The sequence below is a fragment of the Micropterus salmoides genome, unplaced genomic scaffold (genome assembly GCF_014851395.1).
Source record: "Micropterus salmoides isolate LMB-PRFRI ecotype aquatic unplaced genomic scaffold, ASM1485139v1 Ms_hic_scaffold_19, whole genome shotgun sequence".
Taxonomy (NCBI): Eukaryota; Metazoa; Chordata; class Actinopteri; order Centrarchiformes; family Centrarchidae; genus Micropterus; species Micropterus salmoides.
In genome coordinates, this window is record NW_024041039.1 from 14,322,881 (window position 1) to 14,467,059 (window position 144,179).

The window sequence follows — 144,179 nt, forward strand, 5'->3', positions numbered from 1 at the left end:
TCCATAAGCAGTAACAGAAGTGGGGGACAGGATGTTATGAAGAGTCACATCAGATCCTTTGCATTAAGAATCACCACAATCTTAATTTGCTCTGTTCTGTTAATGTAAGTGGATGCAACCGAGCATTGATTTGTGGTCATATCTGATCCTCTGCGATAATGTCTGGTCCTCCTATAGATGGCGCTAACTTTCCTCCTAAAGTACTGCCCTGAGAAGACATACAGCAGTGGGTTCAGGACACTGTTGAGAAAGGCAAGATACACTGAAACCTGCCCCCCTATGTCGAGAATGTGGGACCACAGCATCTCATTCAACACTTGGACATCACACAGTGTGTCAAGGAAAGTGAACACCTGAAACGGACCCCAACACAGTAAGAATAATAGTGTGACGGCATACACAAGTACTGTGGCCTTTGTGTCATTATTGTCATGGAAACCTACACTCTCCCTCCTCTGAGCTAAAGCCTTGATTATGTTCACACTGCTGTAAACAATGACCAGAACAGGGAGTACAAAGCCCACTATGTTCATCAGAATCTGATGGGCCAACTTCCAAGCGCTGTTATGATTGTAATCCAATATACAGGACATGGTCTTGAACTCCTCGATGAACTTCACCTTTCTGTGAACCATGGTGGGCGTGCTCAGTATAAGGCCTAACATCCACAGGATGAAGCAGATCACCCTGGCATAAAGTGTCCGTCTCAGCAACCTGGCCTTCATGGTCTTCACAACTACCAGGTAGCGGTCAACACTAATCATGACCAGAGTGTAGACGCTGGTGTAAAAATTGATAATGATGACAGAGTTGACCATTTTGCATAAGGCATCTCCGTAGGGCCAGTTAAAGTGATTGAGGATGTTCATCGCCCAGAAGGGGAGGCCACACAGGAGAATAAAGTCAGCCAGGACCAGGTTGCTCAGGTAAATCTCAGCTACAGTCAGTCGATCCCTGTGGGTGAGGAACACCACCAGGACAAAGCTATTAAAAACGAGGCCTAGCAGGGTTAAGGTGAAGATGTACGGAGGGATGATTGCATGGATCATCTCCCATTCTTCAGAGATCGGAGACTCTGATGAACCGGATGGCAGAGACGCACTGGTGTTTTCAGACCACAGTGTTGCCACAGATACAAGGTTCATTTGCTCCATGGGCTAGGAAACAAAAACAAATGATAAAACCTCATCAGTAAAATGCTGTTAAAGTAAAATTATTTTATTTAAAATGCATGAGGCGTCAGACAGCATAACTGAATATGTAAAGGTAACAATTTCCAGTTTAAACACAATTAAATAAAGAAAACATGTTGTGAAATGATACATAAATGATGTAAAATTGTCAACATGATGTCATGTATCACAGGCATTTAGTTCTGCTGAGGAAAACAGGCAGCCACACATTAACAAATTCATTATTTAAGGCCAAGCTGATTATTTTGCAAAGAATGTTTAGCACCATATTTTTAAAGTACAGACTTTGATGCTCAAAACTAAAAGCAGGATGGAACATGAGAAGTTCTTACCATACGTTTCATGAAAATGTTCTATCCTAAAAGACGCATCTGGAACAGGGCTCATCTGTGTACACTGAAATCTTGGTAACAGAACACAGTGAGCCAGAAGGGAGATCTGCTACGAGCATGTTTGTATATAGAGTTGCATTCCTCCACAAGGAAATTAATATATCAACTTGTTTATGAAAAAGTCATGTGCACATGTTAGAGACAGAAACTGCAGAGCACTAAATGTGTTGGAGAGAAGTTAAAACTCCAGACAGAATTGGTTTTTCATAATGACTGATACTGTATATCTTTAATATGAAATTTTATTACTTGAAAAGTAAAATGACCACTTGATGTGATACTGATATGCAGTGTTTTCAAATAAACATTCTCCAAGGTCAAAGAGAAAAACAAAATACTTGCGGTTCATACAAATGTAGTAATCACTTTAATTTAACCGATTAACAGAATTATTGCCCAGTCTTTAGTACCTCTGTCTAGGCTTTGATGTTGATACAGGTACTTAATGCTGTGCTTTTCAATTTATGAACAGTTGATTTACAGTTAATCTTTTCTAAATGTTTAACTAAATAAGTAGTACAAGTTGATTTATCCCTATGCCAATTTATCCTTGATGTTTATTCTTATCCGAATCTATTCTAAGTCAAGATGATGAAATGTAAAAAGTAACATGCTTGATACAGCTTAAAACTAAATAATGACATTGGATAGAATACAAAATATAAAGAATGCTTTTTGTCAGTTTGCAAAGGAAAGTGTAAGCTGAAAGTGAGTATGGTTGAGGCAGTTGCATTCCTTTTATGGTCAAAATGACACTTGAATCCTGCAGTCCATTAAGACAGATAAACTATTCTGAAAGGGAATCTGGCTCATTCTCATCCTGAGTATATCCAAAGTTCTTATCAAAACAAAGACACCTCATCCTTCCAATGCTTGTAGATGATTTATTTATTAAAGACAACAGCACTCATATATTGGATTAACTTAAAAACATGCAAATTTATATTTTTAAAGCCTTTGCAGACACCTTTTCTCTGGAATACAAATGTTTGTGTTTGATATTTGTTTTATTCCATTTGTAGTTACAGTATATTAATAGTGCAGAAGTAAATGTTATATTGTAATATATACATACACTAATAAAGTGACAGGTTAGTACACAAAAACAATGGATTCATCAACTCAAGTGTTTTCTTTCCATGTGTTACATCTATTTGAGTTAGATCCAGTTTCAACATGGGAAGTCGTTCAAGAACATCTTAGAAAACCAACTCAGTTTCCTGATGGTTGCTATAAAAACAGAAATTACAGCCTCAGAACATCCATGAGAAATGGTTCCAAATTTCTTAAGCTTTGTTAAGACAACCAACCTCGGCTTCGTTTAGCGTGAAACACAAGTTAAACAGCTCTGACAGGAAAGTACTGTTTATAATAGTAAAATATGGCATCACGTTCCAGATCGACAAACACGACACAGTATAATAGTAAACATTAGACAAAGTTAGTTCACAAAACCATGGAGCTGCAAAATTTCACATAAAATGGTTGACTTTTAACTTTCAAGATCTTGCATTTATAATGTATTTTACACCTCAATAAAAGGGACTTCTTCTCTTAAATATCTGCCCAAAAATCCAAATAAAGCCATATAAAGAAGATATCTTACTTATTTTTCGCCTTCATGCCAAGAGTTAAATGAAAAAATTGATTCCTCTCTTAAGTTTATACAGTAAATATGAAGCTGGTTATCTTAGCTTAGATTAGAAACGGGGAGACAGCTGGTGTGGCTCTGAATTCACCTCCCAATACATCTAAGCTCACAAATCAAACATCATATCTTATTTGTTTAACTGGTACAAAAACAAAGTGTAAAATCAACATGTTATGTTTTTAATAGGAATTATGAGCCAGAGTATTCTGGTGATTTTGTATACATCATACACCATACAATGTATCAAGCTTTAGGTGTTGTTAAGCAAATTAAACTAGCCTTAATCTGTTTCCCCATCTTTCCGGTCTTTATGCTAAGTTAAGCTAACTGGCTACTGGCTATAGTTTCATATTTTAATCTATAGATAAAAGAGTGGTATCAATCTTCTCATCGAACTCTTGGCAAGAAAGTGAATAAGCATATTTCCCAAAATGTTAAATGATATGATAAATGATATGGCAATAAGTAAATAAGTGACTGGATAATGGGATGTCTATATAAAAGACAATAATTGAATGTATTTGACAAATCTTACAACTTTTTTACGTCAAACTTTTTTGTGTAGATAGATTTAGATTTGAGTACTCTCTGTTTGTTTAGTTGAGTTGAGATTAACATTGGAATGACCAGACTTTCCCCATTGCCATTTCCTCCTGCACAGCAAATGTCTAAACACTTCCCTCGCCCTCTGCTTGAAGTGCTTCCCCACAATCACATACAGGAAAGGATTCAATGCGCTGTTACTATAGCCAAGGTAAGTAGCTAACTGGTTGCCAATGTCCAACACGTATGCCCATGTACATCCAGAGATGACTTCATAATAATCCAAGGTGTCCAACAAGATCAGGATCTGGTAGGGCAGCCAGCAGAGAATGAATACAGCCAGAACAATGAGTACAAGGCATGCCGCCTTCCTTTCCACACTGCCTCTGCTGCCTTTTCTCATGTTCTGGCTGGTCCGAAGGACTTTAGTGATATGGTAACTACAGAAGGATACAATAGGAACAGGGATAAGGAAGCCTACTATGCTGACAGTCATGTTGAAGCGCAGTCTCCAGCCTTCATGGGGATACACTAAGTAGCATGCATCAATGCCCAGAGGGGGGTAGAACTGGACAGAGCGGAAGAGGATGGCCGGGAAGCTGAGCAAGACCCCAGCAATCCAGATACTGAAGCAAATCCCACGTGCCCAAAAGGACCGTCTCTCCCTCTCCTGGGTTAGAGGTCTAGTGAGGGCCACGTATCTATCCACGCTCACAAGTGTAAGGAACAGCACACTGCAATAATAATTCATCCCAATGACAATGTTGATAAGCTGGCACATGGGCTCCCCAAACCTCCAGTGGAACTTATTGATAATGGTTGCTACCCAGAACGGCAGGCAGGAAACCATGAGGAGATCAGCTGCTGCTAGGTTGCTCAGGTAGATGTCAGCCACAGAGCTGCGCCGCTTCTGGAGACAGAACACAACCAGCACAAAGGCGTTGCCGATCACTCCAAGAAGACAGATGATGGACATATAGGCCGGCTGCATGGTGTAAACCCAATCCCAGGCGTCTGTGTGGTTGCAAACAAGCTCATCTCTTGCGGCACTCTCCATAAGTAACCCACCTGCTGTACTGTAGATTACTGTGAAAGCTGTTGGACAGTAACAGAGATTTTAGAGGTTGAAAAATAAGGGCGTATTCAAAAGTAATACATTTACCAGTAAAACCTTTTAACTGTGTCAACACAGTTTTAATGTATGTGTCGCTACCTTCACATTATAATTTGAGTTCCACAGTGTGAAAGGACAATAGATCTAATGGATCTAATGGAGTGTGGATAATGTTTTTTTATTAGTCAGGGCGCACAGCACACACATGCCGTCTCTAAAGAGGGGAGTCTTAGCAACAAAACTGTATAAAGCATCTGTTACTGAAAAGCACCGAGGCCACACATTCATACCTGCAAGGTCACATATAGTATGATAACATACAGAAGTCCAACTGCAACTTTAATTTTTTGTGTAAACTGAAGATTAACTAAGATGATACAGCAGCTATCATCATTTTTTCCAAGATAATTTTTTCCAAGAGAATACAATAGAATGAAGGCATGTGGCGAAGCATTTCTTATGGCAACTGTTGACTGACATTTGAGGGACAGCTTTATTAGGGGAGACACTGTCAGCTTACATGGATCTCACTACAGATGTGTATTGTATCTCTCTCCCTCTTACCCAACTATTATTTTAAATGTTTTAAAAACTGAGGAGATGTTTCTGGACCCTTGACGAGTGGGAGATCATAGTCCAGTGGTCATACATGGTGAACTAATCAATCAGGTCTGCATCTTTCATCAGCTGGAAGGCCCATGGTGAAAGTGTGTGTTCTTGTTTACAGCCAAGATTATACCTTTTATGCAGACTCTCAGTTTATGGTGGATCAGAGGATTACATTTTTTATTCTACCAGGCTGTGTTAGAGAACATAGTCGGGTATGTGATGTCAACATGGTATGGCTAATCTCTCCAGTCAATATATTAGCAGACTGTTCTCAGGCAAGCACAGAGAATACTGAGAATACTTCACTCACTCGCTTATTTCTCCAACTGTTTCTCATCTCGTCTCTCATGGTGTGTCATTCGTGAATAATTAGTTAATTTTGAACAAATTTTTTGTATGACTCTAAATGAGGGATTTGTTCATTTCCACACATTCATGCATGCTTTTGCATTGTGCGGCCTCACAGAAGCAAGTGCACTCAAGACTTCAGCCACAGAGCGGCTAACTTCCAGTTTAGCCCTCCATTACTTTGAATGGGGACATAATGATTTAATCGTGTGGCTCTTCTAGACTTTCTAAATGTTATTGGACTGAATGAACAAAATTCTGATTCTGAGTCATTTCACGCGTGTTGTGACTCAAAAAAATTTTTACAGCCACTTTTTTCACTAAGGGGAAAAGTTTTTTGGCCCAGTGTGCATCATGTGACAATACCTGAAGTTGTAATTCCACGGTTTGTCCACTATGTCAAATTGGCTTGTATGGTGCACTTCCTGGGGTTTACAAGTACTTTTGTCCCAGATTTGAAACTTCCCCCTGAATAGCCAATGCGGATGCTCATATTAACATATCACATCCAACTATCCAATCAGGAATATCATTTCACTATCCATTTGGTTAACAATCCCAAAGTTTTCTATCTGGAGATAAAAAAATAAAATTAACTTATTACAGGAAGGTAATGTGGATGTGGTTAGATTGCCAGATTGGTAAAATTGCCAGCATTCTCTGCTAACGTTAATACTGCGTTAACTAACTAACTTAGCCAACAGGAGCTACATTGAATTTGTCAATCAGGTTGTGTGTGTCCATTATAACGATATTTGGTTTGCCTTGTTGATCATCTTACAATTCAGCCATTACAGTGACGTCACCACAAACTTCTCTTCATGTAAGGTGAGTATCTGATCCTGTCCTGTTTTTTTCTTTCTTCAGAAGTTTAGTTTTCAGTGATACAAAAATCAGATCAATTCAGTATGTAGGTTTCAATTGCAGATACCAGGGAATCTTTCTGACAGTTTCAGGATAAACACAGAAAAATGAAAAACGGTTGAATTTCATGGCCTAGAAATGACCTTAAAAGGTGTAAGAATTACTCTTTTAATCTGTATTTTTTGTTCTTATATCTAAATTGCATTCCAAAAACATATAAGATCCAGTGGTATTTAAGTATTGTGTAAAGCATATTTTGGTATCTAAAATTACCCTTATTTGTAACATGAAGGTACTGTACAGTAAATATCTTCTTTCAGAAAACAGGTGCCTACTTAAAAAAAACATCCAATGGCCATTAATTATTGTCTGATTAACATCAGGTCCTGTGGTGTGACATACGTTACAAAAAGAAATCTCACATTATTCATTGTATACAACTGCACAGTTTATCATAAAGCCTCATAACACAAGCCATAACATATATTCCAAGAGTATATTCCACACGATTTCCTCAATGCACCTGACTCTGTCATATTGGTATTAAAAACTATATGTTGTATTCTGGCTGTCACAGTTCTGTAGTGGTGGGTGTGTATTTCATGTTTCCTGTACTTAGTAATGTCTGCCCTCTAGTGTTCTTGTCTGGTTTTACTTCCTGTGCATGTCTTTCACTGATTGTCTAGTGCAGGGGTATTCAATTAGAATTCAAAGAGGTACAGTTAGAGAAAATTTCCACATCATAACGACTAACTTGCGTTTTCATTCAGTGCCATAACGTATAGTTGTATACATATGTTTTTAGTCAAACACTGACAATATTTCAACAATATTCAGTTTTCACATCAAACTGGAGGGATAATAATAAAAAACTACTCTAATAATAAATTTTAAATTTTGCTTAATTTTAAAAATCATAAAAAGTGTAGCTTGAAGTGATGAAGTGCAGTCTTAATCAATTTTATAATAAACACTCAACACATCTTAACAAATGAACAGCTGTAATGCCTCCTCTTCTCTTTCATTCCCTCTTACAGAGCTACCACTTCCCTACTTTCTCTTATTCAGTGAGAAACATGAGCTCTTGCTTGTCCTGCCAGCTAGCATTGGAGATCTATGAGATATTCTGATTCTGAACTGCCCGTGGGAGGAAATTACATGTAAAAATCTGTACATTCTTGATTAAAAGCCATGTGAAATCTCTTTTCTCTTTCGCCTCCTCTCTCCATATGTGTTTCCAAAACGTCTCCGGTGTATCGCACTCACAGACTCGCAATGCCTGTTGGAATGCACAGATTTGATTGGCTGAGCAGCCTCACATGAGGCGATTAGAACACATGCGATTGGTCTGTGAGTTTCCTGGGCCGTTAAATCAGTACAGTAAATGCTAGAAAATCTGCGTGGGTTAAAAAAAGAAACGCTCCATCACGAGGTAGTAATTCTCAATAATAAACCGGCTGTAGGTCAGCGGTCAGAGAGGACAGCGGCTGGGTCTGGATCTGGACCGCGGTCCGCCTATCAGTGACCTCTGGTCTTGTGCTTTCACCTGTGTGTGATTATGTTCACCCCCAATAGTGTATTTAGTTGGTATTGCTTTCCTACTTGTTGTGTTCATTGTTCTACACTTTGATTGTTTGACTTTGGCCAATCCCAGTGTCCAGACTTTGAGGTGCGTTCCGATAAATACGTGAGGCGTTAGGGCTGTGCCACTGTCAAATTGTCAAGTGTGCGAGGGCTCTCTCGCGGACATTTTGAGCCCTTTTTGCACCCTTTTCGTAAATCCGCATTTCTGCAGACTTTGCCTGAGGGAATTGCCCACATTTCATTGCGTTGTGTGACGTGAAATACTGGGGTTACCAGTGGAAGCCCGGAAGCAAGAGAAAAACAGCAAATCTGCCTCATAAGAGAAGAAGAAGAACAAACAAGCATGGTTGATGTTAAAATTGTTAGAATGTTTCTTAAGATTTAAGTTGGTACATAGAACACATGATGTCAGAGGAATGCAATCACCTTATTACACACTTAGTTTATTCAACTGTTTATTTTAGTTTTTGCTTGCTTGATGCTGTTTTGACCAACAATAGTGCATCTATTATTGACAAAAGACTGAGATTTACCTCTCCTCCTCTATGTAGGGCAAGCGCCTGCAGGACTTAAGAATCAGTCAAAAACATAAATAAAACGTGTGCAACGTGTTTCAGCGTCATCAAGGTAACGTGATAATGTGGCAAAGTGCTGTCCCATTCCTGTTTACAGCATCTTGAGCCCTTGTAGTCTCTTGCACTCAACTACTTACCAAGTGACATCATTGAAGTCTGTGAGGGTTCAGGGCTTAGGGCTTAGGGGGGGACATTGGGATTGGGCCTTTCCGTGTTTCATGTCTCATGTCTCTCAGTGCCATAGTCTCTGATTATATTTTCTGTTGGACATATGTACTACTCACCCATTTCTGTTGGTTATTGTGCTTTTGTTTTTCACTTCACTTGAATTTTTTACAGTTCACTTAAATAAACTCCATTAACTATACCTCCTCTTTGTGAGTGTCTGCATCTGGGCCCTAAAACACCTGTTTCCCCCTACCTACCTTAGAGGATAAAGCAAAGTTTTGTTTCACAATAAAGAGACAAATCATAGAAGATTCACACTATATCCATTACAAGTGTTTAAGAACTTGGGAAATTTTGGCACAAATGGTACCATTGGTGGTATTACAGAACACTGTCTCTTTCCATGTGTAGTGAACAACGATGTGGATTTGTGCATTTTATATTGAATGAATGTGGAGCTACCCTAAATTCCTTTCTCCTCCCCAGAGAAGATGGGGAGGGGTCAAAGTTGCTTTCTCTAAGTGCTAGCCCGACCATAAAACTGGCACCTTTTTGATTCCGAAGCTGATAACGCGGGGCCTGACTGTTAAACTGACAAAGGGACACGAGCCAGCCATTGGCATCTCCCTGAACAGCCTATCAAAACTTACCCCACCACACACGTTTCCGTGAAAACTGACCTTATTCTTTGTTTTATTACCACATCAAAAGGATACTCCTTGTCTCACCTAAGTGTGACATGTTCCAGACACTGAACTTTGGATGACAAAGGACTGCATTCTCCAAAAGACTCAAAGCATCTAATTAAATTTAATTAAATCTTTAGTTACCTGAATATGTTTGCCTCTATTTGAGTAGTTATGTTGACTGTTGTTGCTATCTGTTGTTGATATTAGTGCTGAAAAGAAGTTACTTGTGCAGTGTTTTTATTTTCAGCAAGACACTCCTTCATCTAATGTAATCAATGCTTGTTCATAATACTTTCTTACAAAATCCCTTTAGAAATGATGACAAAGAAATGTTTTACTATACTCTTAGTCGCCAGCTTGAATTTAAGGATGAATCAACAATATTCCCCGGTTCCTAAGGAGAGACGATCTTTGATTTAATCCAAGCTTTCATCATGTAACCTGAGCTCCCCCAAGTGGGCGAAATAAGTATTACATGCCCTCATCGGAAATGCGGTTAAATGTATAAAAATCCTGACCAATAATGTGACAATTTACCAAATGCTTAGAACAGTACAACCGTTCAACCATTGAGGTTCGATTGTGGAAAATATTTGATTATAATACGTGCAAATAGATTTCTTTTCTTTAGACATTAAGTTTAGAAAGGCAGTTCCTGGGGAAACCTGAGATGCCCCCTGGGGAACCACGCCCCAGGCAACAAAAGAGCGACACGCGACCTGCTCGCCAGTCTCTTCCCTCTTCTCGCTCCTCCACTCTGCCCTCTGGATGCTTCGGCACGCGCGTAGCGTGCCTCGCCAGGCCACACGCCCAGACTCGGCCAGCGAAACAAACAAGCCTTTGTTCGCCTGAAGCTACACACCTGAAGTGCCGAGACATCGATCTGCCTTCAGTTTGTTTTATTTTCTTTATTTCTTTTGTTTGTTAAAGTTATGAGTCCGTTAAGTTACACTGGACTAGTTCAGGAACGACCAAGTTCCATTTTAAGCCTTTTTCGTCAAGCCAACTTCACCGAGGTCAGACCAAGCCACGTGGTCTCGCCAGCTGCAACAAAGGAAACCTGCAAACAGCCGAATTGCCAGACGGAGGAGGCGTTTTCAATCAGACACGGAGAACCCCGGAGAATCCCTAGCAAAAAGCCAGGATCGGCAGCTAGCGTGGGACCCGTGCAACAGGCCAAAGCAGGCTGTCGACAAGCATAAGACTTAACACACGTCCTGTGATCAGATGTCCATTTTAACTCCTAAACTATAGCATTAGTTTACTTTCATTAGCTCTTCTATGCCGTATGAGTCAAATGCTTCCCACAATCGAACCTCCAGGCTCATTGTTCAGCAAATGTTTATGTTCCCTGTATCCAACCGTCTTTTTATCACCTTAGTTAGAGAATAAATTCACTGTAATATAATCAAGAGCTGTGTGTGTTGCCTATTTATAGTTCCTGCCAAGAGAATTGACCCTTTAGATATGAGGCTGACTGACTGATTTAAGATAATTGAGCGATTATTAACTAACTGATCACTAGTAATAATTGTATAATTATTCAAAACTACCTAGAGGTCCGGAGACTCTAGGATTATAACAACTCCGGTGGTGCCCTTTACGAGGAAATTCTGATTTTATGAATAATAATTCATAATTGGGTATCAATTCTCATAAATTTATTAAAATGCATAACTAATAAATTTAGGTCCACTACACATGCATTGTGTAGAAAACAGTTTATTTTATCTGATGATACTGAAGCGTCTGCAAGTACAGATCGTAGCCATGTCTGTCTGAAAGTGATAAGGGGTCAACCTCAGACTGAAGCACTGTCATCTCTTCATCAGAGAGTAGTGACCAGAACTTGACTGTTTGAAGTGTCAGGGATCATCTCTGCACCATCCCCATTTGAGTCTGTAAGGCCCTAAGGATGAGGGGGAAAAAAGAGGGGTTGGTTAATGTACATGTTTTTATGAAAAGTATTGTTAAAGTGGACAATCATAAAGATTTGCAGACAGCACAAATGATCACCTCAAGGTATTCCTCTTCTTCAAGTGGATTTATAATGCCCTATTTGCCAATGTTCATCAGCAGTGTAGTTGCGTTGTCTGCAGAGGGTGAGCAATACAGCCAGCTTCAAATGTTTTGAGGGATGCGTGGAGACATGGTAGAAAGATTTAGTGAACAAGTAGGAGGTGCAATGTGAGATATCCAGGAGACGGCATCAGGTGGACCTATTATTGCTAATCTCTAGCAGACTTTTATAATTGACATATTATTATTATTATATTGCTTAGCAACACCAGTCTAGCCTTTTCTTGAAATATATGTTAATAATGGGAATAATGTTCTAGCTAGCGTGATATATTAACATATTAGCTAAAAACAAGCAGGCTCTACCCACCTACTAACGTTAGATTCAGAAGCTCAACTTCATTTTCTCTTGTAGACTCCTATCATCAGTGTTTTGGTCTCCAGAGTTATTCCAGTTAAAGGGAGAGTAAGTGATTCTGCAGAAGAATTGTTGATCTTTGATCTCAACTGCCAAACAAATACACCCCTCCCTTCCATGCCCCCTCAGAAGCTAGCCTCTTAAGGTTTCTCTAGCGTTGAAATGCCTTTGTCTTTGCGTGGTCATATAACTTTCTTCTATGTTTATACTCTTCAGATCTTTTGCTCTTTGGCTGGCTCCCAATTTTCAATTTCAACTTGCTTTATTGGCATGAATGTTACAGAACAGTATTGCCAAAGCTTCATGGAAAATACAAAAGAACTCAAAGAATTCAATTCATACTGTTCATTAAATAAATAAAAAAACAGTAAACGTGTGAGTGTGTCAGTAGTATATAGAAGTCATTTTATGTTTAGGATCAATGAAGAAACTACAAAATGGAAAATATAAAATAACAAACTCATTAAGTAGACAAATAAATCAAAAGGCAGAGTGAGTTGTGGGCAAACTAACTGCAGCTGTGATTTGTTTTGCTGGTTTTCTCTCAGGCTGTGACAAGCACTGACATATCTTGCTGCTTCTATGGCGCTGATTTTCTCCTAGTAGATGGTGCATTTTATTCTGGTCAGAGAGCGTATCAAAATAATATAATTTTTCTTAAGAACTTTGTTCTGATATGTTCATATGTGTTACATTATAGCAGGAAATGTTGCTCTGTCTCCACCTGTGTCTGTGGACAGAGCTGACACAGCCGGTCTTCTCTGGGCAGCCAGGTCTGTCTGTGTTGGCCAGTCTCTATGACCAAGCTGTGGTTACAGAGTCTGTACGTAATTAATTTCTTCCTCAGTTTCTGATCGCTCTCAGTGCTCAGATACTCTGCCACCGGGTATTGTCTGTTTAGAGCCAGAGAGCATTGAAGTTTGCTTTGAGTTTTAATGGTAAATGTCCAGTAGTTAATGTCATTTTCTTAGCTATAATCTGATTGAACCAGATTGTGTGAGGGCTGTCCTCAGGCCTTGTGCTGTTAGGACAGCCCACACAATCTGGCACTCTCTCTCCTACTGGTGAAATTATATTACTGATTGGATAGTCAAATGATATAATTCTGAACATCGATCCCCACTGGCCATTCAGGACGAAGTGTCAAATGTGGGATAAAAGGTCTTCTAACTGTAGACTTGATTTGTACCTTTTAAACTTGGGATTCACACATACAATTTATTTCTGTGTGAACGTTCTTCACCCACAAAGAGATGTATAACTGCAAACTTTTGTGCAAATCTTCTGTATGCGCTCGTACATTGGACATTTTTTTCATTTCTTTTTCATTTCTTCACAAAATGTCATGTACTGTTACAGATCTTTTTACACATTGAAACATTTAATAGATTTGTATAGATATTTTTTTTCCCATTCATAAATTTTAATTTATTCGATCATAACATTTTTAAGCATTCACATATGATTCAGATATGGCTACAATACTTTGACCCTATATATATTCCATAATTTGTGATACTGGGTTCTATATATAAAATTGAATTGACTTAACATGGTATGTTGTTGACAGGAGCTATATAGCCTTCAAACATTGATTCAAGATGCCCCCTCTTTTTTAACAAGCCCACATACTGTAGCAAATTTTTATGTATCATTCGCCATCTGTCTCTTCACAACATTCAACATTTGACCATTATAGAGTAGACTAACTTCTCCTGTGTAATCATTAGCAGCTGCTGCACACCCATTGTTGTGTTCATCCTGCATTATAGAAAGGTGATGGTCTAGTTAGCATTAGATGTTTTTCTTTCATGGGTTCAGTTGGCAACCATTATTCACATTAACATGTTGTCCTGTGACCTAAAAATGTACATAAGTCAAAACAAACTGAGGATATACATTATACAGAATACTGATTTGTTAGCAAATAAATTTTGATTTAAATTTGACAGCAAAATGTAGACCCAACTAACACCTTTGAACACATCAGAATATATATTCCAAACTGGACTGAAGATGTGAAAAGCATAGTAGAATAATCCTCAAAGGCAGACTAAAATACATGGTACCAGGCCAAACTGTGTATTTTTGGCATACATTTTACCCTTTGAGGTAACTTTGTCTGCCTGCATGTTTTTTGTTCCACAACAATTTCCAGCCCTGGCAATAGTGGTAAAGCCTGACTCCTAACAGAGATTTCCTGTTTGGCATGACATGCCTTCATTTTGGGGACAACTAGGGGTGTATACTTGCCCACAGCCCACAATGAGTCAACATTGGGCCATTAAATGGTGGTGTGGGGAAAAATGTATAAGGAGACAATTTATGTCCATACAGCCAACAAAAATGAGCACGTTTGTGTGTCACCACTGGAAAATCTTTGACAGAATCCTGTTTTTAACTGTGCAGACAATGAGTCAGAAACACCAGAAAACACAGTTGTTAGGACTCTTTCATGTTCTGGTTGTTGTGCTCAACTTAATATTTGAATACATTATAAAGATTCAACAAGACATCTATAAAACAATATGTATGTTTTATTTGATGGTTGTGTACAGAGAAAAACTAATACTGGTATTATTTATAATCTGAGTTATTAGCAATACAAGACAGAATATGAAAACTGTATTTACATACATTATTTTGCAGCAACCAGGCTGATTTAATTTGCAACATCTGTACATTCAAGATACTGATACCAATGTTTGTAACAAGAGGCTAGATTTAAGTTACACCATGTGGTCAAACTGTTATAAAAGTGAAAAAATAAATTACATAATTATTTAACATGGTTGAGACACAATAACACTTGTTAGCTATCTGTAACACCTTTTTCAGGAGGAAAGATTAATTCAAGCCTTGTATGTTGACGAGACGGAATTACTACACAATTACATCTACAACAAATTATTGTTTCATCCATTGACGTAAGAGGATCAGTATTTTAAACCAAAGTCTTCAGTGTAGAGGACAGTGAACGTGTAGATTCCGAGGTCACTGTTCTCTTAATGCTCCACTGCTTGAAGACTTCCCGAACTTTTTTCCGGAAATTCTTTCCTACGATGACATAGAGGATGGGGTTGAGAACACTGTTGAAGAAGGCTAAGTAGGTGAAGATCTGGTTGCAGATCTCTAGGACAGTGATGACGTGACACCCTCCCAGGACATCAGCTCGTAAGAGCACGTCTAGTGTGGTGACCACGTGAAACGGCACCCAGCAGATCATGAATGCCAGGAGGACCACCAGCACCAGAGTGGTGGCCCTCTGCTCTGTTTTCTCAGCATTGAACCTCTCTATTGCCTGGATCTTCAAAGCCTGAATAATCTTGACAGTGCAGTATAAGATAATCGAAAATGGGATGATAAAGCTAAAAACAATCAACATCCCATCACAGAGCAGCTCTACAGTGTGGTTTGGGTAGTCTAGAAAGCATGCATTTACATCGTACTCGGGAAAATATTTCACTTCCCTGAAAATGAGCGCGGGGACACTCAGGAGCAAGCCAAAACCCCACATCAGCAGACAGCCCAGTTTGGCATATTTTGGCCTACGCATCCTGCCATGGGACATTGTATGCACCAGTGCCACATAGCGATCTATGCTGATCAAAACAAGGAAATAGATGCTGCAGTAGGCATTCATTTTAATGCCCAGGTTGACGACTTTGCACAAGAACAGACCAAAAGGCCAGTTGAAACCATTGGCTACATTGACAGCCCAGAAAGGCAAACAGGACACCAGGACAATGTCAGCAGCAGCCAGGTTACTCAAGTAGATCTCAGCCACAGTGCAGGCCTTCTTATGAAGGCAGAAAACCATCAGGACAAACACATTAAACACGATCCCCAGCACCGTGATGAGCAGGATGTACACTGGCTGCCTGGTGTTGAGCCATTCCCAGGAATCCGGATCAGGACAAAGGCTGCCATTGGTGTTGTTTTGGTCTCCATGTAAAGCTGTAGTGCTGAAGTCTGGGATGCTGTGAAGATAAATGAACATATACATCAAATCAACAGTTTCACATTTTGTCAAATACACTTTTTTTGCTTTCTTTCCAAGAGTTAGATGGTCATATAACCATACAGTAAATACACTGCTCAAAATAATAAGGGAACACTTAAATCAAACATTATATCTCAATGAACAAAATATTTAAAAATTTCAAAATCTTTACTGTTCATTGTACAATTTGTCGAGAACAAAATGTAACAACAGTCAATGGAAACCAAAATCACCAACCAACTGAGGGCTGGATTCACGGCAACTCATCATGTGACTCAGTAGTGTGTATGGCCCCCACGTGCCTGTACGCACTCCAGACAAAGTCTGTGCATGTTCCTGATGAGACAGCAGATGATGTCCTGGGGGATCTCCTCCCAATCATGGATCAGGTTATCTGTGAGCTCCTAGACCAATACCACCAGGACCAAGACGTTCTCAGTTGAATTCAGGTCTGGGGAACAAGAGCGCCACTCAATGGCATCAGTGCCTTCATCATCAAGGAACTGCCTACACACTCTGGCCTCATGAGGCCAGGCAAAGTCCTGCACCAGGAGGAACCCAGGGCCTAGTGCACCAGCAAGTCTGACAATGGCTCTGAGGATTTCATCCTGGTACCTAACAGCAGTCAAGGTACTACTATTAGCATGTGGAGGCCTGTGCAGTCTTCCAAGGATATGCCTACTGAGACCATCACTGACCCACCTCCAAACTGGTCATGCTGGATGATGTTGCAGGCACTTTCACATCTGTCACATGTACTCAGTGTGAACCTGCTCCCATTCTGAAGAGACTGGGGCGCCAATGGCGAACCTGCCAATTCTGGTGTTCTCTGACGAATGCCAATTGAGATGCACACTGCTGGCCTGTGAGCAAAGATCCCACTAAGACTAGTTGTCTTGCTCTTGCCACTTTTATTTGCACCAAAACAAGTCACAATCGCTTATGCTTCTTACTGGACAGATTGAAATCCCTGAAGTTAAATTGACTTATACTGTGATGATTAAGTGTTCCCTTCATTTTTTGGAACAGTATACAGTATGTAGTGGTGGGGCCAGCAATCCTCTGCATATAACTAATCTTCAGCTGACCTTTTTGAGCTCCAACTACACAACCAATCATAAAACAAAACAGTGTATTTAAATGTCCATCTCCAAACTATACTGCTATTGGAATTATTGTTGCATTGCAACCTTGAACTGAACCACCTACCAGCCTGTCCTCCACCCATAAATCATTAAGTAGCAGTCTGTTTCCACTGTACCTGTGTCTAAGTCGTGTAGCTCAGTGTTTGCCAATAATGAGAAACAGGCCTGGCTCTGTTCACCCTAATTCCCCTGAAGGGTCTGATCTTGCTCTGCACAAAATTAGATCTAACTAAACTTTGTTTAGCACTTAACCATTCTGTCAAAGTCAAATGCAATTTTTAAATGAAACTCAACACATATGAGAATGTTTTTTTAATGTATGAAAATAACAATCAATAGAGCTGCAATTTGAGAGAGAGAGAGGACGTTTTCTTTAAATGTGTCAGTTTGTCACAGTTTGTTTTTGTAGCTGCACATAGAAGACACGAGCCCTGTGGCAGTGTGAACACTGCATGCATAAGTAACTGCTGCAAAGTGCAACATGTGCTTTACAGAAACTAAATATTTAATGTTTATAAAGTTGATTGTCTTTAGTGTGTCTTCTTAAACATGGGGCCAAAACTGAGCTCAGATGAATTAATGTTTCTGACACTGAATTAATGTTTTTGTGAAATTTTCCATTCCATCAACACATCTGTTACTGCTACTTTTTGTGTATCAGCATTGTAAAAACAAAACATTTAACCAAAATGTATATATCAAAAAAGAGATGGGGTTGTTGCTCATATACACTAAAGGTGTTTAGAGGAAAAGACAAGACACTAAAAGACAAGTCTCTACTTGTAGGGACAATCCCAGTTTTTCTCCCCTTCTCTTTGAGTTTGTTTCAGCTTGACTCACTGTACTTTTTCCTGTTACGTTTCAATGCATCTTGTTGCCCTACATATTTTGATGTATAATGAATGTGAACAGCTTTCTTCACACATCAATACATTATTAACAAATTTCTGTACTTAATTACATAAAATGATCATAAAGCACAACACTACTGTACATTGTAAATTCTCAATGTTATAAAATAATAATGTATCAATGCGAATGTGAAATATTTTTCAATATATAAACCATTACCTTACCTTGTAGGTTGAAGAGTCATTCCTCCCAAGTAAGTCCACGTGTTAAACGTTCAGCTACACTGCTCCAGCAACCTCTCTACTCTACTCAGTCTGTCTCTGACTCAGCCTCTTAAAGGAAACTGTGATTACACTGATGTCAGCCAAAATGTCTTTCATCTGCTCTCTTTTTCTCCCCCTCCTGTTTCTCCTAAGTAAGATCATACACAGCATGTCTATGTACTTGGGATCTGACATATTAATAGTTAGTGTTTACTTGATGTTTTGTGACTGGATAAAGACTGCTTTTGTAAATTTGTTTTGTAAATTGTGAATGTGTTCAGATAGTTATTCCAGCTTATGTTGGAGGTGTTAAAGGTGAAATAAAGTGTGTAATTAGAGCTATGTTTTTAAATCTCTCAGATTTTGTTTTCAGTATTCTGCCTGCATTAGCGACAAACAAATCCATTTTTTTGCACTGCACTGTATTTACTGTAAAATTATTAATTACTGTGAACAACAACATTTTAATGGCTTCAGAAGTGCATTATAGGGATGTTGTTACACAGTGAAGCCTTAGATTACTGTGGGAAATCTGAAACCATGGGACAGAAGCATTGCATGAAAACACAATGTAATGTCATTTTGCCAGGCACTGTGTTGGCCAATTAAATACGCATTCTTGAGAAATCTTAGTAATGTGATTTCCATATTTCTACTTTTTACCTTTTGATCACTCATTAAAAACATGTTTTTTGCGGGGTTGCCTGGTGAAAGCGGGAATTGAGTTTGCTGGGATCAAACATTTATGCACATTGAGGTTTTGACATTGCTGCTGCTATGTACAGTCTATGATTATCATTTCAGACTGTTCTCCAAGGCGAAACATTTGGCTACTACAAGACATCTGAAAAAACATACCTTCCAACTAACACATCAACCAGGGCTGCCCTCTAATAGTCAACTAAACCGTTATTATTTATATTATTTGTGTGAACAGATGAGCGATCTGTGTGTAAATGTGTAATCTATAAACACTTTCCACAAATACAAAATGAAGATTTGTAAACTCACAAAAATATTTTGCAAATAGAAAACAAATTCTACAAATAATAAAAATATCTGTGAATATATTTAATAGTTTACAAATAAATTAACCACATTTGTGAATATCTTAACATTTACAACTTTCAAATAGGCATTTGTGAGTCCAGTTTTAATTTACAAATTGTTGTAAAGTATTTGTCACTTTCAAACAGGCATTTGTGTGTCCCGCCTGTATTTGTCGATCTCAGTTCTTCACAGACGGAGTTTTGAAACAAACTTTCCGCCGATGGAAAAAAAATCGACTCGTGTCATTCGGCTGTTTTCGGAGACCACGTGATGATGCCTGCTGATACCCGCTGATGACGTCATTTCCACAATTCAAATTAAAACAGCCTCTGAACTGCCTGAATGTGCGAGCTTGTTGCTTTTGCGAAGGAAATATCAGCTGCTGTTTCAACCAAATGTGAATGCAGACTGAAATTCAACCGTGATGTTGTGTCGGGAGAGGCAGTGATTCAAACCAGCAGTGAGTAAGAAATAGTATAATTATATAACAATGTATTAAGCTATAAGCACAGAGAAAGTCCGCTAGCCGCTAGGCTAATTTCAGCAGTTTGAAAATGCCACTGGCTCTAGCTAATGATGTTGTTTAGCAAAAATCAAACCATGACTATGAGCTGAATGTTGTGGGTGTGAGCTATGTTCGATGCATGTTAGTGGACTGTACTGAATTTACATTTAACCATAACGTTATACTTTTTTTCCTAGTATGGCCAAAAGCCGAATGGACATCGGTGGTAGTTCCTGTCCTGTGGTCAACACCAGGATCAAGAAGTGGACAAAAACGCAACAAACACGAAATTAAGAATTCATAAGTCTTTAATGTATAAATCACAGTTTAATTCAAACAGGAATGTAAACTAGTCATTTTAAACAATTGAGGAGACTTCTTTTTAATGTGCAAATTAAATGCTTAGTAATTATCCAGAAATCACAGAAAAAAAGACACATCAAGTTGGATCGCTGCCCTCTGAACTGTAATCAAATCGAATCTTAAGGTGCCAAGAGATTACCACCCTAACTGCCCAAACAGTATTCCCTTTCAATTACTTTTAAATGTCCTTTAATGTTTTGTAAAACGCGGCTCCAATTGTCCACCACATCTGTTAGGGCTTGTCCATATGATCGCCACTCTTTCACCATGATCACCGTAAGTTGTGTTTTTGTGCTAAACTGCAAAGTGTTCAAAACTCATACAGATTGTTCATAAAGTGAAGAAAAAAAAGTTGTTTTCCTGCGCAAAATGTGTGTCACTTTACTTAAAGCAAACAATTACATGTTATAAGTTCTTATAACTAGTTCATGTGTTGTCCACCTGTAATAAATTATACAGGGATAGATATTTTAACACTTTACTTAAACAAAGACATGTTAACATTAAACATTACTATAAGCTATTATTCCATTTTATATCACTAATTCTAAATTTCTAAAGTTCTAAAACCATAGCCTATAACTGAAATGATGTAGCTAACCTGACTAAATATGAAACTGCTCTACATAGACATTACAGTTCCATTCCACAATATCAAGTGTTTTCTGACTTTTACCCACCTGAATCAAAAACATTAAAGACTGATGAGTTGGTTGGCCCTCAGTGATGACTGCCAACGCAACGCAATAATATAAAAAGAGCACTAAAGCCATTAATTTGTCCCGCCTTCAGAAAGACAGCCACACTGCAGGGATTTGCATGTATTCTCCTTTACTGTATGATTTGGAATAAGAACAAGTTCAGAAAGTCATCCTGCACTGCAGCAGCTTATAAGACAGGCTGGAGTGGATAACAAACGTATCGTGATGTAGTAATGTGATATAGGCTATATGTATGTAGCCTTTGTGTTACACGCCCCAGGCACAGGGCATGTGGACAGATGATAAAACCTGTAAAACAGGAGAAATTAAACCTGCTGCCGTTGGTCTTGCCAGGTCTTGCCAGAATTTATTTAATAAATACAGTAATTTAAGTAAATCAATAAAGTCCCTTTTTGATCATCACTCATTTTCAACTAAATTACTACATACATAAATTTAACAACATGTATCTGTCAATAAACACAGATTCATACACAATTATGACAAATAATCCACCTACTCATCATACCTTGTATTGTGAACATATCACATATTAACAGGGAAAATAAACCTTTCCTATATTATCAAGGAATGTAAACCTTTCACATATTAACAGGCTAAATAAACCATTTAATAGTTCTGTAATAATTGAGAGAGACGTTGCTGTCCTCAACGGTTTATAACGTTCCAGGCAAGATAGTGACATTTTTAGCATTAAATTGATATGGACGACCTTTAACCGTCACAAAACATATTTTTATAAACAAAATACAAATAAAACACTTTGAATATAAAATGAAGAAAATGAACAGGAGCTGTAAACATTAACGGTGGGCATTTATATTGACAAGGGAGCTGGGAGTTTGGAGTTTGTTTTACCGTTACTGTCATTCTACTGTCCACATATAAAGTTGTCAATGACCTGGTAAAAACCTTGGACAATAAACAGCACTGTGCAGCACTTTTGACATAGTGGACCATAAAATACTCCTTTAAAGACTCACCTCTATTGGACTATCAGAACAAGCAGTGGGATGGTTACCTATCAGGGAGAACACAATGTGTGCAAGTAGACGGCCTCACTTCTGCCTCCCTAAATATTTCAAAAGGGGTGCCTCAAGGCTCAGTCCTTGGGCCTCTTCTTTTTATCATTTATACAAACAATCTCTGCAATAATATAAAAAATACAAACTATCATTACTATGCTGATGACACTGTTCTCTATTGTTCTGGGTCCACATTCGGTCAAGCAATCACAAATTTACAGTCCGCTTTTAAAAAAAACTAAAGTCATGACTTTCACTCTGGGAAAATCAACTAAAAACAATGTCCTAACCATTTGTACACTTTCTGGTACAGAAATTGAAGAAGTGTCACATTATAAATACTTGGGCATTACCATTGACCAATCTTTTACATTGCATGTCCAAGATCTGGTTAAAAAACTGAAATTGAAGTTAAGGTTTTTTTTTTAGAATCAAGTCCTGTTTATCTTTTGAAGCAAAAAAACAACTTATAAATGCAACATTCTTGTCTGTCTTGGACTATGGTGATATTTTATACATGCATTCAACCTCCCAGTGTCTTCATGCTTTGGACACCGTGTTTCATGGAGCCTTGAGATTCAACACAAGCTTAAAATCTCTCACTCATCACTGTTTGCTGTATTCTCGGGTTGGGTGGTTCTCCCTCTCCATTCGGCGTTGAATGCATTGGCATCTTTTTATTTATAAGGCAGTATTAGGACTTCTTCCTCCTTATCTGAACACTTACATCCTCCCGAGGCCTGCAGGAACATATCACCTGTGCTCACAGGATCTGTTTTTATTGACTGTCCCTAAAGCCCGCACTGACTTTGGCAAAAAGGCTTTTAATTTTGCAGCGCCATCTGCATGGAATCAGCTTCAGAATGAACTACAGTTGAAGGAGTTGGTCTCACTTTATTCTTTTAAAGGCTTTTTAAAGGACCTTGCAGAAAGGCAGTCTGTCTGTCACTGTTTTGATTGAGGATGTTATTTTTTAAATGTCATTGTTGTTTGAATATGATGAGTGAAAATGTGTCTATATATTTACCTGTAAGTGTCTCTGTATCTATTTGTAACCGCGCTGCTGCCACTTGCCAGGACACTCTTGTAAAAGAGATTTTTAATCTCAAGGAGTTTTATCCTGGATAAATAAAGGTTTGAATGAATAGCAGAGTATAAGTAACTTATAATCAAACTACACAGTGAATACAAAAAAACAACTTAAACACAAGAGATAATGATTTACTATGCCTATTTATTGGCTTTGTGTAGAAGAAATTAATAACACAGAAACCTGCTGCCAGAATGGCAAGATTACGACAGCTACGTCATCAAAACAGTCCCCAACCGGCAGTAGGAAAGCGCTCTGCTGCCCCCTACTGCCTGTAGTGGAGTACATATTCGTATTCGTAATGCGAAAACATTGGAGGACTTTGGTGACTCAACATCAAAAGATCTTGTTAAATTAAACCAATAAAATGTGACCAAACATTTTGTGTGCATTACATATGGCCTATATGAAGTGGGATCAAACATAGTGTTAAATGAGCTACAGAGGAACCTAGTAAGTGTCCACTGTTTTCCTATAGGCCTACTCTAATTACGCAGTAACAACGTTACACACATTCTTCCTCAGTATTTACACAGAAACAACAAGACCTGGGGTGGATTATGAAAGGATTTTATTATATTGTTTGAATTAAACTGTGATTTATATATTAAATTATATATTCGTTGTTGTTCTTTTTGTCCACTTCTTGATCCTGGTGTTGACCACAGGACAGGAACTACCACCGATGTCCATTCGGCTTTTGGCCATACTAGGAAAACAAGTATAATGTTATGGTTAAATGTAAATTCAGTACAGTCCACTAACATGCATCGAACATAGCTCACACTAACTTTTAACAAACATTCGGCTCATAGTCTTGGTTTGCTTTTTGCTAAACACCATCATTAGCTAGAGCCTGTGCCGTTTTCAAACTGCTGAAATTAGCCTAGCGGCTTGCGGACTTTCCCTGTGCTCATAGCTTAATACATTGTTATATAATATAATTATACTACTTCTTACTCACCGCTGGTTTGAATCGCTGCCTCCCCCGACACAACATCACGGTTGAATTTCAGTCTGCATTCACATTTTGTTGGAAGAGCAGCTGATATTTCCTTCGCGATAGCAACAAGCTCGCACATTCAGGCAGTTCCGAGGCCGTTTTACTTTGAAATGTGGAAATGACGTCATCAGCGGGAGTCAGCAGGCATCATCACGTGGTCTCCGAAAACAGCCGAATGTCACGAGTCGATTTTCTTTCCATCGGCGGAAAGTTTGTTTCAAAACTCCGTGTGTGAAGAACTGAGATCGACAAATACAGGCGGGACTCACAAATGCCTGTTTGAAAGTTGTAAATGTTAGAAAGATATTTACAAATGTGGTTCATTTATTTGTAAACTATTAAATATATTCACAGATATTTTTATTATTTGTGGAATTTGTTTTCTATTTGCAAAATATTTTTGAGAGTTTGAAAATCTTCATTTTGTATTTGTGGAAAGTTTTTTATATTTACAGATTACACATTTACAGACAGATTGCTCGTCTGTTCACACAAATAATATTGAAACATAAATACCCCCATAGTTAATTAGAAGAGTCTTAGTCGACAAATGTTTAATTAGTCACAGACAGAAAAACTAAAACTGCAAACTCCATTCAGGAACTGCGCCTTGTCACCAGGACAAAAGTATCAGAGGACTGTTGCAACGTGAAGCTTCTCTCATGTAACACAGATGTCACTTATCGGTGCTCACCACTCTGCTGCTAACTCCAGCTGCCATTTGCTATTTAGCTAGTTAGCGACCCTATTAGCAGGCTCTTCCCAGACTTGGAGCGCACTGTATTGGGGGAGTGTTGGTGTTTGTTTACACAACTAGCACAGGACCTTTGGAACACCAGTAGGAAGGAACTGCCAAGGAACTGCGCCGGAATGAGCACCAGAACCAGAGTCAGAATGAGGCCAGTCCCAAGGTAATAGAGTGGCTCCGGCCAGGACTCTGAAATCGGGTACAGGCGGGGACAAGAGATGCATCAAGTGGGAGAGGAGCGAGTTTGTAGCGAGTTACTTTGTAAGTTATGTTATAGGACTGGACATCCATCCATCCAACCATCCATCCATTGTCAACCGCTTATCCTGCCTACAGGGTCGCGGGGTAGGGCTGGACAATTTCACCTAAAATCAAAATCATGATTAATTGAACATTTTACCTCGATTACGATTATTGAAAGATTATTCAATAATTACCCTCATAGTTTTTAACAAGGTTTTTACTGTAAATATGCTCTATTATTAAAGCTGGGTTTATTTATTTTTTTGATTCACCGTTTTTTTTTTTTTATTATCTAAATGTTATTTTATGAGGTAATGTCGACGTCCACATTATAGAGACACGGTTCCCCTATGTTTGGCGCATCGCCAATGCTGATTAATGGACACTGCTACTAAAATTTCACTCATTTTTCAGTAACTTTTCGATTAATTGTCCAGCCCTATTACATTATAATCCGTTGTGTTAAGTCTGCAAGTATTTGTTGTTGTTAAGTTGGAGGTTACTTATTTCTTACTGTGTTGAAATAAATTAACAAAATGTTCAGTCTCATTCAGAATCATTACCGCTTGTTGTTAACAGGTGGCTCACTTTGGGCGTGTGTTTGTAAAATGTAATTTTAAAGGGGCCATGTGTAATTTTCAGTGGCCTAGCGGTGAGGTTTCCTTTTCAATTGTGAGCTTGTGTGCGTGTTCAGACTAATGAGCAAGCCAACAGAGATTGACATACTGGAGACAGCAGCACACAAAATGCTGGAAACTCAGGTAAACTCCCACTACAACATTATAGTAACATTTTGCATAACATTTAACATATAAATTAATGAATGTTGCATGATAACAGTACGTTGACTGCATTTATCCGTACTTGAACTCAAACCATTTTCTGATGTCCCCAAAATATGTTGTATATATTTAAATAATTAAATTAATATCATAAACATGCAACTAATGGCTTGAACTAACTAATAGTTGACTGGGAAAATCTTTAGTCGGGGGCAGCCTTAGTGTCCACAACCTAAGACCCTGGCCCTGCATGTTGCAAGTTTAATGTGAAGATGTTCCTGTTTGTCTTTTATGAGGGTGTTTTGTTTCCCCAGGTTTGACTCCCCCAAAACCACAGGACTGGCCACACAATGTCTTCCTTGCTGGTGGCAATAGATAGGATTTATAGGTAGAAAGGGTGAATGGCAAAGTTCTGAATTGTTGCACAGTACAAAACTGCAAACAATTCACCCTTTGGGCATCGTCTTGACGTGGCACACTCATCCATTGTTGCTCATGCAGCGTGATCAATGAAGGGTGATTAGTGTTTTTTGTGTGTCTAGTTTGTAGTGTAATAATCCATCCATTTATAAAGAACCTGTTTATGTGGTTGGTGTGTTTAAAATCTACGGTGACTGTAAACCGAGTCAAGAACTCTGTAGCAACCTTCAAATCGATATTGAAATAAATCATTTTTTAATTACAATATAACAAATTGAGTAATTAAATGAATAAAGTAATGCATTAAAACCCCTGTATAGGCTGATGCCCTGTAATGAATAAATCTTTAGTTTAATTCTGTTATTTCATATTTCAGCTATTTCTGACCCTAAGTGGGTGCAGATCCGCTACTTCCTCTAACAACATTAAGGCCATTCACTGTGATTAATTTAATATTTTTAAGCCTTATATATAGCTACACACTCCTGCTGTCTTGTATAAGGATTCAGACCCTTCATAATCTACCAAACTAAGATTTCTTATAGGCAAATTCTTTATACTGATTCTTTATACTGTGTACAATAGACATGCATGTCTTAGGGAAGATGGACCTGTGGCTCAGTCTTTGAGCCTGTGATTATCAGTTTATCAGATTATCTTATATGAGGACTGAGATTTTCATTCATCTCAGAGACAGCATGCGGATGAACAACATAATTTGAGAGACATTAACATCTCACAGTGCAGCTAAATAAGCAGAAGGTACTTTAAACCAAAGGCCATTTTCAAATTAGCATTGATTTTAGTACACAATGGGCTTAAAATCAGTCAATAATGTGTGAAAACAGATCTGGTGTGTCATATGCATGTGATTAACATGCAGTTAAAGCATGCCCATGATTGTGAGCTTCCTTGTTCACTGATGAATTTCAGTTTTGCCATTTCCTGTTAGTCCTAAACACACACAGATTTTGCAGAACATCTGCATGATATTCTGCAATGTAACTTAGAAGATGTAACTGTTGACACATGAACCCTTAGCTATATTTTACATAAAGGACCATAATCTAAGTTGCCAGTGACCTCAAAGGGATCTCCAGCAGGTGGGAGTCCAGTAACCAGGCTCAAGCAGTTTGCATTCAGTTGTATATTTCCATTTGGTGGCTGGCGCTATTCTCTCGCCCACCATTAGTTTCGCATGGTAGGTCATAGCAGATTGTCTGTCATACAATCTAATAACAACAATGTATTGAGACTTTTGAAATATTGTTTCTGTCACAGTCTATCCATGACCAGTCTTGTGAGTGTGTTGTGGTTTGGCCAGTCTCTCTGTGTGTGGTGTGGGTGTGGTCTTCCCAGGTTCCTGGCTCTCAGCACAGCTGCTGACTATCTGCCAATCAAGCCCTGGCTTAAAGACTCTGTACACCGGACTGTCAGTGCCAGATTGTTGTTCTCACTTCAGTGGTAACTGCATGGCCAACCCTCTTGAGGACGTCTAATGATTTACCTTGTTTTTGTGAAAGAACCTAGAGTAACATGTTATTCTCTGTCTGCTTCAGCGCCTGGGATCTCCGCTTGCTACACCATTTGCCACTCCGCCCGCCACGCCAAGGCCACTACTACTGGACCTCTAGTCAACCACGCTATCTTCGCTCCCGCAGACAAGCTCCGGATCATTCGCCGACACTATTCCACTCATTGTCTATATTATCATTAAAACCCTCTTCCGAACCTCACTAGCTGTCCCTGTCTGCTCCGTAACAGTTTCCTCCTTTTCTCATCCACCCTTTCCTTGTTTCTTGAAATGATAAGAATCAAAATCATGTCTTATTTGATGGATTTTTCTATTCACTTGTATGACTGATTGGTCTTTGTACAATGAACATATTGTACAGTATATACTTCTCACTCAGGACACTTTCCTTGGCACCAAATGCATACTGGATTTTTCAAAGTAGTTATGCACACACACACACACACACACACACACACACACACACACACACACACACACACACACACACACACACACAAATTACCAACAAATGAAGTCCTATAATGGCCAGAGTAAATATCAAAAGATTTAAATATCGACATCCGTGTCTAGTTATTTTAGATTAATATTGATTCAAGGACATTCCCTCTTGTTGCTTTGACAAATTCAACTCTTCAAGAGACTTCCACTTCAGACTGCACAACACTTCACACAACACTTGTTCTGTCTGGATTCTTCATATTCTGTACTGCTTTTGTGTGGGTGGATATCCATATACTTTGACAAAAATTGTGTCAAAGACAATATAGAATGACACGTAATGACACAAATAATGTTAATTAATCAATTAAGCTATTTTGATTTGTGTTTAAATATAGAGGCAATTCTTGAGGTCAGTTGTAGCATGCTGTTTTAAGGACATGGATAAATGTTTGATCTGGGCCCCTCATTACCTATTTGAAGAGCAATTGATTCACAACCTATTTCCATCTTTATAAACCCTAAATCAATGAAATAGCTCACATCCACAAAATGAACATGGAAAGCTGCCTTTGTGGCATTTTATGTAATCAAATACAGATTTTCCCCCCAAACATCTGGTTCTTAATCTAATATGAGAGGTGGCTGTTTCAAAATTGCCTACAGTGATGTCTGGGTATATGACTTGTTAAGACTGAAGTAAAATTAGTGCAATGGAAACTGACTGATCTGCCATTTTAATGGGCTGACTAACAGTTTAACAAGCAATTAAAAGAAACAAAAACAGGAGGAAGGAGTTGAAAATATTTCCACAAAAAACTGCAGCAAATTGTAATTTAAAGGCACAGTTACTGCATTTCTTGTAATTGTTCGAGCCCACAGTAGTAAAAGATATGTAACCTCTCTTCCTGAGAAACGGCCCACAGTGAACAATGATCTGCACCGTTGCTACACAGAAATACCTCCTGTCTTTTGGCTCATGCTCTCAACGGTTTTTACCAAAACTGCCAATGAAAACATTGAGGTAAGGAGTTTTACTGTGGTGTGTTCTCTGAAGACGTTCATCCTGTTCCTGTGTCTTGCTGTAGGGGTTGGTGGAAAACTAAACTTAATGTAAAATGGTGTAGCTTGTTTCTATTGTATTGTAGACAGTTAACATAAAAACATAAAAATACTGTAAGTAATACTATAATAAATGTTGACAGCAAGGTTTGTGGTTTATCCTGAGTAACAAAAACATTGTTTCTGGAAATGCAAGCTACTGTTGGGTTTTTCAAATGGAATTTTCCAATGATATGGGCACCACAAACGCAATTCCATTGTAAGAAAAGAAAAGAGATCTAAGTTGTGGGTTATCTCAAAACAACAATTAAAATCTTCCTGGTTAAGTGAAGAAACATGTTTTTTTTTGTACTATGCCTATGTCCAAACATAACATTTATTAGATTTAACAGCCTTGTTACTTTAGGCTAATGTTTGTGATTTAACCCTCTCAATCCTTCATAAGTTTAGAGACACTCTATGAATCCTTTACACAGTGGACTCTAACGTAATTTATCAAACTGACAGGTCATTGAGTAATTATGACAATAGAGTACAACTCTATTGATGTCTCAGTGTTGTGTAATGAGGTAAATAAAAAATGTCTAGACAAGGGAGCAGCAAGTCTCATGCTCCACTTCGAAAAAACTCAGCTCACTTCCTGTCTCCTTCTACTTGTCTCCTTTATTTTCCAGTCTGTGAGCTCCATTTCTTGGTGCTGATCCCACCACCGTTCCCTGTTTCATAACTCCTCACAGATTTGAGATAACAGGGCACAGCTCCTCTTGTATCATTTATATATTGCTTTCACAGCTGTCCGGCACAATCAGGGCCTTTGAAAGGAGAGTGCAAGCTCATATGAGATTGCTGCCCCAAAACTTTGAAATTCTCTTCCTCCCACTATCCGATTCTCTCCACTATTGAGATTTTCTAGAGTCTTAAAATATACTTTTACTCACTAGCCTTTAACTGTGCCTAACTTTACCAGCTCAGGTCTCTGTAGTCACAGTAGGTCTCTGTGTTGTCACTATGCTTTAACTATTATTATTATTACTATCATCACTGTATCAGCTGTGTTATGTGGACAGAGCTTTATAAATAAAGTTCAGTTGAGTTGAGAGGTGGAATCAAACCAGCCTCAGGGGCTGATGCTGGGAGTGGCCCCAGGCCTTGTCTCTCGTCCGAAACCACTAATGCAACTTTGACGAGCATTGGGCGATTCCACTAATTCAGCCAGCCATGGAACACAAGGCCATTTCTCCAACCCATGTTTGTAATTTTGTGAGTCTGACTGCTCAGATGTTCCTGGCAAGAAAATACACCATCAAATGAAGGCAGAAAATGAGCAAACCGTCCCTAGGTAATAAAAATAGGATTTAATTTCACATCCCTTTTTCATATTAACAAACCAGCCATCACAAGACATTATGCAATGCACTGAGTCAGCTACCCGTGGGCGGTTGCAATTCAAACATCTGTCGTCTGATTTTGAGTTTTGTTTTCATTATGTGATTTGAACGTTAGAACAAATTAAAAAACATTTTGCCTACACCAGGAAATCTTCCATTTATGGTGAAATAAACATGTTTGTGTGCAGTGACGGAGTTGAAAACTTACGTTTCTGGCCGTGGGTGGCAATAGTTTAGAGAAGAACTGAGTGAGAGGTAAACTATGTGGGAGAAAGCCACTTGATTGGGAATGAATATTTGATCATTCAGCCACTCACAGACTGTGGTTACGACTCCAGAATGATTTTAAGTGTCCACTTTGTCAACATCTGCCAATATTATTGAGAAATAAGGGAATTTTCCCATCCGTGCTGTAAATCAGACCAATTAATGTAAGTGTTCATATTCTGTAAAACCATCTCAGCAACACAATATCTTTTAAACTTCTTTTTAAAAAGCACCTGGAATAATTTCCATAGTGTAAAATATGACTCAACGGAGATGTTTTATTATGATAAAATTCATCTTCTAATATTTTTCAATTAATTTTCCACCATTAAAGGAATGTCTCATAAGTGAAAACTAAAATGCAACGTAAGACAAAAAGATAACAGGCATGTCTTGTTTTAGACAGTTAAATATGGTGTACTCTGATGCCGACTGACAGACTACATTGCCAAAGTTAGCCTCAGAGGTATAAAAGAGATGACTGCTTGTTTTACTGAATGGCTTTTGACAGTATGGTGATACTTACAGAGAGGATTGCGACTGCATATCACGACCTTGTCTCCTTCATATCTTTAAAACGTCTCAAAAACCTTTACAAAAGCTGACGCAATGAAAAAATAATGGAAAGGCATATTTTGTTAAAACTTTCACTCTTTCATTTCAAGTTGCTTCTTATCATATACAGATTAGTTTTAAACTATACAAATAAAAGACATACAGGATATCTGGTTACATAGACTAAGACAGGCAGGGAAAACCCCTCACAACATGCACATAATCTATTTCCTTCAAGTAATTTTTCCTAGTGTGCGTCAACAGACACAGAACAGTCTCTTTCCACATGCCATCACATGAACTGTTAAAACAGTCATATTATATTCCAGAGCATGAGCCTGCAATACAAAAAGATTTACTATACTGGGCAAAATGGATCAGTTTGTACAACATACAGTCTGAACATACTGTATATACTGTAAATATACTCTGTAAAACTTATTACACTTTTCTACATGATGAATTCCAGTATTCCTTGCACTTTTATTCTAACTTGGCAGAAGTGTGAGTATATTTACAGAATAGTGAAGTCAAATCCTTTGCCAATAAAGTTGATTGTGAGTCTACAGTATACATACAGTATGTAATGTGTGTACTCTGACTCTAATCCTTATCATCTTGGATTACCATCTAGAAAATGCTTGATATAGAGCCCTCTAGTGGATGAAATATAAAATGTTCTGATCTTGGAAATGTAATCGACAGAACACTAAGATGTCAGGACAGCAGACTTGTACTTGACTGCCATCAGACATGTGATTTATCTGAGGCTACTGAAATATATGGTTTAATGTGAATGTGATGATTTCTAAAATATAAAACATACATTACAACTTGCTTTCAAACAGTGATGAAATGTACATTTACTAGTACTGCAATTTACAAGTATTGCAGTTAAGTGCAGGTTTGACGTACTTTTACTTGTGTATTTCCATTTTCTGCTACTTTATATTTATAGTACAATATTTGTGGAGGACAAGTATAAAGTTGTACTTTTTCTTACTTCTTTCTTACTTTACTTACTACTTTGCACCACTGATAATATATAATTACGTCGACACTGACATAGGCTGTTCTTCATTATAATTTGATTATAATATTTGTTACTTAAGAAATGTTGTATTGTAACAGTAAGAGTATTTGTACACTGTGGTATTACTACTTTAAATTAAGAAAGGCCCTCAATACCCTACAGCCTTCATTAAAGCAACACATAAATGATCTTACATGTCATGAATCATAAATAACATGGTGGGTATAGGAATTGCCAGAAACAGAAAACAGTCTCCTGGCTCCCTTGCCAAAGTTTCAGCGAGGACTGGATGACAAGATCAGCATCGATCAATCTGTGCTCTGTCAGACATTCATCACCACACAGAGAAATGGACAGGAAGGTTTCCACTGTTAATCCTGATCCTTTTCCTCCCCAATCTCTTGCATTTTGGCTCTTCTTAATCATCCTGTCATTTTCTGTCAGCCTGTGCATCTGTCTATCTGTCTCTTTATTTGCCTCACTCTGTTTTTCAATGGATCCCATATTAGCCCCCGAAGTGGTTTCCACTTTAGTCTTGGCCAGCAACCGTGTAAGTGAGGCTCAACTGTGTCTGCCAATGGGTGTGTTAGGCAACTAGAGTGATACATGCCAGTCTCCATGGTGACATGTTCTGCATGCTGATATCCAATCATATCCAGTGTAGTGACAGAGCTGTGGCAGTGGTGTCCTGGGGAATGGGAGTCCAGTACTTTCTGAGAATGATGTTTACTGTTAGGTCCACTAAACAGATCAGGTTCTGCTTATAAATCCAACATCATAGCTGTTTTATGATTATTGATTGCCTGAAACTTACAAGTGTATCTTTGTAGCGAACAGTAAGGACAGATGTGCTGGTTGTTTTCCCAGTCTATATACAGTATCTTAACCATATTTTAACAGCTAGCATTCATGATCCCTTGTGGATGAATTCTACTGACTTTAATGATGCCCTGATGAGCCTAAGAAATCTCACAGAGCTGCAAGCATGGCTGTAGGCTAAACTTTGATTACCTCACTATTTCCTGCCAGACTGATATAGCATTGTAAATACTATATCAATCTGTGTGACGCGAGCTTTTTTGAAGACAATGAAGGTGATATTAAAAAATGAATAAGATTGGTAAACTTAATAGACACTTGGCTCAGGGTGCAGGGCTTTATCCATCTTGTTCATGTGACAGTTTCCTCATAAATACTCACTTTCAAAGGGTTTCTGTATGAGATGACAGGCATGGACAGATACTTCTTTTCTCCTGTCTCACAGAAGAGTGTGCGAGAGATACCTAGCCACGAACTCAACAGCATTCAAAATCAAAAGAGATGCCAGATTAATTTCAGAAGTGTTTAATGGTTACAACTAATAATAACATTTGCCAACATAAACCACAATGTTCTGAACATACACATTACAAACACTAACAAAGAGTAATATTCACATTTGGACCATAAAACATTTAAACTTAACAAACTACTAGGCATGATGGGAAATGTGGGCTGTCACTACAATATAGGTCTATGTTGGAAAATGTAGATAAATATATTTATTCTGTGTCTTTCAATTGTGCGTCGATCTTGTATTTACTTGCGTATTTTTCAAAAAGTGTAAATAAACGCTGAGATGAGAGCCTGCAAAGTGCCGATGCAGACAGCTGCATAGATGACATAAAATTATGGCGTATCTGTTGCGTAAGACATGCCAATTAAAAACGCATCTAACACGTTTGCAGCCTAGACATGGGGTGGATGGGAATGACTGAAACATCTTTTTACTTTAAGTGTTGCAATATAGAGGCATTTGCAGGGATACAGTGATTCGCAACTTAAGAAGAATGTGGCACAGGAAAGTGAAGTGGAGAGAGGGGCATTGTCCCCCCCTATCCAGCCTGTTGGATGACGGGTGATGCTGAGCTCCCATCATGGAGTAACAGTAATGAAGCATTTTCACTGAGGCTGCTGCAGCATCAGGGGGTAGTGGAGCCCTCGGGATTGCATTAAAGACTCTCTTCCTGTCACACTTGGCACACTGTTTACCATCTCATGGGATTGGTGGTAGAAAGGAAAGCCTAATGCAGAAATGGATTACATGTGACTTCCTTTTCACCTGCATTTTGTGTCCTTACAAATGATAACTGGACTAAATTAATCCGTGATAAAGCTTTCAGTTACGACTCTATTTTGGAGGGAAAATAACAAATTGAATCTTACTAAGGATACACACCATCAGTATCTACTCTGTGTCAATTTCTGCTGAATTGGTAATACTATCCCATCACAAATAATTCTGCTTACAGGGCTTATCATCTTGTTTAATCTCTCTAATTAGTCAGAGCTGTAGCTGATGCTCTGTGAGCTTCTCATCTGAAAATATTGGCTAGATTGACAAGCATCATTAGAGGGTGTGTTCACGGGTTTGTTTGCATATGACAAAGAAAGGCAGGAAGAAGAAAAACCCAATAATGATAAGCAAAATCGAGGTCTAGAAATGGTTGTCACAAGCTAAAGGTGCTGTCCAAAGCCGTTACAGCCTGCTGTTGCCATGGTAGCAGTCCACCTAAACTCGTTTTCTCACCAACATTTCTTGCCTTTCTTATGTTATCAAGAGGTAATCACACAATGCCAGTTGGTAAAAATATCTGTTAGTGTGATGACAGCTGTCAGTTACTCCCACAGTCATAGGACCAAAGAATAAAACTCCATTCTGCTCGTGCGCTAAAAGAGTTAATATAAAGAACAACATCAGAATCTATTACACATGATGGAAACACAGCATAATTCATACAATCAGACAAATATATAGTGGAGAGGAGGCAGGCTGTTGATCTGATGAGAACAAGCACTCTTTCTTCTTCTTGGAAACTGACCTCAAACAGGAAACATTGCAATCGAAACCACACTATTGATTCTGATAACCTAATCCTATGGACCCGAAAAAGCCAATGAACATTAACCTGCAGCAAACTAATGTGTCTCCATTATCCTCCCTCTATTGTGGTCTGCTGCTATGAGCTCATTCACCTGGGGACATTCATTAAACTTTTGACTTCAGCTCCCTGCTGCACACTTGGAAAAGTACTGTCTAATTTCCAAGGAAGTACGTTCTTTGTGTAATGCAGTTAGAAAAATCATCTTGGGGCATGAAAAAAACAAGACAACTTTTTGAGAATTTGGGCCAGTTTGTCACCTTCTGGGATAGCAGAGCCCATGCTACTGCATTAGCATACAGTATGCTAGAAAGTATGATATAGTTTGTAGCAATCCAAAAATCAGAGTTGGGTTTTTTGACACAACTTCACCTACTTCAAAGGTGCATGGAGAAGGGAGATAAATGACAAGTCAAAATTCCAACAACACTTTGTCTCTTAATAAAGTTGTTCCTTGTACAACTTATTTTGATGAAACGCCAAAAGGCTGCCAGCCAAAGAGTGTTGGTCTCACAATAAAGTTGATCATTATTCTGCAAGTGTTTTGGAGTTTTGACCTCTCAAAGCAATCCAAAAATTGGTCATAGTGTCCATGTGATTGTCTGCAGAGTCACAGCTTCTTAAAACAAAACTTTAAAGCAAAACAAATAGCGATAGCTGAGTGATTTATCCTCCAAAAAGTTGGTCTCATCCTATTATAATCAGTGTGAAGTAATTGTAATATAAGACCTTTGAACTAGGATACCAAGCCAAAGTATAGGATACCCAACAACACTGACTGTATTATATATTTGTGTTTTTAATTTCTGCATCATTCTTTCTTCATTGATGGATAAGTGTGTGTTGACGCTACCTGCAGGCTCCTGATGAAACTGAAGAGCTGAACTATTACTCACACACCCACATACTGTAAACACAGGCACTGCAATAGACACCCACTTCTACCTCTCCTCTTGCTGTTGCAATGCTTTGTCACAAATATCAATTTGCTGTTATACCCATAAATTCAGTATGTGACACATTATATAGAGAGTAATTTGTAGCTTTTGTTAAGGCTTAGGATAATTATAGATCCATAGTCTACGTTCCCATTTGTCTCTGTAGTGACAGTTGGACAGGATGTGTCTAAGCGGCTTGGCATATATTAGCATACCCAGCACCTCATCACCAAGCTGTCACTCTTGATTGGACAGGAGGTGGGTTGAAGTGTTACATCCTGTGAGACTCGAGGGCAACCGATGAGCAGCGAGACCACCTCTCCTTACATCCTCCTGTTTCATACTTTGACCTTTTTTGCTTTGCTTTCCTTTCCTTTCCTCACACTTTCAGACTGATTAATCTCAATCTGGTTTTAAATTAACCACATTATTCATTATTCACAGGCAAAGCCAGCCTCATATTGCACAGACCATATAAATGAAGTTCTAGCCACTGTAGACTTCTCTGAAACCATCACCTGAAAGTCTAATAATAGCAACATGCATGGAAATAAATTAGCCTACAATTAAATAGACTTCTGTGTATTTCTCACTTTCCATCTGATGATCTGAATAACTCACTAGATTTGTTGCTAGTTGCTTTTTAGAAATAAAGTGGTTGAGGGTCTGAAAAAGGTAGGCAGTGGACCAAAACCATGGACTGTATATAAGAAGTGGACATAGTTATTGTGACGTCATCCGTTAGTTTGTGGACTGTTGTTTTGAAGCCTTGAGTCTGATCGCATTTGGACGAGACGGTGGAGCTAGCTAGCTAGCTTGCCGTGTGTGGAGCTAGCTAGCTTGCTTAGCTAGGTACATCTGTAATTCACGTTAACTGTCATTTAACCAGGAAGATCATTTTGTCTAGCGAACAACAGTCTTAAAACTAAATGTACTCACCAGAGAAAGTGAACAGTCAACTCCTAATAAGCTTTTTCAACAGTGTTGGTTAAATTTACACACTACCGTGGGTACAAGTCACTCCAGCCTGACTGACAGGTCGCCACAATCACAAATCATCCCGCCCTGAAGCATACTTACACCCTTGCATATTATCAAACCAAGCTGCCTTTACAGTGTTGAAAGGGTTCAGTCTGTAAGGTAGTGTGAAGGTTGAGCAGCGCAGTTTCATGGAATTATAAATGTGATCTCTAAATGTTTTTGACATCACTTCTCCCCAGGGTGACTTGGGATTTGCAACTACAATCTTCTAGAGTAAGCCATTCTGGGTATGATTGTTATAGTTAAAAGAGCATCTGTGATGCTGTAGATCTCATTAAAGATGATGTGACAGTGAAAAGGCTAAATTACGTATTTATCCATCCAATAACACCAATTTTGGCTATCAATGGTTCTCAAATTTATGAGCCAAATGTATCGACTGTACCCATAAAAGGTACCAAAACATTTCTTTTGTCTCTTTTAAGTAGACAGAACCATCTAACATTGTTTTAACACACTGAGGTTTTTAGTCATGCTAGTAACATGGCGATGGCGATAGCAATGGTGATGGCAGTCGGCCTGTGGGTTGTTCAGTCACTTTGGTCCAGACTGAAGTATCTCAAGAACTACATGGTGATTGCCATTCAATTTTGTACAACATTCATGGTGTTCAGAGGATGAATCCTAATGATTCCCTGACTCTCCCCACTTTTCCCCACCAGGTTGACATGACATTTTGTGAAATGTCTTAACAACTAATAAATGGATTGCTGTAAAATTTGTCCCAGAAATCCATTGTGGCCAGGAGATGAAGACTAATGCCTTTGGTTGTCCCCTTAGTTTTTCTGTAGTACCACAACAAGCGTGGTAGAAGTTGGTACAGAATTTTAATGACACTTTTTATCCAGCTCCACCATTAGGACAAAATGTAACTTTGGTTTATGACCACATACCTGTAATATTGGCTGTAGACTCTTGGGTGTTGTTGCAGTAAAAATGTTCACTCACTTCATCGAATAAATGTAGCCTAATTTTAGCTTTTAGGATTTCAAACTGCAGGATAAATGCATACAGAAATGCCCAGAAGCACTTCTGCTTTGCAAATAACCTTCATTTAAGTGGACAAGACTGTGTTGCTTTGTTTTAATATTGTATGTTATTTGTAAGTGTCTTTACTTCCTGCACAGTCTGTTGGTTCAGCAAAACGAGTATGAAGACAAAGAGAGATGGCGGGATGCAGGGGTCCACACAGGAGTGAATCCAGGTGGTTTCTTAACAACTCGTGCCTGTGTCAAAATGACAGATGGCGCCCTCTAAGTGTCGCATCAATCTCACCTGATGTCTCAGCAGCAACTGGTGATGTCTGTCAGCTTCACCAGGAGCGACGGCAGGTGATTCAGGAGGAGAAAATATTGACACCTTCTCACATGATCAAGCACTGTGTTAAAAGCCAAAAGTTTACATTTAGCCAACAATGTTTCCAGTGAATATTTTTTGACTTGACACTTAAGGTTCAGATGAAACATTTCTGTGGACATTTGTACATCTTTTGTCAACAGAAAAAAACAAAATGCATTGATACAGAAATTTTAATAGCATATGTCTCTACAAAAGGAGTGTGTATGTGGTTTACAACATGTCTAAATACAGTATCTCTACATCAACCATTTATTAAAAATAACAGGCTTGAAAAGTCCTTCTTTAAACATTGTAGAAGTATACAGAGATATTAGTGTCTGCATTTCTCCTTACATGGTACAGTTAATACGTTAAGCTAGTATTGTAATTTGCAGTGTATGAACATTTGGACATGTATGGTGTTTACAAGACAGGTTCATAGCTTTTTCCATAAAGCACATTGATATTAACTCCTAAACACCCAAAGAAATATAAGTTTACTAACAAAAAGAGCTCTCTCTTTCTATTTCTCTCTGTGTCTAAAAAATATAGATCAGTCAGGTTGTCAGGTAAAGAAAGAGCAGTTGACAGACAAATAAAACTACTACTGGAATAACAAGATTATTAACATGTTTTTTCAGTTCTCCTATGGTAGTTTACTGTCTTAAAAAGGGAAATAAAAACAGTGTAAGCAATGCGCAATAAGCAAAGTTCAAACATTCAATGGTTACAAGATGTAATATTTGTCTAAATGCAGTGCAGTGTTCCCTGTGACTTTCTTTGTGTGGGAGCAATCATTAAATGCTCCGAATAAAAAACATAAATTGCATCTGTGGCTGCAGGTTAATGCCGGAGTCTCAGAGTAAAGTTGTTGTTCCCATTTAGGACGAGGATTACTGTAGTTGCCATGGAGACAGCTGCCTCCAGATTTACACAGTAACACAAAACTAATTTACTGAACGCTGATAAATGTAGAGGGACAGCTTGATAAATAACATTTCATTTCAGAATAAGGCCTCCTTTTCCCACTCACATTAGTATACATCTATTACAGAGTCCACTATAGATCTGGTCAGTGTTAAATTACTTCTGAACACATACATCTGCCCTTACATATCTGTAATATCAGAAACTCACCCGTTCTGTTGCTGACTGATCGGTTCTACTTTTACTACAAAATAAGAACTACAAAATAAATCAAAAATCAAAAATCAGCTACTGTAAGTAAAGTAGGCTACATCATCTTGCGGTTCAATTTGTGCTTTTAATTGTATTTTGTTAACATCTGTAGATAATACCTAAACATTACTGAACAGACCATGAAAATACAATTAGATTTTCTAATAATCCCTGGTTAATATTACTGTAGGTAGTTGACAATAACACCATTAATTTCAAAGGGGTTGACTTAGTTTTACACTACACATCTAATTATAAAGTCATCATCCGTTGGGTATAATTGCGTTAACATTTAAGAAACTATTTTTATTAGATTTTAAATGAGTACCAAACTGAGTTTAAATGATAGTTATTGTCTTATTATTTGTTTCCTGCCAATAAAATTGTTTATTGTTTAAAATTGTTTAGAAACTATATAATATTATGTACACTGATGATCAGTGTCCATACCATGTTTCATCCACAAATTAGTCCTTATATGAGCTCTAATGTCCTGAGCCTCAGGGCTGCCCGACATGAAAATAATCCCAGTACTTTCTAAATGTTTAAACATTCACCATCTCTGTTCAGCCGCATAATTAAACAGCACTGCCCTAAATTGCTTAGCAAGTACCTCGTGGATGTTTAAGATGGCCTGGATCAACCCGAATCTTAAGCCCCATTTAATCTCCATTTTCATCTCAGCATTAGAAGTGAGGGTGTTGTCGGAGGAGAAACACGGAAAGAAACTTAAGCTAGAAAAAAGAAAAGGCTCTTTTGATTCTTGCTTGCGAGCGCAGGTCTGATGTTTCTGTTTATAACTAAAAAGAGCTGTCGTACACAAAAGCTACTTTTTAAACTTTCAGTTGAAGCATCCAAAAATGCTTGGTGCCAACGCAGCCAAGTCCCAGTCGTTTCCATCTGATGAAGAAATATTGTAGTCTATATGTCATTGTGTAGTATCACATCTTCCACACTCTCAGGGGCCCAAACTGATCCAAAAGCCAAGAGCAAGGGACAGAGAGAAAGAGACAGAGATACATAGAGAGAATGTATATGTCTGTCTACAAAGCATGGTCTCACTCAGGGGTCCAGAAAAAGCAGGGTGCGTGTGTGCGTGTGTGTATGTGTGTTTGTTTTTGTAAGCATATGTTTATCAGAAAGTGCAGGCGTAGACAACGCCAACCACCACAATGTTTCCGATGGTGGCGACGATGGCGATCCAGAGCCAGATGGCATCGCTGGACATGGACTGTGGCTCATCCTGCTGGCCGTGTACTGAGGCGGCAGAGGCGGCCGCGTGAACGCTGGCCGAGGAGTTAAAAAGCGAGTGCTCGCCGCTGTAGTCGTCATTGGGTGAGGAGTCCATGAAGGCCCCTGTCATAACTGGGATCTAGGAGGAAAAGTAAGGAGAAAGGTTAAAGCATATTTCAATTTTGGAGCTTTTAGTCAACCTGCATTTGAAGAGGAGGGTATGAGGAGAGATGTGAGACATTTCACACAGGTGTTTCACATAGGTTTTCAGTTACTGGCTACCAGGCCAGTAGTTACTATTGAGGATGCTATGGTCATGTCCTCTATATTTTGTCAGGAAAATTCAGGGCTTTTAGCAATTTACTGAGTTACCTTCTACAGTTAAAAACTTAGAGCGGGTTCAAACTAGCCTTGTTTAGTCTCATTAAACTGAACCCTGGAGCGTTTACCCCCTGGTACAGTTGGTTTGGGTTGGTGTGAACGCCAGACTCAAACTCTGGTGCGGACCAAATAACCACTGTCTTGTCTGTCTCTAAGGGGTGGTCTCATACCACTGTTACAGTATCACAGCACAAATTATCACAAAAGTGAGTACCCCCCTCACATATTTGTTTATATTTGATTATATCTTTTCATGTGACAACACTGAAGAAACTACACTTTGCTACAATGTAAAGTAGTGAGTGTACGGCTGTATAACAGTGTAAATTTGCTGTCCCCTCAAAATAACACATCACACAGCCATTAATATCTAAACCCATGGCAACAAAAGTGAGTAAACTCCTAAATGAAAATGTCCAAAGTGGCCCCAAAGTGTCTACCTTAACCCTCTTGGGCATGGAGTTCACCAGAGTTTCACAGGTTGCCACTGGAGTCCTCCTCCATGACAACATCACAGAGATGGTGGATGTTAAAGACCTTGCACTCCACCTTCCGTTTGAGTATGCCCAACAGATGCTCAATAGGGTTTAGGTCTGGAGACATGCTTGGCCAATTCATCACCTTAACCCTCAACTTCTTTAGCAAGGCAGTGGGCATCTTGGAGGTGTTTTGGTCATGATCATGTTGGAATACTGCTTTGCGTTCAGCCCCAGTATTGCAAAGTGTTTATTTAAAACAGAAACGGTTGTGTCTTGAACACGCTGTTGTGTAGCAAGCGCACTGCACCTTTTTAATATTGCTGCATTTATACACATATCACTGGTGATTGGATAAAACCTCTGACACACCCACCAAATGAGGTAAAACATATCTCAAAGCCTGTTGTGCACCATTGCTCACCATTTCGAGAAAACATGTTGTTCAAACTGGAAACCGTAGCAAACCAGTGCAAAATGTTTTGAGACTCAACGTGCCCCTGGACACACAATGAAGTGAGATGCCTCTTAAATATTTGGGCTGAAGAACGTTTCTCAGTTACTAGAGAACGTGCATAAGAACACTGAGGTATTAAAAATATTCAGCCATAAAATGAAGGAGAGTGGTTTCCAGCGAACTGTTGAGCAGTATCGTGTGAAGGAAACTGTATATAGTATACATCAAAGTAACAGTACAACTGTTAGTAAGTATGTAAGTATTTGGAGGTTGTTTTTTTTACCTGCGAACCAGTAATCAAACACCATTTCCACCACACAGCTTTTATTTACATTTTCTGAACCTTTGAGTTTTGCCTTTGTGAACATAAACCGGATCAGATGAAAAATTGAAACTCTGTATCATCCTTGCATTGGTTTGATTCAGGAACCAGACCTTTAGGTGTGAACTCGCCCTTACGTGTGGTGGTGTATTTTTGATCCTGGTTCCAGTACCAAAAGCCTATATTTGACTACTTTCAGGCCAACATAATAAAAATATTCTCCATCAGGATGTCATTCCTAAAGGTATATGGAGGGCTTTGAAATAGCATTTACACCTTCATGTTGGGAAATAAAATGGTACATATTTATGTTTGGGTCAGAAATTATGGAAGCCCTAAGCGACCATCCGTTCACATATTCTTTTACTCAGTTTTCCCGTGATAACGGGATAATTTTCTCGTGATCATGAGATAACGACTGTTGTTTTCCCATGATAACAGGATAATTTTCTCATGATAACAAAACAGTAGTTTTGTAGAACACTCTTCTTAATTGTAATGTTTCTTAATGGTGATTTTGGCATATTTTTCAGTGTTACTGGTTAGCTTAGTTGTTAGAGCACAAGACTCTTTGAAACGGCCGTTGGGAAATGTGTGATTGGATTCCCCTGAATCTCTTCATAACAACTTTGTTGAAGAGGAAAATAAAAACCACAAAAGAAAAATGGGGTGAGAGCAGGGGTCAAACACACAATCCATGGATTACAAGTCCTGTACCCTACCAACCAAGTTAACCAGTGACACTGATAAATTGTTTGAAATTATCCTAAAGAAACACACCTGTGGACTCCACTATTCAACTATGGTTTGTTATCTGAAGATCCCAAGAAAATTATCCCCTTATCACGGGAACATTTTTTTTGGCTGCTTAGGGCATGCAAACACACTAAAATAATATAGTGAACATGGCAAACATTACACCTGTTAGCATTTTAGTATTTTGAGCATGTTAGCATGCTGAAGTTAGTTTTTATTTCAAAGCACTGCTCTGATCATAGAGCCGCTAGCATAGATCTCTTTCTTGTTTCACTGAAGAGTGAGAGTAACTACGTATTCAATTATTTATCATTTTTTGTGTTCATTTGCTATAAAAGGAAAAATCATTTAAACAAACCAGTAAGTCAAACCTCCCCCCAAAAATCCTGACAATCAGAGCACGCCAGATTTACTTCCCATTTACTTGCAGTTGCAAGACTGAGTGCTATATTAAAAGAAATTAGAGGTAACTGCATCACGTTATCATTAGTGAATGGTTACAAGGTTTTACACACAGGCATGCAGGGTCCCACTCTGTCTCACACACACCATGTGTGTGTATGTATGTGTGTCTTTGCATGTGTGTGTATTTAAGAAGTAGTGCTTGATTAACATGGAATTAATATTTCAGATGTGGCCAGTGAAAATGATTTATTGCTCGGGACAATCGTAGCCCTGTGATGGTTAGCCAATAGAACAGAAGCAACTGAATGCTCTCAAGTCTGTGTGTGTTTGTGTGCAAGCATTTTACATGTGTGTGTGTTTCCATAGCTGGGTACATGATTGGGAAATGCATGAGAAATACATACTTCGCTCAGACCGGAAAACAGACACTGCTGAAAATGTTGAAAAACAATGCTAAAAATACCTTGGAGGGATGTTGAGCACTTGTGTACACAGAAATTCTCTCTTGCTTCCTCATTTGCTCTCCTCCACTCTCTCTCACACTCATACTCTCTCTCTCTCTCTCTCTCTCTCTCTCACACACACACACACACACACACACACACACACACACACACACACACACACACACACACACAGGCTAATGCAAAAAGACATTAACACACATCCACACTTCCCTAGCACAGGGGAAATATTGTTTAGAAAGCATTGTGCTGCTCTCCCTTCATTGGCCCCTGGTGGTTAATAATGATATGACACATTCTGTGGAGCGCCTGTTCACATGAGTGTAATGGAGGCAGACAGGCATGCATGAAGTTCAGCAACCTGAGTCTCCCTGCCCCCCACGCAGTCACCATAACTGCTGATTCCTCCTGCTACAAAATGTACCTTTAATCCATTTTAACATGTCTTTTTTCTTGCAGATTCATATCAAAAAGTGATGCGAACATCACAGGCTATTGGACATTAGCATAAATGAGAAGATTAATATCTGCATATCTGCACTCTGATTCCAACCTACACATGAATTTAAAAAGACAATATTTTGATCCCCATTGGATCTTCATCATGTCAAATATTCACCACACACATACGTATACTGTAGCAGCAGGTTGATAGGCTCTGTGCTGACCATTCAACCAGGTGGATAAACACATAAAAACAATTATTAATTAAAACATACAAAATTAAAACTCATTCAAAAGGACATGTGGGATTACAGAGACAAAAAAACAAAAATATCAAGTCAATAGTTGTACTTGATATGAAAGGAAATATTACATGACAATAAACATCCATCCTTCGTCAACCGCTTATCCTGCATACAGGGTCGCGGGGGGGCTGGAGCCAATCCCAGCTGACATCGGGCGCAAGGCGGGGTACACCCTGGACAGGTCGCCAGTCCATCGCAGGGCCACACATAGACGAACAACCACTCACGCTCACACTCACACCTAAGGACAATTTAGGGTCGCCAATTAACCTAGACTACATGTCTTTGGATAATGGGAGGAAGCCGGAGTACCCACGCAGACACGGGGAGAACATGCAAACTCCACACAGAAAGGCCAGGGCAACCAGGGTTTGAACCCACGACCTTCTTGCTGTGAGGCGACAGTGCTAACCACCGCACCACCACATAAAAAACATAAAAACATATTTTACCAGAAAATCTCCACACATTCATCATATTTTTCCTGTTAACGTACATATGTTGTGGAGACTATATGGACAACTATTTACTATTGATTGGTTCAGATAGCAGTCCATAAACATACCTGTAGGAATATATACTGACAACATCTGTTTTGGACTTCCAGTTCTAAACTCTTGAAGAAAGCTGCATGTGTTGACAGTAATAACATATAATTTTTCAGACTTATACATTGATCTGCATGAGGAATTCAAGTTAGGAAAAATCTGTCTATCTTTGGGGTCCATTGCTTTGAAGGAGCTATTTTTTTAATCACACCCTACTATGATCTCTAGACACCATGTTGAAAACCTTATCCTTCAGCGCTGTATCTAGCCTAATCTAACATTCACTCAGATGGTAAGTGAAGCTCTCTGTCCCTGTCTGCATTCTTCATTTTTATGTTTTATTTATAAGTAACTTATTGTCCACAGGAGTGAGCTGTTTGCTTAAATGGGGAAGTGTACCGAATAAAATGAAGTGGATACTGTAAAAAGTGTATGCAAATATATTTCAGAAGTAAGCCTGACTTTAAATATTTGATTGCCCAGGTTCTCTATTTTTGGCGGAAATGGTGTGCTTATCTACGTACATGTAGATAGGTTCAATTACATGTCATTATCATCATTCTTCAAGGGACTTGACTTCTCCATTCATCCAAGCCCACATTCCCATGTGGATCATCCACATGAGGTTAGTGCAGCAAGCGGTTAAGCACTAATGGAAAAGAAGGAAATAGAGACCTCGAGAGGGAGAATGCCAAAGCTTCTGTGCACTTATGTGGGTGAATGTCATCCCCTAAGCATTACTTCCAGGAAACCCAAACTTGTTGACTTGTTGTTCATCCATGGATGAGTGACATCAGTAATAAGTTACTACTGACCAAAGTTTCCTGAAAACCATTCACACCTGACCAGCATAACAGTAAGCTAAATAGATTCAAGCACATCCACAGAGAAAGCTCGGTACTAGATTTCAGTAAGTGTGTTAGAATGTAGCTTTTTGAACACAGCTTAAACACTCTTAAAAATTATTCCCTGGCAAAGGTGAAAGTGGTCTGATTTCCCAGGTTGTCTTGTAAAGTGGTGTTGAGGTGGAGCAGGTGAATAGTTTCAAGTTCCTGGCACTCAGCATCACTGAGAATCTGACATGGTCTCACATCTCCATGCTGGTGAAGAAAGCTCAGAAATGATTGTATTTCTTGAGGAAGCTTAAGAAGGCCAAATTCCCATGCCAAGTTCTTGTCAGCTTTTAAAGAGGAGCAATATAAAGCATCCTGACTGGCAACATCACAAACTGGCATGGGATGTGCACGGCCCAGGACCAGAGGGCTCTGCAGCGGGTGATTAAAACTGCTCAGAAGATCATTGGTATCCATCTCCCGGGCATCAGTGATATGGGTGAGGTGAGGTGCCTGCGCAGAGCCCAAAGGATACTAAAGGACAGTACCCACCACAGCCACAGCCTGTTCACCCTGCTGCCTTCTGGGAAGAGATATAGATGTTTCTGCTGCCGCACCACCAGACTGCAGAGCAGCTTTCCCCCCCAAGCTATCAGACTCTTAAACTCTAATTCATCCTCTGCACTGCTCCATTAATTATAGTTTATCTCTGTTTACCATTTTTTATAATCACTTCTGTATTAATGTATATTGTCTGTAGCAGAAGGGAATTACAAAACTCAGTTTCACTCTATAACTTGTTATTTTGTTACAATAAACCTACTTACCTACCTACCTACCTACCTAAAGTAGTTATTTTAATTTTTAGATTAAAACTAAGGGTAAACTGGTTCACACTTAAACTATGAAATAGTCTCTTGAAGTTCAAAATCTTTATTTCTTCCTCAACGTTCCAGCTCAGGAGGGCATCAGACAAAATGTTTGTGCTTTTAATTACTCTAATGCATTAAAAAATAGCAAATATACAGCTTTACTTTACAACTTCTAGAAACTTTTTTTTTTCTGAGTGTGAATCAGTTTAAGATCAATTGGGATTGCAGCATTTGCAAATTTAAAAACACATGGTAGAGAAATGGTAGAGTGTCAATTCTATATCTTTAGATTGAAAAAAAAAAACGTTTTAGGTGTCCTAAATCTGATGCCACTATCTGAAAACAGATAACACTAGCTTATTGTGATCAGTTGCTGTAACCAATTAGTGAAATGATAGGCCTAGCTTCTTTCACAGAGGCCCCATTTACACTTGTCATTTCAAGTGATGAAACCTAAGCTGTGTCTCAATTCGGGTACTTCCTTTAGTATACTAACATGCAGTACAATGCGTATACTATGTACTTACTTGCTTAGTGCGTTAATTTTGACAAGGTAGCAGGTTGCACTTCTGTTTACACTTAGCAATACTCTGTTGGCCAGATCACAAATATAATTGCAATCTGTCTTGGTTTTCCCGGGTTACATGCAAATCAGGGTTGGCCCTCCTCCAGCCCTGAGGGTGGTGCAGCTGAAGCTGTTTGTAGCTGCCAAAAACAACAGTAGAAGAGCTACTGCACTTTAGCACTTTAACTGTGACAGTTTAGCTAGCTAGATTGTCAACATCTATCCACAATTTAATACAAACACATGGATAAATTGTATTCATGGACAACAAACAAGACAAGTTTTATTGTTCTTCCAGGATTTACCTCACAAGGTGTTTTCAATTTCAATTTCAATCCATCTCTAATACTTCTTGGATACATTTAGGATTTAAGTATATCAAATAGCTATCTGATCCACCCAAGAGGCATGAAGAATCAAAATCAGACACTGCAAGTAAGGGTAACTTTAGCACAGACTGATTTTAGAAAGATTTGAATAGGAGTTTTTCAGCAGAGGAATGCAATTCAAATGAAGCTACTGAGAGTGAGGTATTTGGAATATTAAAAGTAACCAGGCCATTGTTTCTGGCAAGACATGTAGCGACTTCAATTTTTCAAATATACTTTTTTCAGTCTTTTGAGCAGCACAAAATTACATTCAACTCCATTGTACTGGGGTGGTGGGAGTGGTCTCAGCAAAACCAGTAAACGTTTGGTTCTTTAAAACTATCATTTGACGTTTACGTCTTCAACCCATCAACATCCTCCATAGATTACACCACTTCCCATCTCAGTTTGGATTTTAGATTGTAGATAATGAGTGAAATGAATGAGATTAAAAGGTAAACAACTGTTTAATTCAATTATGTGATATCATCTGAAACATAACTTCCCTCCATTAATCAACACCAGAAAAATCTCCTGACTTGCATATTTCACACCTACTTGGCTCTGAGTGATGCCTACACCTGTGCAATATTCCACACAGCAAACCCCATCTTTGGTAGATGATACAGTGAAGTTCCTTTCACTGTACGATTCCACCTGCTCTGCTCTCACAGCTTTGATTTATTCGTCCCAGCTGTTCCTAGAGCTGTTCCATCATACACGGATGATAGCAGTAATTGTGAAATAGAAAGGACTGTAATTGCCTCCTGTGGGATGTCACCACCAGTAAGTGCTCAGTGAAATGGCTTTCGAACAAACAAGCAAAACCCAAATAAATGTCTTTGGATAGTGGGGAAACCAAAACATATATCTAACCCACAGATGCACTCAAGCATGGCTGATAAAGACAAAATCTGAAAGAACAAGTTGGTTTTCTGCACTCAGTGATAATTTGAGGTCAGTCCCAAATCTAAGCTAGTCCTTGTTGCCTTGTGGAGAACAAACTTCACGATGTACTGGAGAGAGCAAACTGTATCGGAGACAACAGGCACAGAGGCAGATGCCTGCTGTGTAAAGAATGGACTGTGTGTTTGACATCACACGCTCAATCAATGAAAACACATAGCTGTTGATTTTCCCAACTGTCGCAGCCATCTCTGCTTTAATGACTATTATACTGCTTGGACAGGTGTTACTGTGGGATTCACATTTGTCTCCATACGATGTCATGTCTGTCTTTGTCATTTTCATCTGAGAATTTTAAACCAATGACTGAATTCACTCAGGAGCCATGAATATATTTTATCACACACATCACCCTCAAAATTGAATAGGACTGTTTCACAGCAAACATTATGGCTTATGATGTCACAGTCGGAAAAGCGCAGGTGTTTCTGATAATAACGAGGGTTCTGCTCTATTTAAGTGTCACATTAAGCCATGCCAATGTAACAGTGAGCCAAAATGTACAATACCAGGACCCAGAAACTGAAGCAGCTATTAAAAAAAAAAGCTGAAAGCAGTGCACACAGGCTCATTCAGCAGCAGCTACTGACAGCTCACTGTCTCAAGACACAGTCACAACCCTGTTGCAATCTGGATTAGACTACATGACGATCACAACAAGCTCATTTGGTTAGAAAGAACAACACATTTTCCACCCTACAGATAAATCATGGAAATAGTAATAAGATTTTAATCTCATTTAATCTAAATATGCTTTTACTATAGGGACAATGGTTAGTTAGGTACATGTAATTGCAAGGAGAAACTATATTCACTTAAAAAAAACTTCTGGTTATCTCCAAAGTGCTGTGGTATCACAGTGGTGTTGTAAGAGAATCACTGAACAAAACATCTTATATTTAATTCATGTGTGGACTTGGAGTTGGAAAATAACAACTTTTTAAAAAATTGATGCATACAGCACTAGGTTGGCTGTTGCTTGTCTGCTGTCTCCTTTTCTGCGTGGTGTGCACAAACATTGTACATAGTGCATAGTGAGCAGTAAATTCAGATTTTTTACACATATAGTATCATTCATTACCAGTTTGCGTCATCACTGACTGGTGTATTGTCAAATGTACACATCTATGTAAAATATAAAAATAAAATTTAACTGCTTTCTTGCTATAATTCTGAGGCCAAGCTATATTTTCTACATTAAAACTTGGTTGTTGTTTTTTTTTGTGTGTGTTTTTTTACTTTAAATCTATACACAACTGTACAAAGTTACAACACCTCAAATTTCCCAAAGGAAGGATAAGAAATTATGACAGTTTTTTTAAACTGGGTGATATTTATAACCTACTGCAAGTACAATTCTATGGAGGGATTATTTGGTCAGAACTAAAACTAAATGTCGAAAACTAAAAGTCGAAATCTAAAACTAAAAGTCGAAATCCGAAACTAAAAGTCGAAATCAAAAACTAAAAGTCGAAGTCGAAAATTAATTTGGGGTTTAGGCATTTAGACATTTAGGATTGGGGATTTGGTATTTAGGAATGGGCATTTGGTATTTAGGAATGGGCATTTGGTATTTAGGATAGGGGATTTGGTATTTAGGATAGGGCATTTGGTATTTAGGATAGGGCACTTGGTATTTAGGATAGGGTATTTGGTATTTAGGATTGGGCATTTGGTATTTAGGATAGGGCATTTTGTATTTAGGACTGGGGATTTGGTATTTAGGATAGGGCATTTATTCATTTAGCCATTTAGGATTGGGAATTTGGGGATTTAGCCATTTAGGATTGGGGATTGAGTCGTGTATGCAAATGTGGAGGCGTGTCTCAAAGGGTTTGGAAGGGCTGAGGCGCAGAGGCACTTTATGGACTGCAGGGGGAGCTCTGACTGCCAGCACACTGCCATGAAAGCAAGCAGAGGAAGTGAGCGGGGCTGGAAGGAGGACTATCATTTATAATACCATAACTAAAAGTGTACAGCATTTCTGTCCATGTGGCCTCACAAACAAAGTCAACAGTGAAAGGAATGCTACCCATCTGACAAGAAAGCAGCGGACAGTACAGCAGGTAAGATATTATAACATTACCAAGTTAGCTATATTAGGCTAACTGTTGCTGACATGCATGAGTTACGTTACTGTCAGTACATGCAGGTTTTAAATGCGGCTATTAACCCCGCTGAGGGCTGTGTGTATAAACTGTAAAGATAAGGTGTAGTAGCTGTGTTTGTGGGTAATAGCACCATGCTGGGTAGGTGACAGGTGTGTGTTTACAGTGTTTGTGTACTCTGAAAAACATAATAGCACAGCTATAAAGTCTCAGCCAGCAGACCTAGTATGGTATTATTACTACACACATATGGATGTAACGTTGAGGCCTGATAGACATCCACTAATCAGAAACAGAGGACACTACCTGCATCACTGCCGATGTCATTTGACTAGGGAGTGAATGGTGATTAATGCGATTGTCATCAGTTTTATCCTAGTGTTTGTTTTTGCCCCATGCTCAGCTACATCTACACACCTGCACTGGGTTGCACTAGCTCTGTATTATGTATTATGATCAAAAGATCAACAATGCTGCAAACAAACCTTCTATCCTAGTATTTCTAGAATGGACTGCAGCCTTAGATACTGTCAACCACAGCATTTTAATCAGTGAACAAGAAAAATCATTTGGTTAATGTGGCCGTGTCTTAAAGGGGCTCTCTTCCTATCTAACTGCCAGGACATTCTCTGTGTCTCTTGACAACTTTTAAACTGGCAATTATGACATTTTCTTTGAGGTCCCATAAGGCTCAGTTGTGTATTTCACTTTCACATGATATCCTCAGCCCTATTAATGACCTTGACAACTGTATCAGTGACATAAAGTACTGGATGATCAAAAACTTTTTGCAGTAAAAAAAAAAAGACTGCGATCCTGTTGGAGAAAACCATATTACCATTATGACCTTACTGCTGTTTACATTCTCCCTGACACAAATTGAAAAAATGCACTGGACAATTACTTCCTGGGTGTGTGGATGTGTATGTATATTTGTAAAGTAATAACTGTATAGGCCATGTTGTATGTTACCATATTCAAATGTATATCTAACTATCTGTTGTGTTCTGTGTGTGTAGCATAAGGAGACTACAAACTTTCCTGCCATATGGAATAAAGTTCCTGAGTTTTGTCTCCACGTGGTGAGTCAACAGTGCCAGTTCAGATCAATGTAAATGGGGAAGGAAGAGAGCTGTGTTAAATATATAATGTTGCTTCTTATACTATAAAACTTGGAAATTCGAGTGTCATGGCTCAGAAGGTAAATATTTATATCTTACAAATAGTTTTTCGAAGACTTGTTTTCAGGATGAAAAAAATGACGTCAAATAAACGTGTGCAGGTCAGGCCTTGTGAGGTGACATCGCTGTCTCTATCTGTCATTACCTGGTGTAGGAAGCTTCTATACATAATTGAAGAACACTGATTTTAACATTTAAATATCGTAAAATTGGAAGTATAATGAAATGTTATGCCTATTTCCACTTTTATTGCACTGCCTCTACAAATTAGCAAATTCTTCCAAAGACAGCAGAACAAATGACAAACTACATATCATAACTAAAAGCCAAATTAGCCCTAATATCTTTCTAATTTCAGCGGCACCCACCACTAGAAGCAAATAAGGTATAGCCATAGACTGGGTATAGCACAACACTTGATCAAAGAAACTGTGCAAGTCCATAGGCTGTATGATCATGTATACTAGTTAAGATAAGACTGCACTAAAGGAAATTCAGGTGCAACAGCAGCAATTATATATGGTGAAAATAAAAGACAAGCAGCTTCTCCCGTCAGACTGCACCTCTGTGCTATTTAATGCATAATATAATGAGCAAAATAAAACACGGTAATAATAGATCACATATAATCTCTGTAAGATAAAATACAAGCCTTCAATTAAGAGTAAATTATGTCTAAGTGAGACAAAAAGTCCTGAGTGGACCCAGAGGTTACTGAATGAGCTGTAGCTGACTTTATAGCTGCGCTGTTATGTTTTTCAGAGCACACAAACACTGTAAACACACACCTGTCACCTGCCCAGCATGGTGCTGTTACCCAGAAACACAGCTTCTACACCTTATCTTTACAGTTCATACACACAGCCCTCAGTGGGGTTTTTTAAAACCTGCATGTACCGACAGTAACGTAACTCATGCATGTCAGCAACAGTTAGCCTAATATAGCTAACTTGGTAATGTTATCATATCTTACCTGCTGTACTGTCTGCTGCTTTCTCGTCAGATGGGTAGCATTCCTTTCACTGTTGACTTTTTTTGTGAGGCCACATGGACAGAAATGCTGTACAATTATAGTTATGGTATTATAAATGATAGTCCTCCTTCCAGCCCTGCTCACTTCCTCTGCTTGCTTTCATGGCAGTGTGCTGGCAGTCAGAGCTCCCCCTGCAGTCCATAAAGTGCCTCTGTGCCTCAGCCCTTCCAAACCCTCCCTGCAGCCTTTGAGCCACGCCTCCTCATTTGCATACACGACTCAATCCTCAATCCCCAAATCCCCAAAACCCCAATCCTAAATCCCCAAATCCCCAGTCCTAAATGGCTAAATGACTAAATACCCTATCCTAAATACCAAATCCCCAGTCCTAAATACAAAATGCCCTATCCTAAATACCAAATACCCAATCCTAAATACAAAATGCCCTATCCTAAATACCAAATCTCCAGTCCTAAATGGCTAAATGACTAAATCCCCAATCCTAAATACCAAATTAATTTTCGACTTTGACTTTTAGTTTCGGATTTCGACTTTTAGTTTTAGATTTCGACTTTTAGTTTTAGTTCTGACCAAATGATCCCTCCATACAACTCAGGACACCACAGATCAGGGAAATAAATCAAACCGGATTACAGTATTGAGGATTAATCTTGTGAAAGGGTCCCGCCTTTCAGAAAAAAAGTAGCCACCCTTTCTATACAATAGAAGCCACTTACTAAAACAATAGATTTGGTCTGTACCATACTATACATTAGCATATTGACCTTAGTCTTACCATAAATCTGGAGGGAGATTTACAAAGGTTTTAAAGAGGCTTGTTCACCCGCACAGACGTGGTGAGACCTCTAGTTTCAGGCCTGGTTCCAGCTGGCTGATTTACAGCTCTGTTTTCATTGATTTTCCCTGGCTCAGCAGCCCAGCAGCATTTCTTAATAAATCTTATAGCTCAGTAGAACAAGTGTAGCTGAAGTGATCTTCGCTTGACACCCTGGTCAATCTGCCAGCTCAGTGGAATTGTGCAGCACAGGAGAATGTTTATTATACTTCTTTGATATTATGAATGATAAATATCACTTTTATGTGTCTTGACCTCAATATCATAGATTTCTTTACATAACCTGAACTCATAGTAGTACAAAAAATTGGAATAAAGAAGTTTGAATTTATTTGAAACATGACAACTGGAGGAAATAATGCATGGTCACATCTGGAGTAGTTACTCATTGGTATGCTGCTAATTAGTGGTTGTGTGATGACTTGAAATTTGAGATGGAAGTTTACTCATCAGCTATGAAACATTAAAATCCACCCCAAACAAAGAAGGATTTCTTATTCCTGCCAGATGACAACAGAGAAGCTGTGCCAGATGAACAGTGATGAGAAAGACTGAAAGAGACAGAGTCTGTGCTTGCGTGTGTACGTGTCCATATGTGTAAAGCTGAAGTTTCTATTGTCCTGGTGTCTGATTCTTGAAATGTGTAAGTGAATGTCTGAGTGTGCAGTTCTTTGGTCTGTGACTTCCCAGGCTGCGAAGACTCAGTTCACACAGAAATAAAGAAAGAAATCCTAAAACTAATCATGACAACTGTCAGCAGCATCTAAAAGAAACACAGACAGAAGATGAGGAATAAAGGCAGTTCAAAGACAACAAGATCATTTTCAGTCTTCTAGAAGATGCATTAACTCCACCCCCATTTTATCCCAAACAATAAATTAAGAAGCTCAGATCACATACTGTGCAAAACTGAAATTTAAGGGTCAGCCTTGGAACTTTGCTTTGTATTTTATTTCCTAGATGATTATTGTGATAAATAGTTCTCTAGGCTTTAAGATTGTACTGCTGAAAATCTGTTTGTGCTTTATTTATTATTGAGAGCACACCTTGGAATTTAATTATTTCATTAAACTAAGTCTAAACCTATCAGTTAAAATTCTTCATGTCACTGCACATTTTGCCCTGGATCATACATTTTGTTTTAAATATCAAGCATCCAACAAGTCTTAAAGAACATTTCTCATTGTTTACTGGAATCTTTTGATTTATAAATTTGGGTGATTGGCCTGAATCAGACGGGGATCATTGTCTTGTCTCTTTCTCTGTGCGACTGTGCTTGTTAAGTAAGGAATTATTGCGGTGGAAGAGATGCACTTTTTACGTCTTCATTTGAGTTCAACCCGGGTAAAATGCAGGACAGTGACATTTAGTAGACGATCAATTTTTAACATAAGGTTACTGACATAATACAGGTACATAAATTACAAGAGTGTCAGAGACAGAACCAATGGTGTATAACTTAACAGATCAATTAATCACACAACTGTTTCTCTCGCACTGCCAAATCACCACACTGAAATCCATTGCTATTATTTTGGCATATTTATACTTGATTAATTAACTATTCATGTCTTCTGAGAAATTTTTCAAAATCTACAGGAAAAAAATGCTTTTTCTCCAAAGCCTGGGGCCATTTATTATTCACAGGAGCAGATATTTTAAATATGCATAACGTGGATTATGTGCAGCATGTGTTTCATGATACAGTTTACACCAAAGAACACATCATGCTATAGCAACAGACATTTCTTGCTGTGCAATGTCACACACCAAAATCTCCATGCAAAGCTTGCTCATGTATTTTACATTGTGAGCAATTTCAATTAAAACCCACCCAGTAGAGTTGCATGTTACCTCTTTCATGTTCAGTGTCAGTGACAGCTGCAAGTTAAGATGGGTCCCAGTGGAAAATTTTTCAATGGGCTGCCCTTTGTGCCAAGAATCACACAAGCAGTTATGTGAGCAAACAGCAAGCACACTTTATTCATGGAAGAAAAAAGTAAGCTCTGATTCTGATCTCATACTACATCACAACATCACTGATGTTTTATTCCAAAGTGGATTGACAAATAACAAAACCTATAATACCATGTTTTAGATTTTTTTTCTGATTCACTATCTTGTTGAAAAGAATGGATCTGTGTTGTGTGTGTGTGTGTGTGTGTAAGGTCAGAACCATAACATCTTCATTCATTTGAAAGATTTTTCTCATCATGATCAGTTATTTCCATTTTGATCTTTATCATGAATAATAAAGTCAGTATGTTATCTTCAGGCAATAACATATGAGGCTGAAAATCCCAGTGTGTCAGTTTGATCATTTCCACTTTCTCTAAAACATTTGGGCTAATAAATCATTTCTAAAAATTATAAAACAATCTAATCATAAACTGTATTTTTAAATAATTACAAACACAATATCAACAAATGTCTGCCTCTTCCGCCAGCAGAAATGGCTCATGTGCACTCAGCATCTTAAGTGCAATTTTATGCTTTTACCTGCTCGGCCAGCAAAAGTCAATACAGTGGACGCTGTAGCGCTACTGCCGACTAGCGTTTGGGGATGTAATTGCAGATTGACGGACACACGGAAGTATAAATGCATGGCTACGTGCGTAGCCTACGGCGTAGCTATGCACATAGACCCTACGCAGGAGTGTAAATCGAACTTAAACAGTGTACTCCTCAGTGGTTCGACTGATCTGTATGCAGTCTTAATAAAGAATGCAGGTATATGAGCAGCTGTTTGTCATACAGTTGATTGTAAGGGGGAAACATAAAGAGAGGCTTAAAACGTTGCAAAGGTTACTGCTCCTTATTACTATTTGGACAGCTCACTAACTCCAGACCAACTAAGAATTGCCACAGAGCTGTAAAATCTGACTGACAGCTGATCCAGTTGTGCCACCGTCATCAGAAACAGACATCGCTTCAGGTGACAGTTTTGAAGAAAGCATGTCTCATTTCTCTAAACACGTGTTTCCTCGTTTCCTCTCTCCCTGCGTATTAATAGGAAGCACTAAGATGCAAGGAAAAGACACAAGTGAGAATGATATTAAGTGAATTGGCATGCACCTCCTCTCTGAATAGAGCCTTTCCCTGCAGGAGCCTCAGGGCGGAGTTGATGCACATTGGGAAGATCCGGCTCACCTGTGCTGATTCCACATTACACTTTTTAAGCCTGTCTCTGTTTGTCTCCGCTAGATTTCACCCTTTTGGTTCAATTGTATTTGGGTTGTTTGCAATGTTTGGTTTGCCTTCCATTTATTTTCTCTTACTCATATAAAATGCACTAGATTACAAATCGTTGAAGGGTCTGTGCTCTTTGTCCTACAGTACCATGATGCTAACATCTGTTCATATGACAGCAAATGTCACAAAATCAAACCAGTAACTTAAATATTCAACTCGCTCTTTGTTGGGATGTTGATGTTCAATGTCACCTTTAACTCATTTCCCCTGTGCATTCAGACTTCTGCAAAATGAATCAAATCTTGCACAACTTACCGTGCAGTGTTTTTTATCTTATATTCTTTATTTCTTTATAGAATGTAAAATAAAAATATTGCATCAGACTGGTGTGTGGATTTCCCTTCTTAAGAAAAAATCTAAGCATACCTATATGTAACAAACCTTGTAAACAAATCTGCCCAAATTTAGTTTTATTACAGGTCAGAAAAAATTATTTCTCTGAAAGCAATCTGTAAACATGAAAAAAAGAAAAAATAGCTTTCCATAGGGGAACGTCATTTCAGACAGACTACTCTCTCTGTGTATCTGTTGCTGGCATCCTTCGCCCCTATGGCTCCATCCATGCCTGCTCATTCACTGTGCAATACACAGAATTTTCAGGCGTAGAGATAGAAGCCCTTAATTGAATCTCCACTCATGTAAGAAGACTTGGTTCAGAGAGGTGCAGCAGGGTCAGGCCCTGCTTTGCACCCACTCTAAATATACAGAGCAAGCAGAAACGCATGGTCTTTGAAGTGTGAAACAGAAGGCAATAAAATGATGAAGAAACATCTTTTGCTACTATCTAACTCATGACGAGTACCTTTTCCCCAGGGCCACTCTACTGTAGCTCTGTGATTCATGCTGCTACTCATTCTTTAGACTACAGCCATTTGTAAAGAATCATCAGATGTTGTGTAAATCACTCCCCTGGTCAGCCACTCCACTGGAGATGGAAAGCTCTCTTGTTTTTGCTATTAAACTACCACAGTTTTATAATTATTCATCACTGTTCACATTGGCCAACCTTTGTGGATAAAGAACATTTTTAAAAACAGTTACATAATTCTCAGCTCAATCTATGGTCAAATATTTTTAACAGCATCAAAGGAACTTTCAGACATGCTAATCCACTGTTACAGTTAAAAAAGCAAAGGAGAAATCCCACCAACAGTGCTGCTATTGTGCTATTTATAATGTAATATTTATTATAATATAATTATTTTTAAGATAATATTTATTATAGTGTAAACACAATGTTGGTAGACAAAAGTAACATTAAAGCATGTCTTGCTCGCTGTTGAATTGTGAATTACAATACAAAAGGGAATAGTATCAGCAATATTAAGGAAATACAACATTACAACCCACTCTCCTCAATTTCACCTTCTATCACTTTTTTCACTTCAATACTGTACAAGGCCTCAACCAAGCCTCCAGGTCCTGGCTCAGTTCCGGATGCCAGACCTCACTCCGTAGTCTCTTTCAGCTCTCTCTGCTCTGACCTTGTCATCGCTGGTCTCAAATCTTTTCCCTCCTGGCTCCCTGAGGCAGCAATGACTTCAGAACAGCAGTCACTCCTCATCTCATGAAGGCTCAAAATTCATCATCTCAAGAAGTGTAACACCTCGTATCACTCTCTCCTTTCTGAATTGTATCTAGTCTCTAGTAAGGAACCTTAAGATGGACTACAGCTGTCTCTTTTACTTTTTCATAATAGTGGTAATACGTATGATTACAGTGCTATAGCTAATGTAAATCACACTGTACCAGAATCTGCTACAGCTTCCTCAGCTTCTTTCTCTTTTGTCACTGGGTAATTTGTATTCACATATTTCTGCAGCTCTCTCCTTAATATCCTGTCTGATTTCTCTATTCCAGAGTTAAAGTAGTCTGCATGACCCCACATACCATGATATGTTTATATTTACATTTATAGTATTTGGCAGATGCTCTTATCCACAGCAACTTACACTGTAGTGCTATGTCTTTCTATAAGATAACCGGGAAATGTAACTGAAGGGCACCAGGATTCATTCAGAAACGATGTAGGGAATTATTTTCACTTGCACATACAGTATGCAGTATGAAAAATGCACACAAGACACACCCATATTTGCAAGCGCACACACTCTGTATGTAGACATAATTGTGTCCTAACTGTTCTACTCATTGCATAATATTTGAAATTGTTTATTATATACAGTTTGACAACTTTTTATTAAGTTCCGAAAAACACACAACTTTTGATTCAAATACTGAGCAAACCACCTCCACCTCACTTTTCTGATCAGCCAATTAAACACTGTAGTCTTTCGTGTGTGTGTGTGTGTGTGTGTGTGTGTGTGTGTGTAGTGTGTGTGTAGTGCTGCAGACCCCTCTGAACCACCACTCATTCTGTCAAATGTAAATTAAGCATGACACATTTAAATTCCTCAGAGCTTTTATCCCTGTATTGTTTTTTTTTAAACAATTTATATTTTTACATATAAATGCACGCTTACAATTATTTTGCCCTTGTTCTGTTCTCTCTTGTGTAATAGGCTGCTTGCTGGTGTCACAAACTGTCAGTCTCACAGAGAAACACGATTAATTACCCCCTCTGTTCAAGCTAAGAAGTTGTGGAAAGCTGTACCCCACTTCCATACTAATTCTCAGGAGGTTTTGAGTATATATTTCTGTTCATTGAAAAGACAGAAAAATAAATATACACAAAGGTCAGTATGCATACTAAAAACTTTGATATTCCTACAATGCAATGCAAAGAATACAAAGAGGTAGTGAGGATGCGACCATGCGCAAATTTACAGTTGTCAGTGCACATATTACATCTCTTCCTGAGCACAACATAAAAACAATCAGATCAACCAGAGAATTCTGTGATAATAGATGATTTTACTGTGACATAAATTCCTAATCAATTATTTCTCATTGTGAACACCAAAGAAGACTAAATAACCACGGCTCAAAGTCCTACATGACCTGCTTTCGTTCCCTGAAACTTGATTTTCTATGTGGGTCCATGTGGCCTCATAATACAAGATGATGTCACCCAAACCTGTTCAATGAGTGAGTTATCTGTCAGTCCATATGATTTCATGTGTACTCCTCGTTCATTTGCAATAAGCCAGTATAAACATGAAGCGAATCAGAGCTAAAAGGCACATACACTGTGCATAATGGTGAGTTTTATGTTTTTATTGTACATACTTTACTGTGTTTTGTATTGTCTCTTGTGTATTTGATGAGTTTTATGTATTTTAAAAAGGCCCATCAAGGGATGGGCATTGCAAATTAGCTTGGGCTATAAATGCTTTCTGGTCCTGTAATACCACTAAAATATCACTGATTTCCAACAGCAGGACTTGAAGATCTGCAATGGGAAATTTTTCTTTTTACTCTTTGGTAACATTTTTGTGAATGAAACTTGCTAATGATAACACATTCGTCCATCTGGAGAGTTTGCTGAATTTGACAAAAAACATTACAAGCAAACCTCACAGAAAAATGTAAGAGGGAAATGTTGTTGCATGAGGCCCAATGTGTTTGTTGAAATGATTCTTTACTCTGATGTTTCTATAGTGTGTAAATGTCCTACTGTAAAATAAAAAATAAATTAGCATCTCACCGCCTGCCCTGATGTAGCTGCCACAGTGCTGTAGATCAGTGGTCGGTAATAGGTGGCCCACAGGCCAGAACTGGCCCGCCAGCAATAATATTGCTTTGATAGCAGAAAAATAAAAAACAAATAAATTGATAGCAGCTGGTGCTGAAATAGATTTGTCATGACAGCTCTTAAGTGATTGTGCCTCCAAAATAAAAGTGCGAGAATGTTTTTTGCAGCAATGCTTTATGTTGAGTTTATTAACAGCTTTTACTTTGAAAAGTTCTGAAGGACATTCAAAAGTCTCTGGCCTGCTTGACACACCTCTGAAAAAGTTGTCAGTAAACGCGTGATCGGATTCCCCTGAATTTGTAGGGATTTGGTTGTGCGTTCATGTTTTTCCTGTTTAGTCTGTTTTCATAGGTTTCATAGCTTTATTTGATCGTGTCATGTTTTTTTTTTTTTTAGCTTAATCTAGTCTTTTGTTCATTCGCATGTTTAAGTTTCATAGTATCTGTCGTGTCTCTTAGTTCTTAGTCCTGCGTTTTAGTTCTTAGTCTTGTGCTTTAGTTCATGTTTAGTGTTTTTCCTGGTCTGTGTACTTCTAATGTTTTATTATTTTGGTCTGTGTCTTAGTCCTTAGTCTTATGTCGTCATGTTTTAGTGTAGTCCTGTGTAGTCCTGTCTCCTGTTTGGTCTGGTCTCTGTCATTGCCCTAATTTTGCAGTCTTTCCATGTTTTGTGTTTTACTTTGGTAGATCTGTCCTCGTGTTCCCGAGTACTTTACTTCCTGTTTTGTTTTGTATTCCTCTGTGCCTGGTGTTCTTGTCTGGCTTTGTTCCTGTTGTTGATTACCTGATGTGTTTCAGCTGTGCTTCCCTCCCTGCTCATTTGTCTGTGTATATATTGTCCTCAGTTGTGTTCAGTGTTTTGTGAAGTCCTCGTCTGTGCTGAGTGTTCTGTCTTGTCCCTGTGTTTTTTTGTATTATTTTGTGGATATTACCTGCTCTTGGATTCTTTACTTTGAATTATTTTTTGTTTGGAGTTACATTTTGTTTGAATATTTGCCACTGTGCTCCCAGCGTAAGCCTGCTGAGTTTTGTTTAAATAAATCTTTTGAACTGTAAACACTTTGCCTACAGTCTGCATTTGGGTCCACACCTCGGTTCTCCGCTTCTGCACTCAGCTGCCCATGACAGAATTTCCTCAGGGAAAATATAAGCGTCCATAGGTTTACGAATGCCGATCAAACGCTGGGACGCGCACACACACTGCAGCACATGCTTTTTTGTTTGCATGAGCAAAAGTGTCCTTATAATCAATTTGTGTAACAAGGGTCAATCCGCAATTATTTGGAATCGATCATACAACCCTCTCACTGGGAGTATTGCATACTACTGACTGAGCTAATCATGCTCACGTGCATCCAAGGATTTGAAAAAATTTGACTATGTTCTGGCCCGCCATGTAACAGCTTGAAAAAAAATTGGCCCGATGCCAGACTTATTTGCCGACCCCTGCTGCCCCTAATGCTGCAGGTTGGCAACAGCATTTATGAATGGATGCATTCTGAATGTTTTCCCCTGTGGGGGGAGGGGACAGCTAGGGGTGTCATGAATTTGTCACTTGAGTGCCGTGTTGGCCTAATTAGTGCTTTCAGATACTGTAACAATTCAGCCGGGCTCCCTCACTCTGCATTCCCAGTCTAGAATTAACATGTGTACGTCCATGTGTATATGTAAATGTGCACATTTATAGTATGACATCAAGGAAAGACATGTTCCTTTGTTTATGGATTATAAGAAGAAACTTTATTGTTCATAATATTACATGAAATGGAAATGTGCCTTTGGCATTCTGGCAACACAGTGTAAAACAGATGGTAAGTAATGTGACCAAACACAACAGTCAAATCATATGCGATGTATTCCATTTCAACGAAAAGTTCCTAATTCAGCTGATTACATGCATTTACACACACACACACACACACACACACACACACACACACACACACACACACACTCTTGTACTTTAAGGTGCTGTGTTTATTGTTTTGGGTCTTCTGTTCATAAATCACAGGCTATAAATAAAGAGATTTCTGTGGCTTTCACTGTGAGATGGATATATATCACAGGGAGAAATGAGGTGGGCGTCAGGGCACCAAGCCTTGCTTGTTTATGTGTTTGTGTGTAAGCTGAGAGCATCACTAAGAAGCAAACAAGACTCTCAGGTGTGAAAGCGATCAATTACAGCATGTTCAGTCTTTCATCAGTAATTGTAGCAATAAACAATATCATTGCTTCTAAATTATACAAGTGTCTGAACGTTTTATTACACACTGGTGCGTAAATTATAATCCTACACAGCATCCGCCCTGTAAGGGCTGTGTAATGCTTACAGAGTAGCTGTAAGCCCAAATGGATATGTGACGTACACACTGCACACCAGATTGCTGTGTTGCACTACATATTTGCAACATTAAGAAGCTTGATACTCATTCAGTCATTTTGACCAGAGCGAAATGCCTCAAATCGTGATTAAAAAGCTCAGTAAATAAATGTAATGTTTTTGCTTCTCTTTAAATAGTTAAGGGGTAGAACAGTGAAACAGAGAAGCAACAGAGAGACCATAGATCCATATGCACTACCAAGATTGGTGCACAATGAATCCAACATTATGGTATTTAGCTCAAACACACCACAAGCATCTGCAAAGAAAAGCTTGAAGCTCTAGCTGTGAATTGATTCACAACTCCTTGTAAGCATCATTATAAATTCAACATTTTAAGAAAAATCTATGTTAGTGTACTTCTCCACCACTCATGCATACCAGTGGGCATTCCAAATGATTTCCATAAATAATACCTCTGACTGTACTATAAGTGCCAGATTCCTCATCTGGGCATTAAAGATACATGCACCCGAAATGAGAAGGTCATAATCACATTTGCTTTATATAAAACATCATAAGAGCTGTGGATATGTGTGTGCGAGGCTTGGCTGGTACTGTATGCCAAAAATAGCTGATGTAAGACAACAGCAGCAACACATTGTAGTTTAGCACAGAGGAGGGCTGTGATTTACCTTTGGAGGAGTTCATCAGCAGGGAAATTGAAACTAGTCCATTTGTAGCCTAAATTATTAGATGCATCTGGCACACACGAGCTACGAGACTGAAATACAGTAATTGAGTTCAAATAGGAAGGGGCTGTCACATAATCCCAGATAATGAGATGCTGTGTAGATACAGTCAAATTGTTCTTGAGCTGTGGCTGTCACTGAAACCTCAAATGCTGCCTTGCAATCAAAACAGAAGATTTTTCCTCTTAGGGAAATGGTATCATTTGGGTGAAAAGTGAAAAGTACATCATGATCAATATAACCCCAGCTCTTGTGCAGACTGAACAAGAGGTGAGTGAGAGGGAAACAAAGAAAGCAAGGCCTGTATGTACACTATGTCATTAGTTTCAGGACAGGTTTCTTTGAACAAACCCAAGGTCAGACTCAAAGAGTTAAAGCCCAGTGAAACAGAACAAATCAAAAGAAGGTTTCTGCTGTTAGTATCATCAGAGAGGCATTGTTTGAAGTCACTAGGGTTTCTAAAGTTCAAACGAGGTGAAAACCAAAAATGGAAAAATGGAAAACAAATTTGAAAACCCTCCCCTTTTATATTATGCCTGAGAAATGTGATCAAACCAGCAAGAAATCATTCTTCACTCATTCTGTTTGTACTCACAGGGGTAATTTAAATTGCACCCAGGGATGAAAACAGTTTAATGGACATCTCCTGACAAGCTGGAGACTCACCATATAACCATATATAATGGTACGTGTAATAAATGTAGTTTATTTTTAGACATGGAGGCGAGGCTCAGTGATTTAGAAGTCCGGCTCCGCACCTTGGTAGATCAGTCTTTAGCTACTGTAGCTAGCCAGTACCCGGTAGTCGGTGCAGAACGGCCTGAGTTAGCCTGTGGTAGCCGTCCCCCGGCATCCCCTGAGCAGCCAGGAAGGGGTGGCTGGGTGAATAGTCGTAAGCATTCAAAGCCCACTGGTCATCACCAACCTGTTCACGTCTCTAACAGATTTTCCCCACTCAGCGACACACCTGCTGAGAAACCAACTCTTATCATTGGCAGCTCCATTTTGAGAAACGTGAAGTTAGCAAAGCCAGCGGCCATAGTTAAGTGCATCCCTGGGGCCAGAGCGGGCGACATTGAGTCTTATTTGAAACTGCTGGCTAAGGATAAATGTAAATACAGTAAGATTGTTATTCACGTTGGCGGTAATGACTCCCGCCAATCGGAGGTCACTAAGATTAATGTTGAATCGGTGTGTACATATGCAAATACAATGTCGGACACCGTATTTTTCTCTGGACCCCTGCCAAATCTGACCAGTGATGACATGTATAGCCACATGTTGTCATTCTGCCGCTGGTTGTCGAGGTGATGTCCAGCAAACGATGTGGGCTTTGTAGATCATTGGCAGACTTTCTGGGGAAGACCTGGTCTGATTCGGAGAGACGGCATCAATCCCACTTGGGAAGGAGCTGCTCTCATTTCTAGAAATCTGGCCAAGTTTATTAGTGGACCAAATCCATGACAACATTCCTCGATGCACAGGCCGAGGAGATGGAGTTGCAGCTATCTTCAACTCTAGCCTACTAATCAGCTCTAAACCTAAACTAAATTATAACTCATTTGAAAGCCTTGTTCTTAGTCTTTCACACCCAAGTTGGAAATCACTGCAACCAATTCTTTTCGTTATAGTGTACTGAGCACCTGGTCCGTACTCTGAATTCTTATCTGAATTTGCAGAGTTTTTGTCAACTTTAGTCCTTAAAACGGACAAAGTTATTATTGTAGGGGATTTTAATATTCATGTGGATGTTGGTATATGCTATTGAAATTGAACATTTAATAGTGTTCCCACAGAATCCCTCTATATCTGACCACTATTTGATAACTTTTGAGTTTGTATTGCTGAACTACACGCCATTGGGCAAAAATTTCTATACAAGACGTCTGTCTGATAGTGCTGTAGCTAAATTTAAGGATGCGATTCCATCAGCTCTAAATTCATTATCAAGTCACAAAGTAACGGAGGACTCCTATGCTAATTTCAGTCCCTCCCAAATCGATGCTGCAGGCTCGCTGCGAATGACACTCGACTCTGTAGCCCCTCTAAAAAAGAAAATAATAAAACAAAGACGGTTAGCTCCATGGTATAATACTGAAACTCGCAAATTAAAGCAAATATCGCGGAAACTTGAGAGGAATTGGCATTCCACCAAACTGGAAAATTCTCGTTTAATTTGGCAAGATAGTATTAAAACTTATAGGAAGGCCCTCCGTAATGCCAGAGCAGCGTACTACTCGTCATTAATAGAGGAAAATAAGAACAACCCCAGGTTTCTTTTCAGCACTGTAGCCAGGCTGACAGAGAGTCACAGCTCTATTGAGCCATGTATTCCCATAGCTCTCAGTAGTTACGACTTCATGAGCTTCTTTAATGATAAAATTCTAACTATTAGAAACAAAATTCACCAAGACCTGCCTTTAACTGGCACCGACTTATCTCTAAACTCAGGAACCTTAGAAACAGCTGTAGAACAAGATATATGTTTAGACTGCTTTTTTGCTTTTTACCAACTAACTTCAATAATTTCTTCATCTAAACCATCAACCTGCCTCTTAGACCCCATCCCGACTAGGCTGCTTAAAGAAGTTTTACCCTTAGTCAGCACTTCTATACTAGATATGATCAATCTATCTCTATCAACAGGCTATGTACCACAGCACTTTAAAGTAGCTGTAATTAAACCTCTTCTGAAAGCCCAAACTTGATCCGGATGTTTTAGCCAACTATAGACCTATATCTAATCTGCCATTTCTCTCTAAGATCACGGAGAAAGCAGTTGCTAAACAGCTGTGTGACTTTCTACAGAGCAATAGTTTATTTGAGGATTTTCTGTCAGAATTTAGAGTTCATCATACCACAGAGACAGCTCTGGTGAAAATTACTAACGACCTCCTTATTGCATCAGACAAAGGACTTGTCTCTGTACTGGTTTTATTAGATCTTAGTGCTGCATATGATACCATTGACCATCAGATCCTATTGCAGAGACTGGAACATTTCATTGGCATTAAAGCTCTAAGCTGGTTTAAGTCCTATTTATCAGATCGATTTCAGTTTGTACATGTTAACGATGAGTCCTCCATGCACGCCAAAGTTAGTCATGGAGTTCCTCAAGGATCTGTCCTCGGACCAAACCTCTTCACTTTATATGTGCTTCCCTTAGGCAATATTATCAGGAAATATTACACAAACTTTCATTGTTATGCAGATGATAGTTATATCTATCGATCAAGCCAGATGAAACTCATCAGTTAGCTAAACTTCAAATGTGCCTTCAGGATGTTAAAACCTGGATGACCTGTAATTTTCTCATTTTAAACTCAGATAAAACTGAAATTATTGTTCTGGGGCCTAAGCACCTCCGTGACGCATTATCTAAATATATAGTTTCCCTTGATGGCATCGCCCTGGCCTCCAGCACCACTGTGAGGAATCTTGGAGTTATCTTTGATCAGGACATGTCGTTTAAGTCTCACAATAAGCAAATTTCAAGGACCGCCTTTTTTCACCAACGTAATATTGCGAAAATCAGGAATATCCTGTCTAAAAATTATGCAGAAAAACTAGTCCATGCATTTGTTACTTCTAGGCTGGATTACTGCAATTCTTTATTATCAGGCTGCTCGAAAAAGTCCATTAAGACTCTTCAGCTGATCCAGAATGCTGCAGCACGTGTTCTGACAGGAACCAGGAAAAGAGATCACATTTCTCCTGTCCTTAGCTTCTCTGCATTGGCTTCCAGTAAAATCCAGAATAGAATTTAAAATCAACCTACAAAACTCTTAATGGTCAGGCACCATCTTATCTTAAAGAGCTCATAGTACCTTACTACCCCACCAGAGCACTGCGCTCCCAGAATGCAGGGTTATTGTGGTTCCTAGAGTCTCCAAAAGTAGACTAGGAGCCAGCTTGATAGCTGAACGCCAGCTATCAAGCTCCTCTCCTGTGAAACCAGGTTCCAGTTTGAGTTCAGGAGGCAGACACCATCTCCACATATAAGAGTAGGCTTAAGACTTTCCTCTTTGATAAAGCTTATAGTTAGGGCTGGCTCAGGTGAGTCCTGAACCATCCCTTAGTTATGCTGATTTCCTATGATGCAATGAGCTCCTCTCTCCTCTACTTTCTCTCCCTCTGAATGCAACCTCATCCCATTATTGCATGTTACTAACACAACTTCTCCCCTTTCCGGTAGTCTTGTGCTTTCTCGTCTCTCCAATCACTTCCTGCAGGTGTTTCTGGCTCTGGAGCTGTGGAGTCTGGATCTGTGTGTGTATGTGTGTGTGTCTCTCTCTCTCTCTGTCTCTATCTCTCTCTCTCCCCTTCACCCACAACCAGTCGAGGCAGATGGCCGCCCACCCTGAGCCATGGTTCTGCTCGAGGTTTCTGCCTCTTAAAAAGTTTTTCCTTGCCTCTGTCGCCTAGTGCTTGCTCTTGGTGGGAATTGTTGGGCTTCTGTAAATAACATCATAGAGTACGGTCTAGACCTGCTCTTTTATAAAAAGCACTGTGAGATAACTGTTGTTGTGATTTGGCGCTATATAAATAAAATTGAATTGAACACACATATATTTTATTACTTTAAGCTTAGCATGCTAATGATTCCAAAAAATGCATAATGATCCAAAGAAATTACAGCAGCTGTGGCGATGTTTACCTATTATCATAATTCATCTATGCTTCCTCCTTAATATTGTGTAATCAGCTGTTGCCTTGTGGCCTTCACCAAAGCAAAGCAACCACCCACTGTATAATTTCCACCCGTATTTCCTTTTCATCATAAAAACTGCCAGAGCTGAAATCAGATTTGAAATGTATGTGTGCTTTAATGGCAAAAATGTCAGCGTTTAAAAAGATGTTCAGGCTGAGGCAATATTCATCAAAGTGTTTCACCCCAAATCATAGCTCAGGTTTATTCAGAAACATATCCATCCAAGGGATAAAGATGCTTTAAAATTAGCTCAGGATGGGTGGAGAATAGATTATTTATGTAGGAATACATAATTCATACCTGCTAAATATCATAGGGAAAGTTATATAGGAAGCATCATGCAGTTGGGGTTAGGTCTATCAGAGAACACCATTATTACTATATATGTGGTTGTCACAGTCCATTAAATCTCCCTTTCAGTCTCCCCAGGACTTCTTTCAATATGCAATTCCTCCTTGCACGTGCAAAATAGCTGGGAAATCTCTGTGTCTACAGTGCAAAAATATTGTAAGGTAACATAGCACTGAGACACCAGGAAATTATGTACAGTAATGTAGCAGCAGAGAAAGCAGCATTATTTTTATCAATCACTGTAAAGAGCTCTCAGCTGTCCACTAGTTTTAACCTTTAGAATTTTTCCTGCTTAAATAAATATGCTCTTGTTGGCTACTACGACAGAGGCTAAAGCTTACAGGTTCCAAGCAAAAAGCATCCTCACCAGGTGATGGGCTTGTTGTTTCCGTTAAATGAACTGAACAACTGATTGTGGAAAATCTAACCAATCTAATGATGTGTAGCATGTTCAAACTGACATGTTGACGGGGTTTAAGAGGTTTTATACATCCAAAGAAGACTTATACAAAAACCAGACCAGGCATTTAATGGAAACCTGCGTTTATTTGTCAAAATGTGTTCCCACACCAGGCTGGTAAAGGGAGGTACGGTATAAAGATGAATGACGCGTCTCCACTTACTATCACTGTACAAAATTAAGCCTGGAAACGGCTTGCGCTGGTGACGTCATTTGGAGACAGAGTCTGTGCAGCAGTGATCAGGATTGGATCCACAGTAATGTGATCCCATCCATACACCTAGCCAATTCAACCGCGAGCATGGCTAAGCTGTCAATCGTGACGTGAAATCCCCTATTTATAGCATCACAAACAAACTTGAACTTGAAAAACATCTGAATTTACATCAGCGTGATAAGAACTAAAAATGACATACAAATATGTTAGTTGTTTTTTTTTTGGCCCCTCCTGGAGGGTGTGGGGTTTCTGCAGTTCTGTACTGATCAGATCAGAGACAGAAAGTGAGGCCTGCAATTTCCTGGTGGTTTGCCAAATTTTCCCATTGAGATCATAGACTTAAACGGGAAGATGCTGAACATAGGGCTGCTCATTTAACAAAACCACCTGCAGCGGCAGTGACTCTCTTCTATTTTTGGTCTTTAAAATCTGGGTTTGATTATGTAGAGGATGTCTTAAAATAATCAGTCAGCCAAAGCAAACCTCGAACCAAAATGTAACACATTCTGTTTGTTCTGAATGTTCCTTCCTCTTTTGTTCTAGATCCATCAAGTGAGAGTAAACTATGAAGTGTCCCTGCTATGAAGCGCCTGACCTTTCCTTCAACTCAGCAGTGATAATTATCTATCAATCATCAAGAATCTTCATTGCTTTTAAGGCTATCTGTATATTTTCCCCATCAACACGGTGTACTTTTTAACTTACACACTGGATCTTTGTAGCCTATAAATATAATGGTCAGCACATGTACGTTTCTTGGCTTCTGACGATTTTAAGTGCGTTTACACTACGTCACATTCATCCATTCACACACATTCATACACTGATGGCAGAGACTAAGTTGCCAAGTGCTCATCAGAAACAGAAAGTAACATTCACATTATTATTCCAGTTCTCGTGGCTGTGCTGTGTTGCTTAATAATTGTGCGTGACTGTTTCTTGTTTTCATTTCCCTCTTAGTTGTCTTCCTATGTCAGCTGTTTATTGCTGCTATTCGGCTGGTTGTCTTCTTTTTTGTTTGTTTGTTTGTAGTTGCTTTTTCTCCACCTCAAGCCCCCCTCCCTATTCTCTTGCAGGTTTCGTTGCTTTCTGCAATTGGTGTTTCCCTCTGCTATTTCCTGTTGTCCCCACCCCCATCCCCCTTCTCTTGCAGGTGTTGTCCTTTCTCTGTGCTGTCTGTTTGTGCGATGTCTGTGCCCCCCCATCCCCATGTCTGCCCCCCGTCCGGCCCAGTGACAAATCAATACCTAATTAAATAAAAAATAAAACAGACAAAGGAGTATATTAATATGCTCTTGTTAAAGTAAAATCTGTCTGGCACAATATTGTATCCATCTCATCATACTCTATACCAGGCTGCTGTGCAGGACAGGTTTAAAAAAAAAAAGAATGTAACATTCACACATATTCGCACACCACACGCAGTTTGAGTTTAGTATCTTGCCCAAGGACACTTCGACATGCAGACTGGAGGAGCCAGGGATCGCACCACCGATCAGTGGACAACCCACTGTTTTTGGAATGCACTGCTGCACACACAGACATACAAAAAGCTAATTTACATGCATTGCGGTTTGATTAAACATTATCCTGCCAATTTTAGTTTAGAGTATAGACATGAAGGGACAAACATTAGCATGAATGACACTGAAAAGGCTTCAAATTCTCAAATAGCTCTTTCTGGAAAGATGTGACCTAACAAACACAGATTCTGCTTTTCACATGTTTAAAGCATTGATTGTGCATTCAGCTCTAATTGGTTTATGTTATTGCTATTTTCTCAACCTGTTTACAGTGCAGGGTCATAAAAGTGGAAGCAAATCAGGGGCTGTTGCAAGTTTTCACTATCTCAAGAATACATCTTTCATATAAAACCAATTGCTGAAAAAAACAGACGAAATACCAGAGGGGAAAGGAACTCCTAGAGATGAAAAGGCTGGTGTGCCATTATTAGGCTCTTCAAATAAGCCTCTACTATACAGACCAGGCGATTTATTTTAAAAGGGACAATCTGGGCATGAAGAATGCACAGTGAGATAACATGATTATGTAATTGAATTCTTTATGCAACTGAGCACAAAGATGGTCTTGGTATAAGCCTTGTGGTGGCTGCAATTTCTAAAAAGTGTGTTATAAAATAAAATAATCTCACCTGCGAACTACTCAACTTGCAATACCATATCAGTATTCATATCACAGGGTAATGGTGCACAAACAAGTCTTCTTTCTCATTATGTCTCCAGCCAGTATTTAGTCATATTTCACTTACAGTGCATTTGTTCCAGTAATTCTATTTTGACCTTATAATCAAAGTAGCTTTTAGCAAAAAAGTCTGCAATTTACAAATAAACACTGGTTGTAAGCTTCATAAACCAGAGATGTTCACAAGTCTCTGAGCTAGAGTCCAAGTCAAGTCTCAAGTCTCTCGTGGTTATAATGAATGTTGTATCACCTGCTGCGTTCAATCCAGGCTGCTTATAAAACTGTATAGCTATAAGGAATTCTGTAACTGTAACCTGTTTTTTCACTTACCGAACACACTGTAATGTGCAATGCAATTAATGACAGCTTAACTACTTGAAGTCAACATACCCACTGACTCTCAAACCCAATGTAACGTTAACTAAATAAAACAGTAACATTACAGGATCAACAATAAAACCTATAACCTGTTTTTCACTTACAGAGCACAATAATATAGCCTAATGTACAATGCGTCTACCACTTATGACAGCTTATAAACTACTGTAAGTCAACACATCCCCCAGACTCTCAAACCCAGTGTAACGTTATAACTAAATAAAAGTTTAGTTAAACTAGTAACGGCACTACTTGTAGCGACGCTACTGCCCAACACTGAGAGCTGCAACGATAAGTTAATTATTCAATTAGTCGTTCATTCATCTTTTCATAACGAACGACAGTCGGACCTAACCTCTGGTAGGTCGTAGCTAAAGCAGGAAGCAAGCTAACTTTAGATGGCCAATGCTGAGCTAAACATGTTTACTGACCTCAGGTTACTAACCTATTTTGCATTCAGCACTTTTTTGTTTGGGTGTTGTTGTATGAAGTTTCAATGCCAAAGTTTATGATGAATGGCACAGCAGCTGCTGGTGCGCAGCTGATACTACATGTTACATAGGTAGGTTACAGGTAACGCAGGGTGCTCATCAGAAATTTCAGACAAGTCCCGCACCTCAAGTCCAAGTCAAGCCTGAAGTCTTTTCAATTCAATTCAATTCAATTTTATTTATATTGCGCCAAATCACAACAACAGTTATCTCACAGCGCTTTTCATAAAAGAGCAGGTCTAGACCGTACTTTTGAGGATGAGTCTCAAATCGGGTCTGAAGTCACTGTGTGTGCAACTTAAGTCGGACTTGAGTCCGAGTCTTTAACTCGAGTCCCCATCTCTGGCATAAACACATCTACTAACTTTAAAATCATCTACTCTTTTGTATTGACTTTTTATTGTACTCTCCTATCATTAGGCAACAAAGTGTATTTGATTGTATTGCCTGCTCCTAGTCTGTGAGTAAATACAAATGGCTCTGTTTGTGTGAGGCTGTCAACCATCTATCCTCATCTTTTCACTCTCATCTCTCCCGTCTAACACAAGCAGAGATGGGCAGCCCTGTCACGTAGAATGACTCAGAGCCACAGCTTCACTGAATAAGTAATTGAGTAATGAGAATGATGGCCTGTCATGAAAAGACAAAATATCTGTGTGAGAATATGGAAATAGACCTATGGCATCTCATTTAAGAGTTAACTATCCAGATATTTAAGTGATGGTAAGGAAAGGAAATGCACATAGAAATTGCTGTGTTAACATTCCTTCTGTGCTTTTTTCTTATGCATGGGAATCAAATGTTGCTTATAGTACATTTTAAAAAGGTCTGTGCGTGCATGTGCATGCACATGAGCACATGCAAAAATTAGCAAAAGGCCAAGGCCAGTGGGTCACTGTGTTCTGAATAGACAGAGCCTTAAGAGTTTTGCTGCCCTGTGTGGCAAAATGCCCAGGATGGCTCTGGTGCCTGTCTACAACACATCAAACTTGACCTCAACATCATTTAGTAACTGGGGAATATATTGGCTGATGCCTTAACATCTGCCATTTTAATAATTTCGACAGCCTCAAGGTGCAAAGATGTACACGATGTGATTAACAATCTCAGTAACTGGTCTGGAAGTGAATTCAAGTTAAAAATAAATCTAAAGGAGCTAAAGGAAGTTATCTGAAACATTTCTCAATTCAATCTATTTGAAACAATAAAGAGCAAATCACTTCATTGCCCTCAGCTTAGTATTCAAAAGCTTCACTATGATTGTCACCTATTAATCCATGTTTTGCAATGCTTGAGGATGCCACCACTTTCAACCTAATGAAGTATGGCCTTTCTCATTTCAAACCAGTGAGGCATCGCTGCGAAATGCAAATCATTCAGCAAACACATTGTTCTGTAGAGAGCTATTTAGCATGTTTCTGTGATATTGTACAAAACCATTTTGACAAAGAAGAGTGACAAATGCAGCAAAACAATGGCCAATTATGTTACCAGTCTGAGCTGCTATTCTGTACATGGTGCACACATGATGCATGATCTTGTCTTGAAAGCTTAGTTTCTTATATATCTTATGTAAGATATATCTTGTTTCTTATAGTCATTCTCTTGCTTAAGGGAGAAAATCGGTAACCAGCTCCTCTGAGTTGCAGTTCTTCAAAAACTTTAACCTGTCTTTAGGAGAGAACAGTTATGGCAACATCCGTCATCTTTTAAAGACAAAGTGAATGCTAAGGTCCAATGACTTGCAGGCAGCAGAGCTACACTGAGATGGATGGGCAAAGAATCATCCATTGTGAAGTGAATCTTCAAAACTCCAGGGACATTTGCCTGACTTCATTCACAGTCACCATTACAGAGTGACTACAGGCACTGAAATGAATTTAACCTCAGAAAAAATTGGCCATTAGCCATTACCTTTCTGAAAGAGCTGCCTTCTTGAGAAGAAAGGTATATGGCTGGGGGGAAAAGAGTGAACTGGAAAAGCAGCAGGAAATGTGTATGAGGTAATGAGGTCATGGGAAATTGGAATCAAACCAGAGCCTTATTTAAACCAGGTTAGGACTCCTTACACTAAATAGTTGTCATCTTCAATTGTTAACATTATTCTGCCACTTGTGGTTGGTTTTTAGTTGAACATTCTGTTGCTACTAGCAAGCGAGTTTCACAGCAGCTGACATTGTCAGGTCTGTGACCAAACAAATATTTTCAAGAATATTTTATCTACTTTCTCCAAATGCCCACCCTGGTTGAAGCATTATCTATAGGTACTCTTTTATTTGAGCCGTTTTGTGATTGTTTTTTTGTAATTTAGTAAGATTTAATGACTGCTAAGTTAGCCATTAAACTACACTGAACAAAATTATAAACGCAACACTTTAGTTTTTACCCCCATTCATCATGAGCTGAACTCAAAGATCATTGTTCACAAATCTGTGAACATTATTTGAGAGAAATAGGCCTTTTGTGTACATTAAGAAAGTTTTAGATCTTTGAGTTCAGCTCATGATGAATTGGGGCAAAAACAAAAGTGTTGTGTTTATAATTTTGTTCAATGTAACTGTCTGAGGACAGAACATCCTGTCCATGACCATGTCCTAACAGCAAGTGAGCATCCGGCTATTGCGTCACACTAAATCTGTTATGTCTTGTAAACACATCACGTACCCATCAGCTGTGTGCTCGTGATCAGACTGGAGAAGTTATCACTCAAGTAGAATACGTTTTATATTGTGATATTTAGATGTTTCTTTCTACTGGAAATATATAATACAATATGGCCAACAACAAGTACTTTCTATTATGTAAGTTTCCAGTTGAATACCAGGAACTTCAAGCTCCCTGGTTAACTCCCTCCGGCCAGCTGCCACCACTACCTACTTCAACTCATTTCAACTTTGTGAAAAAACAGTTTCTCCATGCAGCACTTTTAACGCTAGCAACAGGAATGAATAGACACAAGGCGTTTGACTAAAGTTCAGCTCAACAAATTATGTGTAGAGCTGCCAGTGTTGGGAAAGCTACTTGGAAAATGTGGTGAGCTAAGCTACTAGCTACTCTACATTAAATGAAGCTTCACTAAACAGGCTAACTTAATTATCACATTATTAATTATATATCTTTTATTGTTTATATATGTGAATTTGTGCTCTGGCAACATTGCAAACTAAACACTCATGGCAATGGGCGAGAAAGAGAGAGAGATCTCATCTCATGGAAACAGGTTTCTGCCACTACATATCAAAGTTTCCTCCTCACTAGAGGACAAGCTTTCCAGGCTGGACCCTGATCCTTCTCACAAGAGGTGTTACAATAGCTATCACAATAGAAAGTAAACTCAGTCGGGCGTGTCTTTATTCCACTGCAGCAAAGTCGCAGACATCAGCCCAAGGATCGGTACCTGATATCAGCATCACAGAAGCGATTCTGCCGGCCGCACATACTGGTCTGTGTGTGGCGGTGGCGTCACTTACTGATCCTTCAGAAATACTTGAGAAAATGTAGCGTGTGTGGAAGCTACCGCACTACTCGGCCAATAAAAGGGCTTCGTTACTGAAAAGCTATTTGATTCAGAAAATAGCGATGCTACCACCAAGCTACTGAGAAATGTAGTTAAACTAGTAACGACGCTACTACGCTACCGCCCAACACTGAGAGCTGCAACGATAAGTTAATTATTCAATTAGTCTTTCATTCATCTTTTCATAACGAACGACAGTTGGGCTTACCTCTGGTAGGTTGTAGCTAAAGCAAGAAGCAAGCTAACGTTAGATGGTCAATGCTGAGCTAAACATGTTTACTGACCTCAGGTTACTAACCTATTTTGCGTTCAGCGCTTCTTTGTTTGGGTCTTTTTGTATGAAGTAGAGAGCTGCATTGGGATTGGGATCCAGCGGGTCCCGCGGGACAAAACATGTCACATTGTTTACGGGTGCGGGCGGGAGTGGATACACATGTTGCAGGAGCGGGCGGTAATGGTCACAAAATCAGCGGGAGCGGGATCAAGAAAATAGTCCCGCGCATGAAGTTTAAAAGCCAGAGTTTAAGATGAATAGCATAGCAGCTGCCGGTGTTTGTTGTCCCCACTCACGTGTGGCCATGCACAGCTGATACTACATGTTACGTAGGTAGGTTATACGTAACAAAATTAGTCGATGGACAGAAAAATATAGACCATAATTTGGATAATTAAATATTTGTTAGATGTTTTGGTTTTCTTAGCAGGGATTCAAACCAAAAACAGCCCTGCATTGAAACAGCACAGGGGTTTGGTGAGGCGTGTTGTTTGGTACCAGTGAGACAATTAAATATGATCTAGGAAGTCCAGTTTGACGTTACACTGGGTTTTAGGTCTGGGCGGTATATCGGTATATGAGGTATACTGATATAATTTCAAAAGAGATATGAAATTAGACAATATCGTTTATACCAATATAGTTTGGGTGGTGATGGTGCAATGGAAAAGAATATGCCTTTGGCGTGAGAGACCGGGGTTCAATCCCCCATTGTGACCCATCCACCATTGTGATCCATCCACCATTGTGTCCCTGAACAAGACACTTAACTCCTAGTTGCTCCAGAGGCATGCGACCTCTGACATGTATAGCATGTAATAAATGAATAAATGTAATGTAATGTAGTTTGATGTTGAGTTAATTAATATGTTTCCATAAAGTCCTGACAGCGGGTGCCCCTCTTTCTCCCTCACCGAGCAGCCCCTCCCCTCCCTCTGCATCTGCACGCAGCCGTCTTCTCACAAAGTCTCTAACAAGATGGAGGGAGACACAGTGCTGATCGACACTGAGACCTGGCTTGTAAAAAGAAAATGAACGGTTAAGTCAATGTTTCCCACTTTACTTCGGCGGTCCGCCCAGGTTAGGCGACACATTGTAGCGTTTATCAGAGAAACACAGTTACAAGTTGCAACACGGTGGATATTTTACAAGAGCGAACCGGGTAAAGCAACAGTGAACTCACCAGTCAGATGTTATTCGTTAGCTACCATGTTGGTTTTGTTTTGATAGGCTACGTCAAAGTCCTTTTTGGCAAGTCCTGCCACTTGGCCGCCACCTTGGCAACGCTTCCAGGCAGCTATTTTGGACTAACAAGACCAGGCTCCTATCTTAATGAATGGGGAGAGAGCCAGATCTGCACTTTCAATGGTCACCCGGACATAAACACTAGTTGACAGCAGTCGACTGTCACAGGTGTTATGCTGAATTTTGCATGCCTGCCAAGAATTATATGAAAATGCATTAAAGTTCTTCTTTCTACTATACTATTCTTTGTGGGGTTCATCTATAGTGATAAATGATCAGTATATATTTTATGAACGTTAAGAATCGTTAATATATTATTACAATTAGTAAAAGTACCATTTCTTGAGATTCAGCAAAAACGTGGCGTTAACCGCGTTCAAACAGCAAAGTGTCCTAAAAGGACCTTAAGAAGGGAATTGCATAGAATTGCACAGAGCGTTACCTCCCGCGAGGTGTCACGTCACTAGACCTCGTGGGAGCAAGACCTGATCATTGTTATAAATTCACAGTAAGCTCACGCAGTCTACCGGAGGCGCTGTTTTTCTTCCCCTATCTATCAAGTCGGCGAAAGTCAGCCAGTTATCTCGAACGCACCTGTAGACTACCAGTTATACGATTTATTCGTTTTCCAAAGTTAACATGACTATCCTTATTAGCTAGACTCCTTACATTCTTGCTAATAACTGTTTTGAAGATGGGTCTCCGACATTGACATTGTTGTGTTGGACAGATTTGTGCAGAGGTGTTCATGATACCAACCAGTTAAATTCACAGACGGGTCTGTTGTCCGTGTTTGCGAGAGAGAGAGAGAGAGAGAGAGCAACCAAGTGAGAGGATGTGCGGAGCGAATATGCGCTGCGGTGACGCTACAGCCCGATGACGTCGTGAACAAATTGATTATTAAATTCGTTGGCAATGAGCATTTTCACAGTTTCATTTTACAGACTAACTAATTAATCCTGAAAAAATTCTGTAGATTAATTGATTATGAAAATAGTTAATGTTATGTGTATGTTTACTAAATTACATGTTATGTTGATCACTTCATCCTGCACAAACCTGGCACAGTGCACATATTTGTTGTTAATTTTTTGTTAATTGTAAATTGTTGTTGTTCCATTGTTATTTTTATTATTATTTTTATTTTTTTATATTGTCAGTTGTATTATATTTCTCTATTCTTCTGTTATTCTTATATAACTTGCATTTGTTTATTACATATTTATATATTTCTACATCCATTTATGTCAGCTGTATGTCTGTCTGCGTGTAGCACCTTAACACCAAAGCAAATTCCTTGTATGTGTAAAACACTTGGCAACAACGCTCCTTCTGATTCTGATTCTGATCATTTACTGGTGATGATGTTTCTTCTTGGCATGTAGGAGCATGTAACTAGTTTGATAACTAGTTTTATACTTTTGTGAATTTTGTTTCCCTGTTGCTGCAATTCTGCAATATTTTATGAAACATTTATTCTGTCTGTCTGTGTGTTTATTCTGACTATTTTTTCTGATTCATTATGTATATCATTGAATTGTTGTCCAATTCTGTTTTCACGGTTTCACAATTGCTTTCAAATTAGACGTCAAAGGCCTCCTCGTCTTCATCCTACTAGGAGTGTGTTTAGATCACTGCATAGCTGTGCATACATGTATAGTCAGGGCAGAAGAATACTACATCAACAGCAAAGTCCCCAGCTGCAGCTTCTGTTTCAAACTCTATTGTATTCAGCCATTCCCAGTTGTGAATATAAGTAACTGACTGCCCACTCCTAAAAACTCCTAAAGGCTGACAATGGTGTGCCTTTTTGACTGTGCTGCTGTAAGTGGCTGTAAATCTGGTCCCCGTCCACTGCTACCAAAGTTTCTAGAAACGTAAGAGCACATTAAGTCCTTGAAGATATTGTGTCACCAGTGTAATGTGAAGTACAACATGGATTTAGATTATTTCACTCACTAAAATTTTGCTCAATGATGAGTGAGTAATGCTGACTGTTTTGATGCTATTTTTACTCCACCATTCTTTCAATCAGGTCATACTGAAATAAAAATGTATTCACAGATGGCTCCATGCTCCAGTGCATTTGTATTTAGGGGTCCTTGATTTAAAAAGATTTGGGAGCATTTTGCTTCGTCTGGCCCACAGAACTGCCATTGGCAGCAAAGATAATGCTCTGAACCATTTAATAGCAGTTGCAAAGACAAACCATAAGTACCCAGACACTGGAGGGAAGGGGAGGAAGAGCCTACCATTTGAGGTCCTAATGAAAACAAACCATATGTCCAAAACAGATGCACAATGACGCATGTTCTCTATGAAGCCAATGTCAATTGACATATTCCAGTATGCAAATAACACAATATGCCACAAGGTCTTGGTCCAATCAAACTGGTGTCATTTTACTGCCGAAAATAAAATAAAACAGAATAAGTAACAGTTTGAAATGCACTTTGTACAGTTAAAGTTAAAATTGTTATTATGCTTCTTTTTTAATCAATCACAGTCCTTGTGAATTACAACATACCTAAAGCGTAATAAACTTTGAAAGGATAACTACATCAAAAGTATTTGCTAAAAGACCACTACAGTAATATAACCATAGGAGTGAAATAAGTACTATTTTGACACCATTATGAATATATACATTGATTTTCCAGAAAAGGAAAGTAAATGTATTATTCTATACATCTTGATTAATAGATTTGATCGAAAAGCTGTAATTCTGGAAACCCCACATGAACCTGTTGACCGGCCACGCCCGTGAAATTAACGGACAAATGTAAAAAGTTCGGACGAGACAAACATCTTTGTGCAAATATGAGGAGAAATACGTCACCTGCGCAGCCATGAATGACAGATCCATACTGTTGCTCCGTTCAAGCGAACGCACTCAATCAAACATGCAAATGTGCGTAGGTCTTTCCTCGTTTTCCCCGATAGAGCATTTGCCTTCTTTGTTGTTGTTGTTTTTTCACTTGGCATCCACAGGGGCTGCAAGTTTGTGGACTTCACGTGAGGAACATACCGAAGATCAAGAATCAGAATAAAACAAAGGAGGAGAAGAAGGAGGAGGAGGAGGAAAAATACACGGAACAGAAGCTGCGCAGACGGAGAGAGATGTCGATGCGAGAGACGGCATGAGGGGTGAGAGAGAGGCAGAGGAGGAGGCTGTGGAGCTGGGCTGTCACACGAAGGAGGTGCAAGTCCCCTCTCTCTCTCTCTCTGTCTCTCGCACTCTGTCTTTCTTTCTGCCTTTGCATTTCTCTGGTAATTTCTCCTCTTTTTCTCATGTATTTGCTTATCATTCAGTCTTCCTCTAGAATATTGTTTTAGACTAATATCTTCTTATTGAGATGTACACTACATGTATGTGAAGGTACAGTGTAGGCTAAGTTTACGTTGTATACACCCCACATATTCTTGTGTACTTTTGATCTGAGGATGTTTTTCATAGTTTGAGCTAGTCCCAGTTTGTGCCTCTGACGTATTATTATTAAATTCAAGTCACAGAGCATCTATTCCCCCAGAATTGTAAGCATCTATCTTGCTTCCTATACAGATAGCTTTGAATGGCATATTTAAGAAATGTGGATTTTTTATGAAAAAATTATTTGAACTGATTTATAAAACGTTTCAATTTGGGTTCATGTCATACACATTGGGCACATGTAATTTCTGGCTACCATCTTTGTTTTGGATGTGGAAATAGCCCAAATTTAGGAAACTGGTTATAATTGTCCTCTTTTTTTGGACATCATTTTCATCCAGATGCTTTTAGGAGTCTGTGAGGATTCAGGAAATACCTTCAGAACAATGAAAAAATGTTTATTTGTATAGCACATTTCAACAACAAGGTAATTCAAAGTGCTTAACATAAAACATAAAAGCAACAGGGAAATACAAAACAGTTTAAAAGCAACATAGGAAAATTGAAAAAATACACATTAAAAAATAATAAAAGTTACACTGCAGTGTACATTCAGGGTTAAAAGAGTTAAATGGAAAATAAAAAGAGGCTGAGGGGTTGAGCAAATAATTGAGTTACAATTATTTTGAAAAGAGAATAAACAGAGAAGTACGCTTAATCTACTCTCTAGTCTGTACTCGGGTCCATAGCAATCTTTGGCTCCACTGAAACTCCAAAAACCCTCGGACACCACAGAGAAACCAGGACATGTCTGTCCACAGGCCACTTTGATCCAGTTATACTCTGGACCCACCTGCGTGTTTACAGGTGGACAGAGGTTCCTGCAAATCACTCAGGCGCGAGATTTAAGACCACTTCCTTCACTTCCGTTCAGTCTCACTCTCATTATCTTTTCACTCAATTACCTACTAATTTCTCACCGTGTAAATATTTAATTAAAAGCAATGGTAAAAAGCAAAAAACAAAGAAAAAGAAAACAGGACAGTAAAAGTTACAGTGCAGTGTAAGTTATCAATCTACTAATTAAAGGCAGTGGTAAAAAGAAAAATCTTAAATATTTAATTAAAAGTCTTCAGTCTTAATTTAAAAGAACTGACAGCAGACCTGCAGTTATCTGGGAGTTTGTTCCAGATATACAGAGCATAATAACTGAATGCTGCTTCTCCCTGTTTAGTTTTTTAGACAGAAAGCAAACCTGCCCCAGACGACCTGAGAGGTCTGGATGGTTCGTAACGAAGCAGAAGATCAGAAATGTATTTTGGCCCATTCAATAATACTACATATGAGAGGAAAAACTGGGCATACGTTTGGGCAAGGCCCCTTTCTCCCAGTAATGGCTATTTATTATTTAGAATGTTTTATATATTTATTTGCTTTTGCTAGTGCTTTTGTTTTTGTAAAAATTTAGCAACTTTATAGGCACCTCTGGTTTATATACTAGGCAGGTATAGGGCTAGCATGCACTTGGAAGGTCAGGTCCATGAAGACATGGTTTGCCCACTTTGGTCAAGAAGAACTTGACTGGCCTGCACAGAGCCCTGGCATCAATCTTGAATTGTGGAACACCATTAGAATGACCTTAGACTGGCTGCCAGGCCTCATCACCCAACATAAGTTCCTGACCTTATTAATGTTCTTGTGGCTGAATGGGAGCAAATCAATGCAGCCAGGCTGTAAAATCTTGTGTACAGTCTTCTAAGAGTGGAGGCAGAGTTTTAATGTCCATTACTAATGTTTGGAATGAAATTCAACAATCACATATGGCTGTCATGTGTGGTTGCCCATATACTTTAGACCATGTACTGTAACATGCAGAAATAAGGCTACACGTGTCCCTACAATCTGCCAGGAACACAACAGGTGTGATTGTGTTAAATTGTATCTGTAAATGAACAGAAGTCAGAGCTGTGAGCATGTGCGCTGGAGTTTTCATCCTCACAGAGCCTTTCCAAGGATTCATCGAAACTTGTGACCTAAAACTAATGACACATTCTTGAATTAATTAGGCCTGCAGAAAAATGGATGCTACTATTATTCATTGGAAAGTCTCTTCAAAAAGCCAATTAGCAAGATCTACTTACAGTATAAGGAGTGAATAATTTAATGGCAACCTGGCCTTCTCTGTGAATACTAAAATGCTTTGGATCAAGTGTCACTGTCACACTGTGTTTCTATTTCGTATAGGCTTCGCCCTCTAAGGCTATCGCTATTGGGTTTACCCCTTCCGCATGCCTGCGCGGCACTGAGGATTTTAGTCTACTCCCACCCACAGTGTGGGCCTCTCCCCCCGAAGAGTGGCGGCGCCGGGCAGATAGCTTGCCATTCAGAACAAGGAGGTGTGGCGGTCTACACGCTCTCTGGACGAAGCCCTCAATCTGCTGTTGCCGAAAGGGAGTTGGATGGCTCCACTCTTCCCATTCACGGGTCTCCGAGCGGCTCCTTGCTTCCCTCATTCTGACCTCCAATGACGCCGGCCTCGACGCTACTAGGGAGCTAACGTTGAGCTAACGGATAGCTAACGTGATGCTCGCATGCGGTCTGCCTGGATCAGCCGGCCAGGGAGACTCCGTGTGCCCACGTTGCTCCACATTAGCTGCAGCTAATGACATTTAGCAACCGGTTTCATTGCTGCTGGCCGACCCTTGTCGGTCAGAGCGGACCACTGGTAAGCTATGGGTCAAAAAAAAGCTGTGTTCACAATCAGAGGTCCCTTCACACCCCCTCCCCACAGAACGTGTATGAGCCCAGGACAGCGGACATTCGCTTTGTGTGAACAGAACATATGCACACCCGGTACAGATATTTTTCTGACGAAGGAATCCCCCGGCAGTGCCCGGCTGCGAGCTCGTGCATAATCACGGCATCAATGGCACAGTCCTTCTGTGCGTCCAGGGGTTCCCCCTTGGTTCACAGAAGCCAGGCTGTGTCATATGAGCCCTTGAAGCGGTCATTACGCTTCATGCAGACAGGATAGCACTACACACCACCCTGTTATTCTGGGCCTCATGTTGGCAGCTCACGTGGTGGTCCCCCTGGGCCTCCTCCATATCAGGAGGCTGCAGCGCTGGTTCATCCGCATGCATGTCGACACGGTGAGACAGAGGCCCCTGATCTGGTCTACTGGCGGGACCCCCTCTCTCTTCAGTCGGGTTCCCCTTGGCAGGGTCACTTCCCATATCTCGGTCTTCACAGACGCCTCCCTGATGGGCTGGGGCGGGAAATGCCTTTCTCAGGTGGTGGGCGGTCTGTGGCAGGGCCGCAGGGCTCTCCACATAAATGTGCTGGAACTCCTCACGGTGTGGAAGGTGATCCGACATTCTCCTCTCTGCTGCAGGACCAGCACGTGCTGGTCCGCACCGATTACAGGGCTGCGGCGGCCAACATAAACCGCTAGGATGGGGTGTGCTCAGCGCAGCTGTTGGGTCTGGCCAGGCGGCTACTCCTGTGGGCGCACACTCACCTGCTCTCCATCAGAGCAGAATACATCCCTGGCATGCTGAACAGAGGGGCAGACATCATGTCGAGGGGGGGCCCTCGCCCAGATGAGTGGCGCCTCCATCCCAATCTGGCGACCAGATCTGGCGACCAGATCTGGCTCCGGTTCGGCAGTTATATTTGTTTGCTTGTGTCTTTAGTCTGTGTCTGGTCCTTGTAGATTGCTGCTGCTCTGTCCCAGTCTCTTGGTGTGTGATGTTTTCTGCCTGTTCGTTTGGCCCGCTTGTTTCTGTGGATTCTGGATTTCTGTTGGATTACCTGTTCTGTTGGATCGCCTCGTTTTGTTTGGGCTCTGTTTACTTTTGGAAACCCTCAGCTCAGTCACTCTGCCTGTAAATGAGCTTGCCTTTTTCTTTGTTTAATAAATCATTGAGCTGTACCAGTCAGCCTTCATGTCCACCAACCTTTGAACCACAGTGACATAATTAATTAACTATTTGTTCTCCTCTTCTTTGGGTTAATTATAAAAACAATATTTTTTTTCTCAAAGATAAATACGGTTCTTTGTCCTTCCAGAAAGAAACAGAAACTGACTTGTAAATTGTAGGATAAACAATATCTGGCAACAACTTAGGTGACTGTCTTTATAGTTTGGGGGAAAATACAGATGTGTCCCGGCTCATGTCAACATCCTTAGCTTGATCCTATGGAGAGGATGAAGCACATCTCCTAGCTCAGCAAGTTATGACTCCATCCTCCTGTGGGCTGTTCTGCTGAGCAGGCATGCACAACATCCATCCTCCAGTGTGGGGGATTTCACTTCACTCCAGTTCACAGCTCCACTCCCAGTTTCTGAGATTGAGACTTCAGTTAGGTTTACTGATATCTAACACTATTTCTCTTGCACACAAATGATGCTAGTAAAGAGACTATGTCATCTATCAGTAGATTTATGTTTATCTCACATTAAGGGTGATTTATTTTAGGTTTAAAATTGTCCTTTTTAAACACAATATATAAATTACTAGGATATTAATGTAATGAAACGGGGTGAGACTTATCACACTTAGACTACAGCACTGAGTTAGCATTACTTAGCGAAACCTCAATATACTTACCAGTCTGTTGCTGCTTCTCACACAGATTAAACACAGCCAGTAGGGAAATCTTTAAGGCCTTCAAAAACAAAGATAAATCTACTTTTCACAAACAGGAAGCTCACAGAATTGTCAGACATGTCTGTGTTCCACTAGTGAAAGGAGGGCGGCATGCTTGGTATCAGGTTTTATGACTGTATCTACATCTGCAAAAGCAGCAAGTTGTGCAAAATGAAATTCAAGTCAATTTAACATCCATGGAAAGAAACGTTTGTGATCCTGTTTATTGGAAGAACAGATAGGCCTCTGACTAAACTGTGCACTTCCCATGGTTTGTAAACAAGATTTATTATGGCTGTCTAAGGCCTAAACAATTTCCCCACTGGACTGTGTTTAAGAAGAAGCAGCAGAGTGGTAAAAATCTCAAACAGTATCATTGTGCTATACACAGTCAAAATGATGGGAAAACTATTTGATGAGCCCTCGTCTGTAAAAACGGTAAACTTATGCTTTTAATGTGACGTTTCGGTTTCAGCAGACCTTTAATGGTGAATTCTTCATTAAACACCAATGCCCCCGGTACCGGGGGCAGTACGCGATCGTCAAAACCACTTACGACTTACTTTTGCAGTTTTTGCTGTTTTCAGTCCAAAAATCCGTTGATTTGTTGCTAATCTGGGCGCCATCTTCATTATTGTGCAATACCTGGGAGCTGGGCCTGCCTTCTCTCGCTTTTTTCTGCCGAGCAGGAACAGTGTCGCTTTGGAACACATGGTCTTTTTCGTAGTCTGGTGACCGACTTGTAGTAGCTACATAGACATCCAGGGAATCAAATAAAAGGTCTAAATCCATGATGGTTTTGCATTAAATATATAGTTTTTTTACCAGGCAAGGATGAAAAATATCATATTTTTCTTTATTGCATCTCCATGTAGTCTGTAATGCAAAAATAAATATGTTAATTTACAATGGATTTATATAGCTTAGCGTCTGATTTGTGCAATTATGCATCTAGGCCAGATGGTTGAGGAGTTGTTCCTGATTCATTTTGGGAATGTTATTTTAGGTGTTTGTCCTGGAAATAGGTGGCGGTGACCAACAGGTTTAATATTGTGTCACTTTGAGGACTATCATATTTCTTAAAAGCAGATGTTGGAACATTCTGCCTCAAATGACTCAGTGAACCAGTTAGAAAGCAGCACATATCCATTTCCCCACTGATGCTGTGATTTATTAGTAGTAGCATATTTTGGGATTGGGTTTACTGGCAAAATTTGTTACAGAAATTAGATTGATTAATGATGACATACTGTTGTAATATATGGTGGTTACACTGTTTTTTTAAATCAGTGATCACTGAGCCAGACTTTTCCAACAGTATAGTACAGCGAAATCTGGCTGATCTGAATGAAAATTTCTAGTAAAACATCTAAAAACTGTCACAGCCTTGATCTGTTTGAGACTGTGAGCTGTACTTTATGAGCTGCTTAAGTTAAAATGTGTGTGGATTTGTGGTGAGATTTCTGCCTGATCAGAAGTGTTTTCGGTTGGTTTCGGTTTCACATGCAATATGCAGTCCCAAACTGCGTCAGTCAAAAGGTCTGAAGGGGATAACGTAACTGGATTAATAACGTAATGCACTGCTGAGTATAGGGCAGGTAGACTTCTCAAATGATGACGTTAGTCTCTTAATATTATGACTTTTTTCTGGACATGTCAGGGAACACAGATATGTGATAGAGACCAACCTACTGAAACACAGGAGCTATTAAAGTCCAGGAGTTTATATGTTCATTAAGCCTTAGTAAGAAGTGTTGCATCAAAGAATGTAAATTGAGCTAAAGGAATGTTTTTTTTTTTATAATGTAATTTAATAAAACTATAACTAAGTTACTGAAAAGATCCTGTTACTGAAACAAATAACTGGAAGTTACTGAAACATGCTAAAACATTACATTATATACTAACAAGAAATTTTGAAAGCTTGAACATTGCCTTTGTCTCTCTTGTCCCGGATTGAGAAAACAACTGGCCCCAGTCTGGCCCCCTCAATGAAATTGGTCTAGAACTGCCACTGGCAGGGATGATATGACATGAGAAAAGTTGATCTACAGCAGAAACAGATCTGAAGGCAGCACAGAATGACTGAGAGCTCGCTGCATTGTATTCTGTTATAGTTAGATTTTCAATTTTCACCTGCCACCTGAATTTTCTGTGTGAATAAATACAAAATCAACCTTAAACTGGTGCATAAAAATTCATCAGAATGCAGGAAATAAAGTGTTTAACACTCAAAATTTTCATATAATTTAGCATTAAAGATTTCTTAAAAATAGTGTTAAAATATTGTTTCGTCTCGATCTCGTGGGTTAAGTATCTCATCACGCCCCTAATGTTGAATTACCGGGGTGGTGATGGCGTAATACATAAGACCCATGCCTTTGGTGTGAGAGACCTGGGTTCAATTCCCTGCTGTGATCCATCCACCAATGTGTCCATGAGCAAGACACTTAACCCCTAGTTGCTCCAGAGGCATGCGACCTCTGACATGTATAGCAATTGTAAGTCGCTTTGGATAAAAGCATCAGCTAAGTATTATTATAATAAATATATGTACAGTAACTTGAAAAAGGATAATAAACAGTGCATTTGTATAACTGGAGAAGAAGGAATATTGGTCAGGTTTTTCTCAACTGTTCACATTGCTTCAGCCTCACAGCCACACTACATGCTCCAATCAAAATTCCATCTTAAATATTACCTATAGTTACATTAAATTTAGTCCCCCTCCAACTCTGTAACAAACCTTTTTCTGTTCTGCAACCTTTTTCATTTTGTTATGGACATGCCACTGGGCATTCACTGGCCCCGATTTACAGCAGCATAATCTTAAAATAGATTGTTAACAAGCATCAAACTGTGTCTTGTCATGTTACAATATTCCAGGTTGATGGTAATGAGTTGGAATAATGCCATGCCACCTACTAGGCTGCGCTGCTCAACATTTATGAATGCCTGTGGTATGACTGATCTACGTTGCCCAGAATGTGCGTGTTGTGTGATTTTATGTATTTATGTATACTCTGTGTGTGCGTGTCCTGGTGAATTCTTGGGAGATTGGTCATGCGCCTTGATTAATCCTAAATATACTTAATCTTGGGGGACTTTTGTTGTAATTTTGGCTGTGACAGCTGCGTGTCAGAACCTATGAATAACATTACTGTTGTTGAAAATCTATGCGTAATCAATCAAAGGGGAATGTATCAAGCATAAAGGGGGAATAGGGGAATTTTGATCCAAAACCCCAAGGGAAATGATATATAAAGAGAATGACCCCCACACCCCCCCCCCACACACACACACACACACACCAGTTTATTATTTGTCAAAGAATATGAGTAAATTCACGCTCCTTCTTCCACACTTCTGCACACAAACATATCATGCCACACTCACACTTCATGTGCTGTATAAGCTCTTTTCTCTGCTTAGAGTACTCACTATGCAGTATGCTTAAGTTTGCCTCTTCTCAACTGATGCATAGCCAACAAGGCAGGTGATTCATAATTAATTTTCAGCTGAATGTATTGAAATTTGTCTTGTGTGTGTTTGACTATGGGTAACCCATAGGGAGGTGGTCTTAAAATATTCATACTGGGAACATATAGTGAAATCTATATTATTTTTGTTTATTGTACATCAGCAGCTCTGGTTTAAAGTAAAATTGCATTAATAACACAAATACTTTTGATCTTGCAAAAAAATAAATTAACATTGGGATCCTGATACAATTACGAGACCAGACCAAAGAAACACCAAGAAGAAAATCTTTGGAATACTCAGAGGACATGTTACTAGGTTACAGCTATGACAACGTCACCGTAACAGCCAAACTGTTGCATCTTTGCAGATGAGTTAAACACTTAATTCATAGTTTTCACGTGATGTCACATTCCAAGGGGAACGCTCCCTTGGAAGACAAAAAAGACGTTATTTTCCACTGCCCGCCAACCAGGAAGCAAGTCATACACTGTTACTTTGAGTTTGTTACTTTTGCATTGCCAAAATGCTGGATGGTTGTTGTGCTATCGGATGCACTAATTGATGAGGAGACAAGCCTGGGCTGTGTTAGGTGGGGGAAACCTTACTACAGTCGAGCGCTTGCAGGGACCTAGCGGTTTTTCAATGACGGTGCCCAACACTTGCAGTTTATGTCCATATCTATTTTTCTTGAGTTGAGAGGTGATCCAAATAAAATTTAACAGCTTTTGCGGAGTCTCTACAAGGGAGTCCGGTGTGAGCTGCACTTAGTCTGTTGTTTTGTCCTCCAGGTCACCGTGCATGTCACGTGACTGAAAACTATGAATTGGCTTACAAAACAGCTGCTGGGTTGATGACCTTGGAGATGGAGATTAACCATAAATCAACTTCCTTGATTAAACCTGGAGATGTGAGTCCCACATGGACAGCCAGGGGTTTTGGGCCTGAGAGGGGGGCCAGGATGCAGTGGTCTAGACAGAGTGAATGCTGGCCTCCCGTTTTTTGTCTGGGAAGAGAGGGGGCCAGTAGCCCCAGGAGCACTGGAAGTGCGAGGGGGTAATGGCAGAGCTGGGAAGAGTGGGTATGCTCAACCCAGAGGAGCTGTGTAGGTCAGAAGGAAGGGCTGTGAGAGAAGATGCAGCACAGAGCTGTCTTCATCTTTTGATTGTACACTCTGTCTGACCATTGGATTGGTGACTACAAAACTCAGTCCAGAATAGAGAGGTAAATTGGGGCCACTGGCCACAGTTGTTGTTTCTGGGAGGCCATGCAGACACAAGATATGGTTAAATATGATTTCAGTTGTCTCTTTGGCAAAAGGCAACTAAAGTGATCAGATTTGGAGAAGTGATCAACAGCGTGTACAGTATTACCACCTAAGGGGGAAGACCGGTGACAAAGTCCAGGGAGATGTGTAACCAGGGCCATTGCGGGACAGGCAGTGATTGCAGAAGGCCCACAGGAGCTTGGCTGGGAGTAAATCTGGTCTGGTTTGGTGTCTTGGATGCTGGGTGGTAGGAGAGAGATAAGTTAAAACGGTTAAAGAAGAGTGACCGTCTTAACAAACGCTCTCTCAGCTGCTGGAGACCAAATGAAGGAGTAGTTCTGGGAGGTCAGTGCCATCATAGGGGTCGCCACAGAGCTGTAGTTTCTGATGATGCGCCGGGAAAAAATTGCCCATCTCCAGGAACCAATGCAGCTCCTTTCTGGAGGACAGGGTAAGCCAGTCCAGTACGGCCTTGACGTGTACATTTGAATGTTAGGGGTGGTGATGTTGCAATGGATAAGATGCCTGCTTTGGTGTGAAAGACCTGGGTTCAATCCCCCTCTGTGAGCCATCCACCAATGTGTCCCTGAGCAAGACATTTCACTACTCTACTTGCTCCAGATGCGTGCGACCTCTGACATATAAAAAATAATAGCGTCAGCTAAATGAATAAATGTAATATTTCCAGCATTGGTGATGGAAGGACACCTCTATGATGTGAAACTCACATTTCTCAGCCTTTACAACTGATTGTATAGGAGTATTTGGAGAACACAATTCACATGCTGCACATGTTCCTGATCGGACTTAGAAAAGATGAGAATGTCATACAGATAAACAAAACACTGTCATTGATCAGATTTCAGAGGACGACGTTCACCAACGCCTAGAAGACAGCAGGGGCATCAGTGATATCAAACAGCCACCAGGGTGATGGAACGATGTCATCCAGTCATCCCCGTCCCTGGTGCGCACCAAGCGCACCAAGTGGTAAGCCTTCCTCGGGTATAATTTGGTGAAGACGATGGCCCCCTGCAGGAGCTAATCTGAAGAGATTAGAGGGAGGGGATAACTGTTTTTGACAGGACAAGGAGAAGAGCTTGAAACCCTTGGGAACAGCAGAACCAGGGAGGAGAGTAGCTGGATCTGTTCACAGATGGATTCCAAAACGGGCTTGTGGTGTGCGGTGATCTCTTTGCTGCTCATGCCGATGAATAGCACTAGTCTGTGCTGACAGCTCTTGCCTTACTGACTCAAAGTCGGCTGGATTCATTCTAACCAGATTGTACTGTAACAGTTCCTTCCTTCCTAGTTACAGGTCTAGTTTGGAAATTTGTGTTCAGGTCTTCTTCCCTCCCAGGTCACACCATGGTAGGCTGTCCATGCAGAAGGATAAGACAAGCATTATTTTATTTATTTGTAATTGTTAAAGAATTCCATTAAAACACCAAAAGCTATTCTTAATACTTTTCCACGTCCCTAACCCATCTGTGGCTCTCAGCCCTAAACCCATTGGGGCCCACTGAAGATGTAATGTTTTAAAATTGGTCACAAATATAAAAAGCAAAATGATTTCCTAAATTGTTGAATAAATTAAATAAACGACAGTGGCCATGTTTATGGTGATGAAGGAACATGTCACCCAGTTCTATGATGTGGCTCACTAATGTATTTCTGTCAGTGGCACAGATAAGCTACAATGGGCTTTGGCTACTCATGAAATACTTGTTAAATTGATCTATTAATTGTTGGTTTTGTTCCATGGCATTTGTTGATAATAAGAAAAATATACTGTATAATATTGTTAGACTTACGGTATATGTTAACACTATGCCACAAGTCGTCAGTTCAACAACTATCCTGCTAGTGTTTGTGTGAATAATCTTACTGCACTTATCCTGACTAAATGTACCTGCAAGCAGTTTCAGGTTGTATATAGAATCCTAAGAAAGCAGACACTCTTGTGCCCTTTCCACTTTAAAAGAAAATAAATCTGCGTAACACTGTGAGCCAAGCACCTTGTGTGCCAAGGCCTTTTTGTTGTGCTTTAATGCTATCAGGCAACTTCTCAGGCATGGGGAAGATTACCAGTCACATCAAAGGACCCGACTGCCAATCTCAACCTGATGAGACCAGGAGAGTTTCTCCCTTTCACTTTAAAGGATTCTCAGAGGAAATAATCTAACGTTTCATGTGTGACCAGAATACCTTTACTTCTTTAGGTAACGTAACAGAATATAGTTTTTCTAGGCTTTTAAAAAATTGTGTTATGAATTTCCAATTCCATTTGAAACATTATTTTCAGTTTCTGGAGCGTGTTTATGGTCCCAAAGCCACCAAACTACTCCCACCATATTTAATTTCATTATGTGAAAATTTTAACAGTTGTGATGCTTTACAAGGCAATTATAGTGTTTGCCTAGGGCCAACACACATCCATGCATATCTTGCTGTCTCTATATATGCCACTTAAGTTAGTGGTGGTGGAGTGGGCAAGTGTGCATGTGTGTAGTGTGTATCCATCAGCCCAGTGGTTTGACCTCTGACCATTTACCCTTCAGTTCTCATTGCATCAGTCGTGCCAGAAACTCTCTTTTTGCTGCAGCAATAACATCAAGGTCCCACATGTATAACCATGGCTTTTGACAGCTGGAATGGGGCCACCAGCACACACACACACACACACACACACACACACACACACACACATATACACACAGTCAAAAATACCCATAATCATGCCTGACTGGGGTGAAATTATGGTTCAAGCCCACTTTTATCTTTTAATCTGAAGGAAATATGGGTTGTGTTCATCATATTACGATAAATAATTAAACTTAACTACACAAAAAGGGAAAAGCAGGTTATAGTCAGCAATATTGTGTTGAAATGTGTAAAATTAATTGCAACAGTAGCTGATGTAAAAGGGTTTGGGACATCCTTGGACATGAAAAAATTTTATTTTACCAACTTCCAGAAAAAGGTTCAGATGAGTAGAGTGAAAGTGACACGTTCAGTCATTTGGGAGTAAATTAAAAGCTTTCATTATTCCAGGCTGGCTTCTAATCTTTCCATGTCACATTTTTAGCAGTATTTACTTGAATGCAGTGAGCATATCTGTTATCCCAGATTCAGCCTTTGTTCTCCATCCAGATGAGTGGAGTGATAAAAGTAGGCAGAAATGATTTGAGGGTCTGAGATGTAAAGCCCAGAGGTGACAGGTGGCAGTCCCATCAGAGCACATAAAAGTGCTACCATATGCTGAACTGTCACGGTTACATCATCATAAAAGACCTGAAGATGCATATCATGGTTGGCTGACAATTTTATGCAGAAGAATTTATCAGTGGTTGATCCATATTTGGGTACTCTGGTTTAGGCCACAATGAATGAAGTTATCAGGAACAAAGACCATGTCTCACTAGTCTAATCTTAGGTGTATCCCTTCTCTCCCATCCAAACCCCTTCCTCTTCTCCTTCTCTTTCATTACATGAACCACAGGGAAGGACAATAGAACAAGTCTCACACCCTGAGTTTCTCACTACAGCACCTCCCGGCATATCATCAATCCCCATTCAAACCTCTGTTCATCCTTCATGACCCCTATTTCAACACACCCCTCGACATTCATCCCCTTCCCATAATAATTTATTCATTTCCCTGCTTAAATGGCGTGATCAGTGTTAGTTCTTTGGTTCAACCTTCACTGTCTTCCACTAAAGAATTGGCACTGCAGTAGGTCCCCAAGATGTCATGCTATGGCTGTCAACACAACCATAGGCAATGTTTTTGATCCTCATATCTTTTTAGTGCCCTTCTAGTAATCTGCTTCTTTTCCCCTGAAGAAATATTTTATACAGCTTCAACTGTATCTGCTTCCATTCAATGCAAGGCTCATGGCATTGTCACCCTGAGGGAAACCATGTGACACAGCAAAAACTCATTTATTTATTTATCTATTTATTCATTTTTGGCTTGGCTCTCTTCCCACATCTTCCATGTGCTCTCACCCGTACTCAATAAGTGGAAATTAACTGCTTTTCCAAAATCTACTTCCATGATCACCTGATTAATTTTGGTTATGTCTGTCTGGGTTATTCATCTTAGCCCAAGGCTCAACTCATCCCGTCCTCTGCTATGAATACAATTGACTTTCAAATGTCCTTGTGTCATCATTCCTGACACCGATTGCTTTGTTTTTCTGTGATATGTTCGAAATGAAGTGGGCCAAAACAAATTATGATACAAGCTTTTGCAACAGGTTTAGTTGCATGCAATGACACACAAACACTCAGCTAAATCTGCCTCTCATTTCTCAGCCTAGAAAAAAAGTATTCTCATGCATGAATGCCACAGCACATCGTCACTCTGCAGGGCCACTTGTAGAAATGTGCACACGTTTTGCACTTTTAGCAGCAAATGCAGGGCAAATTGTCCTGACCTTTGTAGTATCCCCTCCCTCTGTGGTTGTAGAATGTGTATACAACGTGTTTTAGTATGAGATCAACACTGAACATTGGACAACTGAGACACCTTGGAGGATTAGTTGGCTCAGGTGCATGTCATGTAGCTGGGATGTCTTGCTTGTGAATCTGGCCACAACTTATTGTTGCATGTCATCCTCTCTACTATAAAAATAACCAATAAAGGCTCTAAAAAAGGGATGGACATGTAAAACAGCACCATACAAAAAGTAAAACTACACCTTAAAATGGACAGTGTTTTCACTTTTTGACCCAGGGCATAACTGGCATTTAAATCAATAAATAAACTACATGTAAATACTTCACAATTGTGTCATAGAAGTAGCCATTGTTTTATTCATTTATTTATTTTATTTAACCAGAAAGGTCCCACTGAGATACTATATCTGTACCCCCAGGGAGTACTGGTCAAGATGGACAGTAAAAACAAAAAGGTGTCATATAAAAGTATAGTACCAAAACACAACAAACAAAACATACAGGGATTAGGGGCTAAAAAGAATCATGATGTTTGTTTTAAGGTTTTTCTTTTAGCAATTTGTCTAGATTGCACACACTACTTTGTGCCATTATAGACCATTATATGATGTCTTTTTACTGTAGGAGGGGTAGTGATAAAAAGAAAATCCACTAGCCTGCTGGGAATGAAGAAAATTGAACTGAAACTTCTCTCATCAAACTGACCAGGTCACCACCAGATGAAGGACATACATTTCTGGGTGTTTATAGATTGTATACAGTATAGTGTTCTCTAAAGGTTTAAAAAAGGTCATTTGGATGTTAACACCAAACAATGGTTAAATCAACACCTTTCTGAAAAATGACCTTTGTACAAAAATACAAAGAGATATTTAGAGTGAAGCATTCCTAGGTGTTTTGCTACCAAGCTATGATACTTTGTTACAGAACATAGTGTGTCACTGCCTATGAATCAAAGCAGACACTCCTCTTGCTCTAAATATATAACTGAGCAGTAGTAAATAAAGGCCAGCTTTGCACGCTTAATTAAAGTATAGCGTATTATAATCCTTACGCCTTATAGACTTGAAAGCAGATAATGCAGAGTCTTGCTTTCTTGGAGATGAGTTGTTATTTGTGTGTTGAAGTGTTTTCTGGGGTGGAGGTATGTTGTTGATTATGCGTGACTTATGTTGTTTATCTTTTCACATCACCCGCCATTGGGGCGACAGCAGTGCAATCACATGTCTAGTTCTACAAAACACATGTACAGTAAATTCTTCTGTTTTGTATGTAGTATATGTGCAACTTTGTGTTGTTTGGGAATGGGATGTACACTGTGTATTGTGTTTGTGGGACAAATAAAATATATTTGTTACTGTGTATTTGTGTGTTCTGAGTATAAAAACAATATTCTCAAATATTTTACAACACAATTATGTATGTACTGTCTGTAGTTAGTGTAACACTGAACAAAAAAAGGCCTAAGTCATTATGATGAATGGAGAAGAAGTGTTTTCCATTCATCATAGTGTTTTTCATTGAGCACATCAGTGTTCAACTGGTTCTTATGAATGTCTATTCATATGATGGTTTGTGTGTCATTTGAAAACAAAATACCATTTTGAGAAGAAATAACTTTAATTGTTTTGAATGTAAAGTTTGATTTTGCAGGAGAATTGAGGGGTTTTGCCCATTGTGTGTGTGTTTTTTGATTTGTGTGTAGAGTTCTGAGAATATGAGGCATTCTTTCAGAATATGTGTGTAAACAATCGAGGAAAAACTGTATTTTGGATTGGCCCGTTTGAAAAGAGAGTAAACCAAATGCATTACATCTGTGTTTAAACGTGTATTTAGGTTAGGCCTACACAAACAGTCCACTCACTTAACAACGATGGCGATGAGTTAAAAGAAATAGCCCGTGACTTGTTGTAAACGACATTGAAATAGTGTTATTTTCCATGACAAACGGCGCATCACATCCATACCATTTTCCGGTTTTATACTGCATCACAGAGCATCGGACATTATGGGATTTAAGCTGAGATCGATATCACCCTATCTACTATCCTAACAATAGGAGACAATTTAAGTATCTGAGAAATAAAAAGGCTTTCGAACTAAAAAATAAAACATTAGCTGCATGACTTCAAGTCGTGTACACGAAACGTAGAGTTTTTCCTGATCTGAGAATTTTACCATACCATGGCTGTTAGGGAGACTGATGGTTTTGATTTTAGACTACAACATCCTTTTAGTCTAATTGTGTCAGGTCCTTCAAACAGCGGTAAAACATATTTTGTGAAAATGTTGATTGAAAATGCCGATAAGCTCATTTCAAAACAGATTAAAAATGTTGTATATTTTTTCGTGTTGGCAACCATTGTATGACCAGTTATTGAAAATTAGAAATGTGAATTTCGTTGAAGGTTTGCCATCTTCTTTATGTGATGATACATTGTTGCCTTTAGATAAAAACAGTTTGTTGATTATTGATGATTTAATGAGTGATGCTAGCAATAACATTGAGGTCCAAAATATGTTTACAAAATATGTACATCATAGAAATTTAAGTTGTTTATACCTAGTTCAGAATTTGTTTTTTCAAGGCAAAGTTAGCCGTACTATTAATTTGAATACCAATTATCTTGTTTTGTTTAAAAATCCCAGAGATAAATACCAAGTCATGCTAATGGCTAGACAAATGTTTCCTGGGAAGAGTCGTTTTTTTATGGATTGTTTCGAGGATGCCTCGAGTGTTCCTTACGGTTACATGATGATTGATTTTAAAGCTAAGACACCTGATGATTTCAGGCTCAGAACCGACTTGCTTTCAGACCTGCCTGTTGTGTATGTGCCTAAGAGAAAGTAAATAAACATGTCTGATCGCATTAAAAGAAACCTGTCTTTACTGCAAACTATTCACGGAGCATCTCCATCTCAGAGAGTGAATATTATTAAATCTGCATGCGAAATAGCTTACAATGTTTTAAAATTTAAAATTCCTTTAAATAAGACACAGTATCAAAAATTAAAAAAGAAGAAGGCGGGGATTAGACTGCTCGCCAATAAAAAGGTTTGCGCTTCAAAGAAAAAGAAGACGTTGCTTAAACAGTCTGCCGGTTTTCTTCTCCCCCTCCTGAGTATCGCTGTGCCTTTTATAACAAGTCTTATTGGTTCAAGACAAACTTAGATGACTATGGAGTATGCACAAAAAAATTTTCTGGTACCTAAACAACAGCTTGATCTTTTAAGAAGACCACCAGCACACGAGTCAATTCGAGAAACTGTTGAAAATGACCTGGATCGTACTATAAAAGACATTCGGGATCAAAAGACTGAAGATCTTCATGAAAAAGCAAAAAAATATTCCATTGCATTGCAGAGATTTCTCATCATGGTAAAACAAGGAGAAAAAGACCAGAACACACTAACTTTGTCAATGATGGTTGCAGAGGATTTTCACTCTTCAGAGCAGAAGAATCAAGAAGGAAGAGATTTGTTTTTGAAGAAGTTTTAAAAAAAACATGCCAAAAAACAGCAAGAATAAAGCTCAGCATATTTTGGATAAAATGTCCTCCTCAAAAAACATATCTGCATGGACTGAATGTGGGGAATTTGTGTTTAAGGGTAATGTTATTAAAGGGTCTCATGTGTATGATTTGATAAGAGGAGTAACTGCTTCTCACAACGTGTCTGACAGCCAGAGACCTACAGGTTGGGATGAATATCAGCAATGGTTGGCCATATTGAATATACCTTTATCAGTTGTACCAAATCAACAGGTCAAAAGAAAAATTGACGAGATTAAGAGAAAGACTTTTGGAGAATCTTCTCCTCTTATTACTGGACCACCATCTACACCTCTTGTTACCAGAGGGCATCGATTAGCAAACAATAAAACAAGTCCATTTGTATCTCCTAAAATGCGATTGAATGATTGGATAACTTTTTAATTGTATATCGTTATTGGTTTTAAATAAATACATAGAGATATAACTTTATCATTTCAAAGCGTGTTTATTTATATCACCATAATAACAAAAAACACTGTCATACACGTTTCAATCTATAAATCATTTTGATAATGAATGGCACACAACTTCTAATATTATTGTACACACTTAAAAGAATCTGATACTTGGACACACTGGTTACATTCTGTATAATTATTTTGACCACATACAACCGAGGGTCGTATTTTTTTCTGCCCCTTCCGAATAAAGCGCGGGAGCGGGAGCGCGCAAAGCTGGCCTTTATTTACTACTCTGAGCTCCTCCACTTCCTGCTGCCAATGTCTTATTCTTTTACACTCTGATGAATTTGTTGTAGCGTGTCCTGGTCCCGCATGTGTGTTTGCCATCACTACTAACAACATGTTTATAAGCTTCTCTTGTGAGCTATAGAAATGTATTCTCACAACACAGCCTGGCCAAAGGTCATACAGAACCACAAATTGCATTCAAGGAAAATGGGTGAGTCATCTCTTATCAAGTCTGAACAGCAAATGTCATCTACTGTTTTTTGATTAGAATTTTGGTATCAATTTATTTTATTACTCTGTGTGCCGTGGGGAGTAAACCTGATGCAACCTGCTCAAGGTCGTTTTATAAGAGCCTGATTTTATTTAGAAGCTACAGATAAATGTCAAAACACAGTGCTCAGTATTTAATGATTTGAATTCATATAACCTCCCGTAAAAGAGATCACACTGCTTATCATCATTTGTATTCTGTCCTGGCAGATACGTCCCAGTATTGTTAGACAGATAGCGAACATCAACAATAAGACTCAGTAGTCTTGACTCCAGGTTGAGTGTTTTCTTTACTGAAATCCTGATTGTTTTCTTTTTGTAAAACTGCAATACAGTATAAAATAAACATGCTATAGTCCAATATGTGCAACATCAACATTAAGTATAATAAACAGCATATATTACAATTTGATTCACTTAAAGAACATAAGCAAATTAGCTAAATAAAATACAGGCCAGTAAATCATCATGAAGCTTAACAGCCTGTGCTAACCCTGTATATTTAGCCCAGCTAAACCCATGCTAGCGATTAGCATTAGCCATTAGCATTAGCGATTAGCATTAGCATTAGCATTAGCATTAGCATTAGCGATTAGCATTAGCCCGATTTTAACTTAAAGTAAATGCTTTTCACAACAGTAGTAGAACGTCTACACATGTTTTAACTACTTAAACAACTATGAGTAACCATACTCACTGGTGGATCTACTCCAAGGATAGACAAATAACGCTTCTGGTGGAGCATTCAGTCTGCATGTACACCTTTTGATGATCTTCTTACAAGCGCCATACTCACAATCACCACCAGATGTCGCTACCTAATGGGCCTAACAGCCCAGACACTGATAGGAGTCAGAACACGCCCTGCTTGGTATAATTATGATATACCACCATCTACTCCTTTCCCTTTGGTGTCAGTAACAAAACATCACTAATTGACCTAAGATACTCCTTAATTGTCCCTTGGCTAAAGGTCTTCACCATAACTTTGCGAATCTTGCTGTCAGAGCTGGGAATGGCCTCAACTATCAGTCCGAGAGGCCACTGATTGCGTCTTACTTGAACATCCCTTATCAGAACCATGTCACCATCCTGTAGATTAGGCTCCTCCTTGGTCCACTTTCTCCGTGGCTGAAGAGTTGCTAAGTACTCCAGCCTCCACCTTTTCCAGAAGGAGTCTGCCTAGCTCTGGAACTGGCGCCACTGTCCCTTGCATAGGTGGTCCAATTTGAAATCCCTGGGGGTGCGGGAGTAACACTTGCCTTTTGGGTTAGTAACGTGGCAGGCGAGAGTATTTCAGGTATCTCTGCATCATACGAGATTGGGACCAGTGGTCTGGAATTCATGATGGTCATTACCTCAGACATCAAGGTTGTTAGGACTTCATGGGTAAGTCTGGTAGCTCCATCCTTCGGCAGCAGCGCATCTAGGATCCGTCTAACCACTCCTATTAATCTCTTCCAAGCTCCTCCCATATGTGAAGAGTGAGGTGCATTAAAGGTCCATGTACTGCCCTGGTCTGGCAAGCAGTTCTTGACCTCAGGGTCGCCAGTGTTAATCTGAAGCTCTCTGTATATCTGACCTGAGGTGTTTGACAGGTCCCCGTATGGACAGGAAGCGCCTGAAGGCGTTGATGAAGCTTGAGGTCGACACAGACTCAATGACTTCCAGGTGGACGACTCTCATACTTAGGCAACTGAAAATGACAGCCCCCATTTTGCTCTCAGTAGCACCACCTCGAGTTTCAACATTCCAAAACCAAAAACATCAAGTCCTACATGGTTGAAAAGTGGGTCCATTGCCAACCTGTCAGAGGGCAGATCGGACATCTTTTACACTTCCGGCTTGCCCCTCAACTTCTTACAGCCATTTGAATATGATGCTGGAGATGAGCCTCTTCCCTCCTACTATCCAGACTCCAGCGGCACGTAGTGCCCCCTCTGTAAAGTGGCGACCTTGGTGTGCCACTTTATCATGATAATGCCGGACTAAGAGAGTGGTTACATGATGTCCAGCTGGAAGGATTAGTGGGTGTTTCTTTTGATCTTCCAGATCTGCTTTTCATATCCGATCTCCCACTCTAAGCAGTCCATTCTCGTCAAGGAAGGGATCCAACTTTACGAGAGGGCCTTGGTGGGGAACTTTGATGCCCTGGGTTATACGTTTTAGCTCTTCCTTATACATATCCTCCTGCGCTGCCTTACATTGATGCCATCCCATACATTCATCATTCTTAGTCTCACTGGAGAATGACTTGGCTACATGAACGAGACTTGTCATGCCTCTTACTAGACTCTTCCAAGTAGAGAAGTTTTCGAATCTCTGTGATCGAAGAGACTGCTCCATGACTTTGGTTGCAAGAGAGGCAACTTCACGCCGAATGTCTTTGTCTGTATCTGGCTGCACAAGCTCGAATGATTCTGCCTCATCCTCTTGATGTGTGTTTGGCTGGCAGAGAAATTGAGGGCCAAGGAACCAACTGGATGAGGCCAGGTAAGCCGCTAGAATCGGACTGGTTCCATGATCTGCAGGGTTCTCATCAGTTTCCACGTACTGCCACTGTGTTAGCTTGGTGGAGCTCAGAATGCTAATTACTCAGTTAGCTACATAGGTATAGAACCTTCTTGATCTGTTGTGGATGTAGCCCAGCACGACACGGCTGTCTGAGTAGAACCTGACTGCTTTCAACTCGACATCTATTTCAGATTGGATCAGTTCTGCCAGTTCGACTGCCAAGACTGCTGCGCACAACTCCAGGCGTGGGACAGTGTGCATGGGGTAAGGAGCCAGCTTTGTTTTTCCCATTACAAAACCTATGCCATTTTCCGTCCAAAGCACGCAGGCAGGCTACAGCCGCTATGCGTCTGAAACGCATAAGTCGATCGTTTTGCAACATGACATGGTGACTAGAACGTATTTTTGCTGAATGTGAATATGTTCCAGCTCAGTTAAGGAGTCAGTCTATGCTTTCCACTGTGCCTCTTTCTCCTTTGGGAGAGGTGCGTCCCATTCATACTGCTCGGAGGAAAGGTCTCCGATACAACAGAGTCCTCTGTTATATTGAGACATGACATTGAATTGATTGCCGATACAGCGCTATCAGATAGACATCTAGTGTAGGAATTTTTAGTCCAGTAATAAGCATTCAAAAAATGGGCCTAGAAAAAAGGATTCTGTAAAAATGTTGAATTTCAATGCATGTATGTGGTTAAAACAGTGAGTGGGTTTTTGAACACTGTGACAGAAGCCATTCAAATCTGGTAATGAGATAAATGTAGTACTAAGACTATCTTTATCGATGCCTATGAATATTCAAATTACATACAATAATTACTTAACCTTTCTACTAAAGGTTAAACTTGATAAATAACTGAGTATTCAGAAAATAATTCAGAATATCTACCAGAAGCACGGTAAACTATAACGAATAGAATTGGCTGTAGTCTTTTCCAGGTTGGGTGTGAAAGACTAAGAACAAGGCAATCAGTGATAAAAGTGAGCTGAGGCAGCATTATAATCCCATTGTTGTTGTTGTTGAACAACAGCATGACATGTTTCCCTGTAGACTCATTAATACCTCACATCTCAACTTCCCACTTTGAAACTTATTCCTCTAGAGAAGTCACATACTAAATCCTTTTGTCCCTTTTATTCCAGGGATTTAGCTTCACTCTGCTGTGACAGCAGGATTAAAGCTACTACAATCTATAACGTAAAGAAGCACAGAATCCTAACCTGAATCTTCACTTTTTCACATTTTCTCCAATAAATGGGATGATGTGAGCTCATGCTGTCTCACCTGCTGCCTTCTTGGTGGGATAACTCATAGAAACTAAAGATCACAGCACTTGAATTTCCATTGTCCCATCTAACAAGACAAGTTGTGTTCATCCACACTGGCACAGATTTCAGTTTAATTTTAAATCTCAATTTTCTCAAAATGTCATTTTACTTAAAGGAGTGAATTTTTTCCACCTGCTGTTTCTGGTAGTCTCTCTAAACATATAACACAGAGTGCTGATCAAAACAGGGACACACTTTGTCTTTTTCATGAGACAGACAGTTTATCTTCACACTTATCCTCTGTGATTTAATACAAATAACATGGCCTGCCCATCAGCTTGCAGCCACTAGGTCTTCTACAGCTTACAGCTGCTGTAAACCCTGCACAGCAGCCATTTCTCTGAGCTAAAACATGTACCTGCCAACACAGATCCAATCCTTCCTGCATCTCATTTTCAGATTGCTGCCTGAATATGTAATGGTACATGGGAAAGCAGAAGGTTATGGCTTTGTGGTGACACAAGGCATCTATTGAACATCTGGAGGCGAGCAGTGACAGGTGCTGATGTGGCCACTCTCGAGGCAGTGCCCTTCAAATGGTATTCAAGGGTAAACTTTATTGCACAACATCAGGTCAAAATTTCTATTTGGTAACTGAAAAATCTTGTTGTGTGTAAATCCATCAAACATTTTACACCACATCATATTTTAAAATAGGATAGTTGAGGAAATATATTTTATTTCAATTCAGATGATAGCTGGCTTTCATTCAAGCTGCAGCCTGAATGTGTGTGCGCTCATGTGCATGACTGTGTGCACTTTGGTCACTGATGACAGGGGTCTTATCCTCCCGCTTGAGCCTCCCCTTCAGCAGATTTCCCTGTAGAGGAACCACCTTTACCTTTCCACACTGATGTTTTCTCCTTTCATTTGAGTCCTGGCTTTTCACTTTAAGCTGCAGGGCATTTCAGCTCTTTCGCTTTGATCTAGTGCACATGCCAGCCTGCTGTCCAGGACGACTGTGGCAGATGGAAAAAACAGTGAATGTAATGTAGTAATTTAATCTGATTTTAATTTAAAATCTTGTAGCAACATCAGCATTTATTTCGAGCTACATTTATTCATATTAGAAATGGATGTTTTTATTTAAAAAATCTGACCTATGATTCCCATCCCCCTGAATGGTCAATTGAATGTCAGCCTCTAGTGCTGCGCAGGTACTCTATAGTTTAGAGTTAGTTTTTAGAGCTTTTCTGCTGAAAACACCTGCCTGCCGCAGATGAAAAATAACACTATGAGAGCAGTGAGAGTGAATTACAACAGCTAAACAATGAGCTTGCTCAGTAAAGCCGAGGGGGGCTGTAGATATAGGTCGACACAAATGACCCCTTTCACATTGTCAATTTATAAATTATTTCTTCTTTAAGTAAGGATCAAAATAACATTGTTACTGCTGATGCTAAACCCGCACCAAACATTACTGCTGTAAATAGTTGAGCAAATTTCACAACCAGTGGAAATGTTTTTATTTATGTAAAGGGAAACACAAAATTCAGGTGGCAGGCGACAATTCAAATTATAATGGAATATAATGCAGTAAGGCTCTCAGGCATTCTGTGTTACTTTCAGATATGTATTCTCCTGTGGCACCTTTTCACCTCAATCAAAAATGATAAAGGTGTATTTGAGTAGACTAAATTTTCTTTTTTGCATTCCACCACTGCTATAAACTTTAAACACAAATCTTCGGTATTTCTAAATACATAAGTGAGGAGAGGATAACTAGACACAGGTTAAACAACTCAGGGTAGGGCAGAGAATCACACACAAGGGGAAAACACACAAAGACAGGAAGTGAAGTTAACAAAGACACATGAGGAAGGACTGTAACAATATCAGACAGGAAATATAAAACTAAAACCAAAAACCATGACACATTTTTCTATATGATAGCATATAAACAGTACTTTTTATTTGTGAACATAAAAAGCTCTAAAAGGACCTTTAATTTATACTGGAAGCCAAAGAAGGCTTGTGTGTGAAGTGTAGGAGGATTTTCTTCTGATGATGTTAGTGGGCAGAAGCTGTCCTATTTAGCCTTTAATTACAAATCCTTAAACCTCAAATGCTGAGATTATATGTATTTGCATCTCGGGGTCTCTTTGGTGCAGTAACTAAAACTAGACTTCCATAATATGTGGTTGTTGGTACCTCCGTGTCCCCTCCCTCTGATTTATCACATCAATCAGTCAGTTACAGTACCTATTGTTCTCACAGTCACAGCAGCAACCCGGCTGAATGAGTTAGTATGCAATTGGATGATGACGTCTGGAGGAAGCAGCAGAGGCCAGTAATGAGCTTGTATGTCAGGACTGTAATCTCATCTAGATGTAAATGTATTCTGGTACACTAATTTATTCATCCAAGTGGAACTTCATCAATTTAATCCTCATCTCGCTATCAACATACTGCAAAAGTCGATGGTGGGGAGAAAGGACTCCTATTCCTCCATGAGTTTTTTTTTCTCTCAAGCAGGGGAAAACATGTAAAAGGAGAGGATTTTTTTTCACTTCAAATGTGAGATTGAGAAGCAGTGTGGCTTGTGTAAGGGTGTGTAATTCTTCATATTTAATATAACAAACATGTAGCCGGGTGGATAAGAGTATGCCTCAGTCGAACGGAGCCGTTGCGTGCGCCATGCTGGTGTTCTTGCTTTTATCCTTGTCGGCCTGTTTCCGGTATGCACTTCTCGTGTTTGCTGCAGCGGTGCATGAAACATGTCACCGGATGAGTGTGACTAAGCACTCACGGTGAACCTGTCTCACTGGTGTGTGTGTGTGTGTGTGTGTGTGTGTGTGTGTGTGTGTGTGTGTGTGTGTGTGTGTGTGTGTGTGTGTGTGTGTGTGTGTGGTAGTGGGTTAGTCATTTAAAATCTGTCTTGTCTTGTTGCACTAGTGAAATGTACTTATTTTTGGAAAGTGAAATAAAACATAGCCTAACCTTTAACATTTTTTTTCCCCGGAATCCAGTTTCTTGTTCTTTTTGTATACGCTGGAAGTCTGTTCAGGTATTCATGTGTTAGCAACCCTGTTGCTTCGTATGACGGTTGTTGGTTCAAAGCTTTCTGTGTGGATTTTGTGTGTTAACTTTTGCTGAGAGTTAGATAAGTAGGTTAAGAAAGTTGAGAAGTTACATGGTGTGGTCATTCCTTGGTGACCAACATATCCATTTGCCCAGAACTGGGGCGTGGCAACCTCTTGGAAAACAAGACATAGTGACAGCATGTTTTCCCCTAAATTAAAATCTGTTAGTTTGTGTACAGATTAATTAAGATACATTGTGGCAATTGGTGAGATTTAGAGGTACAGATAGGCAAATTTTCAAACTTGTTACAACTTATACTGTAAACCCAGGGAGCATGAAACTTGACCCAGCTTCTTAGTGGTATTTATAACTTTGAGATACCTGACTTGCAAGTTTAGAGCTGTCTGGATGCACCATTAGTTTTGGTCTCTGTGGGAGTGGATGTCTCACTTGGAGAGCAGGTCCAGGTTCGGGCACTGAAATGGGACACCGCTCACGTGCGTTAGCCCTCTTGAAGACTGGTCCTGGACCTGCCAGAATTCCTAAAATAAAAATCCTCATCACTGAAATATGGATTTTGTGTTGTCTTTACTGTCACTGTCCTGTCTGGGGACAATGATTCGATCACTGCGTAGTCTCACTGGAGGGCCTAATCTTGTAGAGCAGAGAATGGTAAGTGGTCTCTAAAAGGCTGTCAGTCTTTATTAAATGATAGAGCTCTGAAAAGGTCATCAACCTTGTCTGTTCACACAAACACACACACACAGAGACACAAACATAACAACCACTCCTCTACTGGTATTCCCTAAAGCAAGGGAGACGTGCAGCATGAGACACAGCATTGAGGGATAAAGATGGAGACCAATGTCATACGGTCAAGTAACTGAGCTCAGACATCATGCTGTCATTTCAAATGGTAGCTTTATCTAGCTGGTTAGATAAAGCTTTGAGTAACCACAAAGTGCATCCAGTAGTTAGCACTTTAGCAATATTTTTTGTAGCTTTAATCACTTTCCCAATACTATATCTGTAAGTCTAATGTACAAATTTGAAGTAGTGAACTGCATCATCATCACCACAGATGTATTCAGTATGATTTAGTTTTATGGCTCATTATTATAATTTTTTTTAAATACAAAATAATGATACAGATTTTTTTCCATTTACAGCGCAATTAATACCTTGTAGGACTGTGGCTTATCTCTCAACTTGATTTTAGTGAAAGCATATTCTGAGCTGTCAAGCGCACCCTCTTTGAGGTGAGGTGATGGCGTAATGGATGAGACGCATGCCTTTGGTGTGAGAGACCCAGGTTCAATTCCCACTGTGACCCATCCACTGTTGTGTCCCTGAGCCAGACACTTAACCCCTAGTTGCTGAAAGGCATGTGACCTCTGACATGAATAGCAATTGTAAGTTGCTTTAGATAAAATATCAGCAAAATGTAATGATGCAAAAAGTGCTTAGTGACTTTATGCAGCAGTAAACAAAGCACAATTTTGATACTTGGGAAGATAAGTGTTGATAATCACAAAAAAAAAAATTAATTTCTAACTAACATTCTGATCAATTTCATAAAAACCTTTACTTTTCTCCTCAATCATCCATGTCCACTAGACCTTTTGCTGGGAGAAATAGAGTTTCGTTTGGACAGAAGAAGAACTGCAATAGTGACCAAGATGGCCAAACAAATACTTCCTAGAGAAACTGAAACTGATTAATAGACAAGACATTTAGAGCAGTTCCAAGTGAAAAAACATCATTGAGTAATGCTTTGCTCCAAAGATTTCTCCAAAAAGGAAAACAGGATATCAAAAGGTTTTGCCACTTCTTTGAAGTATCGGGATACTACAAAGAAGTGGCAAAACGTTTCCTAAAAAGACAACTTTGTTATTCCTGTTGTGTTTTAAAGAGGTGGTATTATGTTCATTTTCAGGTTCAAAATCTTATTTAGGGGTTATACCAGAACAGGTTTACATGGTTTAATTTTCAAAAGTTCAGAGCAGTTCAGAGCGTGGGAGATGGGAACTCCCTTTGGGGTGCACTTTGGGCTTTTCACTTGCAAACCTCATACATGCACAAAAAAGATATATAACTCAATAAAGGAGAGGGGAAAAGCCAAAAACCATAATACCACCTCTTTAAGTTCTGCTTCCAAATCCACATAACAGCACATTGTCTGAGATTAAATGTATACTTATGTGGTTTCTTTTCAAGCGTTGGATAGGAAGGTTGTGCAATGGGTGTAATTATTAATGATTATGAATTATTCATGTATACAAGAAGATGCAATACATTAGTCGTTCATCCCCAGAAGGTGACACATTCTCAGCCCAAGCTAATGGAATAATTGTCTCCTCCAATTTTGTCAGTAGAGTCAAATGAACACTTGGACACTTGAAAATTACCGACTCCAAAGGTCGTACTTCATGTTGGACTCTAGACATTTAAAGACAAAGTGGTATGACTACAAGGTCACGTGCATTCGTAGCCTCATTAAGAAATTGGTCAGGTGTTACGCAGTCGGTATTGATGACATATTTACTGTCTGTGTTAATGTGTAAATCTCTTTAATGCCAGAGCTCGTGAATGTTTGATGTCTTCATTTTTCATTTGTACCCTGCAAAGCATTAAGGGGTATTAACTTAAGAACTGTCTGTTAGATGGTGTTTTAACACGTGTGTTAGTCTGTATAGCAGCTTAACTGGGCTTTGCATAAATGCAACATGTCTTCTATCCCTTCAGAGTCTGAACACTTAGGTTGGTTCTTCAAATAACTCACTAAATCAATGAATTGCAGGCTCCGCTCAAACTCTGTCCACACTCATTGCACTATTCCCTGGTTTCTGTGTGAGTCGCTGAGTCTTATGATTGTGGATTAAAAAAAAACTGATTACCTGCAGAATGGGTTCAGCAGGGGGGGCAGCTGAGTAAGCCAGTGTCTTGACATGATCGCTTGCAAGATGGACAACCACACTCTCCTTACTATTGGTTTAGTGTTAAACAATGCTGTGTAGAGACTTGACCTTGTCAAAAAGGTTTTCCCCACATCCTAGTCGACAGAAACAGCTGCCATTATAGTGTGTTTGTGTCATTTTTCAAATTTCTGCCTGAACTTTAATTTTACTGAGAGTCAGAGATGAGACTTTGTTCTGAGTACCTGTTTAAATCAAACACTCACCCTGTTGAATTTCAATGTACTCAATGCCAAGTGGAGTGGACACCATATGTAAGGGACTGAATGCAGATCAGTAGCAGCAAAGTCACACTTTTTAAGCTCTATATAATCAGTGAGGTAAGTCACCAAATTCTCAAGCAACTAAATATTATTTACTTCACATGGTGCCTGTCATGTTGTATCTTTTGACAATTTCAGTCAATGATGGAAAAACATTTTTGTCTGGATACTACCTTCTGTGTCAGCTAGATGTCAGTAACTAACAGATTTTGGCTGGGTCGCATATTTTAGCAGACCACAGTGACATGTCAGGATGACCTCATAGCTGCATATGACAGGGGTGAAATATGACAATCTAATGCAAACCAACCTCAAAACTATACAGGAAATGGCTGGTTTTCTATCTTATGTTGAGAATATGTTTTATTTTAGAGGCATTTGTTTGTGCTGGTGGTGTTGTTGTACAATGACATAATGATTTATTCTTTTGTAGTTGATTAATGACTTTTGCATTGAATAAACTAATTAATGTATTGAATACACTGAATCAAATTAGCATATTCAGTTAGAACAGCTTTGGATATGCATCTTATGCAAGTGAAGCATGCCCTGAAATACTCTTTTGCTTCACCCTCTCAGTATCCATCAGCAGAGGGCAGTGTGTGTCTTCTCTCTGATCTCGCTCCCCTCCTCGTTAGAGCAGACTTGTCTTTGGAGCTGTGAAATTACTCTGGCGGCTCAAATGAAGACATCCCCTCTGTTCCTTGGCAGTCATCTGCATGCTTGTTTTGTCTGCTTCTGTATCCTTTGCCTGTCCTTTCAGCACGGTTTAATGTTGTACAAAGCAATGGTAGCTCTGTGTTTTCAGCCTGACAGAGGAAGGTGCTAGTCCAACAAGCAGACAGCAACTGTGATGATTGTGACCCCATTAAAATGTGACAGTGTGCCAAAGCTGTACTGGACTGCTGCTGCTGCTGCTCAAACACCTGATGATGGGACTCCTTTATTGCAAGCACTGATAAAGTATTGATGATAATAAGCCACGGTCTAACACATCAATATAGTATTGTTTTCTATGTATTTCAAACTATTTAGACCCATGGAGAGATTTTCTTTTTATCTTCTATGGTAAGTATTTTCAGTTGTAACTATTCTTTAGTCTTACATTTAGCCAGGTTACATGACAATTATTTGCAACTTAGCTGACATGAACATAACAGAATAAAGTTGACAGTTTTTTTTTACCTTAACTGTGGCTGGTGAGTATGAACTGTTGTGGCTTTTTGTTGTGAGTTTATTAGCCCTGTGTCCCTCTCACTGCCATTAGAAAAGCCATGAAATTTCAATACAAATCATATGATTTTGGTTTTGACATATTCTATGCTGACGCTCACTGTGCTGATTTTACCGCATTTACGAGTCGAAACATGGTTCACTTTCTTATGTAACTCATCCTTCTGTAGGAAGAGTGTTACCAGCACTTCAAGTAAGACTTACATCAGCCTGTGTCATTGTTATGTGCACCATAGTATGGATTTCTCTCATTTTTCAAGGCAATTTATTCCTGTGTTGTCATTCAAATTCAGTTTTCATTTTCATTAAAGCATCATACTGCATGAACCAATGTGAGTAAAGAAAATCACTTGATCTCTTTGGTTTATAAAACCTTCTACATACATACACAACTGACCCTTTATAAAGGGTTTATGAGTTGTAACCAATGGCTGTTAATACATTATTAATAATGCTTTATAATACATTTGTAAGCTAAGATCAACTTTAGGGGCGCCAGGTTGTAAAAAATAAATCTCACATTATCCTACTCCAGTTTAACAAAACACCACCCGAGAAATTTTTCACAATTTGGCAACTGTAAAGTTTGCATTAATCTTTATCTATAAAGCAATAGGAAATGATTTATTGGCTGTTATCGGTCATACAACTTATACACCCTATATAGAGCGTGCCTTTATAAAGTGGGACTAAGTGATTTCATAGTGATAATATATTTATATTGTAATGAATTCTATTACTATGTGTTGTTTTGAAAAACCAAATTGTTTCCCCAAACTAAATACAGTACTCATATCGTAAGTGTGCACATATGTTGTCCTCCATTTTCTGTACCAGTGCAGAAATCATATAAACATAAGATGTTCTTTGGATGTACCAGAGATGTGCTTCAAACAGCAGGAATGAGTGAATGTACATTCAGCAAGCTCACGGCATGTATGCCACCTCAACAACTGGACTGATTGAAGTGCACTGAGGTGTTTCAGCCCTTGAATATGACTGTGTCTGGTCGGGGGCTTTTTTCTGCTTAAACCTCCCGTCTACCCGGTATTAATCATTTGGCCAGGGAGCCATCCATTCCTCTCCTCTGGGTACAAATCAGACTCAAAGTGAGAAGTACAGTAAGAGCAAAACCCATTCTGCTGAGCTTATCTACTACAGTCTAAGTAGTTAAGGAGCATTGATTTCACACCAGATCAAATCTATCTTGTAATTTCTGAACAGCAGTCTTTGCCGTTTAATGCTAGAGTTCCAATGCAAAACAAAGCAAAGGTTTTATTTGAATCAGTACTTTATCATACGCGCTGTGCTCATAAACAGACATTTCACCCTAATAGTCAGTTTTACAGAAGCCCCATGCTCTGCACTCTATCGATCAGCTCAGCAGTCTTTGTTTAGACAACAGTGACAGATTCTGAGAGCTGAGTCGCCCACTCTCAGCTTGAGACTTCACAGCTGCCCCTCCACTTTTCCTCTGCCCATTAAAAAAACTGCTTGCTGTGATCTGTCCTTTCCCATGCAGGCATCCATTTCTTTGTCTTTACTCCAAAGTTTGTCCTGCATATCCTTTGCCAGTAAAGTCATTCAATGACATGACTCAGTGAAGTCAGATTTTATATATTTTATTAGTTGTGATTGATTGTTAGCTTATAAACAATGACATACATTGTATATTCTCTAAGTATAAACCCTAAAACTTGCAGCACAGTAAGCTCAGACACAGCGTGATTTCCAAACCACAAGCGAAAATCTTTCATCTCACTGTAAGACTTTCCAGTCGGATAACGCCATACTTAGGGAGATCAGCTTGGATTTAAAAAGCAAAAGTTGGCTGACAGTTGACAAGAGAGCTACTTAATCATGCTGTTCTGTAACACCAGACCCTAAGTATATATTAACATAATTAATCACTGTCAGCACATCAACTGTGGTCAAAGAGCTGCATTGAAATTAATGAAAACTGTTTTCTTTCTTCGTGATTTCAACACCTGAATGGAGCAGAATGCATTAAAGTCAAGGTCAGTTTACCCTGAACACAGATGTTTAACCTCTTTTTAAGGGAAATATTTTATTTTGTGATTACGGTTTGCTAATTTAATGCCATAATGATTTCACTACTACGTATTTTCATAATTTGTGGCTGGAATGAGCAAATAACTGTTTCTAAAAATCAAGATATCTACACTTGGAGATTACAAATATAGTTTAGTGTCTTAAGTTTACCAAACAGAGGTTCGTACCGTTTTAAATTCCATTCACTGTGTTGATAATGATGACCCACTTTCTAAGATAAAGATGACTACAAAGCACGTTTGCTCTGTCAACTGAGCATTCTTGGCTTGTGTCCTAAATGCAAGCTGCACTGAAGCGTCTTCTGCTTCTAACAACTTTCTCTTCCTCTCCTACCGCTAATAAAGCAGCGTGAGAGTGTGTGTGTGTTAGAGTGTGTGTTTTAGGTAAAGAGGAGATGGATGTGTAGGTGTGTTTGCATGTGTTTTATGATTTTTATACAAGCATAATGATACGGGAACAGTTTGGTTCTGTTGAGTGTTTTGTCATTACTCTCTGCTGGTCAGGTTTTAGCTTTGAGATTTTCAAATTGTGCCAAAATGGGAGAAAGGTACATTTTTTTTAACTTTTAAAACTCCACACATTTTGTGTAAGGAAATACTAATTATAGTGATATTTATATTTTTTTCAAAAGAGCATAAAACTGGACATAGTTCTGGAAACTGCATGCAAGCTTCAGGCCTGTGGGTGGATGTTTCTTATGGCAACCTGGGGATGACATCTAGGAAATTTACTACTTACTGGAACATGTCATAGCCCTGATGATGTTGATACAAGACGTTTTTCATATTATATAAGCCCACATATTGTTGGTTATTGTTAGTGATTTAAGTTGTGTCCCTTCACAACACTGAACATTTGGGAGGACTCGTGTACGTGTTCAGTATATGTACAAACAATTCTTTAATAATGAATCTTCAAATATACTATATTTACTATACTGAATCACCATTGCAGTTACGTTCTTATTAAAAGGTTATTCAACGACCTACGATAAACTTTTAACTTTAAGATTCCTTGAAGGCAGATATGGACTGAACCAGCAACAGACTGAATGTAGAAACCCTGAGTCAGCACAGAACTGTACTTAACGATTTGAATTAGCAAGCTAGGTTAACTACTACTTGGTAAGAGGAAGTTAGCCTAGCTTGCCAACTAACAGATTTATGATAGAGAGTACTCAAACCACAGAGGGCACTAAGCTAACAATGCCGGCCCTCAAAGCTGGTCAATTAGTTGTTATGTTGTTGGAACTGAAGCGCTATTATGAACTATTTTTAGGCTGTCCACACTAGATACACACACAAGTTTCAGTACTGATATTGTCAGTCAGTATCAAAAATCCATGCCCAGGGGAGAACACAAATGTAGCAGCACTATCACTGCAGTGAAACAAATAAAATTTAGAATTTGGCCCAAAATAAGTACAAACTAAATTAACCTTAAGCTAATCCTATTCACCTCACCTGTGCAATAACATCTCCTCTGAGGTCCCCAAGCATTTGTGATCAGCCATCATGGCCCACAGGTTCATCTTCAGAGTAACACTACCAAAAACATTTCCCATGCAAATAAAGATTTGTAATCTCTAACAGTCAAGCTGAACCTGACAGTTTCATACTTTCCTCTCTCAAGTTTTACATTTATAACAGGATTTGTCATGGCTTTCAAGCCTGTTCCCCGATTTTGATCACAGGATTTATTTCTCTGCATGAATAAATGTGAAGAAAGGCAGCTGGATATGTGCACCCTTTGTGACAGGAAATCTATATAGGACACATTTGTTGGGGAAATCTTCTCATATCTCTAATTGACGGATGACTTTGGATTCAGGGAAGTCACGACATCGATACCCCAGAGTGAACTCTGACCTGGTTAGGTATAAAAAGTGGTGCTTTGTTTTCTGATTTCAAGCTTTTGAACTTCACCTGCACAGAAGGTTATTTGAGATCAATATTATTAATCTCTTTTCTCAGCTTATATCTGAGCGTGTCAGAGGACCAAGATATGTCAACCCCAACGGAGATTCCACCCCTAGAAGCCCCATCTCTGCAGTGTTCAGTATATTCCAGGAGGTATTTGATGATTAAGTGTTATATTTGACCTTCATGCTGTCTCCTCTCTCCCTTTAACTTTGCTTCAGCTTCAGTTGGTCATTTCCGACATTTCCCAGAATTCCATTTGACAACCCCAGAGTTGTGCAATTGTGTACCTCCAGCTGTTGGCCCTATAATTGTCTAGGAAAAGAAAACAACAGTGACAGTAATATTAAGAGCAAGGCAGTGGGTTTTTTCCAGTCGAAAAAAACAAGCGCATACTGGTCTATTGAGGAATAAATTCTGAGCATAAACTTCAGTACTTGAGTTTTTTTGGTAACTCCACTGTCACTGCTGGAAATAGGTTATTGTCCATGACTAGTTATCGCAGAGAACACAAACCATTGGTCCAGAAGTTTGCTTAGCATAAAAAGTGGAAACAGGGGGAAACAGCTAGCCCTGTCTTGGCAAAAAAAAGTGAACACACATATTTCCCAAAATGCTGAACTATTCTTTTCGTAATTTCGCAAAAAGAAGGATCAACTTACTTTATAACAGTAATGTGGCTGTAAAATGGTTAAAGCAACGTCAAACGGATAAAAATGGCATCTAAATAACATTCAGTACCCTGCTACCCAAACTGGCTTTGGATTATGTAACACTGTAATGTTTTATATTTTTTGCTACTGTTTTTGTTGTGTTTTATGTTGACAAAAAAAACGAGAGAGAGAGAGGCTGATCACCTGATACAGCTGAGAGGCATCAGAAGTACCGCAGGGGTGAACATCAGATAAGCTCATCCTGGATCAGCTCTCTTCTCTCTGCTTTTTAGCTTATATAGTGTAAAGCTGCAGCTGTGAAAGCACATTACACTTTATTTTCCATCTTTCATATGTTCTGGTGTTTTTTTGAGTGATAAAGTAGCTGTAGGTAGTGTTTTAAAAGAAAGCAAATGCTATCAAGTTCTCGTATAGATTCTCACTCTCGACACACTGCTCTGATTTAATTAGAGCAAAAATTGTTATTGCCAAAACAGATTACACATTTGACCCTTTTCCCAGTCGAGTTGAATTATTTTCACATTGGGTGTGATCATGCATGAAGGATTTTGTTTTGAAATGAAATAATCTGTACTCTGTTGATATGATTATAGAACAAAATAAAGCCAGTGAGTTTGTCCTACTGGAAACTGTGCTTTGAAAGGTGGCATTACATTTTAATGTGTGCTGTTGCCACAGGTTGAACGGCCTTTGAATAACAACAGAAGCAGCCTGACGTTGTCAGCCATGAATATGTCTCGTTGATTTGGTGTGGCTTGTGTGGTAGATGGATTAATCACCCCCACAGCTTTTCTGTGAAACCATCAAAACGATGTCAGCTCAGCTAGATAGAGATGGAACGTCTGCACGGACAATCTGCTGGGTTGAATCATCCATCTGCGATGCGCCACAATCTACTGCACATTGTTCACAAGGCATCTTTCAGCTCCAAAGGAGGGAATGATTTTGAAGGCTGCGCTGGCTGGCTCCTGGATTCAGGTGAAACAATAGCTTAAAGCAGGCCTCTGGGCATGTGTGAATTTAAGCAGCTGCGGTTCCTCAAACAACACAGTTTTCTTGGTCCATTGCCTAATCTATTATATTTAAAGAAAAACTGGAGTCAAGCTGCTTTTAGTCTCATTTTTTTCTCCTCCAACAGGATTGTTCCAGTGTGTTACCAGCCAAACATCGCTCTTAATGGAGTGGGAAATTATTCTGACACATATATGACCTAAAAGATACAAACCCAAAGGAGATGGAATGAATATAAATTTGTTTAGAGCGATATGGTGTCTGTCTCTTTGTCCTGCTAGCTTTGTGCTTCGACCATTTTTCCCCATCCTTCAGTTCGATTTGCAGCCAGACAGAGAAATATGTCTCACAGGATGTAATGCTGTGGACTCTTCGAGGTTTGGTTTCATCCTCCATCTTCTTCTTAAAGTCTCTGTTGTAATCTCACACAGCTGAGAATTTAGATTTTCAATGGTTTCAGTGCTATTGAGTGAACAGTTGGCGCTAAACGTTTAATTTATGATGCTGAAAGGGTCTTTCAAAACTGATGTATATTGTATTTAACGAATGTAGTGAATGTGCACAGTGCTAGGGTTGGGTTACATAAAACTGAATTTATTACCATTGATCTCCATTCCTACACACTAAGACAACACATCCCAATGAAATCAATTTCAAGATGTATTTATTGAATGATTTTTAACCAAACTGCAGGCTGAAAAAACTTTTAACCCTGCCTTTTGTCACAAGAGACTATTCAATGAGTTTAAATAGATTTAGCATACACACAAATAAAACATAAGAATATGTTCAGATTACATAGCTTTAGGTAAAGTAAACAATAAGTTTAACAGGAATAATCAACTGTTACATCAAATATGAATACATTCGTAAGACCTGTCCATGTGCTTTCAATTTTCCTTATTCTGTTATACAGATAGGAGCACCTCACCCAAGACAAAAATGGCTGACTTTATTAACTAAGCCATGTAGTAGAAATCCAGTCCCATATGAATGCAGAGCAGTGGACCGGGAAACATTTTTTCCTGCAAACTTCTTCCACTCTCCTGGTTGTGTGACAGCTGGCCTTATGAAGATACCGGTGTGTGTTTTCCTTTCCTTCACCTCTCGACTTGTAAGGTTGAGACACTGATCTCAGGCACTTTCTGAAACCATGAGGTTGGTGACTGACAAACACAAACATAATAGTTTACAGATACTGTAGCCTGTTTTCTATAGCCATACATTCCCTAAACACTGTACAACATTATTTATAGGCCTTTACTCATGTCTTACAGCTTCTTTTTTTTTAAAGAATAGTTTGACATTTAGCAAAATACGCTTATTCGCTTTCTTGCTGAGCATTAGATGAAAAGATCAATATCACTCTCATATCAGTCCATCAAATATGAAGCTGCAGCGAGGAGATGATTAGCTTAGCATAAAAACTGGAAACAGGGAAATAGCGTCTATACAAAATGCACCTACTAGTGCTTCTAAAACTCACTTAAATCAACAGGATACTTTTACAGGGGGTTATGTGACTATTCATTGGCTGAGCGCAATGACTTCCTGGTGTCTTGTCATCAACGTGAGGTTGTAGGACAAGCAGCGTATTTCCCAAAATGTTTAACTACTTCTTAATGCAGTTTAATGAAAATGATCTGTAATTCTCAGTACCTGAGAAGATTGTTACAGGGAATTAGTCATTAAGTATTTCAGTCACTGACTCAACCTGGTTCAGTTTGTGCAAGCTGAAACATACTGGCCCAGATTCTGACCAACCTATAAATATAGAAATTATTTGCTCATGTTTTACCCTCAAGTACAAAAATGTTGGCTTATTTCCAGTTTTGGGTCAAATATTATTTAGCCTATGTTTGAACCTGTTTCATCTCCCTGACAGATGAAGTGTGAAATATTTAGGACAAATGACACAGTGTCAGTTCAGTCAATCAAAGAGAAACATACCAAAAGTTACTAAATTCCTGTGATTATGTAAATTTCACAACGTTCACAGTACTGTTCAGTGTTGTCCAACACCCACACCCGTCTTTCACTAAAGGATAAAAATGAAGACAAAGTTGGCCCAGATCTGGAAATAAGTCACAATATAATTACTTGAAAGTTTTGCATGTTGGTAAAGACAAAAGCAAGGTACTTTTATAAAATTACCCAATAAATGACTTCATCAATAAAAACAATACGATATTGAATTATACATTTATACAATAAGTGAAACCTTTCACAAAGTAGTAATAACCTGATCATTTCGTACATCATGGAAATAGCCATTTCCTCATGTTTTAAGGCATACAGTCATTAAGTACAAGTCTATGTTTGAATCAATTATGTATAAACTGAGATCGATGCTGACAAATGCAGACTATCCTAAGCAGTCAAGCTCAGTTATTCTATGTACACATGTGGGTGGACAGGTTACATTGTGATCATGTCGCATGTATCTGTAAATGTGGATGTTGGTATGTTCCTGCAGGCTAAAATTCATAGTGGAACTCAATGTCAACCTAAATTGCTCCATCTAGCCGAAGAAAATAAAAAATAATTTCCTCACAAATGGATCTTATTTCAGTGTTGATGATTCTGAAGTGATGCATTAAAATTTTAAATAATAAAGCATAATCAAGCCATTTTGTACTAATCTTTCTGATCTTCCTCCGTTTCATGTCAAGCACAAAGTCAAGTGCACCCATTTTTGGATAGCATTTCAGCACTTCAGACTGACTTAATAGCATTAAAAGACACAATTTGTATCAGTAAATGCACGTTAAACAACTTAGAATTGTGTAGATGTAACCCACTTTCAGTTGATATAGTAATAAAACACCATCCAAAGTCTTTTTTTTCTTTTACAGAAAACAGTGAGAAATACAGTATAAATTATTTAATGTGTCTAATGTCTGTTTAAATCTTATATAAATGGATGTACTTTGTGTTTTACTTGGAGAATCTTTGAGAAAAATAATAACAGCAATGCAGATACCTGTGTTTAGCTTCTCTGTACATCTTCATCTTTTATCCCATGTCAACAAATCCGATCATTTCCATATTTCAGTTAATAAGAGCATCTGAAAAATATTTTCCACGCTCTCTCTGCAGTCTTGCTTGTCCCGGGGTTGGTAAAAGCAGCCTCCGTTGAGCGTCTCTTGTTAGCTTCATGCATGTATGTACAAGTCAAAAGTGACCAGGTATTCTGGATAATTCTATCTGTAAAGGGAAGAGGAACAAACCAGTTTCCCATAGTCTTCGTTGTTTGAAGTTATGCGAGATGGATGCCATGTGGCGATCACATAGTCGTAAATCCAGTTCACCACAGGGGAAGTTTGGCCTCTTCCTTGTCCCCCCCGTCTTCATCTCCAAATCAGTCAATATACTATAGCTGCCAGATGGCAAAGATGAGCTCTGATCTGTCCACTGATGAAGTCCAATGAGAGTTTGAGATTTACAAGGTGGTGTAGATGTAGACAAAGATGATGACTACCAAGTTGAGAATGGTCCCAATGATGCCCAACATGGCCAAGATGCTCTCCTCCTTACTTTCCTTGTCTTGGATTCCCTTTTCCTCATCACTGTGGAGAGTGTTTACCATTTTCCCTGGAAAAGTCTGCAATTTTCGTCTCAGACCAATCTGGAGTGAGCAGATAAGAGAGGAAAAAAAACCACAATCCATGTGTTAGTTACTGCAACTGGTTAACTTTTCCTTTGAAGATTGTCTCTGCACAGTGCATGGTGGGCTGCGATAATGGCAATAAAACTCAAATAAAAGTTATCTGTTGGAGAAGCAATAAAATAATTAAAAAGCAATTAACAATGGGCTATTTTTTCCTATTTGATCATCATGCTAATATGTGTTTTAAGAAAATACTGAGAAAGTAAAATGGATTATATTAAGATTGCATTAAATTATCAGGAATGAGCATACCAAATCTTTTTAGTGATCCATACATGCAAGAAAATATATAGAAAACTGTTCGGGTCCAGTGAACAGATTAACATATTTAAGACTCAGTGCTTACGATGAAAAAACAACAGCAGGGTTGTGTGATACCTGTTACTTTTTTGCCAAATTTGGGAATCTTTTTCTGTTTGTGTGTGAAGGACAGAAAAGTAGTTAAAGTATGTCAATATGTTGTAATTCCATGGCCTATTTTGTTAGGCATCTTGATTTAAATGTAAAATTCTGCTACTTGTAGAATATGTCTGATAAACACAATGGCATATGAGTTGATAACAAAGGATCGGCAGTCGGCAGGTGTCCATAACCACCCCAACCCACACACATTAGAAGACACCAAACTGTAAATGTTTGGGGTCTATACTGCTGCTCTCTACATGTTGCAACAGGTTCTCTATAAACTCCTCTAAAGCTTTGTTTATTCAAGGCTATGGGGAAGATTTTCCTTCAGAAGTAAATGTGTTTCCTTTGGTCCTTCATTAAACTTTGGTCATCTCCTGAGTTTAAATGCAGAAATAAGGAAGTCAGTGAACATGTGAGATTCAGAATCTGATGTTGATCATATTGTCTCATTAATGTGAAATGAAGAATCAAACTGCTGGGTGATTTAAAGCAATTTTCATTCACAGGGTTAACACTTTATACATAATCAGTCAAATAATGTTTTTCTTTGATCCAGTTTTCATGCGTCCTTGACCGCATTGGGGAATTTTGGCCATTTCACAATCTAAATCAAAGTCATGGCTTGAATTAATCATGACTGGTTTACTACAACGTTTTTTGGCACTGTATGTATGGATTCTGAAGACTTTCGGCGAAATGTTTTTTTACTGCTGTTCTTTTACTACAAATGGGAGAATAAACTATGAAAAGCACTTGGACGGTTGAATAACTCAGACAGGTAGTAAACTCCCGCCAACGTTTTTCATAACAATAGGAATAATCTTCTTTTCTCTTAGAAATGGTTAATGCCACATTTTTCAACCTCTGTGACACAAATAATACATGTTTTACACTTATATGAACACCAGCATATCATACTACATCTATTTTTCAGGTATTGTGAATATGTAATAAAGTATGATGTAAGCAGTAAGCTGGATTTTTACTTTACATAAAATACATGCAAACTATGCTGTTTTGTTAGTTTTGGCTTATTCTTAATGAGGTAACTTTTTTAACTCCTGGTTAAAACAGAATGAATGCTTTAAACCATGATAACAGTAAACGTCTTAAAAACAGACCAACTCTCCTCTTGATTGACATGCTGGACATCAGAAAAATAGCCTTGGCAGCACTCTTGAGGCCCATTGAGTGAAAAAAGACAGCAGAAATTGCTGCACCAGACTCTATTCAGCTGTAGTATTTCTTCAACTGTGGGACTTTTCAGTAGTGTGTGTGCATTGATTTGTGTAGCCCAGGGTGGAGTATTAGAAACTAGCTGTATGTTTTCAGCCTGCAGGCGCAGCAGCTTGTGCAAGTTGGCTTCCAAGCACCTCTCAGGAGAACAGCGCTCCTTTTGCGGGTCAATGGATTTTATACGCCGACTAGCAACAGTAAAGGATGCACACTAAAAATAAACCTTCTAACAGGGTACTGTTCTTCTTAGTTAAAAGCTTAGATGCAGGATAAACTACACTTTTCTGACTTCCAGCAAGAGTTTACAAAAAGACTTTACCTGGAGTATTACCTGGGTACACATCATGCCTTTTAGACTGATGTACTTTATGAGAGAGGAAGTGAATAATCCAGAACTATTATTTAATACTCAGTCAGATTATATTCTGACAAAATCAAATTATATTCAGCATGTATTTGCCTTGGCATCTGTATTACTTTCTGTTTACACTGTGCTCTCTGTGCTGTGTTCACCTGAAGGGCAATCATCCATCAGAAAAATCTATCTGAAAATGAAAAAGTCCAATCACGTGATCACAAATTTGAGTCAAAAACGTGCCTTCCAAAACATTCCTTTTTCCTGATGATGAATCAGACTTCACACAGGTGTTTACAGCAATAAACCTTTGCAAGGCCCACATCATTAAGGCTGATTTGCAGGCGTCCTTTGCAATAATTGAAATTTATGTAGTTGAGATTTTCTTTGTCACAGCTGCAGCACTTCCCCCCTTTTCTTGACTTACTGTGTTCTCAGGCAGTTTGGCAGAGGAAAAAGGTCTTGGCAGAAATCATCACCTGCCAGGAATCGGTTACAGTTCATCAAAGTCTAGGTGATGTCTTGTGGGGATGGATTACAAAGAGATACAAGAAGATGAAACTGACTGAGTTGATGACAATAAGTCATTTTATATTCAACACAAGGTGCTGCAGTAGAAATGTTAGATTTTATGAGTCAAACATGGGAATCATAGAAAATTCAAGTCAGTAATAGAAGCACCACCATCGAGCAACGCTCATGTGTTTATGGATTACCTATAGGTCTGTATAAAAGGTCTTTGGTACTGTAAACATTAAAGGCCTTTTGTTCAGACTTGTTTATAAGGTTAAAAGCATCAAAGTGATTGTCCATTCTGGAAGGCTAACATCCTACACGGTGACTCTGAATGACTGCAATGTTCAGTCATCAACACGCACTGTGTTCTTAACGTACATAAAAACCTCATCATGCTCTGCTTCTGTGTTAAAGCGCGCCCTCCTCTTCTGATCTGTAACAGTGGGCTTTGATTTCTCTCTCCTGGAGCGCACTATAAACAGGGCTTCCCTCAACCTGAATGGAGATCTTTGTGTGGCACGTTGGATGTGCCATCATGCATGAAGACACCTGCTTGCTGCTGATACAAACAAGCGCTCAGCAGAGAAAAAGAAAAGGGAGTAAAAATATGCCAGAGGACATTCAGGGAGATGGAGGAATAAGAAGAGAAGCAGTGATGGAAAGTAACAAAGGATATTTACTGTACTTAAATACAATTTTGAGGTACTTCCATTTTATGCTTCTTTATACTTCTTTCACAAGAAACAAAGACTAGAAAGAAATCTGAAAAATTAACACATTTTTGTATAGCGGAAATTTGTTTATTCTTCCTTTCCTTTTAATCATCTCACCACCCCTCAGATTTGACAGCGTAGGTTGGCAATCACCGGATTAACCTACCAAACTGTATATAATTTAGCTCCACTTCAACCAGCTACAACACTGAAATACTAATTTCACATCAATTCATCAGTTCTAATGATCTAATAGTGTCATGTGTACTGCAGAACAAATGGTTTTACTTTGATCTAGATTTTGAATGCATGAATTCCACTTGTAACAGAGTATGTTTACATTAATGTGTTGGTACTGTTAATTAAAGGATCTGAACACTTCCTCAACCACTGAGGTGGAGGAGGGATGTTGGTGGTGAAGGAGGGTCTAGAACCTGGGTGCTGAGGAAACCACTTTACCACAGAGTACAGCTCTGTGTCACACAGCGAACCTTCCGGACGCCTTCCAGCGATTCCTCATCACACGTCTCCAGTGTTTAATTGAGAGCGTTCTGTTTCAAGTGGCAGCCAGCGCTGGCATCCTGCGATGTGCCAAAATCATTATCCACCCATTATTGCTCCCTCTCTCTGTTTAACTCTCAGGGTGTGGCAGGGATCAGAGCTGTCATGATCAAGGACAAGCTACAAATGAACTGAAATATACTGATATAGCGTGGCTTAAACGTATCAAATGAAAGGATTATTAATTCAGTCAAGATACAGTTCACAGTATCCACGTCTCCACCTCTTATTGATTAGTCATTTGACTGTATGCTATTCTAAGGTACAGAGGATTTAGTTATCTCAGTATCGATTCCTGTTGTCATTCAAGAGCTAATTTCCAACGATTCCAGCACTAATAACCTTAACTTTTCCTTCCATGATTAATCATGAGCAGGTCTGTCGCTGTCAGGGCCACTCAGGACTCAAATGTAGACACATGTAGCATCTCTGGATCAACAATATCTCATTCAAAATGAAAAGCATCTCCTTGAGAGTTATTCCCTTACAGCGCAAGCTTACACCTGGCTCTTCACTTGTACAGCAACAGCCAGAAGCGTATTTGTATAAAAAAAAAGAGCAGACGGACAGACAAAGAGAGAATGAGAGGGGGAGAAAAGGGGGGCGATGCCATACCTGGGACAACAAATCCGGACACTCCTGCTACACCTGAACAGAAGCTAACATCCTCAGATCAGATCAGTGGAGAGTGAAACCTTTTGCCACTTGAATAATCCTGAGCATGTCAAATGACTCCAGATGCTAACAGAATCTGGCAGGCAGAGTCGCTTTTGGCATTGTTATAAAAGGGAATTAAAGCAAGCAGCTCCCGACCCCTCCCGAGTGTGTATGTACACACACACACACACACACAAACACACACATAGACAGGTTGACGCCCACCTCATATCACATACAAAAACATACTGTCTAGTAACAACGCATATATGTACGTAAACAAAAAAAAAACGAATACTAGAAGAAGATGAGATTATACAGGTTTTTTGTGATGAGATGAATTTGACCCATTTTCCATAACTTGTATTCACTGTTCTGTGAGTGAAAGGAAAGTGACAGATCTATTTTGGAAGATGGAAAAAAAATTTTAATTGATCAAAAACATCCTGCTCAAGACCCAACGGAAAAGTTCAAACATGCAGAAAGTTACAGTTTAAATAGACAGATGTGGAGTTTAAATTTGACAGAAAAGAAGATTATTACATATTGCCTATTATTCCCCCAAAAAGCAGTCATTTCCATTAGAAGATAGGGTTGTAAGTCTTTCCAAATACAGGTTCGTGGAAGCTTGTTTTGAATTTATTTAACTTCATTACACTTAAGAAAACAACTGGTTGAGTCACAAGTGAATTGTTCCATATGCAAAAAGCTAATGAAAGCCTTTCATTTAAGATTGTCCTGTGACTACATAAGAAGCATTTAAACTAGTTAACAACATGCATGAGGAGCAACTCCCAGAGGGCCATGTGGATGTGTGTTCTGGACAAATGACTTCAACAGCTAATAGTAGCTCTCAGGGTAAAGCAGAAAAGATACACGGATGGCATGGATACACATACACATGATTGTAAGGTAACATTCAGGGTGTCTCTGCTACCTTAATTAATGATTCATAAAAATACAACTGAGCCTGGAAATATCACACATCTATAAAGAATATATCATAATGCATTAAAAATTCATAGCTACATGCTGTCATGACATTTAAAAATGGTGAAAAATTCATTAAGTATTTGTTGACAGCTGCTCTGCACGTGATGACCAGTGTCATGGAAAAGCTCTGAACGTGGGATGAGATGACAGTACTTTAAAGACCTACCTTGCAAAGCATCAGGAATAACATAGCATTGGACATGCTGGAGGGGGACGCCTTTCCGTAGTGCACAGACATCCCTGGCAACTAAGGTGAAAGTCGACCCCTCTCATCCTTCGACTGTGGAGAGGCACAGGATCCAGAGAGGGATGACTCGTCTTCCAGGCAGTCCAATTTTAGGGCTTTCGTTGGATGTTGTACCCTGCAGCGCTCCAGCGTCTCCTCCCCGAATTTCATCTCACTAGTAGCCAAGTTCTAGCTGCCTTCACTTTCTACTCCTTAGCCTTGTGAGAGCTGAAACTGTGCTGCCCACCCACCGTCCTCCTCTTTCTCTGTCTGTTTTGTTTGCCTCCCTACCTCTGCTTCTCTCTTCTCCTCCTCCTCCTCCTCCTCCTCCTCCTCCTCTTCTTCTTCTTCTTCTTCTTGTCTGCGTGGAAGGATGATGTCAAGTTGAAGAATGGAGTCAGTTGATGGGCAGATGGGGGTGGGAGGGTAACAAAGCTCTTTCATGTGTATATTTCCATCCTCCTTTGTCTTTATTCTGCAAAGCTTAAAAAAAAAGAGATTTCAGTCTCTGCTGCCTAGATTATCAACCCTTATTAAAGGCTCATCCTCTGTCAAACTTTTATACTGCTCAGTAATGTAAAACATGTTTTGCTGATGTCTTGGATTTTAAATGTTTCATACTAAAATAAAAAAAATAAAAAAGGCACCCCTGCTGAAGTGAACATAGGCTTGCACTCCAGCAGTTGAGCGTGTATCCCTAACTAACTGAGCAGAGCGTGAACGCTAGACGGCTATAACACAGAGAGAGAGATGCTGTGAAGGTACCCGTTGCCTCACACTGACGTTGTCGTGGTTGCTTTTGCTCCACAAGCAAGAGGTATCCCCTGCTCCCTCTCTTCAGCGCATGTTAATGCAGCCACGGTTGCCTGGCAACCGACTCAGGGGAGTCACACAGAGCCTGACTACAAGAAACATTTGTGACAGAGGCCGTGATGAGGGGCGAGGGTCTCCTCTGGTATGTTTTTGTGAGGATTTTGTGTGTGCATATGTATATATATATATACATATATATGTGTGTGTGTGTGAGAGAGAGAGAGAGAGAGAGAGAGGGAGAGAGAGAGAGAGAGAGGTGTGCAACTCTTGTGTTTTAATGCATAAAGTCAGGCAGACAATGTGTGGATTAAAGGCCTGGTCCCACCAGCATTTAAAATGGCAAAATTCTAGTTATCGCAAACTGACCTTGAATGAAATTACCTGGAATGGAATTACCATTATACCATTAACAAGCTTGTTAGCTTGGATAAGTTTATTCTCCATCTTCAATAACTTTTAATTTAACTAAATGGTGATGAACAATGATGAACAAAATGTCATGGAGTAAACAGAACTGTAAAGAGAAAAGAGCTTGAAGATTAGAGCACTATTGTGACTGACTAGTGCTAGCCTGGTCGGCTACCGTGTTAGCAGCTACAGCTGTGAATGAAGTCACTACGTCACTAAGCTTCTAGAACTAAATATTTAGCAAAGATACACAGATTAAGTTTGCTGTACCACTTTCATGTGACCAGGCTTTAAGCCTGATTTTATCCTGAACTGGTTGGGTTACAAATTATTCAGTTGTCTCATTTGAGCAGTTCAATCATCCGATTTCCCACATGGCTGCTGTGAAAAAATCCATAATTAACTGTAGTTTGCTTGCTTTAATATTATTAGAGTAGTATTTACATGTTGTTGAATTTGCTGTGATATAGGCTATTGTCTGCATCTTCTTGTTCTCCATTAATATCTGAATTGTGCAAAGTAGTACCTACTTTCTTTTTCAACATTGTTGAGATTCTGTCGTCTTGTTTGCATAAACTTAATTGGAATTGTCAAAAGACTAAAATCATTGCGTGTCAGTGCATCACTGTGAGCACCCATGTAGTGACAAGTCAACTGATTCGTCCGTTTTGGCCGTGCAGAAAGGCAGATTCAAACATGTAGAGTGAATGAACACGTTTTTTGTTTTTTGTTTTAATTGAAATTTAAAACACAAAACAGTCAGGGACTGCTGTATAACAAGAGGAAATACATAAATAATAACAAAGGACTGAATTAACATGTAGACAACAGTGATAAAAAATGTACAGTGTCAGCCCAGTCAAAGGCGCAAGTGTGTGTGAGCTGAATGGGCATCAGTTGACAAGACTGTGTGGAAAAAGAAAAATACTGGGTGTGTTCACAAGTCGTGTTTCTATGCATGTGTGTTTCACCTTTTTTACATTCTTTTCACAAACACACACTGCATTTCCTCATCATGCACATTCACAGTATACAGAAATTCCTTATCTTGCACTTGACATGCGCCACATCCATGTCAGTGACAATAGTGTGTAATAGATACACTGATCAAACGTGAATATCCTCCGGGACATCTGCTGTAACCATCCCATCCCTCCCTCTTCCTTCAATACTTTTCTCACTTCACCTCAGCCAGAGGGAAGGACACAAGCTTTCTGTGTTTGAACTGCAAGCATAAAGACTTATCTCTCTGTCTTTTTGTAGAAGTGACTCACCCAGGCCATGCCACCCATTTCTCATTAAAAAAAAAAGCAGTTTCACTACTTGAATATTTATAGTTATTCATCAATTCGCATTTGGGCCTTTGGCTTTCTGCAAGGAATATATCTTTCCAGTAAAGAGGACAGAATAAATGCTGCATCGTAATATGTTTTGTTATGACTTTTGGGGTCCCAGCTTGCTTGTGTTTTCATTGCTATGGACATGGAATATGTTTTTAACTTCGCTTGTGTCTTTCAGCATTTTCCATTTCACTGATTCTGAAGAATTTAAAAATACATATAAACAAAAGTGGTCTGATGTCACAGTTAGATGCAGAGTGATGAAGTTAATATTACATCAGTGCTGGTGAAAATTTAGAATCTGGGGTTGTGAAATTAAATACAATAAATTCACCTTTTGAGGAATATTTCATTATGTGCATAGATTTGGCTGCTAATGGAAATGTTTAGAATGTGAAACAGCTGCCAACAAATTAGTTTAGGCTTGATGTTGCTTTGCGCATGAAATGACCTGGAATGGACAGCAATAAAAATGGAAATGTAAAGGAAACATTCCCTCCAAACTGAAACCACTGGTGTGCATAATTTTATTGTAGACTGTTCATCCTTCTCTGCTGCCAAGATCAACTAACTTGGGCTGTTGCTGCATGCACAGACATTTATAACAATTGATCAGGGTGTCCATCGAATTTGTTCTTGTTCCTGCAACCATATCAGAGTATTTCTTCTACTGCATGGTGATCATCCTTTGGCTCACATGAAATTCCAATCAAACAAGCTAACATTACTCTCAGCACAGGCTAAGGCACTTGTATACTTATCCAAACTGTTAGTAGGCAATGTGTGTCTTTACTCTTTATACTGAATACAGTGTGAGCTGATCCTATATTCTAATGTCCCATTGTTAAAGCTGCACCAAATATTCTTAAGTTAACAGTGGATCAACTGACAATGTAATGTGAAAGGGGTTGCTCGCACTGGTAAACCCCAACCCTCAACAAAAAGCTCTGATAAAATGACCATACGCCACATGCCCAGCACCAAACAGACAAAGTTAGCGACTAGCTGATGGAGCATTTAGCAGCTAAGGAACCAGATAGTTCCCCAAGGGGTTGGTGAGAGATAAAAGGAGAGTAAATAGGTGATCGGAAACACGACTCAGTGTTGAATGTGTAAATAGGTAACTTTTTGCTAACCCGTTATAAGGAGCAGTCAATAGTTGCGTTCGAGATGACTTCAACCTGCGTGAGCATACTGCTTGAAGTCAAATGCACCTAATAATAGGTTCACAGTGTGCTATGCTGCTCCCAAGTGGCCAAAAAGTCCATCCATCCATCCATCGTCAACCGCTTATCCTGCGTACAGGGTCGCGGGGGGCTGGAGCCAATCCCAGCTGACATTGGGCGAAAGGCGGGGTACACCCTGGACAGGCCGCCAGTCCATGGCGACACAACAACAACAACACAACCACTCACGCTCACACCTAAGGACAATTTAGGGTCACCAATCAACCTAGGCCGCATGTCTTTGGATGGTGGGAGGAAGCCGGAGCTCCCGGAGAGAACCCACGCAGACACGGACAGAACATGCAAACTCCACACAGAAAGGCCGGGCCCCTGGCCAAAAAGTCAGGTTTCAGTAATTCAGGTTTAACCTTAAAAACATGATTTTGTTTTAGTGTTCTAGCAGAAAAAAAACACACCTAAAAGTGAAATGTGCAGATGGTATTACAGAAATATCTTTCATGTACAGTAAGCTAAAAAGAGAGCTGAGAGGGTGTCAGATTTCAAACTCTAAAAGCCTTGAGTTAACTTTAATTAATTTCACAGGGTAACTCTAGCACACCTTTCATGAGGTAGATCTAAGGCCTTGTTGAAAATTGGTGTGAGAGAATATCTTGCCCACACAAGCTCTAGGTATTAGTGTTTTGTTTTAAGTGTTATTTTTTAATCAAGGGCAAAGCAAATGAAATCTGACGGTCTTTGCAATCTAGATTGGTTGAGAAGTAATCTGCAATTATTAACTCTGGTTCTCCTTGTCACACCTGCTCTTTTTAGTTTTTTTATATTCACTTGTTCAACCTGTGCTTTCTAATTTGTCCTTCAGAGAATGCAGCGCAGTAACGCCACCTCATTTATTATTGAGAAACCAGAAAGTCGTGCCCTATACTAACAAAGTTTACAACAAACACTTGGCTCAACACACTGGATGTCAGCCAACATCAAGGCCTGAATTTCTGCTGTTTTTTTTTTTTGTTTTGTTTTTTTTTTAGAAGAAATTAATCGCAAACCTCTCATATTGGTTTCAGGAAACCTTGAAGAAACATCAAACGCTGTTTGAAGGCCTGAGAAACAATAAAGTGTTGGTCAGTCTTTAAAGAAAGCTGTCTAGAAATCTCCATAAGGCTTGAATCTCCACACACGGCTTTTTTCTGTTTTTGTGGGGGTATAGAGACATAACTGAAAGTTAAGTGGGATCCTAAGGTTTCATGAGGCTAAGGAGGAAGGCAGTGTCATGGCTGCCATTAATCCTAATTAGCAGAGAACATGACAGCAGCATATGGGTGTCCTCAAGTCAGAGAGCCAGACGGCTGCTCTCCCAGTCCTGTTCCTGTCACTAATAGAGATGCCAAGACAAGGGAAATTCAAACTTTGAAAGATGTGTTATTCCTTCATTCTCTCTGGGAAAGATTGATGGGTCATAAGCAGAGGCTGGACATTATAAAAGCATTCCTGTTGATCCTGTAGCAACCTAGTAACCTGAAATTGGTGCTGTGTGTGGGCAAGAGAATGTAAAATAACAAGAAAAGCCATTAAAGATTGATTTGAAAGTTTTGTGATGTGTTTTTTTTTCTGCTTCAGTGCTCAAGTAGCTTAAAGTCTGATAGAATGAAAAACGCTTGACCTACAGAAAAAGCTAAATCACTTAGAAATAGTTGTAGTAATGCTTTTAGGCTTGATTGGTCAAAGCTTGCTACAGACCAACCTCAGACTTGGCTTCCTATTGGCATTTTCATTCAATTATTGCATTATGGAGCTTCATAATGAAATTAAGATACTATATGTTCATTGGAAGTCTGATTTGACCCCTGGTTCAAGATTTTAACAGTCTTCTACATGTGGCTTTGAATTGGATAGAGAATTATGCATTCCATTTACATTGATGGATGGAAGATACATTAGTCTTCATATTGTGATTAGGAATGTAATATTTCAAAATTGATGAAAAATTAATGTTGGAGCTGATAGGCTATAGACTGGATTTACCTAGTTGTTCAGTTCATTATTATGCAAATTAAGTGTCAGATGTGGTATCTGGGGTGTCATAGTAGGTAACTGTTTCACATGCAATTTGTGATTATAAGCACTTTGTTACCCTAGCCTTAACTCACCAGAAAAACAGTCTTATTGGTCAATTATGCAGCAGCATATTACGGCCCATATTTATATTTTTTGTAAAGCCGTGACTTCTAGTAACGGCAGGAGTCAGGTGACATAGTATACGGAGCGACAAAGTCCGTCAAAGTTGATTTGCTTAAATCTTAAACAACATTCCATAGGTGACTTCTGTCATGTGCTTGTGTAATGTACTTATTTTAACTCAAAACACATTCTTTTCCTAAACCTAACCAAGTAGTTTTATTGCCTATACCTAATCAAACTATGACTGTTTCACAATGTTTACCATGTGTTAAACGTCACATATTGTACTCAAGGTCCAGTGTGCCTGTCGCTGGACTGGTACTTGCCAACGCTCGTACATGTCACTTTGAGGAACGGTCAGATATGACGTTGTACTTTCCAGTGGTTGTATGTTGTATTGGGTAGTGGTTTTGGGACAATTGACAATTGCCTTATTTTGTCATTTTGGTACTGTTGTGGAGACAGCCCAGCTGACGGTGAGTGTCCTGGTTTCCCTTTCCCTTACCTGCGCCTCACCTGCTCCTCGGTCCTCCTTGCCCGCGTCCCCCGGCGTCCACCTCTCCTCCCTCACCTCTTCCCTAGCCCCCTCCGTGAACCCTCAATAAAACCTCCTTCCCTCTGAGCGTTGCATTTGGGTCCTTTCTGTCCCGTCTCCCAACAGGTACAACAACATGGTGGTTACCCAGATAAGCAGAAATGAAAATGGTAATGTCTAAACTTTTTTAGCATTATTTTCTGTAGTAAAACACCTTTTTTTTTCTTGCACTGTCAGAGCAGCAGAACTCTCTTGTAAAGTTTGATAAATAGTAACCCTGCTGAACCCTTCAAATGCAGAATGGAATTTGATAAAAACATCTCTATTCATTTGCTGGCTGATCTGAGGCATTCAATCGTAAATCAAACAATCGTATGACTCGGCAGATGGCTCTTGACCAGATGTCATGGAATCGACTGTTCACTAAACCCCTCCCCCTAACAGCTATTGTCCAGCATGGCTTAGCAACCATAATTAGGCACAGCTAGCGTGTCAAGCCTTGGATTTCTCCACACCTTGAAGGTGTACATGAGGCTGTAGTAGGAGTGATGAAAGAGATTGAAGGGGGGGTCTTTTTCACCGTCTTTCCAAAAACACAACAGCAAAATTGTAAGGAATGCATTGCAAGTATGTTTATCTGCTCTAACATAAGGGGGGCTGTAGCTTACTGAGAAGCGAATTGAAGATATTCAAATTCTGAGCACTTTTCATCCATGTTTGCTTAGTTTGAATTTACACTTACAACTCTGTCTGCCCAGGAAGACCATGATATGATCAAAAGCTACAAAATAGAATTTTTGGTCAAATTGTTTGGTCAGCTAACATAAGGTATTTCCCTCAGCACATATGGTGAGAAGAGATGGGATGGCATGGCGTAAGTGTTTTTTCTCTGAAGCTTTTGAGATGCTCTCACTGTTTCCCTGCCCTAGAGATATTGTCTATATCAAGGGAAGAGCCAAAAAAAGAAGCTGGCAAGAATACTAATGTGAGCGTTAACTTTTAACACAAAGAGTGTTTGATTGTCAGAGTTTTTAACACTTTTTTTAATATTTGAAGGAAGATTGTTTTGATTTGTATATAAACTACACATCTCAACATTTTGGCTAAAGATCTAAAGTGGGATATCTTTAATAACTTTTTTAAATGGAAATGTTTTTTAAAATTACATACTGTAGATAAACATCACCCACACCACACCTTTCTTTTCATTTCCCTCCTCTCCCTTTCCCTGAAGGCCAGCCTGATATCCTCCAAGCCCAATCTCAGACTCTGCTACTTACATCAAAAGCCTGAGCACATGAAAGCTTGTTTTCTAAGAGCTGCAAGTCATCCGACTGGAACACTCGACGCAGCTTTAATTTCTGTCCTCCAAACATTCGACAGAGCTGATTTGGTAGTCCATCCAAAGACGTCTGTGGGTCAGCACATATGCATTTTATAAGTGTTTTCTTCTAATGGAAATACATTCAAATGTATTCCCCTTAATATCTATCCCTTTGACTATAAGCAGCATACACTACAAAGTCTGAACTACTGCAGCATAAACAAAACCTCATCATGAATCCGGCTGATACTCGGGATAAAAAGCCATGAGGCAATCAGCTTTGATGTTCAACTCGTTCAATATTACTGTCAACTTTCAATGTCAGTTATGGAGGCTGTCTTTGTTTGCCAGCCAGCACATGACGAGTCTACACCCTGCTAACATCAATAGATACAGTAAACAACATCTGGCTTTGTGGGAATTTTGTCATGACATTTACGCATGTATGATATATTGCACATGTCCACTAACACAATAAAAATTGATGTAGACTGTGTATAAAATCTTCCTGAATCTTGTGAGGTGTGTTTATATAAATGACTGAATGAATGTGTGAACCAAAATGATAAAATGTCATATTGCCAGCAGCTGCAGGTAGAAAATAGCCTGCAAATGAATCAGTCTCATCACTTCGAAACAGTTGATTATTATAAAATAAAATAAACAAAAGAAGTTTGAATTTGCTGAGGAGAGTTTGTCTAACAGCACACAGTCTTCTGAGGCTCTGATGGTACAACAGAAGGTGCAGTAATAAATCATGTGTTGTATACAAAAACATCATAATAGCTCACGGGTTATTCAATATTAAGATGCTGAGGCCTGAATCAGTTTTCAGAGAACAGCGTTTGTCTGCTTCTCCTTGAAAACGATTTTTGCAAAACATCGGTTTGATATTTGGGTGGATTTCTCCCTCAACTCTGTCATCACCATCATCATTGCACATTTACATGTTATCTATTATTCAAGTCAACAAATGCGCATGTTGTTTTGGCTCAATAAAGTGTCTCACATATAGAAATGCAAATTGGCCTTAAGCTATTAGAGAATAAGGATAATAATCAAGGACAGAGCAGCATTAGCAAGGCTGAGAAGCATCCTCCACATCAAATGTTTTTTTTTCTCTGCAACATAGATAAGTAGGCTAAGTAGGACACTGTGGAACTGAGAAGTAGATCATTATCTGGCTGAAAAAAATAACACGTTGAGAATGATTCTGGCAATTCAAACAAAAGACTTTATGTTCAGCCTTCTGGGTAGTGACAATGTAATGTTCTGCTGTATACCATGTTTTATGGTTTTACACCTGGATGAAATGATCTGGAATAACTTCCTCGTCCTGCTTATAATGCATTCTCTGTTCTTTCGATGCACAAATCCATGCATGTATTGTTGTATTGATGTTGAGTCGACTGTTGAAAAAAAGCTAGTGTTGATACATCTGTCTTTTCTGAAATGGTTGCAAGCCTATCTGCCAACTCTGCCTGACAAATGATTCATTTGGTGGGAGACATTAACATATTGAACATGGGGGATATTGAGCCAAGGGATTACAGCAACACAATCCTGGATGGATCCGATCTGTAGGTATTAAAAATGAAACAAGAAATCTCACAGCCTTGCATCCGGCTGCTATGTTCTGCTGTGCTCACTGGAGATGATTTAGGAGGTTTAACAATAGTAATGATCCTGCAGGAAGATAAGTCTTCCTCTCTCTGAACATCACTCCCTCTGATTTTCGGTTTTTCCCACACATGCTCATGAAGATGAAACACAAGTTCTCACTCAGACATGAGAAATTATTGGCTGCACCTTTGGAATGAGTTCGTACATCGATACCACAGTGGAAGCCATATCCAAGCTCAGTGACCAGCCTCTCTGTATTTTGCCATAGGGTGTAAATGTCGTGATCCGGCTGTATCAGCCACTCAGCAGTTGCATTTCCGACGTTTCCCCTTCCTAGGGTTTTTGTCTGTCACCTGTTTGTACTTCATGTGTTTGTGTGTGTGTGTGTGTGTGTGTGTGTGTGTGTGTGTGTGTGTGTGTCCACTCACAGCAGTGGTATGCGTGGCACAGCCTCAACTTGAATAGAAGTACATTTTTGCTTCACTTGTTTGTTCTGTTCCTGACTCCTGTGTTTTCCCTCATCTGTGTTTAACGTCTTGGTTCCATAGCGAGGAGTTTTCAATTTGAATGCATTGTTCTACAAGAACTCTGTCTTCTGCCACCTGCCCAGCTCACAGCACTTGCCCGCTCTAAAAGACTCTCAGAATGGAAATAATGTTTGCACATTTCTCGAGTAAGTCCATAAACCATAGTTTTTTGCTTCTACTCCAGTCTCAGTCTCCCCAATTGAGTCCTCTGTTCCTACAGCCCTTGAAAGTGAGAGGACACTGAGAGTTAGACTTGTTGTATGTAAACGACTCAATTTGACTCTCTGTCATTTAAGTTGGATTTGCTTCTTTTCATTTATATGCACTGAACTCTGCATTTTTAAATGCCAATAAATTGCTGGATCATTTTACTTCATTAGATTCAAATACTTGGAATACAATTGTTGTGTGTGGGGGCGTATCAGTATTGGGTGGTTGAACTGCTGTGTAGTAGTTAAAAGGGTTCACAAGAAGTCAGGGACCCCAAAAGTCAGTCAAACTCCCAGTCACCATATGTGAGTAGAATCAGTAGTTAAAATTGGACCACCTTTCGACAGCTTAAGATTATATTATTTGTAATACTATTCCTTTATTTCTACATGATTTAAGGTCTGTTTTGTTCCTGAAAGACCCCTTTTCATTAAACTACAATTGTGGCCTTTCAAATTTTTATCCTAATAAATATAAAAAGCAAAAACTCTGCCTTGTAGTTCATAAAAAATAAAATAAAAACCAGATAAAATTTGTGAGTGTTTGTCTATGTGTGACCCTGTGATGGACTGGTGACCAGTCCAGGGTGTACCCCCCCTTTTGCCCGATGTCAGCTGGGATTGGCTCCAGCCCCCCGCGACCCTGTACGCAGGATAATCGGTTGACGATGGATGGATGGATTTATTCTCTTTCAAAACCTGTAGTAACAGAACACACCTCCATTTCCCTTCTTTGTTAATAGACATTTCAGATAACAGTATTTGTCAGTGCAATCATTGTGTAATTCATTGTGGTGCCTGTTTTTATCATTCAATTTTATTTATATAGTGCCAATTCAAGTTCTCATTGCACTATTCATATACAGCAGGTCTAGACCGTACTATAGTAATATTATTTACAGAGACCCAACAATTGTCATGTCAACATATCAATTTAATAATGAGGACAGTGACGTGGATCTGAAAATTCATTCATTCCCTTTAGCCTCAGAAGACCAGTGTTCCAACACTAAAGCCTCCCCCAGTATCAAAACTGTTCCTTAGTTATTAAGCTCTCAAGATATTGGCCCAGTAGGAAATTATAAATTCTCAACGACTGCTGATAGCAGTCTTATTTCAGTATCTCGGTGATAGGCGTAAAGCGGACTCACCATTCGTTGGCTGCTCAGTGAAAAAGGCTGATATGGAACATGTCATTTTTTAGATGATAAACTTGTTTAATTCCACTGTGCTTGACACAACGCTGAGAATATGCATGAGTGAATATGCATTATTAAAACGGCCTGTTCAGGCAGCCCTAATGCAATAAGGAGAGGGGTCCTCCTTGTTAATCTTGCAGGCATTCCCTACTGCTGACTGTGCGTGCATCAAAAGTTAAAGGCTCTGTTTCAGGTCTTATTTCATAATCGTGTGCAGCGTTTGCAAATTCTACTGAAGATTTCAGAAGAGGTGGAATCCTGGCACTCAGCCTTCTTGGATTCATTTTATATAGCCTATGTACATGGATGTCAGAAATTTAGACTTAAAAGGCAAATTTATCTTTTCATGTTTGTAAACGTAGGAGGTGTGTGGTGTTTAGCAGAAAATAGGCACAATTTGAGGCAAATGAACCATCATGTTTGAAGGAAAATATTAACATGTTGCAAGAAACAGACCTACTGTATATGGGATTGGGTAAATGTCCTCAAAATTTTGCAAGAATATGCTCGTTTCAAAGCTCATGTAAATAAACTGTGTTTCTCCAACAGACTATAATAATTGAGTTGCAGTTCCATAAACATTAGCAAATTTATAAACTAGCCAATGAGTTTTAAAACATCTACCGCAGTATCAGACAGTATGTAAAATTGACATTGCACTCTACATCTTCTCTCTGTCTCGTGTTATGTTTTTGAGAGCTCCCACATCTTTATGCAAAAGAGATTTCATCAGCATATTTCTCCAACAATACCAGAAACCACATTAGAGGAATGTTAATCAGTTTTCAGTTTGAACCTTGATTTATATTACACTTAATTTCAACAGGAACAACTTATTTCTCTGTCTGCTTCCTTTAAAATGTTTGGAAATTGCAGCTGTTATGGATGGCAACTTGTGTTTTCTATTTTTTTCCACAGGCAGACAGGGGAAGCATACTTAAAACTTGGGAGTACGCATTTTGATTTATGAGAATCTGACTTTGACATCCCAAGTGTGTTCGTCAGCCTCTTAACAGCACCGGAAAATAAACGCAGGACAGGCAGACGTGGGCATGCAAAAATGCCCTTAATAAACATTTATCTGAATTGCTATTGTCACCCCTCGTTAGTCGTCATTTAAGTCAGCAAACAGCTGAGTATCAGCAAATCTTCACTTGCTGGAGCCACAGCACAGGCCCTAATGTGGCCCCCGGAGCTGAAGGAGACATGCGTCAATAATAGTAAGCCAATTAAAATCACTCTTCATTTAAGCTGTGATCTCTATTGATTTGCCTTTCAATTCTCATCCATCATACCAGCAGACTGCCTTGAAGGATTGGAGGGATAGACTGTCGGAATGATTCAGTTTCTCCGCTGTTGCTTTACCAACTAGCAGCAGCTTTCCAGAGAATCAAGGTGGCAGGTTACACAAGCTGTTTTGTAGACTAAACAAAACCCCGAGCCCTTCAAGACTGAAAGCTTGTGAATTTGATTCTGTTGCTAAGCTGCAGAGAAAAATAAAAACTGAAATATTGACTGCATATCAAAGCAAACACAGAACACGGCAAAGAAAAAATTTATCAGAAATCAATGTGGTTTCAGGTCATAAAACTGAACATTACCATGTTATGCCTTTGTAAGGTGTAAACCTGTGATTGACAAACTTTTCAGAAAATAAAGTTGGTTTGAGCTCAACTGTCAGGTTTCAAGTTCATTATGGTTAGGTTCAGGAAAATGAAACTTCATAGTTAAAGCAGTTAATCAATATTTATGTATTGATGAAAAAGCTGTGCATGATGTGAAAGGTGTCCCCTACAGTCCCACAGAGAATTAACGCCCTGATTCAGTATTCCCTCGGCTCAACTGAGAAATTCTGCGTCTTTGGCATTCATTGTTTTGGTTTTACAACCTTACTGTTCAGGTTCCCTCTCACTGCTTTCACCAGCATCGTTTCCAGCAGCTGTTTTCAGTGAAACACAATTTCAAACGAATACTGGTGTTGCTCCGTACATGCTGTATGTGTAAATAGGCATCTATTTTCTACCCCACTACATGAACTTTAAAATGTTATAATGAATTTGAGGATTTACAGTTAGTTGTGCTGTGGTAAAGTGGCAAATAAAATCAATGCACACAGGTTTGAGGTGGTCATGGTTATAATAAATCTGCCAGGAAACAGAATGTGAATAGTGGTCTCCCCAGTGCAAGACACATGCTTTTCTGAAACATCCGTTCGAATAAACGGCTGATGCTGTCTGCGACAAAAATATCTGAACTCTTTCCGTATCTTTTGAACTACAACACAGTTGATGTATCATTGTCTAGTCTTTGTTTTACTCTGACCATCAGCTCTGAGATGAGTGCTGAGACATGTTCTTCACTGGTGTCAAAAATCTGTCAAAGGCAGTCTGCGTGATGATCAACTCCACGTGAAGGTCAGATAAAAGATGTGCAATGGCCCCGAGGTTCCTTCCTTTCTTTTTGTTCTTCTGATGCCGTCTCTCCCTCTCCAAGAGGCAGAGAGAGCAGGGGTCAAGCAGCAGGGTAGGTGTTGGTGCTAGTGACTTGACATGAATTGTAAATGAGTGAATAAAAGTGTGTATGTGAGCATCCAACTACGCAGCACTGCTTCAGCCTTTTTTCTTCTTTTTTTTTTTTTTGCTTACTTTGATTTAATACTGTCTTGTAAGCATACTTAAATGTTAATAATTCCAGTGCTTGCAGATGCATTTCTACCAAGCTCCCTGTTTTCTTGCAGACTCAAAGGCCTTGAACTGTCAGTGTCTTCCCCCCCGGCCACATACAGCACACTGTATCAACTTTCTGGTTCAGCAGCTTTGATAATAATCTGACCTTACCTGTTTGGTTGACTTGGGGAGTTACGCTTTTCATTCTGCATGCTGTGAGAATAGCACAAAGTGGGAGTGAGTATTCCTTGATGCCTGAACCCTCCTTTATTTTGCAAAGGTTATTTTGTGACAACAAACCTCCTTTAATGCAGTTCAGTCTGAAGCAGCTTTGTCCTGGACTGAGGCCATTTTTTTCCTCCACATATCACTGCCAATTAACATTAATAGCTGGCAAGAGATGGCACCTCCATTTTCATTACCGTCCCCTGATAAAGAGCACCCACACAAACACATGGGAACAACACGTTAAAAGGTCACATTGACAAGATGACATGCTGGTGATAACTGAACTTTGGCAAAATAAAGACCAAATAACCTGCATTTTGCTATGAATTTAGCACAAAATATTTTTGAAAACTGTACCAAAAGGCCATATAAATTATTACATGTAACTTTCATAAAATAATGATACACTTGAGGAAGGTTGCTGTTACGCCTTTGATTTATTCATAGTGGCATTTCAAAGAATGTGTGTACAGCTGACAGACCTGAAGTAGGTTATCTGTACTCCTACACCTAATACACTCTGAAAGTCCAGGGCACATCTGGCTCTCTTCCAGCCTTTATTCCTGCCTGCAGGCTGTTTCCTTTTCATGCCTTCTACACTATGTTTTACTGCTCTGACAAGGCAGCAGAGGTGGCAAGTACATTTACTTGAGTACTGTACTTAAGGAAAATTTGAGGTGCTTTACTGGAGTATTTTGTTTTTGTGGCTTTTAACTTTTCCTTAATTTTATTTCAGAAGAAAATAATTATTCAGCTCTTCACAACAACACAACAACTACGTTTGCTTTTCATTAAATGTCTTCTTTAGGTTTGACCATCATAAATTTTAAACTGCAAAAAAAGTTTTCACAGAGACAAGAGTTTAGAAGGTTAAAACTTGAGAGAAGTATCAAGGTTACATATTAAAATATTATTATAAGCAGTATTTTTGCAAGCTTGTCACAGTTAATGATTTCTTAATGTGCTTGCTTGGAATAGTTTCCAAGTCTGGCCATTGCCATCATTTATTCAGACATGGAGCAACTTGAGTATTAAATTCCTGCTCGTAGGTTAGAGTTGCAGGCCATGATGCCAACAGATGTCACAGTGGGATGATGGTCCTCGATGCTCCTGAGGCTTCACCATAGCAACGCTTTGCCTGTCGCACCCTGGCACGAGCCGAAGAGGCCCCTGGCAGCACTCTCTCTACTCCTCAGCGCCATGGCAGCCCCGGTGTTCTAGGCCACCACATTGTTTCGGCACTGATTAATTACCATCCTGATGAAATGTGAAGGCTCTGAAAATGTCACAGGGATGACATGGGCTTGTCAGTGTGGGCCAGCAGGGAGGAGTATATTGCACACAGACATCTGGAAGGATACGGAGCACCAGCCGCTTGCTGTCTTTTCAAGGAAAGAACTTATTATTACTGTACCTGAGCTGGTTTCTGTTGGATTTTATGTAACTATCTTTTATTATTAAATCTTTACAATGCCAAAATGTGTTCACTCAGTCTGGCTTTCAAGCTGATGCTCTATCTTTAGTGATTGAATGAAATGTAAGCCCAATTAAAGTCAAAGCAATTTATCATGCAACGTCAGAAAATGTGTTTGCTTTCCTAACTCAACAATCAATATTAGCTCTGAGCAGTAAACACCTAATTATATAAATTATGACTATGCCTCTAAACGTGCAATGAGCTCTTCTCCTTAGGCTGTCAGCACACAATAACCTCTCATGCAGATGTACGGTAGGTTCAAGATGTCTACACAAGTGTTTAATCCATTTGTGTTGGTGAAAAAAGCGGAGGAAGGTATGACGCCTGATGAAAAACACAAATGACATTCCAAATTTCCCTGATGAATTGGTCCATTTACTGAAATAAATTGAATTGATGCAAATGATCCCAGAGGAGCAGAAAATTGTTCAGCTATGGATGAAAACCTGCTCCGAGCTGCAGCACCTATAAGCAGCCAGGCTTTTTTGTATTACACACAAGACTTGTAAAGATGTGCTGACAGCCCCTGTTCATCCCACTTAATAAGAGCATTTTTTTTTTACTCGGAGCTAAAATGTTTGCTAATTAACTTGGGACAAAAACAGGAACACATGCAATTATTTAAATGAATGAGTCTGATTTCCTTTCGTTATTATATGAGAGACACGTGTTAAAATCTAAATGACTGCAGAGTGGAAATGCTATGTTTGTTTAGTTGTTTTTTAGCCCATCTGAAAACCCTCCATTTAAACATGAGGCATCCGAATGGTAAAGCAGATTGTGAGTTATGTTGAAAACAGCTCATCCATGTATCTTCAGCTGCCAGTTCATGTTCAAACATGCTAAAGATGTAATTTCATGCTAATTCCCAGTTAAGTTTGGGCCTTTCAAAGTCACATTCAAGGAGCTTTCTTTTTCCAGTCAAACATGTTCAAGTGTGTGGGTGAAGCAACATCATCAGAATTTATGGATTTTAATCTTTTCTGTTAGTTTTTCTCCATTTTGGCAACAGATTGTCACACATCCATCTCTCGTCATCGCCACTTTGAGGTCACGAAACATATGGCAAAACCCCAAGAATAGCTGTGTGAGCAGATGTTATTGGTTCATTTAAATGCTTTTTGATCTTGAATGATTAGTGTCCATCGGAGCATTTCCTTGTTTGGTGTCCTAATGATCAGGCTGCTGTGACAGCGTGTTTCCTCATGCTGGTTTTATGGGCAACTTATCCACACACCATTACCAGTTCCAGATCACTGATGGCAGCACTGTAGGTCAATTTATAATGTGTAGTGGAGCATTATCAACTCATGTGACTGCACAGAGAACGACATCATTAATTCAGTAACATTGGTAGATATACAATTTGTGTTTTACCTGACAATAAACAGATGTGTCTCACCTGTCAGTCAAAATAACTGAATATACAGTATATACATTAACAAAGAGATTTAAAGAAAGTGCACAGTGTTGCTCTCTCCTTCCTTTGACCTACTCTTATGTCCACAGAGGAATTCGAAGGTCAGTTATAGCTGAATCCCAGCCCTGGGAATTTAGCTTTACAGCAGAGCTCCTCTATTAAACAAGTGTCTCCCCCAACCATCAACCATCACACAACCCTCTTTTCATGCAACCTTATAGCAGTAGCAGCAGCAGTACCCAGTGTGTTTAAAGGACTACGGCAACTTTTTATATACGTGTGGTTAATTAATCCTGTTAACATAATGAGAGATTGCCAGTAAATTCATCTTGGAGACTCTCCAAAAAGTGAATGAATTTAATGACACATCTAAACCTGCAAGGCTTGTGTAGGGAATTGGCAAAATACAGAAAATATAAAACCTTTGAAACTAAGGTTTCTCTTCCCTCAGGATTTAATTAATCAGCATTATTCTTAAAGTCTTGTATGTTGACTTGAAACCAATGTTGTTTCTTCATTACAACATGATGTTCATTT

General features: G+C 39.3%; 3 protein-coding genes and 1 long non-coding RNA gene across 4 annotated transcripts in view; 1 reads left to right on the forward strand and 3 right to left on the reverse strand.

The window, feature by feature from the left end:
- Positions 1-4,836, reverse strand: part of LOC119910824 — a 5,371-nt gene extending 535 nt beyond the window's left edge. Inside the window, exons 1-2 of the mRNA XM_038729621.1 lie at positions 3,853-4,836; positions 1-1,157 (exon numbers count right to left, since the gene is read on the reverse strand). The exon at positions 1-1,157 is cut by the window's left edge and continues 535 nt beyond it. Coding sequence (XP_038585549.1) covers positions 45-1,157; positions 3,853-4,836 — 2,097 coding nt within the window. The 3' untranslated portion in view covers positions 1-44. The remainder of the gene's footprint in view (positions 1,158-3,852) is intronic.
- A 9,848-nt stretch (positions 4,837-14,684) lies between these two features.
- On the reverse strand, positions 14,685-18,511 carry LOC119909833 (B2 bradykinin receptor-like). Its single transcript, XM_038728075.1, has 2 exons — positions 18,392-18,511; positions 14,685-16,147 (listed from the first exon to the last, which is right to left on the reverse strand). Exons 1-2 carry the CDS (start codon positions 18,409-18,411, stop codon positions 15,112-15,114), a joined length of 1,056 nt encoding a protein of 351 aa, XP_038584003.1. The 5' UTR covers positions 18,412-18,511; the 3' UTR covers positions 14,685-15,111.
- An 8,516-nt stretch (positions 18,512-27,027) lies between these two features.
- LOC119910682 lies at positions 27,028-28,117 on the forward strand. Its single transcript, XR_005445683.1, has 2 exons — positions 27,028-27,845; positions 27,941-28,117. It is a non-coding gene; the product is annotated as an uncharacterized LOC119910682 (long non-coding RNA).
- Positions 28,118-39,072: 10,955 nt separating this feature from the next.
- Positions 39,073-81,589, reverse strand: LOC119910746 (uncharacterized protein C14orf132). The gene is made up of 2 exons (XM_038729544.1): positions 81,255-81,589; positions 39,073-41,450 (listed from the first exon to the last, which is right to left on the reverse strand). Exons 1-2 carry the CDS (start codon positions 81,279-81,281, stop codon positions 41,214-41,216), a joined length of 264 nt encoding a protein of 87 aa, XP_038585472.1. The 5' UTR covers positions 81,282-81,589; the 3' UTR covers positions 39,073-41,213.
- Between the last annotated feature and the right edge of the window lie 62,590 nt (positions 81,590-144,179).

Excerpts from the sequence above, each read along its gene's own strand:
- LOC119909833 (XM_038728075.1), bottom strand. The coding sequence starts at position 18,411 with ATGACTCTTCAACCTACAAG. Across the intron at positions 16,148-18,391 it reads ATGACTCTTCAACCTACAAG|CATCCCAGACTTCAGCACTA; the intron begins GTAAGGTAATGG and ends TTATCTTCACAG.
- LOC119910746 (XM_038729544.1), bottom strand. The coding sequence starts at position 81,281 with ATGGATCTGTCATTCATGGCTGCGCAG. Across the intron at positions 41,451-81,254 it reads TGTCATTCATGGCTGCGCAG|ATCCCAGTTATGACAGGGGC; the intron begins GTGACGTATTTC and ends TTTTCCTCCTAG.